Source organism: Nerophis lumbriciformis, linkage group LG08 (assembly GCF_033978685.3).
Source record: "Nerophis lumbriciformis linkage group LG08, RoL_Nlum_v2.1, whole genome shotgun sequence".
In the NCBI taxonomy this organism is placed as follows: Eukaryota; Metazoa; Chordata; class Actinopteri; order Syngnathiformes; family Syngnathidae; genus Nerophis; species Nerophis lumbriciformis.
This window is the reverse complement of record NC_084555.2, coordinates 8,231,309-8,346,588: the sequence shown is the minus strand read 5'-3', so window position 1 is coordinate 8,346,588 and position 115,280 is coordinate 8,231,309. Positions and strand designations below refer to the sequence as shown.

At 40.7% G+C, this 115,280-nt stretch overlaps 2 protein-coding genes across 2 annotated transcripts; one reads left to right on the top strand and one right to left on the bottom strand.

Moving 5' to 3' along the window:
• The first annotated feature begins 23,735 nt into the window (after positions 1-23,735).
• asap3 (ArfGAP with SH3 domain, ankyrin repeat and PH domain 3) lies at positions 23,736-96,171 on the top strand. The gene is made up of 26 exons (XM_061968199.2): positions 23,736-24,037; positions 43,504-43,576; positions 48,875-49,020; positions 50,075-50,149; positions 54,543-54,592; positions 54,683-54,800; positions 56,234-56,319; positions 56,561-56,636; positions 65,608-65,694; positions 68,589-68,698; positions 70,090-70,159; positions 70,281-70,368; positions 71,393-71,441; positions 74,881-75,047; positions 77,175-77,308; positions 77,391-77,482; positions 77,570-77,750; positions 83,491-83,576; positions 83,667-83,782; positions 83,861-83,928; positions 87,014-87,121; positions 87,198-87,414; positions 87,792-88,068; positions 89,485-89,692; positions 89,781-89,912; positions 95,392-96,171. The coding sequence occupies exons 1-26, from the start codon at positions 23,912-23,914 to the stop codon at positions 95,464-95,466; spliced, it is 3,015 nt and encodes a 1,004-aa protein (XP_061824183.2). The 5' UTR covers positions 23,736-23,911; the 3' UTR covers positions 95,467-96,171.
• Positions 96,172-109,808: 13,637 nt separating this feature from the next.
• LOC133611234 (uncharacterized) lies at positions 109,809-111,327 on the bottom strand. The gene is made up of 3 exons (XM_061967929.2): positions 111,308-111,327; positions 111,105-111,190; positions 109,809-111,043 (listed from the first exon to the last, which is right to left on the bottom strand). Exons 1-3 carry the CDS (start codon positions 111,325-111,327, stop codon positions 110,346-110,348), a joined length of 804 nt encoding a protein of 267 aa, XP_061823913.2. The 3' UTR covers positions 109,809-110,345.
• Positions 111,328-115,280: the final 3,953 nt, after the last annotated feature.

Sequence of the window (115,280 nt, the reverse complement as noted above, 5' to 3'; positions counted from 1 at the left end):
TCCAGCGAGTTAATCCATTTTGGGGGGAGTTGAGGGGATAATTTAATCATGATGCGTTCAAGAGTCTTACGGCCTGAGGGAAGAAGCTGTTACAGAACCTGGAGGTTCCGCTTCGGAGGCTGCGGAACCTCCGACAGCTCCTTCCTCTTCCACTGCTCGCTCTTCCGGTCGCTTTTCAGCCTCCCGCGTCGTCGTCTGTCCCTCGCTCTCTGTTGATTTCGCGCTGCATGTGCTCGCGTCTCTCCAGCTCCTTCTGCCCCGTCGTTCTCGGCTGCCGCCCTTTTACACACTGGGAGGGGATTACACAATTGTGCGCAGCCGGGCGATCCACGCACCTGATGTTTATTACGGCAACGAACCCGGCGCGCCCCGCCTCGCCGCTGGCCCGCCGGCCACGCCTCCTTGCCGCCATCTCGGGGTCGGCCCCGGCATGCCCCGCCTCGCTATTGGTCTGCCGGCCTCGCCTCCCCACACACATCAACAGTAGGGATGTCCGATAAAATCGGCCTGCCGATATTATCGGCCGATAAATGCGTTAAAATGTCATATCGGAAATTATCGGTATCGTTTTTTTCATTATCCGTATCGTTTTTGTTGTTGTTGTTTTTTGTTTTTTTTATTAAATCAACATAAAAAACACAAGATACACTTTCAGTTAGTGCACCAACCCAAAAAACCTCCCTCTCCCATTTACACTCATTCACACAAAAGGGTTGTTTCTTTCTGTTATTAATTGTAAGTGTATCTTGTGTTTTTTATGTTGATTTAATAAAAATTAAAAAAAAGCGTTAAAATGTCATATTGGAAATGATCGGTATTGGGTTTTTTTTATCGGTATCGTTTTTTTAAATTTTTTAATTTTTATTTTTTTTATTAAATCAATATAAAAAACACAAGATACACTTTCAGTTAGTGCACCAACCCAAAAAACCTCCCTCTCCCATTTACACTCATTCACACAAAAGGGTTGTTTCTTTCTGTTATTAATTGTAAGTGTATCTTGTGTTTTTTATGTTGATTTAATAAAAATAAAAAAAAAGCGTTAAAATGTCATATTGGAAATTATCGGTATTGGGTTTTTTTTATCGGTATCGTTTTTTTAAAAAATTTTTTTTTAATTTTTTTTATTAAATCAATATAAAAAACACAAGATACACTTACAATTAGTGCACCAACCCAAACCCCCCCCCCCCCCCCCCCCCCCATTCATACTCATTCACACAAAAGGGTTGTTTCTTTCTGTTATCAATATTCTGGTTCCTACATTATACATCAATATATATCAATACAGTCTGCAAGGGATACAGTCCGTAAGCACACATGATTGTGCCTGCTGCTGGTCCACTAATAGTACTAACCTTTAACAGTTAATTTGACTAATTTTCATTAATTACTAGTTTCTATGTAACTGTTTATATTGTTTTACTTTTTTTTTTTTAATCAAGAAAATGTTTTTAATTTATCTTATTTTATAAAAAAAAATGTAAAAAGTACCTTATCTTCACCATACCTGGTTGTCCAAATTAGGCATAATAATGTGTTAATTCCACGACTGCATATATCTGTTGATATTGGTAATTAAAGAGTTGGACAATATCGGAATATCGGATATCCCTAATCAACAGTGTACAAAACAGGTTATTTTCTGGCCCATTTAATTAAAACGCATCAGCAATTAAAACATATCTTATGTGGTACTGTCAAAATTAAAATGGCAAAAAAACATTAAAATTGAAAAAAATTAAATATTTGAACTCACAATTTGTAGAACCTATTCGACGCCGTATAAGCCAGTGGTACCCCTCGTCGTCGGCTTATTCGAGTGGAAATGGCTAGCATTTCCCCATTTCATCGCCAGAACAGCTGAGCTAGCTTCCGGGGTTGGCCGACATCGTCTCACAAGATGTAGTTTCTCTTTAAATATCCTTCTTCAAAATGACCTTGCAAATATATATCTGTCACCTAATCAAAGTTTTGTTCTCCTTCTCTGCTATCCCGGTCTGGCTATACGGCGCAACACTTTCCGCTTCCTGCTAAATTGAAACTTGTGAATGGATACTCACTTTGGAATGACAAGTGAGTATCCAATCACAGTCTCGTTAACATCAGGCTACCTAGATAGGCTATTGTCAACAACTTGCGATCTGATTGGCTATCGCAACTATCTCTCAACTCTATGTGTTCTCAAATTCATCCGCTAACGGTCCCGATGAGTATCCAATCCCAGGACGCGGAAATGTCACGTTCAACGTGAGGCCATCTTGAAGGCCTTACCGACAACAACTCGTGATCTGATTGGCTGTCGCAACTGTCTATCAACTGTATGTCCCCGATCGCTTACAGTGCACGAACGTCCGCGTTGTTGATTCTGAAGGTCTCGGGCAGATTTGGTACAGCATGGCAACAAACTAGCTGAATTCTGATTGGATACAAACTCTAACCTAAAAACATAAGCATAATATGACATGAAGATAATATGAATAATTTTAGATATTTAGGGAAAGTAAATGAAAAAATAATTGTATCTGTAATTATGATCATGATTTCTGGTTATGTTAGGCCAGCCGAGAACGCCTTTGCTGGCCCTGACAGCACACCATTGGTCTAACTACGCTCACTGGCTCCAACATTAGGTACACAAAATCTACAGCCTCAATTGTAAACAACGTCAAATTATTACCAAATGTTGTGGCTTGTGGGTTTATCCGCTCTTCTTTGTTTATTCTTGTGGTCATTACGTGCCTCTTGTAGAGTTATGGTTGACCCAAAACCACAGCAAAAATCATACTCCTCTATGATGACATATTAATGATATCCATTTCAACATGGGCAGCACGGTGGCAGAGGGGTTAGTGCATCTGCCTCACAATACGAAGGTCCTGGATTCGATTCTGCGCTCGGGATCTTTCTGTGTGGAGTTTGCATGTTCTCCCCGTGACCAAAGACATGCACCTGGGGATAAGTTGATTGGCATTACTAAATTGGTCCTAGTGTGTGAATGTGAGTATGAATGTTGTCTGTCTATCTGTGTTGGCCCTGTGATGAGGTGGCGACTTGTCCAGGGTGTACCCCGCCTTCCGCCCGAATGCAGCTGAGATCGGCTCCAGCGACCCCCGCCACCCCAAAAGGGACAAGCGGTAGAAAATGGATGGATGGATGGATGGCATTTCAACATGGGACAAGACTAGCGATCACCTTCACTGGATTCAAATACATTTTAATTACCTGATTGGCTGCGAGACATCACATGGTATTATAGGTTTTTGTATTGAAGCGTGTGTTCCAAGTGGCCTAGTGGTTAGAGCAGTGTTTTTCAACCACTGTGCCGCGGCACACTAGTGTGCCGTGAGATACAGTCTGGTGTGCCGTGGGAGATTACCTAATTTCACCTATTTGGGTGAAAAATATTTTGAGCAAACCAGTAATTATAGTCTGCAAATGATGTGTTGTTGTTGAGTGTCGGTGCTGTCTAGAGCTCGGCAGAGTAACCGTGTAATACTCTTCCATATCAGTAGGTGGCAGCCGGTGCTAATTGCTTTGTAGATGTCGGAAACAGCGGGAGGCATTGTGCAGGTAAAATTGTGTCTAATGCTTAAACCAAAGGTGAGTGCCGCTAAGAAAAGGCAATGAAGCTTAGGGAAGGCTATGCAGAACGAAACTTAGACTGAACTGGCTACAAAGTAAACAAAATCAGAATGCTGGACGACAGCAAAGACTTACTGCGGAGCAAAGACGGCGTCCACAGTGTACATCCGAACATGATGTGACAATCGACAATTTCCCCACAAAGAAGGATAAAAACAACTGAAATAATCTTGATTGCTCAAACAAAGTAGATGCGGGAAATTTCGCTCAAAGGAAGACATGAAACTGCTACAGGAAAATACCAAAAAATGAGAAAAAGCCACCAAAATAGGAGCGCTAAACAAGAACTAAAACACTACACACAGGAAAACAGCAAAAAGTCAAAATAAGTCAGGGTGTGATGTGACAGGTGGTGACAGTACACCTACTTTGAGACAAGAGCTATAGTGATGCATGCTTGGTTATGCTTTAAAGTCATATCCAACAATTGCGACAACAAATTTTCACTGTCAACTGAGTTTAGTTTTTTAATGATTTCTGCTTCTTGTGTGCCTCCGCATTTTTTCAACGCAAAAAATGTGCCTTGGCTCCAAAAAGGTTGAAAAACACGGGGTTAGAGTGTCCTGTAGGTTGTGAGTTCAAACCCCGGCCGAGTCATACCAAAGACTATAAAAAAAATGGGACCCATTACCTTCCCGCTTGGCACTCAGCATAAAGGGTTGGAATTGGGGGTTGATACACCAAAAATTATTCCCGGGCGCGGCCACCGCTGCTGCTCACCGCTCCCCTCACCTCCCAGGGGGTGTTCAATGGTGATGGGTCAAATGCAGAGAATAATTTCGCCACACCTAGTGTGTGTGTGTGTGTGTGTGACTATCATTGGTACTTTAACTTTAGTATACTCTTCTTTTAAAAGGCTACTTTTGATGCTGAGTACATCTATATATTTCCTTTTTGTGTAGTGTTTATGTCGCCAGGGCCATTGATCTAACGAGAAGTGACATTGTCCTGCGTGGAGAGAAAAGGTGGACATGAAGCGCGACAGTGACCGAGGCTGAACTATTAACCCACTCTGGCAGATGGACAATGGGCACGCATCATTCTTTGTGACTTAGTTGCTTTGGAAACAAGCGGACAAAGGGGGTCCAGGGCATCCAGAAGGTCAAAGTTCTGTGGGTCACCGGAGCGTTGTAGCAGGAAAGATTAGATCACAGACTTAGGAGTATGTTTAAGTACACGAGAATGTATAAATGATAGGCGTTTGTTTTTCCTTCATGCTCGTATATCATCCTGACAGCAGAGTCGATTATTCGTAAAACAACATTCATTTCAACTGCATTCCTGTTTCGTGGATAACGATGTCAGGAATAGAGTTGTCACGTCTGAATAGACTTAGACTTAATTTTATCGTCATTCAAATTTGAACTTTACAGTACAGATAAGAACAACATTTTGTTGCATCAGCTCGTTGTAGTGCAGGATAAAAGAGCAATAAGGTGCAGATATAAATAAATAGATTACTGTACAGATAAAATATATTGCCCTTTTGCATATGCATCCATGTTTATGGATGTATGTTATATTGTCTTTATATTCCAGCCAGTTAATGCGTTTTTGGGGGGGGGAATTGAGGGGATTATTATGTCTCTCAGTCTCCATTCTAATTCATCCCAAAGGTGTTCTATCGGGTTCAGGTCAGGACTCTGTGCAGGCCAGTCAAGTTCATCCACACCAGACTCTGTCATCCATGTCTTTTATGGACCTTTCTTTGTGCACTGGTGCACAGTCATGTTGGAAGAGGAAGGGGCCCGCTTCAAACGGTTCCCACAAGGTTGGGAGCATGGAATTGTCCAAAATATGTTGGTATCCTGGAGCGTTCAAAGTTCCTTTCACTGGAACTAAAGCGCCAAGGCCAACTCCTGCAAAAACAACCCCACACCATAATTCCTCCGCTGACCTCTTTCTGTCAGTTTACGTGACCTACCACTTTGTGGCTGAGTTGCTGTTGTTCCCAAACTCTTCCATTTTCTTATAATAAAGCCAACAGTTGACTTTGGAATATTTAGGAAATTTCACGAATGGATTTGTTGCACAGGTGGCATCCTATGACAGTTCCACGCTGGAAATCACTGAGCTCCTGAAAGCGGTCCATTCTTTCACAAATGTTTGTAGAAACAGTTTTCATGCCTAAGTGCTTGATTTTATACACCAGTGGCCGGGCCAAGTGATTAGGACACCTGATTCTGATCATTTGGATGGGTGGCCAAATACTTTTGGCAATATAGTGTATTATTGATGAACACGTATGTAGTATAAAATCCATACTTGCAAACCTTGAGACCTCCGATTTCGCGCGGTGGGGGATGCGGGGGGCGTGGTTAAGAGGGGAGGAGTATATTTACAGCTAGAATTCACCAAGTCAAGTATTTCAGACATATATATATATATATATATAAGAAATACTTGACTTTCAGTGAATTCTAGCTATATATATATATATATATATATCCATCCATCCATCCATCTTCTTCCGCTTATCCGAGGTCGGGTCGCGGGGGCAGCAGCCTAAGCAGGGAAGCCCAGACTTCCCTCTCCCCAGCCACTTCGTCCAGCTCCTCCCGGGGGATCCCGAGGCGTTCCCAGGCCAGCCGGGAGACATAGTCTTCCCAACGTGTCCTGGGTCTTCCCCGTGGTCTCCTACCGGTCAGACATGCCCTAAACACCTCCTTAGGGAGGCGCTCGGGTGGCATCCTGACCAGATGCCCGAACCACCTCATCTGGCTCCTCTCGATGTGGAGGAGCAGCGGCTTTACTTTGAGCTCCCCCCGGATGACAGAGCTTCTCACCCTATCTCTAAGGGAGAGCCCCGCCACCCGGCGGAGGAAACTCATTTCGGCCGCTTGTACCCGTGATCTTGTCCTTTCGGTCATAACCCAAAGCTCATGACCATAGGTGAGGATGGGAACGTAGATCGACCGGTAAATTGAGAGCTTTGCCTTCCGGCTCAGCTCCTTCTTCACCACAACGAATCGATACAGCGTCCGCATTACTGAAGACGCCGCACCGATCCGCCTGTCGATCTCACGATCCACTCTTCCCTCACTCGTGAACAAGACTCCGAGGTACTTGAACTCCTCCACTTGGGGCATATATATATATATATATATATATATATATATATATATATATATATATATATATATATATATATATATTTATTTTATTATATATATTTATATAAATAAAATAAATACTTGAATTTCAGTGTTCATTTATTTACACATATACACACAAACATAACACGCATCTACTCATTGTTGAGTTAAGGGTTGAATTGTCCATCCTTGTTCTATTCTCTGTCACTATTTTTCTAACCATGCTGAACACCTGTGGCACGCACAAAAGTGCTTTCATCAAATGCACTAGAGTCTGGAATCTTCCATCTCTCCCTAGCATGGCCCAAAACCGGTCAATCTTTGCTTCCTGAAGAAGATCTTCACTGCCAACACTTGGTAGTCCACTACTTCTTCCCGGAGGCTATCCAGGTCCAATCGCAGCTGCAGCTTGGAACGTACAAGCGTATTTCTTCATCTTACTCGTCGTCGGCGTCGCCACGGCTGTATCTTCCTCGTTCTTCTGCTTCGTCTCCTTGTTGTGTGCGCAGTTGTGCACTACACTCTCTAAAAGCCGTAGATGTTATTGTCACATATGCATGTACAGTAGATGGCAGTATTGTCCTGTTTAAGAGTGTCACAACATTGCTGTTTACGGCAGACGAACTGCTTTACGGTAGACAAAAACGTGACTGCTGTTGTTGTGTTGTTACCGCGCTGGGAGGACGTTAATGAAACTGCCTAACAATAAACCCACATAAGAAACCAAGAACTCGCCCTCGATCATTCTACAGTTATAACGTGATTGGGCAGGCACGCTGTTTATATTGTGGGAAAGCGGACGTGAAAACAGGCTGTCCTCACTCAGGTTTGCATGGAGCTGGAGGGGGCGTGGCCTACAGCTCCGCCTGAATTTCGGGAGATTTTCGGGAGAAAATTTGTCCCGGGAGGTTTTCGGGAGAGGCGCTGAATTTCAGGAGTCTCCCGGAAAATCCGGGAGTGTTGGCAAGTATGATAAAATCTGTGTCATAGGCATACAATCTTTTAGCAAGTTAGACTTGCCATTCTTAGTGAGAGATCGCACGTTAGTCCAAGGCCTGGGTTGACTTTTTAAAATTTCGCCATTGACCTATTTTATTCTCTGCTGAGTCAGTCGGTTGCAGACATTTGGAAAACACACTCGGTGAGAGATTGCTTTTAGGAGACGTCCAGGTGCAGTGGACAAAATGGAATGCTGTGTTTTACAATGATTCAGGCCTGTTCTCCGTCTCCACTTTCTCCCATTCCCACTCATCCATGTCGACCAGAAAGAGGGGCTACTTTACCGTAATCCTGAGCCTCCTGCCTTGACGGGGCTAGTAAATTGATAGCAGGACCTGGCCGGGCTGAGTCAACCAGGAGGAATGGAGAACATTGAGGGTGGTGAGGTGCGAGGGGGGGTGTTTCGGAGGGGGCTGCTGGGAAGTAGCGAGGAAGTCCGGTACGGGAAGACGCCCTGGCGACGTCACTCCTCTGCTTCCATATAACATTTGGCAAGGCTTACTTTTTGGCAACCACAGTAGGAAGCGCATAAGGCGGAGCCTAATTACAGGCAGCGTGGCAAAAAGAGTTCTGGCTCTTCCTCCGCTTGCAATCTCCCCTGTGTCTTAGTACATGGCCCGAGTAGACCGGTTTGTTTGGTTTCTACAAAAGCTGGAAGGCTGGCAGCCACACAAAAGCAGGGCCTCTTTTACAAGGGGCCCGCAAAGACACTGAAGGGGGGTATTGTTGGGATGCTGCAAGACTGCATGACATCAGCCCAGACAGGAATCATGTACGCGGAATACATAATGCAAGCATGGGCGCCTCTCTGAATTGATTAACTAACCAAGGGGCTGGACTCTAAACCAGGGGGGTCAAACTCATTTTTTATTAAGGGCCACATCGCAACTATGTCTGTGCTCAGAAGACCACATCTAACAGTGAATATATATGAATATAAACATATAATGGCCTTGTGACACAATTTACAAAAACAACTGTTTATGATTATTATATTTTTTACGGCTTGATGGATACCAAGATGAAAAGGCGATATTTTTGGTAACCCAAAATGCTGGGAACATTAGAGGCCTACTGAAACCCACTACTACCGACCACGCAGTCTGATAGTTTATATATCAATGATGAAACCTTAACATTGCAACACATGCAATTTTAAATTTCGCGCGAAATATCCTGCTGAAAACGTCTCGGTATGATGACGCCGGCGCGTGACGTCACGGATTGTAAACATTTTGGGACAGCATGGTGGCCAGCTATTAAGTCGTCTGTTTTCATCGCAAAATTCCACAGTTTTCTGGACACCTGTGTTGGTGAATCTTTTGCAATTTGTTCAATGAACAATGGAGACAGCAAAGAAGAAAGCTGTAGGTGGGAAGCGGTGTATTGCGGGCGGCAGCAGCAACACAAACACAGCCGGTGTTTCATTGTTTACATTCCCGAAAGATGACAGTCAAGCTTTACCATTGGCCTGTGGAGAACTGGGACAACAGAGACTCTTACCAGGAGGACTTTGAGTTGGATACGCAGACACGGTACCGTGAGTACGCATGCAGCTGCGGCTTCCAAACATTTGATCGCTTGCCCGTACGTGCGTGGCCGCTATGTGCATGTCACGGACGTAACTTAGGGGACTTTGGGGAAATATATGTGCTGTATGGACTTTGGGGAGGTGAACGGTACTTTGGGCTGTGGGATTGAGTGTGTTGTGCAGGTGTTTGAGTTGTATTGGCGGGTTATATGGACGGGAGGGAGGAGGTGTTTGTTATGCGGGATTAATTTGTGGCATATTAAATATAAGCCTGGTTGTGTCGTGGCTAATAGAGTATATATATGTCTTGTTTTTATTTACTGTTTTAGTCATTCCCAGCTGAATATCAGGTCCCACCCGCCTCTCACAGCATCTTCCCTATCTGAATCGCTCCCACTGCCCTCTAGTCCTTCACTCTCACTTTCCTCATCCCCAAATCTTTCATCCTCGCTCAAATTAATGGGGAAATCGGCGCTTTCTCGGTCAGAATCGCTCTCGCTGCTGGTGGCCATGATTGTAAACAATGTGCGGATGTGAGGAGCTCCACAACCTGTGACGTCACGCTACTCGTCTGCTACTTCCAGTACAGGCAAGGCTTTTTTATCAGCGACCAAAAGTTGCGAACTTTATCGTCAATGTTCTCTACTAAATCCTTTCAGCAAAAATATGGCAATATCGCGAAATTATCAAGTATGACACATAGAATGGACCTGCTATCCCCGTTTAAATAAGAAAATCGCATTTCAGTAGGCCTTTAGAGTGTGCTAAAGTGTAAAACATATGCAACATTTTTCTGTCCAAATTGAAAGAACAAATTCATTTAGCCAGAAAGTGCTTTTTTATTATCAGCCATTCGCAGACCACATATATGATCAGAATCAGAATCAGAAATACTTTATTAATCCCCGAGGGGAAATTAAGATTTTCAGCACAATCCCATTCAAGAGCAGACAAACATTAGAGGGAGACAGAACAGGATCGCTGGCGGGTCTGCCAACTTCCGGCGCCCCTTACAAAAAAGGTTAGAAATAGGTAAACACTGGGGGGGGATTCAGTCTAAGCCTGGGCCGCTGGAGAGGGGGTCCAGACTGTGTCCAGGGAAAAAACCCAAAAACAAACATTAAAAAAACTCATAGCCATAGCACACAAATATGTCTGTAATAGGGAAATATCAACGAACACTCAGGACATGCCACAAAAGTAAAACAACAACAAAAACCCAAAGCATATACTCTGTGGTGGCCTCTGAGGTGTTCCACACCATCATCTGCTGGTGTGGGGGGAGCATGGCCAGAGACAGGAGCAGACCCAACAAAGCAACCAAGAGAGCCAACTCCACCCTCGGCCGCCCGCCAACTCTCGGCCAGTGTCCAGTCCGCATGGATGGTCTCAGGAGACCGAGGTGTCTGATACATGCTCAGTCAGCCAAGACATTGAAGCTTGACCGTCCCGGTGCTCAGCGCCAGCTCCGCAGCCCTGTCTCTTCATCCGCATCTCCTCCAGTCTCTCCAAATGGACTCTGGTGTGGCAGAGACCCAGCAGCTGGTCTCGGACCAGTGACGTGCAGTCAGGGGAGGCAGGTGAGGCGGGGGGCCTAACGTGCCATCATGGGAAAAAAAAAAATGGAAAAAGAAAGAAAAAAAATTAAATTGTTATATGTATCCAGTGATTATACTATAAAGTTATTTTCCATTTAACTTCACCAGTTTTAGATTATTTTTTATTCAAAATCGCTGAATTTTCACATTTTCTGTTCAAATACTGAGAAGAGACTTGTGGTGATCAGCAGCCAGTTGAGCCTCACCATGGATTGCGCAATGACTCGGCTAACTGCTGGCCTGCTGTGCAGTGAGACCGTATTGCTATATGAATTGTATTATACATTTCCATAGTTTAGTTAGCTGAGGTATATAATGTACAGTGTATTTTGTCAACAACTCTATGTGTGTAACGTATTTCTTGTGCTGAGCAATCATAAAACGGCTGCGAAGACGCACTGGCTGAGGCTCGTAATAATCCCGCCTCCTGGTGGTAGAGGGCGCTGGTGATCCCAGGGACCATTTTTGGGACTACTCGGCTGCAGAATAAGTGACAACAAGCAGCAACAGTTAGCGATCGTTTATTTTTTCCTCACGCCTGGACTTTTAACATGGAGGATTACATATCTAAAATAAAGCAGTTTTCTAAACTGGACTTTCAATCGAAGCAGGAGGTAATAATTAAAGGAAGATCTCCGTCGAGACAGAGAGACTTTTAAAACTGAAGAAGACTTCTATAAACAAGTTATCAATGCTTTTGTTCAGAAGCGGCGCATGGACTTCATTTATAAGTAAAGGTAAGACCATAATAACGTTTTTTTTATTAAATGTGCTTTTTTGTGTGCTACTGTTTGTATGTGTAAAGTTAAAGTTAAGTTAAAGTACCAATGATTGTCACACACACACTAGGTGTGGTGAAATGTGTCCTCTGCATTTGACCCATCCCCTTGATCACCCCCTGGGAGGTTAGGGGAGCAGTGGGCAGCAGCGGCGCCGCGCCCGGGAATCCTTTTTGGTGATTTAACCCCCAATTCCAACCCTTGATGCTGAGTGCCAAGCAGGGAAGAATGCTGGTATGAGCTTTTAAACATAACCCGTTAACTGCTGCCAATCAAATGGTGAATAAGATACTCTTTAGGGTTCATATGTTTGTAAATCTGACTGTGATGAAGTCAGTGCCTCACCAGCCATGAACCTCACCGCACGTCACTGTGGTCTCCATAGCCAAAAGGTGGGCCACATAAATAACGTGGCCTAGTGGTTAGAGTGTCTGCCCTGAGATCGGTAGGTTGTGAGTTAAAATCCTGGCCAAGTCATACCAAAGACTATAAAAATGGGACCCATTACCTCCCTGCTTGGCACTCAGCATCAAGGGTTGGAATTGGGGGTTAAATCACCAAAAAATTATTCCCGGGCGCGGCCACCGCTGCTGCTCACTGCTCCCCTCAACTCCCAGGGAGTGAAGAAGGGTATGGGTCAAATGCAGAGGACAAATTTCACCACACCTAGTGTGTGTGTGACTATCGTTGGTACTTTAACTTAACTTTAACTTTAACATAAAAGCATGTGGCTATTTACATTGTAGATTGTCACTGAAGGCATCAAAACCATGACACCTATGAAGTGAAACCCCTTTCAGGTGACTACCTCTTTAAGCTCATCGAGAGAATGCCAAGAGTGCGCAGAGCAGTAATCAGAGGAAAGGGTGGCTATTTTGAAGAAACTGGAATATAAAACATGGGTAACACTTTGGCATGGGGAACACATATTCACCATTAATTAGTTGCTTATTAACATGCAAATTAGTAACATATTGGCTCTTAATTAGTCATTATTAAGTACTTATTAATGCCTTATTCTGCATGGCCTTATTATACAACCAGTAAGCCATTAACTAAGAGTATAACCTCAGAATTATTGCTTATTAGTAACCCTAACCTCAACCCTTATATGTTCCCCTAGTGTCCAAATAACTCTAATTTAAGTCTTTGTTACTTTAATAAGCAACTAATTAATGGTAAAAAAAAATGTTCCCCATACTAAAGTGTTCCCAAAACATGTTTTCAGTTATTTCACCTTATTTTGTTAAGTACATAACTCCACATGTGTTCATCCATAGTTTTGATGCCTTCAGTGACAATCTACAATGTAAATAGTCATGAAAATAAAGAAAACCCATTGAATGAAAAGGTGTGTCCAAACTTTTGGTCTGTACTGAATATATATATATATATATATATATATATATATATATATATATATATATATATATATATATATATATATATATATATATATATATATATATATATATATATATATATATACTGTAGATATATATGAGGTCTCTTGTTGTCCCATTGGGTTGAGTTTTTTTCTTGCCCTGATGTGGGATCAGAGTCATTGTGGTTTGTGCAGCCCTTTGAGGCATTTGTGATTAAGGGCTACATAAATAAACTTTGATTGATTCTTTCATTGATATATGGTCATGTGTTCTTCCCATGCACATTAAGGAGGCAAAGAATGTATAGTCAAGATGGGCTTTTGTTGTTGTTGAGATTTTCTGTCCTCACTTCCCTGTAAGCCAGCATGCACTGCTTTTAATGGTTAATAGAGTCTGCATGTGTTTCCTTCATTGCACCCGCACTACAGTGTGTGCGTATGTGTGTTTCTGTGTGTGTGTGTGTGTGTGTGTGTGCATGTTTTTGTGGGTAAGTCAGCTAAACATACACACTGGTCGCACGTGTGGCGTCGTAAATTGCTGATTGAAAAAAAGCACAAAAAGGAGTTTGTGAGTGTGAACAAAATACCAGTGTGGGTGCACACAAACTACCCAAATGAAAATAGTAGCACAGTCAACATTTTACAACTTCAATTTGCCTTTCACAACTGAGAACCCACTTTTGTGTATTCAGACCATAACCAGATGTCCTCTTTTTTTTTCAATTTAAATCATTCATTACTTCAGTCTGCATGCATTCTTTCATTTTTCAGCAAGTGCCACTCCTCTTTTCCTTGCCTACCTGACGCTCACCCGTTTGCCAGTCAGGACACATTCACGGCCTCGTAGGCGATGGGAAAGTAAAGATCTCTTTTCAAAAACTGCACATTTCCCCTACACTCTGGTGTTAAAACCCTACCTTGGGCGTGTACTGCCATGGACCCCTTTTGGGCCAGGAGGTCCAGAAAACTTCCCAAACTGTCATCAGGTCTTCGACATGACAAAGAAATACTGTTTTACATTTTGGGCCACCCTGCGATGAGGTGGCGACTTGTCTAGGGTGTACCCCTCCTTCCGCCCGAATGCAGCTGAGATAGGCTCCAGCAACCCCCGCGACCCCAATAGGGACAAGCGGTAGAAAATGGATGGATGGATGGATGGCATTTTGGGCCATTTCAATCAGCTGCAGCATTTTTTAATTTTGCTACCTTCTTGGGATGAACCATGGTCCCGGTTTGGATTTTTAGGCATTTTTTAAGGTTAGGACTGGTCAAAAAAAACAAAACCTTTTGTCATGGATTTACAGCAGTGCCCTTTTTGGGGCAGGAGATCCAGAAAAAACACCACAAATGACCCCTCTTTAAAGTAATGTTTTTTGGCCATTTTGAGGTCCTAACTGTCAAAAAAGCAAACTTCTTTTAGGCCAGGATGGTCCAGAAAACTTCCCAAACTGTCATGGGGTGTTTGACGTGATAAATAAATCATCTGTAATAAAATACTGTTTTCAGACAAGCCCATTTTGGACCATTTCGATCACCTGCAACATTTTTCAACTTTGCTACCTTCTTGAGACTAACCATGGTCCCGGTTTGGATTTTTAGGCATTTTTAGGCAGGGATGGCTTGGCATGGTTGATAGAGTGGCCGTGCTAGCAACCTGACGGTTCTTGGTTTGATCCCCACCTTCTACCAACCACGTCACGTCCGTTGTGTCCTTGAGCAAGACACTTCACCCTTGCTCCTGATGGGTCGTGGTTAGGGCCTTGCATGGCAGCTCCCGCCATATGGGTGAATGTGGAAAAAGTGTCAAAGTGCTTTGAGTACCTTGAAGGTAGAAAAGCGCTAAACAAGTGGAACCCAATTACCATTTTCAGGTTAGAACTGGTCAAAAAACCAAAAACTTTTGTCAAGGAGTTACAGCAGTGCCCTCTTTGGGGCAGGAGGTCCAGAAAACACACCAAAAATGACCCCTCTTTAAAGTGATGTGTTTAGGCCATTTTGAGGTCCTAACTGTCAAAAAAGCAAACTTCTTTTAGGCCAGGATGGTCCAGAAAACTTCCCAAACTGTCATCAGGTGTTTGACGTGACAAAGAAATAATCTGTTTTCAGACGGGCCCATTTTGGACCATTTCGATCACCTGCAACATTTTTCAACTTTGCTACCTTCTTGAGACTAACCATGGTCCCGGTTTGGATTTTTAGGCATTTTTAGGCAGGGATGGCTTGGCATGGTTGATAGAGTGGCCGTGCTAGCAACCTGACGGTTCTTGGTTTGATCCCCACCTTCTACCAACCACGTCACGTCCGTTGTGTCCTTGAGCAAGACACTTCACCCTTGCTCCTGATGGGTCGTGGTTAGGGCCTTGCATGGCAGCTCCTGCCATATGGGTGAATGTGGAAAAAGTGTCAAAGTGCTTTGAGTACCTTGAAGGTAGAAAAGCGCTAAACAAGTGGAACCCAATTACCATTTTCAGGTTAGAACTGGTCAAAAAACCAAAAACTTTTGTCAAGGAGTTACAGCAGTGCCCTCTTTGGGGCAGGAGGTCCAGAAAACACACCAAAAATGACCCCTCTTTAAAGTGATGTGTTTAGGCCATTTTGAGGTCCTAACTGTCAAAAAAGCAAACTTCTTTTAGGCCAGGATGGTCCAGAAAACTTCCCAAACTGTCATCAGGTGTTTGACGTGACAAAGAAATAATCTGTTTTCAGACGGGCCCATTTTGGGCCATTTCAATCAGCTGTAACATTTTTCAACTTTGCTACCTTCTTGAGACTAACCATGGTCCCGGTTTGGATTTTTAGGCATTTTTAGGCAGGGATGGCTTGGCATGGTTGATAGAGTGGCCGTGCTAGCAACCTGACGGTTCTTGGTTTGATCCCCACCTTCTACCAACCACGTCACGTCCGTTGTGTCCTTGAGCAAGACACTTCACCCTTGCTCCTGATGGGTCGTGGTTAGGGCCTTGCATGGCAGCTCCTGCCATATGGGTGAATGTGGAAAAAGTGTCAAAGTGCTTTGAGTACCTTGAAGGTAAAAAAGCGCTAAACAAGTGGAACCCAATTACCATTTTCAGGTTAGGACTGGTCTAAAAAAAACAAAAACTTTTGTCATGGAGTTACAACAGTGCCCTCTTTGGAGCAGGAGGTCCAGAAAAGACACCAACAATGACCCCTCTTTAAAGTGATGTTTTTAGGCCATTTTGAGGTCCTAACTGTCAAAAAGGCAAACTTCTCTTGGGCCAGAAGGTGCAGAAAACTTCCCAAACCGTCCTTGATAAAATCCCATTTGGACCATTACAACAACATTACCTGTCGCAACATTTTTAACTAATACTAGCTTTTTTTTCAAGGTTTGGACTGCTTGTAAAAATCCCTTTTTAATGGAGATACAACAGGACCAGTGTTGGGACTAACGCGTTACAAAGTTTAGTTTCGGTGGTAACTAGTAATCTAACGCGTTATTTTTTATATTCAGTAACTCAGTTACCGTTACTACATGATGCGTTACTGCGTTATTTTACGTTACTTTTGATGTAGTATCGGCTAGAAACAGAAGCGCTGCGGTGTCGTTCTTCTGAATCTTCCTCTGTCACAAGCCGGAGAGAAGAAAAGACGCGCGGTCTATGTGTGTGTCTGGGTGTGGGTGTGAGGAGGGGAGGCACACACGTGATCCACGGTTTGATATATGAAACAAAACAAAAAAAAGTTGTTGGCACGTTCAGTCCACACACAGCGTGGTCATGGCGAGCGGAGTAACGGAGGAGCTTGAACGCCCCGCACCATTGAATCGGTGTGTTTATAGATGCAGACTTGGTTGTGCAAAACGAGGGTTTTAAACACATGCTGAACGTGCTTGAGCAACGTTACGACCTCCCGTCGCGCACCCACTTCAGCGATAAGATTGTGCCAGATCTTTATGAGCAGGAGAAGAAAAAAGTTGTGGATGAACTATCCCGAGCATCATCTGTTGCGCTCATGACAGACGGGTGGACGTTCAGGGGAACTATAAGCGCTCACTTCATCACAGCAGACTGGGAGATGAGAAGACACGCCCCCTCTACGAGAGTCACCTTGCGCAGGTACTGACACAAGCAGTGGAGGAATGGAAGATAAAGATATCCCAGTCACACGTGATAATGCCAAAAATCAAATAATTACAGAGAATGAGGCAGGACTGGGACCACAGATAGGTGCTTTGCACATGTAGTGAATTTGGCATCACAGAAGGGAATCTCAGTCAATAGGATGGAGCGCCTCCTTGGGAGGATCAGGAAGGAGGTTTCCTACTTCCACCCAAGCACAACAGCTGCTCATGTGCTTAAGACAAAGCAATAAATGCTAAAGCTGCCTACTCATAAGCTCATACATGATGTCCCAACGAGGTGGAACTCCACTTATGACATGTTGGAGCAGCAGGCAGCTATATACTCTGCATTGACCCACAACACCCTGAAGACAAATGTTACCCTGTCTGATGATGATGTGAGAGTGGCAGATGAGGTCCTCCAGGTGCTTAAACCCCTCAAAAGTGTTACATCTCTATTGAGCACTGAAACTTCACCATCTGTGTCAATGATCCTGCCACTGAAAACAAGGATTCTACAATCCATGGCTCCAAGTGTGGAAGGCAGCAGCATCACTCCAGATGTCAGGCTTTATTTCAATACCTATGTTTCAAGGAAGATGATGTGCCTTCTTATGTTGCACTTTAACTTGTTTTTTTATTAATGGTCATTGGTCCAAGTTTAAAGAAAGGAGGAATGCCTTTTTATGTTGCATTGTTTTTCATTAATTATGTTAAAAGGAAAATAAAAATGCATGTCAAGTTGATCAACAGATTGTATTATTCTCCAGTGCAATAACAGTACTGAAATGAAGGCTAAAAAAAAAAAAGAAGTAACTAAATAGTTACTTTTCACAGTAACGCATTACTTTTTGATGTAAGTAACTGAGTTAGTAACTGAGTTACTTTTGAAATAAAGTAACTAGTAACTGTAACTAGTTACTGGTTTTCAGTAACTAAACCAACACTGAACAGGACTCTTGACCTGTCCCAAAAAATGAATGTACTTTAGGATGCCTCCATTGCCCCTTTTGGGTCCATAAAATCTTTACAAATCCTCAAACTGGCACTTTTCAGAGGGGTCGATTTTCAGCTGTTTCACCGGGTCCGGTCCTGTTGCAAAAAGGCCTCAGGGGTTCTCTCCGTGCACTCGGCTCTTTCATTTTCTCTTTCACTGGCGTCAGACGATCCCAGGAGAAGGTCACTCGGGTGAGATGTCAATACAAAGAAGATGACCCCCCTCCCAACCCCTCCCCACCCACACCTTTTTTGTGTTTGTGTAGAAATTAGGGATGGCCGGAAGAGGCGTTTTACCTCCAAGCTACAGATAACAGAGCTGCGCACGTTTATCTTCTTCAGTGTCAGGGAGGTAAGATTATACACCACCATAAGGCCACTTCATTGGGTACACCTGCACAATCTGAAAGGAACGAATGCTCACTTTTGTATTATTTTAACAGCATGTGTGTTTATTATTGTGATCGACTTAGGTGCAATAACCTTCACCAGCAGGGGTGTGGGAATGAGCAACACCTTATGCATCTCCATTTAACTTTAGGATACACAAGAAAACCCAAAAGAAAGTAAACAAATGATACTTTTCACCTAATTGTATTCATGTATCTAAAAGTTTACACATGATGGCCAGAATATTAGAAACGCCTCTCTCGAATGCACAGAGCCTGAGCATGTGTTCCTAATGTTTTGGCCAGCTGCGCCTCTGCCTGTGCCTCCACCTCTTTCTTCTCCTTTTCCATCTCTCCTGTTGTCCAGGAGCGTGTGCATGTGAGGGAAGCTTTCATTCGTTCATGGTTTCCATAGCAACCAAGCACACACTTGCGTTTGCATGGAGGTGAGAGGTAAGAATGGGACAGAAAGAGGGGAAGCCACACAAAAACTTCCCCACATGATGATGGAGGTTGGACCATCCCTCCCACAACCCCCCCGCCCACCTTCTCTCACCCTACTTATGCAGTTGAGATGGGCGATACTGCACATTTTTGGCGTCGACCCGTTGTCAAGTAAATACTTTGGACAAGCCTGCCTGCATCGTTGCCGATACATTATTTGTCAATACAGTCATGATTTTGAATGAATTTTCATAATCATAAGAAGTCGCAACAAAACAAATATTTCATGCAAACACACAACAATATTTTGATCATCAAAAATACCCGTGAAACACATTAAATTGTGAATAGTCTGTATTTACAAAACCCAAAACCAGTGAAGTTGGCACGTTGTGTAATTCATAAATAAAAACTGAATTTGCAGATCCTTTTCAACTTATATTCAATTGAATAGACTGCAAAGACAACACTCAGTAAACATTTGGGAACTGAGAGAGACCAATGTTTGAAGCTTTTCCCATTTTCCCATTCTTGCTTGATGTAAAGCTTAAATTGTTCAACATTCTGGGGTCTCTGTTGTGGTATTTTAGGCTTCTTAATGCGCCACACATTTTCAATGGGAGACAGGTCTGGACTACAGGCAGCCCAGTCTAGTACCCGCACTCTTTTACTATGAAGCCACGCTGTTGTAACATGTGGCTTGGCATTGTCTTGCTGAAATAAGCAGGGGCGTCCATGATAACATTGCTTGGATGGCAACATATGTTGCTCCAAAACCTGTATGTACCTTCCAGCATTAATGGTGCCTTCACAGATGTGCCTTGGGCACTAATACACCCCCATACCATCACAGATGCTGGCTTTTGAACTTTGCGCCTATAACAATCCGGATGGTTCTTTTCCTCTTTGGTCTGGAAGACACAACGTCCACAGTTTCTAAAAATAATTTGAAATGTGGACTCGTCAGACCACAGATCACTTTTCCACTTTGTATCAGTCCATCTTGGATGAACTCGGGCCCTGCGAAGCCGGCGGCATTTCTGGGTGTTGTTGATAAATGGCTTTCGCTTTGCATAGTAGAGTTTTAACTTGCACTTATAGATGTAGCAACGAACTGTAGTTACTGACAGTGGTTTTATGAAGTGTTCCTGAGCCCATGTGGTGATATTCTTTACACACTGATGTCGCTTTTTGATGCAGTACCGCCTGAGGGATCGAAGGTCCGTATCATATCATCGCTTACGTGCTGTGATTTCTCCAGATTCTCTAAAACTTTTGATGATATTACGCACCATAGATTGTGAAATCCCAAAATTCCTTCCAATAGCTCGTTGAGAAATGTTGTTCTTAAGCTGTTCAACAATTTTCTCACGCATTTGTTTACAAAATGGTGACTTTTGCCCCATCCTTGTTTGTGAATGACTGAGCATTTCATGGAAGCTGCTTTTATATCCAAGCATGGCACCCACCTGTTCCCAATTAGCCTGTTCACCTGTGGGATGTTCCACATAAGTGTTTGGTGAGCATTCCTCAACTTTCTCAGTCTTTTTTGCCACTTGTGCCAGCTTTTTAGAAACATGTTGCAGGCATCACATTCCAAATGAGCTAATATATGCAAAAAATAACAAAGTTTTCCAGTTTAAACGTTAAATATCTTGTCTTTGCAGTCTATTCAATTGAATATAGGTTGAAAAGGATTTGCAAATCATTATATTCTGTTTTTATTTACGATTTACGCAACGTGCCAACTTCACCGGTTTTGGGTTTTGTACATTAGATGTCACATTCACTGATGGCGGAAGCTGCCTTGCAAGGCGCGAACCACGACCCATCAGGAGTAATTGGGTGACGTGTAATGGCCAAGGACACAACGGCCGTGACTTGGATGGCAAAAGCTGGAATCGAACCTGGAACCTTCAAGTTGCTGGCACGGTCGCTCTACCATCTGCTAACACTACAGTGCTACCTTAATTTTCATATCATTCGGTTTTTGACGTAAACTTTCACCACCTCGGTTATCGTACCCGTAGCCCATTTGCCTGCTTATTATTGCGCCTTGTGGAGATTCTGTGCTTTATTAAACTGACTACAAAGTGGGCCAATAGGGGGCCAAAGAAAGTTGCGTGTGGTGGCGCTTTGATTAAAAAGGTGCGAGAACTTGAGGCAAAGAGCGAAGGTGTCGTCTGCGTGGGTTCGCCTTCATTCCGCATTCCATCCAGCTGTATAATCACTCGCCATGCAGCAATAGATCAGTGTTTTTCAACCTTTTTTGAGCCAAGGCACATTTTTTTCATAAAAAAAATATGGAGGCACACTACCAGCAGAAAAGGTTAAAAAATGAAACTCCACCAGGTTGTCGTGCCTTATTTTGAGTTTGTTGTTGTTTCCTGTGTGTAGTGCTTTAGTTCCTGTCTTGCGCTGTTATTTTGGTGACTCTTCCTGTTTTGTTGTTGTTCTCCTGTAGCAGCTTCACGCCTTCCTTTGAGTGCTATTGCCCGCAATTGCTTTGTTTTCGCAATCAAGACTATTTAAGTTGTGCATACGCTATCCTTCTATGTGGGGACATTGTTGATTGTCATGTCATGTACGGATGTGCTTTGTGGACGCCGTCTTTGCTCCACACGCTGTAAGTTTTTGCTGTCGTCCAGCATTCTGTTTTTGTTGACTTTGTAGCCAGTTCAGTTTTACTTTTGTTTTACATAGCCATCCCTATGCTTCAGTGCCTTTTCCTAGCGGGACTTGCCTTTTGTATTCATTTTTGGTTTAAGCGTTACATACCTTTTTACCTGTCTCTCGCTGTGCTCTGCATATTGGGATTGCCAAGCTCTACACAGCGCAGGCACAAGACAGCGACACATTATTATGATTATTGATTTGCAAAAAATATTTTTTGGACCAATTAGGTGAAGTGGCATAATTTCCCACGGCACACCAGACAATATCTCAGGGCACACTAGTGTGCCGTGGCACAGTGGTTGAAAATCACTGCAATAGATGATATCTGTCTATTACCTGACACCTTCTATGTTAGCTACCTCTCTTTGATTATAATGTATATTTTCTGCAGGATCTTCTCTCTATTTTATGTTGCTCTTTTTTTTCTTTTGCTGCAGCTGTTACATATACTGTAATATTGTACATGGTCATTAGGGTTTGTTATATATTGTATATATTATATACGAATATAATATAATATAATAATATAAGGCTCTGCGATAAGGGGGCGACTTGTCCAGGGTGTACCCCGCCTTCCGCCCGAATGCAGCTGAGATAGGCTCCGGCACCCCCCCATGACCCCAAAAGGGACAAGCGGTAGAAAATGGATGGATGGATAATAATATAATATATCAGTATATATTATATAGTGTATATATAATATGTATATATTACATATATGTTATATTTTATACTGCTACTATGGTACATTTTTAGTCTATGTAATACCTGCATTATCCTTTCCATCCTTACCCTTTCCATCTTTTGAAAGTGAGCTACTGTGTGGAACAAGTTCCCTTGTGGATCAATAAAGTTTGTCTAAGTCTAAGTCTAAGGTTCTCCTTTTCCTTTTATCGCCGTCTTTGCCAACAAGTTTTCAATAATGATGTTAAATGTTTATTTATTTATCATATATATATATATGACGGGGGATGCTTACAAACATCAGTTGTCTACCAATCTAAGGTAATACGCAAGGACATTAACACATCCGACACATATGTAGGATTAACCGAGGGTGAATTCAAAACCAGATGGAACAACCACAAGGCTTCTTTCAGGAACAAAAACCTGCGAAATACCACAGAACTCAGCAAACACATTTGGGACCTCAAAGACAATAATGTTGAATATTCAATAACATGGCAAATTCTTGCATCCAGCACACCTTACAATAGTGGTAATAAAAGATGCAACCTATGCTTGAAAGAGAAACTGTTTATTATCTACCGTCCAGACCTGTCATCCCTCAACAAGCGCAGCGAAATTGTAACAACATGCCGCCATAGACGGAAACACCTCCTAGGTAACACATGAACCAATCACCACGCCCTTAGGCCAGCCTGTACCCACCCACTCTGTGCCCTATATAAACCATGGTATGCGAATGCTCCCATTAAAATCTCCTGACGATTGAGGGTACCCCCCTCATGAAACAGGCCTGTAGAGATGAAATAGTCTTGTGATTTTTTTCCCCCACACATACATATATATATATATATATATATATATATATATATATATATATATATATATATATATATATATATATATATATATATATATATACAGTATATGATGCATTCTATTTTAGTTACTTTATTGAGTCTACAACCCCCCTGGCGCTGTTTTGTATTGTTTTTGTACTTGTTTTGTTTATTATTATTTCTTGATTGTATGTAAATGTTGCAGATTATAAATAAACCATGAATTGATTAACGTGGACCCCGACTTAAACAAGTTGAAAAACTTATTCGGTTGTTACCATTTAGTGGTCAATTGTACGGAATATGTACTTTACTGTGCAATCTACTAACAAAAGTTTCAATCAATCAAATCAAAGGTTTATAAAATTAAAACAAATAAAAAAACTTAAATAACAATATGAATAAAATAATAACACCAGATCAAAAAACAAAGATATTTCAGAAAATAAACGTATAAATGAAACTGAAAAATATATCATCTAATATTGCTCGTATCGAGCCAATATCAATATGACCTTGGTATCGACAGTGTCGGTATTCGGATCGACCCACCCCCTATTGTGCACGAGCGTGATCTATACACGCGCGCGCACACAAAACACGCTCACTCTATAGTCTGGTCTCGAGCAGGACTTTTCACTCCTTCCTTCTTCCTCCGCTAACTTTTCAATGGAAATTAGTCCCGTGCTCGCCACCTTTGCGTCCTTTTCTGCGCACTGATTTTGTTTTTTTTTGGGGGGAGATTAAAAAAAAAGTTCCGCGGCAGTCATGCTGGAGAGAATCAGCATTTCGGAATTCGTGGTCCTGACAAAAGAAGACCTGTCCTCGCCAGGCACGTCCACTTTCCAGGCTAAAATGAGCGAATGTCGGAGTACTGTTTCCACCGTGGAGGAGGTGAGTGATTGTGGGTGAGGTGAGGTGTTTACCTGCGTGTGCGTGCTGGCTGACTTCCGTGCACCTTGAGACCGGACTACTTTCCTTTTTCTCGTGTCACTTTACCAAGAGGTGTCTTTGAACGCACCTTGGTTCTACTGAAATGTGTTTTGTGTGTGTGTGTGTGTGTGTGGGTGGGTGTGTGTGGGAAAAGTTAAAATGCTTTGTTTATTGTTTATTGTAGATGAATTGGCCGTGTTGACATATTAACCTCAGTGTTTGCAAACCTGTACAGTGTACTCCAGTGGTTCTCAAACTTTTTTTTTTTTTTTTTAATACCACCTCAGAAAACACTTGGCTCTCCAAGTACCGACCAACATGAAAATACAGTAACGTAGTAGGCCTAACTATTAATTAAAAACAAGGCAGAGGTTTTACAAGCCCCAAAACCAGTGAAGTTGGCACGTTGTGTAAATGGTAAATAAAAACAGAATACCGGTACAATGATTTGCGAATCCCTTTCAACGTATATTCAATTGAATAGACTGCAAAGACAAGATAGTTAATGTTCGAACTGAGAAACTTAATTTTTTTTTATTGCAAATAATCATTAACTTAGAATTTAATGGCAGCAACACATTGCAAAAAAGTTGGCACAGGGGCATTTTTACCACTGTGTTACATGGCCTTTCCTTTTAACAACACTCAGTAACTGTTTGGGAACTGAGGAGACCAATTTTTGAAGCTTCTCAGGTGGAATTCTTTCCCATTCTTGCTTGATGTACAGCTTAAGTTGTTCAACAGTCCGGGGGTCTCCGTTGTGGTATTTTACGCTTTATATTGTGCCACACATTTTCAGTGGGAGACAGGTCTGGACTACAGGTAGGCCAGTCTAGTACCCGCACTCTTTTACTATGAAGCCACGCTGTTGTAACACGTGGCTTGGCATTGTCTTGCTGAAATAAGCAGGGGCGTCCATGATAACATTGCTTGGATGGCAACATATGTTGCTCCAAAAGCTGTATGCACCGTGGTGCAGTGGAAGAATGGCCGTGCGCGACCCAAGGGTCCATGGTTCAATCCCCACCTAGTACCAACCTCGTCATGTCCGTTGTGTCCTGAGCAAGACACTTCACCCTTGTTCCTGATGGGTGCTGGTTAGCGCCTTGCATGGCAGCTCCCTCCATCAGTGTGTGAATGTGTGTGTGAATGGGTGAATGTGGAAGTAGTGTCAAAGCGCTTTGAGTACCTTGAAGGTAGAAAAGCGCTATACAAGTACAACCCATTTCAGCATTAATGGTGCCTTCACAGATGTTTAAGTTACCCATGCCTTGGGCACTAATACACCCCCATACCATCACAGATGCTGGCTTTTCAACTTTGTGCCTAGAACAATCCGGAATTGTTCTTTTCCTCTTTGTTCCGGAGGACACGACGTCCACAGTTTCCAAAAACAATTTGAAATGTGGACTCGTCAGACCACAGATCACTTATGGTAAATGGGTTATACTTGTATAGTGCTTTTTCTAGCTTCAAGGTACTCAAAGTGCTTTGACACTTTTTCCACATTCACCCATTCACACACACTTTCACACACTGATGGCGGGAGCTGCCATGCAAGGCCCATACAGGACCCATCAGGAGCAAAGGTGAAGTGTCTTGCTCAAGGACACAACGGACGTGACGAGGTTGGTAATAGGTAGGGATCGAACCAGGAAACCTTAGGTTGCTGGCACGGCCATTCTCCCAACCCCGCCACGCTGTCTTATCCACTTTGTCTCAGTCCATCTTAGATGAGCTCAGACCCACCGAAGCTGGCAGCGTTTCTGGGTGTTGTTGATAAATGGCTTTCGCTTTGCATAGTAGAGTTTTAACTGGCACTTACAGATGTAGCGACCAACTGTAGTCACTGACAGTGGTTTTCTGAAGTGTTCCTGAGCCCATGTGGTGATATCCTTTACACACTGATGCCAGTTTTTTGATGCAGTACCGCCTGAGGGATCGAAGGTCACGGGCATTCAATGTTACATGCAGTGATTTCTCCAGATTCTCTGAACCTTTTGATAATATTACAGACCGTAGATGGTGAAATCCCTGAATTCCTTGCAATAGCTCGTTGTGAAATGTTGTTCTTAAACTGTTCGACAATTTGCTCACGCATTTGTTCGCAAAGTGGGGACCCTCGCCCCATCCTTGTTTGTGAATGACTGAGCATTTCATGGAAACTGCTTTTATACCCAATCATGGCACCCACCTGTTCCCAATTAGCCTGTTCACCTGTGAGATGTTCCAAATAAGTGTTTGGGAATCAGTCTTTTTTGCCACTTGGGCAAGCTTTTTTGAAACATGTTGCAGGCATCAAATTCCAAATGAGCTAATATTTGCAAAAAAAAAACGTTTTTCAGTGTGAATGTTAAGTACATTGTCTTTGCAGTCTATTTAGTTGAATATAGGTTGAAAGGGTTTTGCAAATCATTTTTATTTACGATTTACACAACGTGCCAAATTCACTGGTTTCTGGTTTTGTATTTCACGAGTATATTTAATATTTTTGGCGACTGTCTGTAACAAGCACCAAGGTAGTTGGTGCTTGTCGTGGCGGTAATCCTAGAACCCGTTGGTGGACACCGGCGGTGTCTGAAGAGGGAGTCCTATCGGGTTCTTTTGGCTCATAGGACTCCTGAGGCAGCGGACAGGTACCGACAGGCCAAGCGGTGTGCGGCTTCAGCGGTCGCAGAGGCAAAAACTCGGACATGGGAGGAGTTCGGGGAAGCCATGGAAAACGACTTCCGGACGGCTTCGAAGCAATTCTGGACCACCATCCGCCGCCTCAGGAAGGGGAAGCAGTGCACTGTCAACACCGTGTATGGCGAGGATGGTGTTCTGCTGACCTCGACTGCGGATGTTGTGGATCGGTGGAGGGAATACTTCGAAGACCTCCTCAATCCCACCAACACGTCTTCTTATGAGGAAGCAGTGCCTGGGGAGTCTGTGTTGGGCTCTCCTATTTCTGGGGCTGAGGTTGCTGAGGTAGTTAAAAAGCTCCTCGGTGGCAAGGCCCCAGGGGTAGATGAGAGCCGCCCGGAGTTCCTTAAGGCTCTGGATGCTGTGGGGCTGTCTTGGTTGACAAGACTCTGCAGCATCGCGTGGACATCGGGGGCGGTACCTCTGGATTGGCAGACCGGGGTGGTGGTTCCTCTCTTTAAGAAGGGGAACCAGAGGGTGTGCTCTAACTATCGTGGGATCACACTCCTCAGCCTTCCCGGTAAGGTCTATTCAGGTGTACTGGAGAGGAGGCTACGCCGGATAGTCGAACCTCGGATTCAGGAGGAACAGTGTGGTTTTCGTCCTGGTCGTGGAACTGTGGACCAAATCTATACTCTCGGCAGGGTCCTTGAGGGTGCATGGGAGTTTGCCCAATCAGTCTACATGTGTTTTGTGGACTTGGAGAAGGCATTCGACCGTGTCCCTCGGGAAGTCCTGTGGGGAGTGCTCAGAGAGTATGGGGTATCGGACTGTCTGATTGTGGCAGTCCGCTCCCTGTATGCTCAGTGCCAGAGCTTGGTCCGCATTGCCGGCAGTAAGTCGGACACGTTTCCAGTGAGGGTTGGACTCCGCCAAGGCTGCCCTTTGTCACCGATTCTGTTCATAACTTTTATGGACAGAATTTCTAGGCGCAGTCAAGGCGTTGAGGGGATCTGGTTTGGTGGCTGCAGGATTAGGTCTCTGCTTTTTGCAGATGATGTGGTCCTGTTGGCTTCATCTGGCCAGGATCTTCAGCTCTCACTGGATCGGTTCGCAGCCGAGTGTGAAGCGACTGGGATGAGAATCAGCACCTCCAAGTCCGAGTCCATGGTTCTCGCTCGGAAAAGGGTGGAGTGCCATCTCCGGGTTGGGGAGGAGATCTTGCCCCAAGTGGAGGAGTTCAAGTACCTCGGAGTCTTGTTCACGAGTGAGGGAAGAGTGGATCGTGAGATCGACAGGCGGATCGGTGCGGCGTCTTCAGTAATGCGGACGCTGTATCGATCCGTTGTGGTGAAGAAGGAGCTGAGCCGGAAGGCAAAGCTCTCGATTTACCGGTCGATCTACGTTCCCATCCTCACCTATGGTCATGAGCTTTGGGTTATGACCGAAAGGACAAGATCACGGGTACAAGCGGCCGAAATGAGTTTCCTCCGCCGGGTGGCGGGGCTCTCCCTTAGAGATAGGGTGAGAAGCTCTGCCATCCGGGGGGAGCTCAAAGTAAAGCCGCTGCTCCTCCACATCGAGAGGAGCCAGATGAGGTGGTTCGGGCATCTGGTCAGGATGCCACCCGAACGCCTCCCTAGCGAGGTGTTTAGGGCACGTCCGACCGGTAGGAGGCCACGGGGAAGACCCAGGACACGTTGGGAAGACTATGTCTCCCGGCTGGCCTGGGAACGCCTCGGGGTCCCACAGGAAGAGCTGGACGAAGTGGCTGGGGAGAGGGAAGTCTGGGCTTCCCTGCTTAGGCTGCTGCCCCCGCGACCCGACCTCGGATAAGCGGAAGAAGATGGATGGATGGGATGGATGGATGGATGGACTGTCTGTAACATTATACACTGTTTGAACAGTAACACTGTTTGAATATTTGATTAAGTGAATCTTTGCCATACCTCTAAATCAAGGGTCTGCAAAAACATATTTTTTGTGTTTAAGTCAAAATCCACATATGTTATGTTAAAAATGTGTGTGATAGGTTAAATGCATGTATGTCAGGTTAGAAAAACATGTATTCTAGGTTAAAAAAGTATGTAGGTTGTGTTAAAATGTGTATATTAGGTAAAAAAATATTTATGCCAGGTTAGAAAACATGCATGTCATGTTAGAGAAAACATGTACTGTAAGTTAAAATACATCTATAATAGGTTGAAAACATGCATGACACGTTAAACACATATTTGATGTTTAAAAACAGGTATTGTTATGTTAGAAAATCATGTATTCTAGCGTTTAAAGCATGTTTCCAAGGTAAAAATTAGTATAGTTGGTAAAAACACATGGATGCCAAGTTAAAAACATGTTAAAAATGTGTATATTAAGTTGAAACACATCCGGCACATTAAAAAAATGTACAGTACAGGCCAAAAGTTTGGACACACCTTCTCCTCATTCAATGCGTTTTCTTTATTTTCATGACTATTTACATTGTAGATTGTCACTGAAGGCATCAAAACTATGAATGAACACATGTGGGGTTATGTACTTAAAACAAAAAAAGGTGAAATAACTGAAAACCTGTTTTATATTCTAGTTTCTTCAAAATGGCCACTCTTTGCTCTGATTACACAGTTTACCAATAATAATTTACGTAAAACCGCGAGTAATGAATAAAGTTTTCATCAATTAATATATTCTGTAGACATACCCTCATCCGCTCTCTTTTCCTGAAAGCTGATCTGTCCAGTTTTGGAGTTGATGTCAGTAGGCCAGGGAAGCTAGGGTCGATATTCTTCTCTTGATCATCTTCGGTGGCATAAGGGACGGTGTGAGCCAAGACATCCAGGGGGGTTTAGCTCGCTCGTCTGCGGGAACAAACTGCCGCCGTTGCTTGCCGTGCTACCGAGGTCCTTTGTCCCTGAATAGCTCACACACTCCGGCAGATTCAATGGGGGTCTGGCGGCAGATTTCTTTGACTTTATCGTTGGAAATGCATCTGCTTTGAGTGTCGCAGGATATCCACACATTCTTGCCATCTCTGTCGTAGCATAGCTTTCGTCGGTAAAGTGTGCGGAACAAACAACTGACCATTTCGTCAGCTTTCCCCACACCCTCGTATTTTGAACAAATTTCGTCCAATTTCTTGCCACTTTCGCAACTTGAATCCGTCCCTGTTCGTGTTGTTACACCCTCCGACAACACACCGACGAAAGTGAGAAAATGGCGGATTGCTTCCCGATGTGACGTCACATTGTGACGTCATCGCTCCGAGAGCGAATAATAGAAAGGCGTTTAATTCGCCAAAATTCACCCATTTAGAGTTCGGAAATCGGTTAAAAAAATATATGGTCTTTTTCTGCAACATCAAGGTATATATTGACGCTTACATAGGTCTGATGATAATGTTCCCCTTTAAGCTAAAAATATTTTTCGTTTCAAAAACATGTCCAATATTTTATGTCAAAAAACAGGTAAGTCTGACTCCATCCATCCATTTTCTACCGCTTGTCCCTTTTGGGGTTGCGGGGGTTGCTGGAGCCTATCTCAGCTGTCTGACTCATGATAAAAAATAATGTATTATAGGTTAAAAAAACACGCCAGGTTAAAAAATGTGTCTATTTACCGTATTTTCCGCACCATAAGGCGCCCTGGGTTAAAAGCCGCGCCTTCAATGAACGGCATATTTCAAAACTTTGTCCACCTATAAGCCGCCCGGTGTTGTAAGCCGCATCTAACTGCGCTAAAGGAATGTCAAAAAAACAGTCAGATAGGTCAGTCAAACTTTAATAATATATTAAAAACCAGCGTTCTAACAACTCTGTTCACTCCCAAAATGTACGCAAATGTGCAATCACAAACATACGTATATCAACATGGACAGAGCTGCGTGAAAAAAGCCACCCGGCCTCTTCGCGTAAACTTAAACTTACCTTAACCACTCGCTCATCTTTTCTTCATCCATCCCTTCGAGTTAGCTTTTATGATGACGCCGGCTGGAAAGGTCTCTTTTGGCAAGGTCTTCCTTTTGAATATCACCATGGGTGGAAGTTTCTGGCCATTAGCATGGCAAGCTAGAACCACAGTGAAGGATGACTTCTCATTCCCTGTGGTGCGAATATTCACCGTACGTGCTCCCGTTGTATCCACAGTGCGGTTCACAGGAATATCAGTTGCTGTGAAATAGTAATCCGTGTGCGGATGGAGAGATTGCGTCTTTTTATGAACCGGATCCTTGTCGCTTTGTAGGAGCCATTTTGTGGTCTTTACAGATGTAAACACACAAAGGAAATGAAACGTACGGTGATATCCGCGCGCTTTTTCTTCTTCTACGCGGGCGGGTGGTTGCTTACAGTAGAAGAAGAAGCGCTTCCTGTTCTATGGGGGCGGGTGCTTACCTTGGCGGTTGCTTGCGTAGAAGAAGAAGCGCTTCCTGTTCTACCGGGAAAAAAGATGGCGGCTGTTTACCGTAGTTTGCGAGATCGAAACTTTATGAAAATGAATCTTAATATTTATCCATATATAAAGCGCACCGGGTTAAAAGCCGCTTTTGAGTAAATTTGTGGTTTTTAGGTGCGGCTAATGGTGCGGAAAATACGGTAGTTAAAAAACATGAATGCCAAATGGTAAAAATGTGTATATTAGGTTTAAACAAATATACCTAAAAAAACATGTAGGTTAAGCTAAAAACATAAGTTTTGTTTTAAAAACATGTTATGTAAAAAAACCACAAAAAAACATGTACAGCATGTTATGTTAAAAACAGGTATGTCATGTTAAAAACATATTTATTGTTAAAAACATGTATGTTATGTTAGAAAAACATATAGGTCAAAAAAGATGCAAGGTTCAATATGTGTATATTAGGTTGAAAACATGTATGTTATGTTAAAAATGTGTTTATTAGGTTAAAACATGAATGCTATGTTAAACATATGTTAAAAAAAAATTGTATACTTGGTTAAAACACAAATGCCACGTTAAAAACATGTATGTTGTGTTACGAAACATGTATGCTCGGTTAAACACATTTGGTTAAAAACATGAATTGTTTTTAAAAGATTGAAAGTTAGGGCTATGGTGTTTATTTTAAATATGCATACAATTACAATATAATACATCGCTTATTTTCAGTTTCTCATTACAGCATGTCCGAAAAGTTAGGTTAAAAATGTCTATACAAGGTTATGTTATGTTGAAAAACCTGTCTTAGGTTAAAAACATTTATGTTAGATAAAAAAAAAAAAGTATGTTGAATAAAACATTCTATTGTATTGAAAATAAATTGTGTTATGTACGTTGAAGACCGAAATATCATCAATCTTTGTAAACAAAATGGTTTGTAGAAAACTCTTGACTTGTCTTTAATATTTAAAACAACATGTACGGTATGTTATTGTTAGGTAAATATGTTTGGGTCATAGAATACTCCAAATTGTCTTTATTGTTATAGCTTCTAAATTGTTATGTCTAGAGATCGACATGTAATCAAGTCCAAGATGTTCCTCACAGAGCATAGAAATATAACACGACTAGAAATGTGCATCTGGCCCTTTTGTCTTTTGGCCTATTTTCGCTAAGTTTGTTGCCTGAATGATACAGTTTTTTTTCTCCAAAGCTTTTCTGCTGAAGGAAAAAACATAGGAGAGGCTGCTGTGAACTTTGCCATAAAGCAAATAATCCAAGTGTGCGCGCAATTTAGTCCTTCCTCTTTGTCTTGTGTGGACTCAACCCTGGAACATGTTTTTGGACTGGGCTGCAGTGACGTGTCAGCAAATAAAAAAAACAAGTACCACAGCAGATGAATATAAGACGATGCAGTATAATTGGTATCGTTTTGCAAAAACTGGCACATAGAGTATGTAAAATGCACTAACCCCCCCTGTAATTGAAACATGACATGGCTATATTTAGTGTGGGGCATATTTGATTGAATGGTAAGGGGTTACTTCTGGTTATAGGGTTAGGCAACATCAACATCAATCCCCCACACCCCTCCCTCACGTAGATGCCACTGCCACAGTAGACGATAATGGTGGGTATTTTCAGAATTTCTATAAATAAATAGATGGAATCAGTTTCCTGTGATATGGAATCCTGTAAGTGCGTCATCGTGCTTACTGCTTACCAAATGGATCACGTTTTAACGACGTGAATATGCTTCTGCAAACAGTATATTGCATACTTGCCAACCTTGAGACCTCCGATTTCGGGAGGTGGGGGGTGGGGGTGGGCGTGGTCGGGGTGGGACGGGGGCGTGGTTGGGGGCGTGGCTAAAAGGGGAGGAGTGTATTTACAGCTAGAATTCACTGAACGTCAAGTATTTCATATATATATATATATATATATATATATATATATATATATATAAGAAATACTTGACGTTCAGTGAATTCTAGCTATATATATATATATTTTTTGAATTTCAGTGTTCATTTATTTACACATATACACACACATAACACTCATCTACTCATTGTTGAGTTAAGGGTTGAATCGTCCATCCTTGTTCTATTCTCCGTCACTATTTTTCGAACCATGCTGAACACCCTCTCTGATGATGCATTGATGCGTGGCACGCACAAAAGTGCTTTAATCAAATGCACTAGATGGCAGTATTGTCCTGTTTAAGAGTGTCACAACATTGCTGTTTACGGCAGACGAACTGCTTTACGGTATACAAAAAAGTGACTGCTGTTGTTGTGTGTTGTTGCCACGCTGGGAGGAAGTTAATGAAACTGCCTAACAATAAACCCACATAAGAAACCAAGAACTCGCCCGCCATCATTCTATAGTTATAACGTGATTGGGCAGGTACGCTTTTTTATATTGTGGAGGACCTGAGTCCGCCTGAATTACGGGAGATTTTTGGGAGAAAATTTGTCCCGGGAGGTTTTCGGGAGAGGCGCTGAATTTCGGGAGTCTCCCGGAAAATCGGGGAGGGTTGGCAAGTAGGGTATATTGGCGTCATGCAGGCAAACAGTAACGGGCGCACGCCATCCAACTAAGTTTTGGATGCATTGCGCATTCAAAGGTAGGTTCCCCTGACCGCACGGCACTGGTGTGTTTACACTGTGACGACATAGTAAACGAGATTTGTCGTAATGGGAATGTCAGGACATTAGTTTAGCGATAGCCAGAGGTGGGTAGAGTAGCCAACAATTTTACTTTGTAAGAGTACTGTTACTTAGAGTAATATGACTCAAGTGAAAGTAAAAACTAGTCCTCCAAACAACTACTTGATTAAGGCCCTGTCTACATTAAGCCGGATAACTGCTTTAAACAAATAATTATTTAGCCTAAGCCCCGTTTCAGCCACACTAAACCACCGTTTAAAGGGGAACATTATCACCAGACCTATGTAAGCGTCAATATATATACCTTGATGTTGCAGAAAAAAGACCATATATTTTTTTAACCGATTTCCGAACTCTAAATGGGTGAATTTTGGCGAATTAAACTCCCTTCTATTATTCGCTCGTGACGTCACATCAGGAAGCAATCCGCCATTTTCTCAAACACATTACAAACACCGAGTCAAATCAGCTCTGTTATTTTCCTTTTTTTCGACGGTTACCTTGGAGACATCATGCCTCGTCGGTGTGTTGTCGGAGGGTGTAACAACACGAACATGGACGGATTCAAGTTGCACCAGTGGCCCAAAGATGCGAAAGTGGCAAGAAATTGGACGTTTGTTCCGCACACTTTACCGACGAAAGCTATGCTACGACAGAGATGGCAAGAATGTGTGGATATCCTGCAACACTCAAAGCAGATGCATTTCCAACTGGACTGGACAGATCAGCTTTCAGGAAAAGAGAGCGAATGAGGGTATGTCTACTGAATATATTAATTGATGAAAATTGGGCTGTCTGCACTCTCAAAGTGCATGTTGTTGCCAAATGTATTTCATATGCTATAAACCTAGTTCATAGTTGTTAGTTTCCTTTAATGCCAAACAAACACATACCAATCGTTGGTTGGAAGGCGATCGCCGAATTCGTCCTCGCTTTCTCCCATGTCGCTGGCTGTCGTGTCATTTTTGTCGGTTTCGCTTGCATGCGGTTCAAACCGATATGGCTCAATAGCTTCAGTTTCTTCTTCAATTTCGTTTTTGCTACCTGCCTCCACACTACAACCATCCGTTTCAATACATGCGTAATCTGTTGAATCGCTTAAGCCACTGAAATCCGAGTCTGAATCCGAGCTAATGTCGCTATATCTTGCTGTTCTAGGCGCCATGTTTGTTTGTTTTGGCATCACTATGTGACGTCACAGGAAAATGGACGGGTGTATATAACGATGGTTAAAATCAGGCACTTTGAAGTTTTTTTTAGGGATATTGCGTGATGGGTAAAATTTAGAAAACCCTTCTGAAATTGTGATAATGTTCCCCTTTAAGGTTCCTCTCCTTGGATAATTTTTTAAACGGTAAGTGCGCCATGTCCCGTATTTTTCGGACTATAAGTCGCAGTTTTTTTCATAGTTTGGCCGGGGGCGCGACTTATACTTAGGAGCGACTTATGTGTGAAATGATTAACACATTACCGTAAAATATCAAATAATATTATTTAGCTCATTCACGTAAGAGACTAGACGTACAAGATTTCATGGGATTTAGCGATTAGGAGTGACAGATTGTTTGGTAAACGTATAGCATGTTCTATATGTTATAGTTATTTGAATGACTCTTACCATAATATGTTACGTTAACATACCAGGCTCGTTCTCAGTTGGTTATTTATGCGTCATATAATGTACACTTATTCAGCCTGTTGTTCACTATTCTTTATTTATTTTAAATTGCCTTTCAAATGTCTATTCTTGGTGTTGGGTTTTATCAAATAAATTTCCCCCAAAAATGCGACTTATCCTCCAGTGCGACTTATACATGTTTTTTTCCTTTATTATGCATTTTCGGCAGGTGCGACTTATACTCCGAAAAATACGGTATTTCTTGAATCTCTGGCTCTTAGCTTTGTATGGACTCATCGATCGTTTACAAATTGAGTTTGGAGAGGAAGTGACACCAGAAAGAACGCACCACAGCCAGCTTCATAACAGACACTTGTGGAAATCAAACATGAATACCTTTAAGAGAAGAAAACGCGCGATTGCAGCTATTTGGGATACAACACATCTCAGACGGCAACATAGCAATGTTGAGCGACGGTTTTGGATAAGGCCTGGAAGAACGGCAGCCTGGTGGGATATGTTAACGAGTGTGTTGTGCCACAGAAATGGCAAGATAACTTTCGAATGTCCAGGGCAGCTGTGATTCTACTTTGCGAAAAGCTTCGTCCATTTGTCGAAGGGGAATCAACGATTATGCGGGCTCCCATGGACGAGGGAGTACTACGGAAAACAGCAAATGCATTTGGACTGGCAAAGCAGAATTTAAGTTATTGTCCGCGATGTATGTCGAGCGATTACTCAACGTCTAGTTTTGTACTCCATAATTATTGTGAAGCCATGAAGTGGTTACGGCCGTCAAGTACGACCGCCAATTTCAGCCTACAAGCACAATGTCCTGACCAGATATCGAGATCCCTAGATTGATTGTTGTAAAATGTTATGTATCACATTGCTTACTTTCCCACGACCATTAAAGATATGATTCATGTATGATGGCTCAGGTGTGATTCACTACAATAGTGTAACAGCTGCTGATGATGAGGCAAGCAAGGTTTACTGTCAAGAGAAATATGGCAATAGTCTACATTGAAACACAGGGTAAGGATACACTTCCAGGTCAGAGGTAACTATGACGCACACATTTCTTTTCACGCATGCGTACTTGGTTGCGTTGCACCGGCAGGGGGAGGGGGTTTAAACGGTGGCATTGTGTGTGTGTGTGTGTGTGTGGACAAGGCTAAGATTAGGTGGGATATAGCCTGGATAACCTTAGAAGGGGTCTAAGTAAGTGAAAAAAATCTACTTAAGTACATGCATGACTGGTGAGTAACTTATTAATTTAGAAGCAATTTTTAATGGTACTTACACACACTAATTACAGTTGGAGTGTGCGTGTATGTGCTTATGTGCATGAATGTGTGTGTGTGTGTGTGTGTGTGTGTGTGTGTGTGTGTGTGTCTGCGTGAGACAGACGGATGGACAACATGTATCACAAAAGATGCACATTTTGCAGTCAGTTATGACGTTATAACAAGGCTAATTTTAGCATATGTGCAGCTAAGATATATATAAAAACATCTACAACTTACTGCGACATGTTTACCCCTGTTGGAAGTGGAATTCCTGTTGTCTGAAATGTGAAAATTTCCATTGACACAGATGACAGCGCATGATATAAATGTTCCTTTTCTCAATTTGTAAGGTAAACATGAATTGAAGATAGTGTTTAATAATAATAATCAGGGTTTCCCCTAGATTTCCAAGATACCTGTGGCGGTGGGGGCGTGTCATATTTGCTATCATGCATATTTTCTTTTAAAAAGGCAAAACATTAATACATTAATTTAAAACAAATCTGTTATTATATTATTAATATATATATATATATATATATATATATATATATATATATATATATATATATATATATATATATATGTATGTATATATATATATGTATATATATATGTATATATATATATATATATATATATATATATATATATATATATATATATGTATATATATATGTATATATATATATATATATATATATATATATATATATATATATATATATATATATATATATGTATATATATATATATATATATATGTATGTGTGTGTGTGTGGGAAAAAAATCACAAGACTACTTCATCTCTACAGGCCTGTTTCATGAGGGGGTTCCCTCAATCATCAGGAGATGATCTCCTGATGATTGAGAGAACCCCCTCATGAAACAGGCCTGTAGAGATGAAGTAGTCTTGTGATTTTTTTTTCCCACACATACATATATTGCGCTCTACTACGGTATCGAGCACTATTTTTTGGATAACCTTATTAAGACATATATATATATATATATATATATATATATATATATATATATATATATATATATATATATATATATATATATATATATATATATAATTTCGTCCATTGTTCAATTGTTGCTGCTCATTGTAGAATGTACAAACCCTGTTTCCATATGAGTTGGGAAATTGTGTTAGATGTAAATATAAACGGAATACAATGATTTGCAAATCATTTTCAACCCATATTCAGTTGAATATGCTACAAAGACAACATATTTGATGTTCAAACTGACAAAACATTTTTTTTTTTTGCAAATAATCATTAACTTTAGAATTTGATACCAGCAACACGTGACAAAGAAGTTGGGAAAGGTGGCAATAAATACTGATAAAGTTGAGGAATGCTCATCAAACACTTATTTGGAACATCACACAGGTGAACAGGCAAATTGGGAACAGGTGGGTGCCATGATTGGGTATAAAAGTAGATTCCATGAAATGCTCAGTCATTCACAAACAAGGATGGGGCAAGGGTCACCGCTTTGTCAACAAATGTGTGAGCAAATTGTTGAACAGTTCAAGAAAAACCTTTCTCAACCAGCTATGCATTGAATTCAGGGATTTCACCATCTACGGTCCGTAATATCATCAAAGGGTTCAGAGAATCTGGAGAAATCACTGCACGTAAGCAGCTAAGCCCGTGACCTTCGATCCCTCAGGCTGTACTGCATCAACAAGCGACATCAGTGTGTAAAGGATATCACCACATGGGCTCAGGAACACTTCAGAAACCCACTGTCAGTATCTACAGTTGGTCGCTACATCTGTAAGTGCAAGTTAAAACTCCCCTATGCAAGGCGAAAACCGTTTATCAACAACACCCAGAAACGCCGTCGGCTTCGCTGGGCCTGAGCTCATCTAAGATGGACTGATACAAAGTGGAAAAGTGTTCTGTGGTCTGACGAGTTGTTATAGGCGCAAAGTTGAAAAGCCAGCATCTGTGATGGTATGGGGGTGTTTTAGTGCCCAAGACATGGGTAACTTACACATCTGTGAAGGCGCCATTAATGCTGAAGGTTACATACGGGTTTTGGAGCAACATATGTTGCCATCCAAGCAACGTTACCATGGACGTCTTTGCTTATTTCAGCAAGACAATGTGTGGCTCATTATGAAGCCTAAAATACCACAACGGAGACCCCGGACTGTTTGAACAACTTAAGCTGTACATCAAGCAAGAATGGGAAAGAATTCCACCTGAGAAGCTTAAAAAATGTGTCTCCTCAGTTCCCAAACGTTTACTGAGTGTTGTTAAAAGGAAAGGCCATGTAACACAGTGGTGAACATGCCCTTTCCCAACTACTTTGACACGTGTTGCAGCCATGAAATTTTAAGTTAATTATTATTTGCAAAAAAAAAATAAAGTTTATTAGTTTGAACATCAAATATCTTGTCTTTGTAGTGCATTCAACTGAATATGGGTTGAAAAGGATTTGCAAATCATTGTATTCCGTTTATATTTACATCTAACACAATTTCCCAACTCATATGGAAACGGGGTTTGTACTTTGTTGAAAAGTTTTTTTGTAGAGATTTCTCCAATCCTTTTAGTCATTTTTTATTAAAAAAAAAAACGACTGGTAACAAATCCAGCATATATTTCTGGTGTTATTGTAGACTATACTCGTGTTTAGAGACTCTAGTTCTGTCGCTTCATGTCCCTGACCAAAGGCCAGCTGCAGAGAACATGCCGTTACCTTAAAAGTCATCGTCATCTTAAATTTTGTCAATTGCTGTCCGCGGCTATATCTCGGATACATTAAAATATGTCCCCAGCGCAGACATGCTGCCTCTGCCCCAGACTATCCCGTTTAATGGCTTACGTCATCACAACATCCGGTGTCGGCAGAGTTGTTCGGGTGGTCAAAGTACGTCTTTTTTCTGCGGCCAAATTTCCGGTGCATCACTAGTCAATAGTACGAAAATGATAAACTATATATATGCATTCATACTGTAATTACTTGCTGGTCTTAGAGTGTATGTTTGTGTGTTACGTTTATTTTTCTCATGGTCTTGAACACACGGTGTTGGCGGAGAATGAGGAGGTGTTGTTGTGTGTCCGGGAGTGAAACTCGGTGGCGGATGTGTTTTGAAATACTTGTTGGAATTAGGCCCGTTGTTAGCGTAAGATTGGCAATAACAGCTAAAAAGAGTGTCAATACATTATATTTCTTTAATTTGTTTTCATTTTGAAAACTCTAATTTTTAAGGAGTTGCGGCTAATGTTTTGCCGTGGTGCACCACCACAAACAAATACATTAAAGGGAAACCCCGATAATGATATGTCACTTTTTACATTGTGTAGTATGAGTGTGAGCATGTGACTGCCAGGCTCTGTTTAATTGGTGAAATGGAGTTAACCATCACTAGTGCTTACTTTGTGGGATTGGTGAAACACTGTCAGGTCTTATCCAAATCCACTTCGTGTGTGTCCACCCACATGGATTTCAAACAGACTTACGGTTTGTTGCCACTGTGTTTATCTTCTGCCACGGCGCCAAAGAAGAAACCTCCCATCTCATATCTGGGCTTTAATCGCTTGCCCGTTTACTGAGTCACATTTCACAGCACCCACTCTGCCTTTTAATTAGTGGACCCCACGCTTTAGGACGGGAGGAAACCTGACCAAAAAGTGACAAAGTGAAGGCGCATGTAAGGACACAGAGGCTGTGTTATAAGACTAGATTTCTGGCTCATTAGAGCTTTTTTCTGGTGACGTGTAAAAGCAGCGTGTGTGAGGTCCAATAAACAAGATTGAAACGCGGTTTGCAAGAAACAAATAGACTGCTGTTTTTGGTCGGATATGTCTGGAACCCCTGGGAGTCTCCCCCACGAGCCTGGGAGCCCTTAAGCTATGCCACGATGCTTAGACTCTGCATAAATGTCAGAAAATGCATGGTTTGCATTTGGAGTATCAAGTTTCCTTGGAGGCCCTCTTAGACTAAAAGATGACGACATCCAAAGAAAAGAGAGTGACATTAGTATGTCCGGCAACTTTAGCTGACTACCAAAGTCCAGTATTTCCCATTGAGAGTAATTCCAAAAGTTGCGTAATGTTGGACTTTTAGGTAAATCAAAGGAAAGATCTTAACAAAAATGGCAATGATGCCAAAATGGCTCCTTATGGCATTGCTTACAGCCACTAAAGCATGCTGACTTTTGATTGCTATGGTATGCTGGTATATTTAGGTATGATCTTCTCAACGAACAATACTAAATAAATTAAACTTAGATAACCTCCTGTGAGTAAGCATCCTCTGCAGTGGATGAATTTGTTGGGGGGAAAAAAACCCTCAAACTAATTTTTGATTTTGCCTTAGCAAGAAACTGCAGCGCTCAACTTTTTAAAATGCTCTGGCTTGATGTTGATTTATATCGGATTTACCATAGATACATGCTACCGATTAGCATTAGCGATTTTACATGGCGATTTCATTTGTCCCATTCTCTTCTGATTGCCAAGCAATTTTCCATCAGTATGTTAGCATACTATATAATCATATTCAAATGAAAGGAACAAATGTGTACCAATATCATGTGGCGATAATACATTTATATGGTTGGGGCCATGTTGAGGGGCAGCCGTAGTTGCGAAGTGGCCAATGACGAAAATGAGTTTGACACTCCTGCTTTAAAATATGAGTTTAATTTCTATAATATAGTGAAATTTTCATTTACCGTATTTTTCGGATTATAAGTCGCAGTTTTTTTCATAGTTTGGCCGGGCTCCAGTGCGATTTATATATGTTTTTTTCCTTCTTTATTATGCATTTTCGGCAGGTGCGACTTATACTCCGGTGCGACTTATACTCCGAAAAATACGGTACTTAATTGGTTCTTGAACAGGGTTCGTAAATCGAAAAGAGGGTATAGTGAAGCAAATTTCTCCAAAACAAAACCCCAATGTAAATATGAATAATGGGCTCCAGCCTCAACAAAAGTCTATTTTTAGTGAAGGTTTGTACACCTTGAACACAATATAAAGTGCTATACAATACCGTACACTATAATAAACAAATATAACAAGAGGATGATGGATCAACTATATATTTATTAAAAACAAAAACAACAACAAGAAGCTGGACTGTCCTGTATGTGCTGCTTTGCCGACACACGCACACACACAAAAGTCCCTTTTGTGCCCTCACAAACGATCAGAAATCGTAAAGATCCTTAAAGGGGAACATTATCACCAGACCTATGTAAGCGTCAATATATACCTTGATGTTGCAGAAAAAAGACCATATATTTTTTCAACCGATTTCCGAACTCTAAATGGGTGAATTTTGGCGAATTAAACGCCTTTCTATTATTCACTCTCGGAGCGTCACATCGGGAAGCAATCCGCCATTTTCTCAAACACATTACAAACACCGAGTCAAATCAGCTCTGTTATTTTCCGTTTTTTTGACTGTTTTCCGTACCTTGGAGACATCATGCCTTGTCGGTGTGTTGTCGGAGGGTGTAACAACACGAACAGGGACGGATTCAAGTTGCACCAGTGGCCCAAAGATGCGAAAGTGGCAAGAAATTGGACGTTTGTTCCGCACACTTTACCGACGAAAGCTATGCTACGACAGAGATGGCAAGAATGTGTGGATATCCTGCGACACTCAAAGCAGGTGCATTTCCAACGATAAAGTCAAAGAAATCTGCCCCCAGACCCCCAGGAAAAGAGAGCGGATGAGGGGATGTCTACAGAATATATTAATTGATGAAAACTGGGCTGTCTGCACTCTCAAAGTGCATGTTGTTGCCACATGTATTTCATATGCTGTAAACCTAGTTCATAGTTGTTTGTTTCCTTTAATGCCAAACAAACACATACCAATCGTTGGTTAGAAGGCGATCGCCGAAATCGTCCTCGCTTTCTCCCGTGTCGCTGGCTGTCGTGTCGTTTTCGTCGGTTTCGCTTGCATACGGTTCAAACCGATTTGGTTCAATAGCTTCAGTTTCTTCTTCAATTTCGTTTTCGCTACCTGCCTCCACACTACAATCATCCGTTTCAATACATGCGTAATCTGTTGAATCGCTTAAGCCGCTGAAATCCGAGTCTGAATCCGAGCTAATGTCGCTATAATTTGCTGTTCTATGCGCCATGTTTGTTTGTATCGGCATCACTATGTGACGTCACAGGAAAATGGACGGGTGTATATAACGATGGTCAAAATCAGGCACTTTGAATCTTTTTTTAGGGATATTGCGTGATGGGTACAATTTTGAAAAAAACTTCGAAAAATAAAATAAGCCACTGGGAACTGATTTTTAATGGTTTTAACCCTTCTGAAATTGTGATAATGTTCCCCTTTAACTTTAACAACCATATTGCTACAATAATAAACATTTACCGGTAAATAAGTAAAATCCATTTTCGATGTCATCAACAAAGAAGCAGAGAGAGAAAGGAGCAGACAGAGAGGGTCGGGGGGAGGGGCAGTGTGCTCTTGGAAGGACGAACGAGGGGTAGTCTTCTCCTCTGCTGTGATATAAGTCTGCTATGACATCTTTTTCCATAAAAGTCTGTTCTCGCTACAATTAAAAGCTGGCTGTAGTACAAAGCAGTCTTCCTCAATCTCTTCAATACGAGCAAGCACAAAACGGCTGCCAGCAGTACGAATGTAGTAGTACATCAACGAATGAAAGGTTTGCACACAGAGACATACTTTGCTCAGTCCAAAAGTTTGTAAGCCGAAAAGTTGGCAAACAGAGGGGTCCGTAAATCGAGGTTCCACTGGAAAGATATGTGGTAATATAAAATGCTGAAATGTGCTCTCATTGTCTTGTTTTTCTTTTGACAGTCCCTGGAAAAGGATCACATCGCTCTGCAGAAGATGAAGAAGATGATTAAGGCCATCCACAGTTCCGGAACCAGTAAGTGTACCAGTCGTTCAAAGCTCATCGGCTCTTGGCAGGCTGCACTTTGCACTTGACATTTAATAACTCTCAATAATAAAACGTTCATAGTACCGTATTTTCCGCACCATTAGTCGCACCTAAAAACCACAAATTTACTCAAAAGCTGACAGTGCGGCTTTTAACCCGGTGCGCTTTATATATGGATTAATATTACGATTCATTTTCATAAAGTTTCGATCTCGCAACTTCGGTAAACAGCCGCCATCTTTTTTCCCGGTAGAACAGGAAGCGCTTCTTCTTCTACGCAAGCAACCGCCAAGGTAAGCACCCGCCCCCATAGAACAGGAAGCGCTTCTTCTTCTACTGTAAGCAACCACCCGCCCCGGAAGAAGAAGAAGCACGCGGTGCATGCTGGGATATGTGACGTTTCATTTCCATTTGTGTGTTTATGTAAAGACCCCAAAATGGCTCCTATTAAGTGTGTTGTCTGTCTAATTATAAATAATGCAGACGAGGCGTGTTAACTGAGTTCTCAACGTTTACTCACAGCGTGCTCATAACCACATTCTAACTGCCAGCATACAACAACGCTTCTCAGGGCTACCGCGCATGCTCGTCACTATCGTTGCATGCTGGGTAGTGTAGTTGTTATATTTGCTAGCTCATAACATCACATTAAGAGACACGCTTACGCGCTTAATTCAATACTCGCCGTCATTCCGGGTGGATTGACAAAAGACCTCCAGCCGCTAGATATTGGTGTCAACAGGGCATTCGAAGCTAGACTGCTAACTGCGTGGGAACAATGGATGACCGAAGGCGAACACACCTTCACTAAGACAGGGAGGCAGCGCCGGACGACATTCGCCCAACTTTTCAATTCGGACACCGAAGGAGAAAAATTCGAGGGATTTATGAATGAAGAATAACTTCAGAAAGTGAGCGTTATGTTTATTTTGTGTGTTGTGACATTAACGTTCGAGCAACATTATGTTGCTATTGCTCTGCACTATTTTGAATTTTACTATGTTTGTGATTGCACATTTGCGTACATTTTGGGACAGAGTTGTTAGAACGCTGGTTTTTAATATATTATTAAAGTTTGACTGACCTATCTGACTGTTTTTTTGACATTCCCTTTAGCGCAGCGTAGGCACGGCTTATAGTCCGGGGCGGCTTATTGGTGGACAAAGTTATGAAATATGCCATTCATTGAAGGTGCGGCTAATAATCCGGTGCGCCTTATAGTGCGGAAAATACGGTAAGTACTGTAGGAATGAAAGTGTTTACAAGCATCGGTAGGCCAACCTGCAAATGGCGCAGGATTTTGTCAGTTCGAGTGCGCTGTGAGGTCAGTGAGTAATTGTTTTGTAAGTGTGTGGGTCATTTTGGCCCCTTGAGACACATGCACCAGCTCGAAGGAAGTGGGTAACATACGGTAGGATTCTTATGAACTTCCCATTATCCCGACCCAGAAGTGAGTCAGAGATCCTCTGTCCAGAATTTAAACAGGCAAAAACAGTACCACATATACAAAGATAGGGAGGGGGGCCATTTATCGTAACCCCCCCCCGCCTTCTCTCATTATGTTGTTTTGGGCTTCAATCACTCTCGATGTCAACACTGTATGAGTCACTGTGTGCTGATCTCACTGGGTCACATGTGCAGAAAAGAGACTCTCTCTCTGGTGCCACAAACCTCAAAGCTTACGACTCCTCTGCCAAGTAAGTGTGCGTGTGTTTAAACAGATGAGTTGTAAAACGTATCCCTTTTGTGCACATTGTGTGATGGATACATGCATGGAGTTTGTCGGAGTTTTTTTTTTTTTTTTGTACCTTCATTTAGCCACAACCGCTAGTTTTTTGTTTCTCCAAACCCGCATTGAAGTCGTCCTAAATGTGTTTTCTGCATGTTGTCAGTTCAAGCTGCGTCAAACAAGTCGTTTTTTCCACATTTTGCTCAACCTCAAGTGGAAACCGGAGCAGAATATATTCAATCTACTGGCATATTTTCGCTTTTTACCGCTCGTGTGGTGTTTAGTCTGCTACAGGCGCTATTGCTGTACGCCTGGGCTATATGTTCCACTGCGACTTATTAATTTGCCTTCATAAATAGTTCACAGTATGCAAACTATAACCATAACACATTGCCAATCCAAACAGAGCATGGATTTTTGATTCTTGACCTAATATTGTGGTCAGCGAGTGAAATTTACTTCATGTCTTCATCCAAAATATGCAATGATAAAACCCGTGACGTGAACCTTTTGGAAACCTTGGCTTATATGAGGAAAAAACACAATCATAACCCCCAGGCATTTCCGAATTTAATAGTTTCCTAACCTCAAGTGGAAAACCAGCGCCGTACCCCAAATTATCCCAACTTCAGCAAAACTTTAAAGCTGCCCGGACATTTTCTTTTAAGCCCTGTAGCTTTCAGCTAACTTGTTTATCCCTTGGCACCATTCTTTATTGCTTTTACACAATCAAGAAAATGTCAGGAGGGTAGGCCTTTTTGTTGAGGGGTTAATGGTGGTAGACCCTTACAAATAGGTTGTGGTCCGATCATGACAAACCAATCGTAATTGAATACAGGCGAAGCAGGAAAAAAAAAGAGTGGTGGAATATGCTTTAACAAGATTTTCACATCTGTGTCGGATTTAATCGACCACGGTTGTTTTGTGCTGTTTTGTATGTATGGTTTCATGCGAAGTGTGTTACTAAACAGATGGGAACAAGCAGCATTGGTTGCTACGGTAATTGATGTTAGGAAAATGTTTTTCTTTTTTTGCATGATAATCACAGGAGCATCATATAAGCTCTTGTTGCTTTGATTTAAGGTGGAAGTCCATGTCCAATGTGAAGCAAACTAATCGGTTCCAGGGTCAAAATGTCGCCATCAGAAAATCAGTGTTGCCTTTGTTTTAAGTTAACATTCCTTTACTGTCATAAAAGCCTAAAACAGGTACAACACTGTATAACCAAGCCATATTCACACAAAGACTGATGTTTTAAATATGCATATTTTTCCTTACGTTTTGGCCTTTTGTCCACATCCAATGCAGGTTTTTGTTCTTAAAAACACAGCTTGAAGGAGTGGAGAGTTCATGTTGTGCACAAGGTGTTGATTGTAATATGTTGTGTAAAGGAAATTTCACATTCTATGAAGCTAAAGATCAGAGCCCGATGTCTCCTGGTTTTACTACATCTTTTAGTTTATAGGGTTAGGCGAAATAAGTGCTCAACTTCAGCCTAAATAAACCCTTTCGGACTGTAAAAGTGTCAATTTATGAATGTAAAACTGTTTGTTGACCACTGCCCGAAAAAATTAACTAAACTAATTACATTTCCATATCTATGGTTGTCAAATATTTCTTCTTTGCCATCATTGGTACCCTTCTGTGGTAGTGTCCTCAAAAAACAAAAACAAGCCAAACACACTCGGGGAGTTAATTCTTGAGATCAGTGGTTCTCAAACTTTTTCACCAAGGACCACCTCAGAAAAAACTTGGCTCTCCAAGTACTACCATAAAGACCAACATTAAAATACTGTAGCATAGTTGGCCTAACTTTCATTAAAAACAAGGCAGAGGTTTTATTTAACAAGTATGTTTAAAGGGGAACATTATCACAATTTCAGAAGGGTTAAAACCATTAAAAATCAGTTCCCGGTGGCTTATTTTATTTTTCGAAGTTTTTTTCAAAATTTTACCCATCACGCAATATCCCTAAAAAAAGCTTCAAAGTGCCTGATTTTAACCATTGTTATATACACCCGTCCATTTTCCTGTGACGTCACACAGTGATGCCAATACAAACCAACATGGCGCATAGAACAGCAAGCTATAGCGACATTAGCTCGGATTCAAACTCGGATTTCAGCGGCTTAAGCGATTCAACAGATTACGCATGTATTGAAACGGATGGTTGTAGTGTGGAGGCAGGTAGCGAAAACGAAATTGAAGAAGAAACTGAAGCTATTGAGCCATATCGGTTTGAACCGTATGCAAGCGAAACCGACGAAAACGACACGACAGCCAGCGACACGGGAGAAAGCGAGGACGAATTCAGCGATCGCCTTCTAACCAACGATTGGTATGTGTTTGTTTGGCATTAAAGGAAACTAACAACTGTGAACTAGGTTTACAGCATATGAAATACATTTGGCAACAACATGCACTTTGAGAGTGCAGACAGCCCAATTTTCATCAATTAATATATTCTGTAGACATACCCTCATCCGCTCTCTTTTCCTGAAAGCTGATCTGCCCAGTTTTGGAGTTGATGTCAGCAGGCCAGGGAAGCTAGGGTCGATATTCTTCTCTTGATCATCTTCGGTGGCATAAAGGACGGTGTGAGCCAAGACATCCAGGGGGTTTAGCTCGCTCGTCTGCGAGAACAAACTGCCGCCATTGCTTGCCGTGCTACCGAGGCCCTTTGTCCCTGAATTGCTCACACACTCCGGCAGATTCAATGGGGGTCTGGCGGCAGATTTCTTTGACTTTATCGTTGGAAATGCATCTGCTTTGAGTGTCGCAGGATATCCACACATTCTTGCCATCTCTGTCGTAGCATAGCTTTCGTCGGTAAAGTGTGCGGAACAAACGTCCAATTTCTTGCCACTTTCGCATCTTTGGGCCACTGGTGCAACTTGAATCCGTCCCTGTTTGTGTTGTTACACCCTCCGACAACACACCGACGAGGCATGATGTCTCCAAGGTACGGAAAACAGTCGAAAAAACGGAAAATAACAGAGCTGATTTGACTTGGTGTTTGAGAAAATGGCGGATTGCTTCCCGATGTGACGTCCCGTTGTGACGTCATTGCTCCGAGAGCAAATAATATAAAGGCGTTTAATTCGCCAAAATTCACCCATTTAGAGTTCGGAAATAGGTTAAAAAAATATATGGTCTTTTTTCTGCAACATCAAGGTATATATTGACGCTTACATAGGTCTGGTGATAATGTTCCCCTTTAATACATTTGGCCACTGTAACATTACACACAGTTTGAACAGCAACACTGTTTTATTATAGGAAAATAACACATTATACTTTAATCAAGTGATTCTTTGGCGTACCACTAAATGGAGCCCACGTACCACTTGTGGTTCATGTACCATAGTTTGAGAATCCCTGTTTTACATGCTCACAAGGTTTTGCTGACATTAGAATTGTTGTTTGAACTCTTAATTGTACCACTTTAGCACTCACTTTAATTGATAAAATACTGAAGAGTGACCTTTTTAAGTCTTTATAAACTGCATTGTGTTTGGCAGCGGCACAACTAATCTATCCCACATGCTCTCTTCCAGCCCATGTGGAAGCCAATGAGCAGTACATCGAGGTGCTGGAGAACTTGGGGAACAGCCACCAAAGCCAGGACAACAACGAGGTCTCCACAGGCTTCCTCAACCTGGCCGTGTTCACCAGAGAGGTCACGGCCCTCCTCAAGAATCTGGTGAGGAAAGTGGAGAAGGGTAGACAATTTAAACCATGCACAGGAGGGAGGACTTTAATTTGAAGCCAGTCGAGGTTACGTTGACATTTCTGTAAAAAAAACTGTGTTTTTATTAGAGCTACAGGTAGCCTGCACAATTAACATATTAATTAATTTGTGTTTACTTCAATAAAGTGTGTGTGGGCCAATGCACGCTTGCAAAACCTTCAGGAATGCCTCAAATTGATAGTTTCTATGGCGGTGATAATTAAGACCAGACTTTCATGAGTGATTCAACAACTCACACACACACTTTCTCTGCTCCTAATGTGTGTCAATCATCGCCTCACAGGGGAATAAAGGGGGATCGGTGCCATTTGATTGGTGTAAGTCTCTTAAAATAAACATAAATTTCTGGTTTTTTTACCTTTACATCTGATAATTTACATTTAAACTGGTCAGAATGGGTAGTGTCCCATCTCAGGTAACACATTTTGTACAAGGTCACTTCCTATGCAATGGATGACTCATTTGGGCAACAAAACTGAAAGTAACAGTTTTTAGCAGATAATTACAAAGTACTGTACATTAGTGATTGAATTTTATTTTTTTTAAATAAACAAAACATTTAAAAAAGGTAGATAACAAGACTGTGTCACTGTCCTTCCCATGACCAACATAGGTCTTGAATGATGCAACTTCCTGTTGACAATGTGGCTTGTGGATAATTAAAACCATTTTCAGAGGGGGGTAATTTTTGAGAGTAACAGGACTGAGTGAAAACCCTCTTACATGATTAAAAAAAAAAATAAAATAAAAATACAAGTATGGTCGGGATAAAGAATAACACAAATATGTAATAAAAATGCATTATTGAAGGGTTTATGATCTTATTACTGTATATTTCAAGGTAAAGTCTAAGGCACTACATTACTTTTTTTGTGCTTTTTTTCCTTATGAGTGTGACCTCGGATGAACCTCCGTTCAGTTTACACTTCACCACACGCGCACACACTCACACAGACGCACAAAGTTTAAAACCTCAACTACTTCCCTGTGCTCTGGCTTGTTCCAGGTGCAGAACCTCAACAACATCATGGCGTTCCCTTTGGAAAATGTGCTGAAATTAGAGCTGCGCGACAGCAGACTGGTGAGTGAAGAGTTGATTACAGACACCTGTGAAAGCTCTTATTTAAAACAACTACAGCATATGACGAGCACAAACATTAAACATTTCTTACTTAAAAAAATTGCTGAGTGGACAGTATAATCCAGGATTTTATTACCTAAAAGTATTGAAAACAAAATGCAACTTGAAATGATGCTCTGTGAGATGTTTTTTTTTATATATATATATATTTTTTTTAATTGGATGGTAAGCTGCCAAATACACACTTTGGCTAAGAAAATAAATACTAATTCATACAGTTTTAGTGTGTGGAGTTACACCATAAGAATAATATTAATAATGCCATTGTTATTATTTTTATTTGTAGTAGTAATGTGGACTTATATTGTAGTTGTGTATTATTATTATTATAAAATATAAAATAAAATGTGTGTGTATATATATATATACCGTATTTTCCGCACCATTAGCCGCACCTAAAAACCACAAATTTACTCAAAAGCTGACAGTGCGGCTTTTAACCCGGTGCGCTTTATATATGGATAAATATTAAGATTCATTTTCATAAAGTTTCGTTCTCGCAACTTCGGTAAACAGCCGCCATCTTTTTTCCCGGTAGAGCAGGAAGCGCTTCTTCTTCTACGCAAGCAACCGCCAAGGTAAGCACCCGCCCCCATAGAACAGGAAGCGCTTCTTCTTGTACTGTAAGCAACCACCCGCCCCCGGAAGAAGAAGAAGCGCGCGGTGCATGCTGGGATATGTGACGTTTCATTTCCATTTGTGTGTTTATGTAAAGACCCCAAAATGGCTCCTATTAAGTGTGTTGTCTGTCTAATTATAAATAATGCAGACGAGGCGTGTTAACTGAGTTCTCAACGTTTACTCACAGCGTGCTCATAACCACATTCTAACTCCCAGCATACAACAACGCTTCTCAGGGCTACCGCGCATGCTCGTCACTATCGTTGCATGCTGGGTAGTGTAGTTGTTATATTTGCTAGCTCATAACATCACATTAAGAGACACGCTTACGCGCTTAATTCAATACTCGCCGTCATTCCGGGTGGATTGACAAAAGACCTCCAGCCGCTAGATATTGGTGTCAACAGGGCATTCGAAGCTAGACTGCTAACTGCGTGGGAACAGTGGATGACAGAAGGCGAACACACATTCACTAAGACAGGGAGGCAGCGCCAGACGACGCCAACATCTGCCAGTGGATCGTAAATGCCTGGGCAGATATTTCGGTCACAACTGTGGTCCGAGCTTTCCGGAAGGCAGGATTCACAGAACTGCTGGATAACAGTGACACTGACTCCGATGACTTCGACGAGACGGAACCGGCCATTTTGGATCTCACATTTGCCCAACTTTTCACTTCGGACACCGAAGACGAAGGATTTACGAATGAAGAATAACTTCAGAAAGTGAGCGCTATGTTTATTTTGTGTGTTGTGACATTAACGTTCGAGCAACATTATGTTGCTATTGCTCTGCACTATTTTGAATTTTACTGTGTTTGTGATTGCACATTTGCGTACATTTTGGGAGTGAACAGAGTTGTTAGAACGCTGGTTTTTAATATATTATTAAAGTTTGACTGACCTATCTGACTGTTTTTTTGACATTCCCTTTAGTGCAGCGTAGGCGCGGCTTATAGTCCGGGGCGGCTTATAGGTGGACAAAGTTTTGAAATATGCCATTCATTGAAGGTGCGGCTAATAACCCGGGGCGGCTTATATTGCGGAAAATACTGTATGTAAAACACTTTACGTGACAAGCGATTTGCGTATTTGTACCAAAATTGTTCATGTTATAATTATCTGAACTTCTAATTAAAATGTTACATTTTTCGGAAAATGTCTGCTCCCTGTAGCATAACGATTGTAGACAGGATTTTACACACAAACAAAACTGATATAAAATAACTTAACCTTCTAAGTTAAGGTAATAATTTAGAAAAAAAAAATTCAATTAAACCATCAAAAAAGGTTTGTTTATGTAGATTAATTGTCTTAAAGCGATGCCTCTTATGATAATAAAACATCTGCTAGACTGTAATTCCCCCCGTCAGAGCCTATTATTTATACAGTGGATGATATATGATTGTTTATACAGATGAATGAACAAATAAAGCAAACATTGTTCCACGCAAATACATCCTGCGTTCTGTTTGACTGTTTGAGTCACCATGGCGACAGACGAGCAATAGTGAGCTAATGCATGTGTCAGCTACTGTCTTTGTGCTGTATTAATGTGCTGTATTAAAACACAGCGCATTTCAAAGCTGTGCATCAATGCTTTTGTGTTGTGAGAAGCCGGTTAAGCCAGATTGCGCACTAGTTGGTGGTTAAAGCACAACCTGAATGACACTCTGTAGAACCGGAAAATGATGTCAGATTGGAGATTTTCTTCTACTTCCAACTTAATATTTACATTTATTGATTACTTAGACACTAGTCCGTTGAAATTAAAATCCAATGGAAAGTCATGGAAAAAGTTCCAGAGTCGAGCTATGGCCATTATACTACCTCTATCAGCTGTCTGTATTGGGAACGGTTTAAGTAACATTTTGAAATGTTTCAAATTGTCAAACAAGTCAATGATGACATGTACTCTATGTAAACACTGAAGAACGAGTGGCACGAAAAGGCCCCGAAAAGGCCAAACGCGTGAATGAATCCTTTTGATGCTCACTAAACTGAAGATCCGTGAAGTCATTCACGGATCACTGGATCAAACGCTAAAGTTTTGTGCGATTTCAGAAACATATATGTATTTTCAAAATTTGAATTCTGTGAATTTGGTTATTGTCTGATTTAGCTAAGATAAGATGCTAAAGTCGCTATAAAAGGCAGGGGTTTTTTCTTTCCGATCTTGGGGTTAGCGTAAATCTGCACGTAAGAAAAGGAAAATAATAAAAAACAAACGCTTTTGTAACTTGTAATTGATGAATTTTTTATGTCGTAAATTTGAACAGTTGCGAGATGGGATCAATAGAATTCCACTCAAGTGCTCTAGGTGGCAAAAGTGTGTATCACATGAATCTGTATCAAAATTATTTTAAGGAGATTTTGCATAATTTGATCTAATGTTTATTGCTAAGCTAAGAAGTTAAAGATTTCTTTCCTATCTTAGCGGCTAGGGTAAAACAGTACATAGGAAAAACAGAAGACGAAACGATAAACTATTTTTTGCTCTTTTCATGCTTATTGTTGAAAATTCTATTACTACTATTGTATTCCAATCCTGTTGTGTGTATTACATCATGAATCTGTACTTTGTATGTAGTTTTTGCTTTTGTTTGTTGCTTAAGTAAGAAGCTAAAGATGTTGTAATCGGAAGAGATTTTACTTTCCTAGCTATAACTTCCGTCTGCTCCAACGTTTCACCCTCTGTTTGTGCTTGCTTCTATAAGCAGCAGTTCATCCTTTGTATGTTCAGCTTAAAAAAAGATAAGGTTGTGAATACTCATTTGTCCAAAAATAGTCGTCTTTGTTGTCCGTTACTAAGTCTGCCATAATTAGAACACACTCGCGTTTGTTTCCGGAAGTAGGAACACACATTTGTTGCTGGAAGTCGGAAGTGCGCTGCAATGGAAACAGAAATAAATGCGCTGAGGAATAAAGTTCCGGTAATGCATAAAAATGACCAAAATATGGTAAATATTGAACATATTATATATTTTTATAAAAATGTATGTTATTACATTATATAGAAACCTGCAGTGTGTATATAAAACGTTGACGGAGGGTTTTGAAGTTGTTTTAGAGTGCTTTGAAGACTGCAATTGTGACTCCCATTAGCTGCATTTTGCAAGCGTTTTTTTGTCATCTTTAAAATCCTATTGAATCCTGTTCTTGTCTCATAATGATTGTGAACGATAAGCAAAACTCCAAAGAAAGTGCAATTCCCCTTTTAATGTTGTACATTTTAACATTTGCAAGATGTACTCAACACTATTCCACTCCAGGCCTGGTGATGGTGATAGTGTGCAATGCATTACGAATCTGCACAGAAAGCCATTACATACAGAATTTGCCCAATTTTAGTTAAAAAAAAAAAGTTAAAGTACCAATGATTGTCACACACACACTAGTTGTGGCGAAATTATTTTCTGCATTTGACCCATCACCCTTAATCACCCCCTGGGAGGTGAGGGGAGCAGTGAGCAGCAGCGGTGGCCGCGCCCGGGAATCATTTTTGATGATTTAACCCACAATTTCAATCCTTGATGCGGAGTGCCAAGCAGGGAGGTGATGGGTCCCATTTTTATAGTCTTTGCTAACAAATACAACAAATGAAACTGTTTCCAGCGAAAAAATATAAAACGTTTTTGGAAAATACTGCTTGGGTCTGACCTTGCACCCCTGTGTTTTAATAAATGTTGTGCTTTTTTAATGTGTTTCCTCAGGAGCTGAAGAAACAGATGGAGAGGAGTTGGAAGGAGTATGACCTAAAAATGTAATCAAACCTCTAACCTCATTTCCTTAACATTTAACTTTATTGTTTAGTTTCTCCAATGATTAAATTAATGCCAATACAAATATTTAGAGCAAAGCTGGAAAAGGAGCGCAAGGAGAAAAACAGGCAGCTGATCAGGACAGAGGGATCAGACGGAGGCGAGGACATGGAAAGGGAGAGGAGAACTTTTCAGCTACAGATGTGCGAGGTGAGACCAAACACTGCGCTAATGCACACCTTGCACATAACTGAGCTACCCCATATGGGTGGTCTTCCTTCGAAAGACTTCCAACTGTGACCGCATACTGTAATCCCTCATGATCAGTTTAATGGGAAGAAGATGTTGAGGCGGGGTTCCAGTTGGCTGCGTCCTGCACGATTGTCAAAAAGTTGGAGTCATTGATTCAAAAAAGCTTGTTTTATGACTCAGTGCACAATGCATAACTAAACACTCAGCTGATATATGTTATGTTAGGATACAAACAATAATTTGTTGCCTTTATATTTGCATTGGATTGGTTTTAGCGTCTTTTTGTTTTTTCAGTGTCTGACCCTTGTTAGAAAAAGTGTGGACACCCTTGGTTTAAATGATAGGAAAATTCCCAGTGGGATATACTGTATTGTAGTGTCCATACATTTTCTACCACTTGTCCCTTTTGGGGTCTCGGGGGGTGCTGGAGCCTATCTCAGCTGCATTCGGGGTACACCCTGGACAAGTCGCCACCTCATCGCAGGGCCAACACAGATAGACAGACAACATTCACACTCACATTCACACTCTAGGACCAATTTAGTGTTGCCAATCAACCTATCCCCAGGTGCATGTCTTTGGAGGTGGGAGAAAGCCGGACTACCCGGAGGGAACCCCCGCAGTCACGGGGAGAACCACATATCAATCAATCAATCAATCAATGTTTATTTATATAGCCCTAAATCACAAGTGTCTCAAAGGGCTGCACAAGCCACAACGACATCCTCGGTATAGCCCACATAAGGGCAAGGAAAAACTCACCCCAGTGGGACGTCGATGTGAATGACTATGAGAAACCTTGGAGAGGACCGCATATGTGGGTAACCCCCCCCCTCTAGGGAGAACGAATGCAATGGATGTCGAGTGGGTCTAACATAATATTGTGAGAGTCCAGTCCATAGTGGATCCAGCATAACAGTAAGAGTCCAGTCCACAGTGGGGTCAGCAGGAAACCATCCCGAGCGGAGACGGGTCAGCAGCGCAGAGATGTTCCCAACCAATATACAGGCGAGCGGTCCACCCCGGGTCCCGACCCCGGACAGCCAGCACCCCATCCATGGCCACCGGATCTGTGTGTCTTCCCCTCCACAAGGGATAGGGGGGAGCAGAGGAGAAAAGAAAAGAAACGGCAGATCAACTGGTCTAAAAAAAAGGGGGGCTATTCAAAGGCTAGAGTATACAAATGAGTTTTGAGATGGGACTTAAATGTTTCTACTGAGGTAGCATCTCTAATTGTTACCGGGAGGGCATTCCATAGTGCTGGAGCATATATACACACAGTATATTGTAGTGTTCTACAACCAAATGCTCCTGTGTCTACATGTGCCACATGTGGTGGTATATATGATTTAACATATTAAGTTTGTTGTGTTTTGTTTCCATGTTCTCAGTACCTTTTAAAGATCCAAGAGTTGAAGGTCCGTCAAGGCCCAGATCTCATCCAGAGCCTCATCAAGTTCTTTCAGGCCCAGCTGAGGTCCGTGGAAACCTTTTTGTGTTTTGCCTTAGCACTTTCCATTTCTTTTCTGAGTGTCAAATGAATGTTTCTTTTGGCATGGGAAAGTGGCATTTTTGCACAGCTAACCATGCCAACTGGAACCATACCCATATGTTTTTTTTAAGTGAGCTGTTCCAGCATGTGATGTTGTTTGGAATGAAGTGACACCGTGATTCACTCTTCACCCCCCACCCCCGTCTCCTCCTCCTCCTGCCCTCAGCTTCTTTCAGGACGGGCTAAAAGCTGCAGAGAGTCTCGCTCCCTTTGTGGAGAAGCTTGCCTCGTCTGTTCACACGGTAACAAACAGTTGCTTTGTGCATGTTTTTATGTTCACCACACCTTTGGACACGTTTCAAAGATTATATTACAAAACCAAAAACCTGTGAAATTTGCACATCGTGTAAATCGTAAATAAAAACAGAATACAATGATTTGCAAATAATTTCCAACCTATATTCAATTGAATAGACTGCAAAGACAAGATACTTAACGTTCGCACTGGAAAACTTTGGTATTTTTTGCAAATATTAGCTCATTTGGAAATTGATGCCTGCAACATGTTTCAAAAAAGCTGGCACAAGTGGCAAAAAAGACTGCGAAAGTTGAGGAATGCTCACCAAACACTTATTTTGAACATCCCACAGGTGAACAGGCTAATTGGGAACAGATGGGTGCCATGCTAGGGTATTAAAGCAGCTTCCATAAAATGCTCAGTCATTCACAAACAATGATGGGGCGAGGGTCACCACTTAGTGAACAAATGCGTGAGAAAATTGTCAAACAGTTTAAGAACAACTTTTCTCAACGAGCTATTGCCAGGAATTTAGGGATTTCACCATCTAAGGTCTCTAATATCAAAAGGTTCAGCGAATCTGGAGAAATCACTGCACTGATTATATTACAGACCTTCGATCCCTCAGGCAGTACTGCATCAAAAAGCGACATCAGTGTGTAAAGAATATCACCACATGGGCTCAGGAACACTTCAGAAAACCAGTGTCAGTAACAGTTGGTTGCTACATCTGTAAGTGGAAGTTAAAATTCTACAATGCAAAGTGAAAGCCATTTATTAACAACACCCAGAAACTCCGCTGGCTTCGCTGGGCCTGAACTCATCCAAGATGGACTGAAGCAAAGTGGAAAAGTGTTCTGTAGTCTGACGAGTCCACATTTCAAATTGTTTTTGGAAATTGTGGACGTTGTGTCCTCCAGGTCAAAGAGGAAAAGAACCATCCGGATTGTTATAGATGGAAAGTTCAAAAGCCAGCATCTGTGATGGTATGGGGGTGTATTAGTGCCCAAGACATGGGTAACTTACACATCTGTGAAGGCACCATTAATGCTGAAAGGTACATACAGGTTTTGGAGCAACATATGTTGCCATCCAAACAACGTTATCATTATTTGAGCAAGACAATGCCAAGCCACGTGTTACAACAGCGTGGCTTCGTAGTAAAAGAGTGCGGATACTCGACTGGCATGCCTGTAGTCCAGATCTGTCTCCTATTGAAAATGTGTGGCGCATTATGAATCTTAAAATACGACAACGGAGACCCCGGACTGTTGTACAACTTAAGCTGCACATCAAGCAAGAATGGGAAATAATTCCACCTGAAAAGCTTCAAAAATTGGTCTCCTTAGTTCCCAAACGTTTACTGAGTGTTGTTAAAAGGAAAGGCCATGTAACACAGTGGTAAAAATACCCCTGTGCCAACTTTTTTTGCAACGTGTTGCTGCCATTAAATTCTAAGTTAATTATTATTTGTTTCTCAGTTCGAACATTATCTTGTCTTTGCAGTCCATTCAATTGAATATAAGCTGAAAAGGATTTGCAAGTCATTGTATTCTGTTTTTATTTACGAATTACACAAAGTGCCAACTTCACTGGTTTTGGGTTTTGTACATTCAGAGCTGTCAGTGTTAGTGGTATAATGCGAATTAATCATTATTCATCTAAATAATTTTTTTTAACACAATTAACCCCTCATGATTACCGGTACTTAAAATTGTTCAGTCATTTTATCAGGTATAAAAAGTGGGGGGTGTCCCGATCCTATATTGATATCGAATATCGGTCTGATATCAGCAAAAAAATTAAGTATCGGCTTAAATCTAAAATCTCTGATGTAGGCGCTCCAATACAAACAGTTCTGCAACGGGTTTATTTTGCAAAACTAGACAGCCAGTTAACACCTAAATGTCCTCCAAAAAGCACACGTTTGTTTTTTATTTTATTTTAGTGGAGTCATTAGAAAATGGATGGATGGATGGCATTTACAAAAGGTAAACACCGTAGGCTATAGGCTTCTAGAAGCATGCAGTTATACAACAGCTAAGCATGCGATAGCAGACAAACAACACTGCAGTCTAAAAGTCATTTGTGAAGTATCAAATAATTACAGTTGCATATTACTTACAAATATTAAGTCTTCAAGGCAGAAGTGTGTTAGAAAGTATTCAGTAATAAACGTGCCCCCATCATTCAAGTGAAAAACTTAATTATTGTGTAGAATTGTACAATTTCCATTCCAATAGGTTAGTTTTTCATACCTACCATAGTTCTTTGAGTAAATTTCGCTGATAAAGCATTTCCTAACATTCCATACTACAAATTAGTCCAAACATGTTTGATTTGTGCTGGTATCATGTCAATATCCGTGTAGGACAATTCTCTTAGTATTTTCTTCTGCTCTCACTTTCTCTTCCTCCTAAATCTTGCAAAAAACAGACAATCAGAGAAAAAATTATTTGCTAGGATTTTCAGGACAAACCTCTGTGTGATGCTGCTGCTATTAAAGGGGAACATTATCACAATTTCAGAAGGGTTAAAACCATTAAAAATCAGTTCCCAGTGGCTTATTTTATTTTTCGAAGTTTTTTTCAAAATTTTACCCATCACGCAATATCCCTAAAAAAAGCTTCAAAGTGCCTGATTTTAACCATCGTTATATACACCAGTGACGTGCGGTGAGGTTCATGACTGGTGAGGCACTGACTTCATCACAGTCAGATTTACAAACATATGAACCCTAAAGAGTATCTTATTCACCATTTGATTGGCAGCAGTTAACGGGTTATGTTTAAAAGCTCATACCAGCATTCTTCCCTGCTTGGCACTCAGCATCAAGGGTTGGAATTGGGGGTTAAGTCACCAACAATTATTCCCGGGCGCGGCGCCGCTGCTGCCCACTGCTCCCCTCACATCCCAGGGGGTGATCAAGGGGATGGGTCAAATGCAGAGGACAAATTTCACCACACCTAGTGTGTGTGACAATCATTGGTACTTTAACTCATTGGCGTTGTTAGGCTTATTTTAGGGGGGCTCAAGCCCCCCTAAAATATTCTTAAGCCCCCCTAAATAATTTGGTGTTTTTTGTTTTTTTTTTACAAATAAATGCCGACATATTCATTATAAAGTGGCCCAAATATGAGTTTAAATAAATAATCATATAACCTGTTATTATTCACTCAGTTTCCCCTCACTTCGTAGCGTAAGGTAGAGAGCCCCTTTCGTGCGTCGGTATCCAATCCATTCCACTTGTTCATATAGCTAATGCCCACATCACTCAAATTCCAGCCCGCATTTTCTCTGCGACCTTGCTTGCGGTCCTGCAGGTGTACGAAGCACATTATCTTCCTTTACAATGAGTGAAGCTGCACAAAACCTTGTGTGTGCAATTGTAAATCATTTATTTTTTAAGTTTTGTGTTTTTTGTAGAATCTATATAAAGTAATATACATTAGCCTATTGTTAAAATAATGAAAAAAACATCATTAAATATATTTGTTTTATTGTATTGTTACATTAATAGCTGTTTTATTATTATAGGATGGCTTGTTAAACATTTAATAGGATTTTCAGAGGGAGGAAAAACCAAGACATTTAATATAAAATGTAAAATGAATAAATACATAAAAAGAAAAAGAAAATATATGGTTAAAAGCCATCGTCCCGGGGAGCATTTCATTTCGTCCCGTGCATTTAAAAAAAAAAAAAATAATAACAATGAATAATTTCTAAGTCTTTGTCAGTCGTTTGTGAAGTTTTGTGCTCGTGCGTAACATTCGCTCGCATCCTGTGCATCTCCTGGGGGCAAAGCCCCCCCTGTCCTTAAAAGCTAGTGACGCCCCTGCTTTAACTTAACTTTAACTTTACACATACAAACTGTAGCACACAAAAAAGCACATTTAATAAAAAAAACGTTATTATGGTCTTACCTTTACTTATAAGTGCGGGAACAGTGGTGTTCGTGTTGGAGGAGTTGTGAATGAATGAAATATGAAATCCTTGCAGCCGTTCACGGCTCCTCCGGCGCGAGCAATGTTGTTTTTGCACTTTTTGGCTTCTTGTTAAGTGACTTTTTTTGGGTGGATTCGGTCTTGCACGTGGAGGGTTTGGGTGTGGGGTTTGGTTGGTGTGGCGCTCTCGTCGGGAGGTGCAGTCTGCGGCGAAGGTGCCTTAACCAGCACCAGGAGGCGGGGTTACGCGAGCCTCAGCCAGTGCGTCTTCGCAGCAGTTTTATGATCGCTCAGCACAAGAAATACTTTACACACATACAGTTGTTGACAAAATACACTGTACATTATATACCTCAGCTAACTAAACTAAAATTCAGCGATTTTGAATAAAAATAATCTAAAACCGGTGAAGTTAAATGTATAGTATAATCACTGGATACATATAACAATTTAATTAATTTTTTTTCTTTTTACATTTTTTTTCTTTCCATGATCCTTCCTCTAGTGACTGCACGTCACTGATATACACCCGTCCATTTTCCTGTGACGTCACATAGTGATGCCAACACAAACAAACATGGCGCATAGAACAGCAAGCTATAGCGACATTAGCTCGGATTCAGACTCGGATTTCAGCGGCTTAAGCGATTCAACAGATTACGCATGTATTGAAACGGATGGTTGTAGTGTGGAGGCAGGTAGCGAAAACGAAATTGAAGAAGAAACTGAAGCTATTGAGCCATATCGGTTTGAACCGTATGCAAGCGAAACCGACGAAAACGACACGACAGCCAGCGACACGGGAGAAAGCGAGGACGAATTCGGCGATCGCCTTCTAACCAACGATTGGTATGTGTTTGTTTGGCATTAAAGGAAACTAACAACTATGAACTAGGTTTACAGCATATGAAATACATTTGGTAACAACATGCACTTTGAGAGTGCAGACAGCCCAATTTTCATCAATGAATATATTCTGTAGACATACCCTCATCCGCTCTCTTTTCCTGAAAGCTGATCTGTCCAGTTTTGGAGTTGATGTCAGCAGGCCAGGGAAGCTAGGGTCGATATTCTTCTCTTGATCATCTTCGGTGGCATAAGGGACGGTGTGAGCCAAGACATCCAGGGGGTTTAGCTCGCTCGTCTGCGGGAAAAAAACTGCCGCCATTGCTTGCCGTGCTACCGAGGTCCTTTGTCCCTGAATTGCTCACACACTCCGGCAGATTCAATGGGGGTCTGGCGGCAGATTTCTTTGACTTTATCGTTGGAAATGCATCTGCTTTAAGTGTCGCAGGATATCCACACATTCTTGCCATCTCTGTCGTAGCATAGCTTTCGTCGTTAAAGTGTGCGGAACAAACGTCCAATTTCTTGCCACTTTCGCATCTTTGGGCCACTGGTGCAACTTGAATCCGTCCCTGTTCGTGTTGTTACACCCTCCGACAACACACCGACGAGGAATGATGTCTCCAAGGTACGGAAAACAGTCGAAAAAACGGAAAATAACAGAGCTGATTTGACTCTGTGTTTGAGAAAATGGCGGATTGCTTCCCGATGTGACGTCACGTTGTGACGTCATCGCTCCGAGAGCGAATAATAGAAAGGCGTTTAATTCGCCAAAATTCACCCATTTAGAGTTCGGAAATCTGTTAAAAAAATATATGGTCTTTTTTCTGCAACATCAAGATATATATTGACGCTTACATAGGTCTGGTGATAATGTTCCCCTTTAAGCACACTAAAAGCATGCTAATAATAAGAGAAAGAAAATAAACATTTTGAAACACAGCATCATGATCATTTACCAAATTCGGTTCCTAAATCCCAAGGGGTTTGTAGAACCTCACACGGAAATTTTCCACTGTTTGTTTTCCAAAACAACCGACCAAAGGAACCACAACGGCTAATGGAGTAAATACTTCTCCTGTTTGTTGAAAATGAAAGCATCTCTAATGCTTCATACTTCAACTTGTCCCGCTCTGCTCAAACCTGCCCTGGCGAGGTGGATGGATGAATGGATGGACAGAAACAGTTTAGAGGCTACATGTTTTTCTGGTTTGGCACAGGTCTAGCACGTCTTCGTTAAGACTCGTCAACAAGTCATATCAGTGCGCGCCATCTTTCATAGGGAAAACGGCTGAGGTGTTTCCGTTGAACGGACTCGTGTCGGACACCGCATGAGTCACGCTACAGTTGCTCGCAATTTGAGAAACAAGCGTGTTCAGTGTGGGCGCGACACACCCCGCTTCTCAGTCTGGTCTGCATTACTGGGGACCGTGACGCAAAGCTCTTAACTACTAAGATAACCTCCTCCCCCTCACTTTTTAGGAAACAAATCAAGATGTGGTCCCTGATGCAATCACTCAATGGCGTTTTTATTATGAAAGAATCAATGGAGTACCAAACACTTTTTTTAGCATGACACTAGTTGCTTGGCATATTTTGTGGCCATTGAATAGCAACACTAAGGAAAAAACCTTAAAAAGATAATAAATAATAATAAATGGGTTATACTTGTATAGCGCTTTTCTACCTTCAATGTACTCAAAGCGCTTTGACACTATTTCCACATTCACCCATTCACACACACATTCACACACTGATGGCGGGAGATCTGCCATGCAAGGCGCAAACCAGCACCCATCAGGAGCAAGGGTGAAGTGTCTTGCCCAAGGACACAACGGACGTGACTAGGATGGTAGAAGGTGGGGATTGAGGATTCTAAAGATTAGGATCAATACACACGTAAGGATGGGTAGCGAATACGGTACTTTTTTGCACCAACTGAATCTCGCTGGTCCGAGCGACTCAGCTGGCATTTTTGCACTTTGGCACTTGGCGATCACTCCGGCAGCATTGAGAGCAAACTCAGCCAAACTGCCTCTAGGTAATGTTGCAATTTTCAATGCCAGCAAAAAAATTGACTTAAGAAAACTCTCCAACGCAAGTAAAGTAAGGCTCCACTTTTCCAAAAATGCGCTAGCTTGATGTTAATATACATTGACTTTGCTGTTGACATGCTACTGATTAGCATTAGCGATTTTACATGGCGATTTCAACACCTCCAAATTTGTTAACGAAAACTCCAACTCAGATGCACGTTATAATCACAGCTGGTGCGTAATAAGTACAAAACGTACAGTATTGGTGGGTTGCAATCACTTGAACCAGAGGCACTGTGGGTTTCGGGCAATGGTGTAGACTCCCGTTGGGCTACTGTTTATTTACCTGCATCAGTGCAAATTTGGGCGTATATTGTAAGGTTTAGAAGCAATTATATAAGCAATCATAAACAAATATTTAAAATGGGATGGATTGGATGTATACACTCTTAAGACATTTTTTTTTTTTTTTTAAGATTTTTTTTTTTTTTTTTTGTCCTGTCCAGCTTCTCAGGCAAATCATATAGTTGAAGTAGATGCCCATATCGGCTGTTCAGATTTACTTTATCTTTTAAAGATTGTTTAACCATTCGTCATCACCAATATGTTTACTGTTTGCTACGACCTCACTTCATTTGACCCTCACAATTGGATTTCAAGAAGAAAAGATTGAAGGCGCATCATGTCTTTACATGAAGGGGTCCACAAGTTAAGCATTGATAGGTGAAAGACAAAGTTGAAAGTACTGTATTTGATTGACATAAGGAGTGCCGTGCTGCTGTGATCGTGACACTAATGAGAAAAAGGATAAGTTTGTTTTCTGTTGATTTCCTGCTACAAATATTAGTCTGTCATCTACAATTCATGTCTGCAGTTGTTTTTATGGTGTGAAGTTCATATTTTGTCTCATTATTTTGCTATAAATGTCCCTGCTGTTCAGCAATGTTTGCTAGCGATATCAAGATTCGGTATATGCTGTTGAGCCTACGAGAGATGTATTCATCTAGTTTGTTAATACTATTAAGGATATTTTCTTGATGCTAACAAATATCACCAAAGACGCTTTAATGTGGTCATTCGTGTCGAATAAAGCACTTTGCTTTCCTGCACAAAAACAATAAGCTTTTAGTTTCTGTTATGAAAATCGACAACGAAAATACGGTGCATTGGACCAATAATCACTATATTTATTACTAAGACTTAACATGGCTTAAGTGTATTTGAACAACCAGGTCTCCTAGTTATATTTAGGCATAGCAACCACAATAAAACACAAACTAATGTGATCTCTAGTCCTTTCTTTACGTTTAATTCCGCTATCAAACACTACTAATATAGTAGAGAATAAACACGATTGCATCACGAAAACATTTTCAAACAAACATTTTACAAAGTGATTGCTGCAGACACAAGCATAGATTGTGTTCTACAAGATGATGAATGTTATATTTTTAAGCGCCATCTCCTTCGACACACTTTTTTTTCTTCCCTGACTTAATTACCTTTATGAACCACTTCTTTCGGGACTCTATGAAAGCTCTTTCCTATCTCTCTGTTTGAATGACTTGAACACCCAAGTACAGAACAGCAATATGGCATTTTCCGCTCAAACGTTACACTCACTCTCACTTGTTTTAATGCTACGCCAAAGCTGCTTGACCATCATGTGAATTAAGCCACAAAGAAGAAAAACGGTAACCCAGCAATAAACTACTTTTTAGGGCACAACAAAAAAACAAAGCAAAACACCATAAACCATACACTAGCCATTTAATGTCTTAGGCTTGCAACTGTATTTGCAACTTAATGTCATACTTGCAAATTGGATTCATAAATGTGATAGTTAAACACTATAGAACAACTGGGCAGCAGCTCGTTTTTATATGTTGCAATAAAAAAAATATTTCGGAGTCTTTATCAAAAACAATATTAACACACACAAAAGTATGGAAAAATGGTACTGTTGAGTAAGATGGGATTCAATAACGTCGAGAATTGGTACACTAATGGTTCAAATGTGAACGGTACCCATCCCTATATACACATCCATTTTACTGTTGAATTGGTGGCTTGTTATCATCCCTGTTATAAATATGCTGTCCCTAACAGATTTATTTGTTGTGGTGCTGTTGGGTTTGTGTTGTAGGTGCGATTAGACCAGGACGAAGACGTCAAAAAGCTTACACAGCTGAGAGATTCTCTTCGTTTGCTGCTGCAGGTGGACGGCAAAGAGGTAAGTCATTACAAACGTGACGACCCCATATAGAGCATTTTGGAAAAAGTATCGTTTGAGGAAAAAATGTTGCAACTTTACGAGAATAAAGTCGTACAAGAAGAAACTTTTTTTTTTGCTTTTGTGCCAAAAAAAGTGTAGGTGCTGGGTAAATATCAGATGTGATAAGTTATGTCAAAACGATAAATCTGATAATTTTCAAATCTAATTCATCTAAAATAAAATTTAAAAATCCCCCAACGAGGCGAGATTATACATACTGTGCTGTAGGTAGGTGAAGATGAGCAAATCAAGCGCTCCTTTACTCGATTTATCGTAAACATCTCCGTTGCTCAGTGTAAACAAACATGACTGTTTGCATTGTATTATTCACCAAATGTTCTCCAAACATTCTGTAAGGATAGGAAAAAAACACAACACTTTATCATACACATGAAACGCCAGCATCACTATGACAATGTTTTGAAATCCTAAAAATAGACTAGCGCTGGTAAAGAAGCTGCTCTAAAGCCATCTGTTTAGAGAGATGCGCAAAAACTGCAATCTTAATTTATTAAATTAATAGATATAACGTTATCATGAATTGATTACGTGGACCCTGACTTAAACAAGTTGAAAAACGTATTCGGGTGTTACCATTTAGTGGTCAATTGTACGGAATATGTTCTGAACTGTGCAATCTACTAATAAAAGTTTCAATCAATCAATATCGGTTATCAATATTAGTCTTAAAGGAGAACTGCACTTTTTTTTGTAAATTTGCTTATGTTCACAATCATTATGAAAGACATGATGGTGGATGTTTTTTTAAATGCATTTTAATTAATACATTTGAGCAAAAGTGTGCTTACAATGGAGCTTATGGGAGCTGCTCTTTTCTGCCTATAAAGCCCTTAAAACATCCAAACACCTCCATGAAGGTTTTGTATACACACTGTAAGTATCGTATTTTTCGGACTATAAGTCGCAGTTTTTTTCATAGTGCGATTTATATATGTTTTTTTTTCCTTCTTTATTATGCATTTTCGGCAGGTGCGACTTATACTCCGGTGTGACTTATACTCCGAAAAATACGGTATATGTAATGTAGTAACGGGCACATCCATAATAACATTTAATATTTATGTATTTTGATCATTTCAGGCATACGTATGCTTAAAATGCATTTATTTTTTCTTCATCACAGATTACTCACTTCATAAGAGCCAACAAACATAATAAATCATCACTTACTGCGCAACGCCGACTGCTAGGACATTCATATATGTCCATTTAGATCATAATCATAATCCTCGCGAAAAAACAAGGGGGGCGGGGGTCACCAAGGGTGTTTAGGTGTCGTTCTATATTGGATGTCAAAGTGTACCAACTTCTCGAAATACGTCCTAAGCCCCACAGGCATGATTTATGAGCTACAATAAACTTCCAAAGAGCAGGGAAGCGAGGAAACAGCAGTATTCACATATACATAGATCGTCCGCGTTAGTAATTATATTAACAATATCCCTAATGCTTTTTTAATATTCAAATCACGAAATATAAATGGAGTATTGTTGGCAGTTTTTGTATGTTTTTTTTATTGGGTTCTATGGGCGGAATAGAGGACCTCTAATAAAAAAAATAAAAAATAAAAAATCCATCCGATTAATGATTGTGAACAATAGGCAACGTTTTTTAAAAGTGCCGTTCCCCTTTAAGAAGCAAGAAGTTGTCTATCGGCTTGAAAAATAAATAGTGTCCCTAAATTTTACTCAATTTAAAGGGGCTGTTTGCAATATGTACACAGATGCCTAGAGGGCGTCATCTTTCCAATGTATTTTACGTAGTATATCTCGCCTTCTCACGGCTTCTTCTACATAATGACGTTATTACGTACGTATGTAACACATGCTCGCACATTAGCATTAGGTGTTGGTAGCTAATAATAGCAATTTGGATAGCTGTATAATGACGTGCCAGCAACCTTAGGGTTTCTGGTTCGATCCCCGGCATGTCTGTTGTGTCCTTGAGCAAGACATTTCACCCTTGCTCCTGATGGGTCGTGGTTAGGGCCTTGCATGGCAGCTCCCGCCATCAGTGTGTGAATGTGTGTGTGAATGTGTGAATGCGGAAATAGTGTCAAAGTGCTTTGAGTACCTTGAAGGTAGAAAGGCAAGTATAACCCATTTACCATTTATGAGAATACATTTTAAATTTTATGATGAAAAAAATCACATCTTCTCGGTAAAAAAGTCATAATACTGCAAAAATGTAATTTTATTCTTAACAGGGTTAAGTTTTTGTTTAACTGTGATCTTTCTAGAAAAAAGCCACAATTTGACAAAACGAAAATGTGTAATTTTACAAGAAGGACATTACAATTTTGGTCTTGAAAAGTCTTGAAAAAACAACCATTATGTTACGAAAACAAAGGTGTAATTTTACAAGAATAAAAAGGTTAATATTATACAAGAGAAATACCTTATTGGAAATAAATCATAATTTTACAAAGATAAAGTACCGTATTTTTCAGAGTATAAATCGCACCAGAGTATAAGTCGCACCTGCCGAAAATGCATAATAAAGAAGGAAAAAAACATATATAAATCGCACTGGAGCCCAGCCAAACTATGAAAAAAAACTGCAACTTATAGTCCGAAAAATATGGTAATCGTGAAAGAACAACGTTGTTATATTTGCAGAATGAAGCCTTTTTTTATATGGTGTGATTGCGATCATGTGATGTTCCTTAATTCTTATTAAGCATGTCGCAAACAAACCATAACCAATAAAATTAATTTATGACATGTCTCTAGAGAGAGAGAGAGCGCGTCCATCTGTCTCGGACTGTTAGGTTTATGAGTGTGTGGGAATTTTGACATTCCCTTGTTGAACCATCTATTACTATGTCGCAGGAATACCTCAACAGGAAAAACTCTGGTAACGGCTACAGCATCCACCAGCCACAGGGCAACAAGCAGTACGGCACTGAAAAGTCGGGTTTCCTGCTCAAAAAGAGTGACGGGTTCGTATCAGCACCTTATCATCTTCATGTCTGATTCTAAACAAACGTGAATATCAAGTTGAATGGCTGTCACAGCACGTAATGCATGGAACCAAAGGGGCAGAGTTTGTGGTGGTGGTGATGGGGGAGGGAAAGGAAAGAAAACGAGGGGTCTCAACCAGCTGTTTTCCATTACCCTGACATTAAAATTCAAACAGGGCCCCTCCTAACTTTTTGGTAACATGGCTTGTTATAATTTTCTCACACACACCAGATATAACAGGCAGTATTTTGAAAATACTTTTACATTTTAAAGGTCTTAAAACATCTTTAATATAAAGTAGCTATCTGACGGAATAAATAGTTAACTTGCTTGATTGAGAAATGTGCTAAAGTTTTTTGCATTAGAAGTGTGAAACATTTTACACGGGGGCCGCAAACAGAAAGGCAATCATCAACATTTTATATCTCTTTCTCGTTGTCTTTTTGCTGTATTTTAGGCCTTGTTCGCACTGCAGGTCAACTCCAATTTTTTTGTATCAGATTTTTTCTTGTCCATGTGAACAGTGCAATTCCAATTTTTTCATATATCCAACCAGGCCTCTTTCTTTTGTGGAAATAAATCAGAAATATATGCGATACGTCCTCAATGTGAACGCTCCCGCGTTCCGGTCGCATTCATCCCACCAGAACGTCATCAAAAAGCGATAGGCGTCGCCAAAATAGATGGTTACAAAATAAATAATTGACAATGGAGCAGAAAACAGGTGAAAATAATGTTTTAGGAACTCACAATTCAAATTTGCCACTCTTGTCTCCGACTGCTCGCCCGCAAAATATCCTGTTAAACTGCCAGACCCAAAATACTTGTAGTCTTCCTTATTAATCTTCTACACGCAATAATTCGGTTCAGAAAATGTTGACTTCGATTGCAAAAAATCCTTGAAATTGCCACAAATGCGCCAGTTCTGAGGCCAACTAGAGTTCCGTGTTTACTTCCGAAAACACTGCAGTATGTGCGGCGTCATGACGTCATGTCCGCATGCGGGTCAGGTTGCATTCACATTAGAAATCACATTTTTTTGTAATGTGAACGGCCACATAAAAGATTGGATTTGACAACAAAATTCGAATTGGACATCCGATCCTGCAGTGTGAACATAGCCTTATTCAGTTTCTGGTAAGTTTTTACCCACTTTTAATCCTCCAATGAAAAAAACAAAAACAAGCCTTGGGCCACAAATGGTCCTTGGGCTACACTTTGGACACCCGTGGTTTACACCGGGTTATTATTCGTTATTCATATTCTATCATCATATTTGCATGCATAATGACAATACATCTGCTTTGAAAGCCTGAAAATGTTTCTGGAGTGTGGACGTGACCTCCAGTAACCTCTTTTTCTCCTGCAGGATTAGAAAGGTGTGGCAGAAAAGGAAATGTGGAGTCAAATTCGGATGTTTGACAATATCTCACAGCACGGTGAGTACCAGTAAATCTGACCAACTGTCTTCTCTTCATTTAATAACTCTTCCATTTTCAAACATAATTGTTTTGCAATATAATCTCACAAAACTTACTCCAAATGTGTGTGTGTGTTCAGATCAACCGACCACCGGCCAAGTTGAACCTCCTGACCTGTCAGGTGCGACCAAATCCGGAGGACCGTAGAGCCTTTGACCTGGTTACTCGTGAGTTTGACCTTTGATCCTTTACCCAAACGTCCTGCAAATGCCTGACATTCTTGATTTAGATATAATGCTTGCATAAAAATTTTAAAAATTATTAAAGCTAATATTTTGTCATAATTATCCATCCATTTTCTACCGTTTGTCCCATTCTTTGGGGGTCGCGGGGGGTGCTGGGGCCTATCTGAGCTGCATTCATTTTGTCATAATTAAATGAATATAAATCAGATTAACTAATTATTTAAAATGTTAGTTATTCAAAATGAATGGTGCGTTGCATTGTCGTAAAACATAGGGTCATTAGATAAATAAAAACAAGTATTTAAATCAATACATTCTTGTTAACGAAATAGAAAACAATACTTTCCACACAATTACTTGGGGTTTCTATGTCACAATTCAATCAATTGAATTAACAATTTGTTGTGCTGTTTCAAATGTCTTTATGTTATAGTAATTATACCACACAATTTGTCATTTTGATTAATTAATGTTTTTTTTTATTTGTATTTATTTCAGTTTGGCTGGTACAATGAACAAATAGAATATCATCATTATGCTATTTTTTTTTTTTTTTTTTGGTTTTGCGTTTTTACCATATTTAATTTTTATTATAACTTGTTTTGTATTTCAGTTTGGCTGGTATAATGAAACAAAAAAAAGAATAGAACATGCTTCTCACCATTGCACATTTTTTTTTGTTTAGCATTTTCATTATAACATGTTTTAAATGTATCTACCTTTTTGTACCCCATAATAATAGTTTGTCGTTTGATGTTTTTATTTGTTTTATTATTTGCTCAAGTTTATGATTGATTTATTTTACTGCTATGTTGTTTCCCACACTACTTTCTAATATAGTGAGATAGAAGTAGTAAAACAATCGTGTGCTGCTTTCACTTTCATTTATGGTCACACTTTATCTCCACTTTGTCCGTTTAACCAACCGACATTCATTGTTCCCTTCTTTTATTTTAACTTTATTCAAATCAGACTCTTTATCACTGCCAATGCTCCTACTCCACAGATAATCGGACATACCATTTCCAGGCAGAGGACGAACAGGAATGCGTGATGTAAGAATGATTTGTGCATTCATTTGTCTCCTTATCTCATCCGTTTACTATGCTGCTAGTCACTGCTTGTCATGCTCTGTTAATTTGCAGCTTAGATGTGTATTAAAAAGAGTTATGTATGTGGCACAATAATGTAGTAGAGTAAAACTGAAATGCACCAGCACACATTAATGAGGTCCTAAAAGAAGGCTGATTGTTCGTGGTGTACCTAATCAAATGTCCTAAGGTTGTTTATGCAACAAGGAGGATACTCTACAGGAAACAAAACACAGAGTCTTATTCGAAGGATCACTTTAGACCAGATGGGTGGAAATTCCCACTACCTCACTAATGTGCAAGGAAGCTTTGTGTGTTGATGTGGGAATAAAGAACAGTGCATGATGGGTTTGATGTGGCTGACTCCCTGGAGGACGTTTGGAAACTAAGCATTTGTACAAAAGAAGTACAGTGGAAACCGCTTAAATTGGTCCAGCTTCTTTAGACAACCCATCTGTGTTGACCAGCTCATTTAGTCCTTGTCCACCGCGTTCTTATTACTGAAAAGTACTCGTTTAAGCCGATGTCGACATAGTATTTGAGACTCAAAGCGGTTATTTCTCTGAAAAATGTCTGTTTATTTCGGCGTGTGTTTTAGTATTGTCAACATCCTCGTTTTTGCCAAGCCATGCAACTAAAGCGTGCACAGTGCGACTTCTCGTTGAGTGCAAAGTTAGTATGGCGTCACATTAGTGCCAAAAATCCGAGCGCATAGAAACTGTTATTGCGCGCTGATTCTCCATTTCGTGCGCGCGCGTGACACCCTTTCATGTCATGTCTCGTTTTGGCACTTTGGGGGCGGGTATGCTTAGACGGCCCCTTCTTTCTGATTGGTTAGGCGAAAAATGCTCAGAGCCAATCAGAAGTATAGCAGGGCGGGTCACCGTCAATATGTATCAAGATTTACGGAGGAAGAAGTGGATAAAAACATGTTGTGCGCTGATGAAGGCTATTTCATACCACATAAACACAATACAGGGTAATACAAAATGTGACCCAAATAAATAATAAGACAACAAACACCATAATCACATCTTTCAGCCAGAACTGGTCCACCAGCAATAACATCCAACCATAACATTATTTTATATTTTCACTTCTTCTTGAACATTTGTTGTCTAATTTATGGAATTTATTTTGATTCAGCCATAAAATTAATGAAATAATCTTTGAATTTTGTTTTTAAAATGTTAAAAATAGCCTTTTAATAATGTATTCTGAAACAGTTTAAAATAATCAGAGAACTGACTAACACTGACCCTACACAACTACCGTATTTTCCGCACTATAAGGCGCACCGGATTATTAGCCGCACCTTCAATGAATTACATATTTCATAACTTTGTCCACCAATAAGCCGCCCCGGATTATAAGCCGCGCCTACGCTGCGCTAAAGGGAATGTCAAAAAAACAGTCAGATAGTTCAGTCAAACTTTAATAATATATTGAAAACCAGCGTTCTAACAACTCTGTCCCAAAATGTACGCAAATGTGCAATCACAAACATAGTAAAATTCAAAATGGTGTAGAGCAATAGCAACATAATGTTGCTCGAACGTTAATGTCACAACACACAAAATAAACATAGCGCTCACCTTCTGAAGTTATTCTTCATTCGTAAATCCTTCGAATTCTTCGTCTTCGGTGTCCGAATTGAAAAGTTGCGCAAGCGTGGGATCCAAAATGGCCGGTTCCGTCTTGTCGAAGTCATCGGAGTCAGTGTCGCTGTTGTTGTCCAGTAGTTCTGTGAATTCTGCCTTCCGGAAAGCTCGGACCACAGTTGTGACCGAAATATCTGCCCAGGCATTTACGATCCACTGGCAAATGTTGGCGTATGTCGTCCGACGCTGTCTGCCCGTCTTAGTGAATGTGTGTTCGCCTTCGGAGCTGTGTGAAAAAAGCCACCCGGCCTCTTCGCGTAAACTTCCCTTAACCACTCGCTCATCTTTTCTTCATCCATCCATCCCTTCGAGTTAGCTTTTATGATGACGCCGGCTGGAAAGGTCTCTTTTGGCAAGGTCTTCCTTTTGAATATCATCATGGGTGGAAGTTAGCATGGCAAGCTAGAACCACAGTGAAGGATGACTTCTCATTCCCTGTGGTGCGAATATTCACCGTACGTGCTCCCGTTCCACAGTGCGGTTCACAGGAATATCAGTTGCTGTGAAATACGGTAGTAATCCGTGTGCGGATGGAGAGATTGCGTCTTTTTATGAACCGGATCCTTGTCGCTTAGTAGGAGCCATTTTGTGGTCTTTACAGATGTAAACAGGAAATGAAACGTACGGTGATATCCGCGCGTTTTTTCTTCTTCTTCCGGGGGCGGGCGGTAGCTTACAGTAGAAGAAGAAGCGCTTCCTGTTCTATGGGGGCGGGTGCTTACCTTGGCGGTTGCTTGCGTAGAAGAAGAAGCGCTTCCTGTTCTACCGGGAAAAAAGATGGCGGCTGTTTACCGAAGTTGCGAGATCGAAACTTTATGAAAATGAATCGTAATAAAGCGCACCGGGTTATAAGGCGCACTGTCAGCTTTTGAGAAAATTTGTGGTTTTTAGGTGCGCCTTATTGTGCGGAAAATACGGTATGTTGCACAATTAAGTAATTTTTTTTTAAAGCGAAAGAGGTAATTTCAACAGGTACAGCATCCTATGTCATATCTACATGTAATAAGATTTGTAACAAGGCAAACCGTTTGTAAATTGGTCGAAAATCGAGCAAGTTATGGTAATTTAATTAGTACATGTACCATTGACATCAATGTAATGATTGAGGCTAGCTGTCCGAGGTAAGATGGCTACAACGTTGCTACGCTGGAGAATGATTGGTCATATGAAAAATGCTCAGAGCCAATCAGAAAGGAGGGGCCGTCTAAGCATACCCGCCCCCAAAGTGCCAAAAAGAAACATGACAGCGCGAGGAGAGATGCCAGGAGTACACAGAGAGCGCACAGACCAAGACAGCGCGCGCGTAGAAAGGCACCGCGCGCGCGCAGAAAGGCACCGCGCGCGCGCGCAAAAGGGTGTCGCGTGCACACGAAGTGGAGAATCAGCGCGCGATAACAGTTTTTATGCGCTCGGATTTTTGGCACTAATGTGACGCCATAAGTTAGCTTCAGAATAATTTTTAGTGTTCGCTACCTAAAGAAAAATATGTGCATTATGATTAAGATACACAACAAAATGACCACACAAGCTCTTTTAGATAAGGTATGATGTATCATACGAACGCAGAACTATCTAAATAGAAATTTGCACAAATTGAAGAAAACAATGGCTGTTTTCGGTTAGCTGTTGGGGCTTCAGCAAAAGTACCAGCACTGTACCAGAAATGACAAAATTAGCTGTATACAGCTAAGGTTCAGCCTTAGGGCACTGTGCTATTAATAATAAACATGTTTGATCCTCAGCTGGGTGTCGGTGCTGCAGAACAGCAAGGAAGAGGCCCTGAACACAGCACTGGGAGGAGACCAGCTCCACCTCCAGGACAGCTGCCTGCAGGAACTTTCCAGAGCCATCATCGCAGAGCTCCGCCACATGCCGGGCAACGAGGCCTGCGCTGACTGCGGCGCCCCAGGTCACAAGATTTATTTCATAATCTGCCAAGGAGAGTTTCCAATGGCGTGGGTTTGTTTATCTGACGCCCTCCTAGAAACAGTTTGACTTGTATCATCTTTGGAATCATTCATAACTTCAACACATTTTTGTTCTATTTTAACCAAATCTGCCATTTTGCGTGCTTGATCTGAAGAGTGTCAAATCAAGTTTGAGACAGAACTGATCCACATTGCACATTTGACTGCAATTTACACCAACAGGCCACATCATTATGAACAACTCACCGCATCTGTTTAAGCAAGGCTTGAACGAATCTTTACCTATTTGAGCCAAATTTGCCAAGTGTATGTATGGTCAGAAGCTGGCTTGTCACACCAAATTTAATCAGGTTCCGATCCAGATCCAGCCCATTTGACGGCAACACGTACCGACTAGCCACAACATTAGGTACAACTCCCCGCACCTGTAGGGGCAAATCTTATCCCATGTGAGCTAAATTTGCCATGTTTATTCCTAGTCAGAAGCTGGAGTGTTACACCAAGTTGAATCTAGATCTGATCCATATTGCAGATTTACCAGCAATTTAAACTAACTGGCCACATCATTAGGAACAACTCGCCGCATCTGTTTGAGCCAAACTCCCACAACTCGTTCACTATTTGACCCAAATTTGCCATGTGAATGCATGGTCAGAAGCTGACGTGTCACGCCAAATTTAATATGGATCTGATCAAGATTGGCCATTTGACGGCTATTTACACTAACTGGCCACAACATTAGGTACACTTGCTCAAGTTTTTTGATCATTAATTAAATACCGTATTTTCCGCACTATAAGCCGCCCTGGGTTATTAGCCGCACCTTCAATGAATGGCATATTTCAAAACTTTGTTCACCTATAAGCCGCCCCGGGTTATAAGCCGCGCCTACACTGCGCTAAAGGGAATGTCAAAAAAACAGTCAGATAGGTCAGTCAAACTTTAATAATATATTACAAACCAGCGTTCTAACAACTCTGTTCACCCCCAAAATGTAATGTGCAAATGTGCAATCACAAAAATAGTAACACTCAAATTAGTGCAGAGCAATAGCAACATCAATAACTCAACGTTGCTTGAACGTTAATGTCACACAACACACAAAATAAACATTTAAAGCCCACTTTCTGAAGTTATTCCTCATCCATAAATCCCTCGAATTCTTCTTCAGTGTCTGAATTAAAAAGTTGGGCGAATACGGCATCCAAAATGGCCGGCTCCGTCTCGTCGAAGTCATCAGAGTCAGTGTTGCTGTTGTTGTCCAGCAGTTCCGTGAATGCTGCCTTCCGGAAAGCTCGGACCACAGTTGAGACCGATATATCCGCCCAGGCATTTACAATCCACTGGCAGATGTTGGCAGATGTTGGCATATGTCGTCCGGCGCTGTCTCCCTGTCTTAGTGGCGCAGGTCATCTTGTTGTTTCCTCTACCTACGCACCATTGATTCATTTATGTTCAATTCTCTCGCTGCTGCTCTATTTTCGTGTTCTACTGCGTGACTTATTGCCTTGAGTTTGAATTCTGCCTTGTACGCGTGTCTCTTAATAGGAGCCATTTTGTGGTCTTTACAGATGTAAACACACAAATGAAATGAAACGTAATATCCGCGCGCTTCTTCTTCTACGGGGGCGGGTGGTTGCTTACAGTAGAAGAAGAAGCGCTTCCTCTTCTATGGGGGCGGGTGCTTACCTTGGCGGTTGCTTACCGTAGAAGAAGAAGCGCTTCCTCTTCTACGGGGAAAAAAGATGGCGGCTGTTTACCGTAGTTGCGAGACCTAAACTTTATGAAAATTAATATTAATATTAATCCATATATAAGGCGCACCGGGTTATAAGCCGCACTGTCAGCTTTTGAGAACATTTGTGGTTTTTAGGTGCGGCTTATAGTGCGGAAAATACGGTAGTATGTTTACAGCAGTGTGTCAACCACCACCCCGTAGGTATCATATCACTAAGATTGGTTGTTTTGGTGTTCTCAATGGAAAATCCAACATGTTCAGACACATAGTTTTCAGTTTGAATTACTTCTACTGTTAATACTACAGTTATTATGTGTGTCTATTTGTTTTTTTTAGAGAGTTTAACTGTATTTTTCTGTTTTTATCATAGATCCAACATGGTTGTCAACCAATCTCGGCATCCTGACCTGTATTGAGTGCTCGGGCATCCACAGAGAACTTGGTGTTCATTACTCCAGAATCCAGTCCTTGACCCTGGACCTGCTGAGCACCTCTGAGTTACTGGTACCAATGAAATAAACTCTTTTAGCCCATAAAACACACCATTATGTCACTAAATAAGTAATATAAGCATTTTACGCGACAGTTGGCAGTAAGCATCGGGAACACAAGATTCAACGACATAATGGAGGCGGGGCTTCCGAGTGATGCTGTCAAACCTTTGCCACAGAGTGACATGTGAGTCTTGTGTTTTTACAATTAGCAAGCCACCTACACAAATGTTTATATATTTAAAAATATATATATTTTTTGTCTGACCACCAGGAATGCTAGAAAAGAGTACATTGTTGCAAAGTATGCCGAGCGTCGCTACGTCCTGCGAAGAGAGACGCCGGAACCGGGACAGCTCTGTGATGCCGTGAAGAGTCGAGACCTGACTTCTATTCTGCAGCTTTTTGCCGAGGGAGCGGATCTTACCAAACCACTTTCGATAACGGATGTAGAGGTGACGGCATTGTTTAATACAGATCATCACAGCATATCATAGCATGTGAGCAACATTAGTTGATTAAAGGGGAACATTATCACCAGACCTATGTAAGCGTCAATATATACCTTGATGTTGCAGAAAAAGACCATATATTTTTTTAACCGATTTCCGAATTCTAAATGGGTGAATTTTGGCGAATTAAACGCCTTTCTAATATTCGCTCTCGGAGCGATGACGTCACAACGTGGCATCACATCGGGAAGCAATCCGCCATTTTCTCAAACACCGAGTCAAATCAGCTGTTATTTTCCGTTTTTTCGACTGTTTTCCGTACCTTGGAGACATCATGCCTCGTCGGTGTGTTGTCGGAGGGTGTAACAACACGAACAGGGACGGATTCAAGTTGCACCAGTGGCCCAAAGATGCGAAAGTGGCAAGATATTGGACGTTTGTTCCGCACACTTTACCAACGAAAGCTATGCTACGACAGAGATGGCAAGAATGTGTGGATATCCTGCGACACTCAAAGCAGATGCATTTCCAACGATAAAGTCAAAGAAATCTGCCGCCAGACCCCCATTGAATCTGCCGGAGTGTGTGAGCAATTCAGGGACAAAGGACCTCGGTAGCACGGCAAGCAATGGCGGCAGTTTCTTCCCGCAGACGAGCGAGCTAAACCCCCTATCGACCCTAGCTTCCCTGGCCTGCTGACATCAACTCCAAAACTGGACAGATCAGCTTTCAGGAAAAGAGAGCGGATGAGGGTATGTCTACAGAATATATTAATTGATGAAAATTGGGCTGTCTGCACTCTCAAAGTGCATGTTGTTGCCAAATGTATTTCATATGCTGTAAACCTAGTTCATAGTTGTTAGTTTCCTTTAATGCCAAACAAACACATACCAATCGTTGGTTAGAAGGCGATCGCCGAATTCGTCCTCGCTTTCTCCCGTGTCGCTGGCTGTCGTGTCGTTTTCGTCGGTTTCGCTTGCATACGGTTCAAACCGATATGGCTCAATAGCTTCAGTTTCTTCTTCAATTTCGTTTTCGCTACCTGCCTCCACACTACAACCATCCGTTTCAATACATGCGTAATCTGTTGAATCGCTTAAGCCGCTGAAATCCGAGTCTGAATCCGAGCTAATGTCGCTATAGCTTGCTGTTCTTTCCGCCATGTTTGTTTGTGTTGGCTTCACTATGTGACGTCACAGGAAAATGGACGGGTGTTTATAACGATGGTTAAAATCAGGCACTTTCAAGCTTTTTTTTAGGGATATTGCGTGATGGGTAAAATTTTGAAAAAAACTTTGAAAAATATAATAAGCCACTGGGAACTGATTTTTAATGGTTTTAACCATTCTGAAATTGTGATAATGTTCCCCTTTAAATACAATGGAAAATATGCCTCCTAGTGGCTCTGAGCAGCATGCAACATCATTGCCACAATGTTTAGCAGCTGTTCTTGCTATGATGTCACCGTTTACTGAAAACCAATTTGTGTTTCAGCTCACAAACTAACAAAAACAGAGATGCATCTCAATGAATATCAACAATGTAACAAAATGATTAACAGAACTAAATCATACACATAGTGTAAATAAACCTAGAAAAGAGTGCAAGAATATCGATTTCATCACGCTATCATACTGATACTATCCTCTGAATCGATGCTATCGATATTTGGGTCGATCCGACTTTCCAAAACACAGCTGTCATATAAACGAACTGTTAATATGACACATTTGTATCAGTTTTAATTTAAAAGCGGTCCAGGGTAAACGACTCCGCCATTTTGCCTGAAGCCTCGTCGTCTTGTGTTTCATCTAATTGTCCCCTGCTGCTAGCTATTCACTCTCTGCTCAGTGTAACATAACCAGTGTGTCTGACGTGTGCTTTGTTTGTAGTGCTTGGATCCCGTTTGTTATTTCAGCTTTTCGGTTGAAGGAGCTCACATCTCTTGAGGATAAGTTCGACTAGCTAGTTAAAATATGCATGCATGGTTCCGTATTGCTTTTCCTTTAATCTCCTTGCCAGCTTAATCTTTGCAGTTTTATTAAAGTTAATAGAAAACAAAAGATATTGCACAAGAATCTCGTGACATTAGCTGCACGCCCTGCACTGTTTTTTATTGCAGTGACTCAGACGTGTTGCAGATGACAGTTGGAAGCAGTCACTAATTGAGGTCATGCCCTGATGTGACCTTTGAACCCCAGCTACTTTCATGGATTTTTGATCACTTAACGCAGTGTTTCTCAATTATTTTCTGTTACGCCCCACCCCAGGATAAAAAAACATTTTGTGCCCCCCCCCTACTCTCTGCCGTGACTACAAATAGTATCCTTTGTCTGTAATATTATAAGTACACCTCTGCATAACATTGAATCTTGCTTAACAATAAATACAACAAAATAGAAAAACTTACAACAAATATATTGAATTTTTTTTAGTCTGTAACAGAAAAGATATAAAGGGCACCAATTTGCCTGAAATTTAAAAAAACAATTCCTTATTTAAACTTTGAATATTTTTAAAAATGACTTGAACCATTTAAAACTGAAAAATACATTTAAACAAACTCAATAGATAATTAATTCAAATTTATCAGCAACATTAATTCAGAGCACAATTTATAAAACATTTTATCCTACAAAACAAAAATGTATAAAACAAATAATGCAGAGTTTTCTTTTTAGCAAAATGAGGAAGTTAGGGTTAATGATGACACCGAGCATGTTTTGTAGTGCACAGCTTTTCAAAGCAGTGTTTGAAGCATGATACTGATTAAAAAATGTTCCCTGGGATCACGCCATGCCCCCCTCGGGGGACCCCGCCCCGTTATTTGAGAAGAACTGATTGAATGTGATCAAACAAACCAATATACATCATGTTTTGACTGGTAGCGCTCTAAAATGCAACTTGTGCCAATTTACTATCTAATGTTGAATTATGTTCAAAATTATTGTCTTAAAGGGCCTGTTTGCAACTTCCTGACAGTAACATTTTTCAAAGCAGAAAATATAACAAGAACACCACCGGCTAGCTTATGTTACCATTAGTTGTTTAATAGAACACATTTGTTTGACAATTGTCTATATTTCTCACATATACAGAGTTTATATAATAAACATTTTTACCAGCCCGAATAGAATAATTGGTGTTTACGCAGGGAGCGTGTGCATGTATACAAAAGCAGTCCAAGAGTAGCATCAAACAATTTGCAGTCATGTTGTTGTTATGATACACTATACATTCAATGACAGCGAACGCTAGCCATCCAAATTGCTATTATTAGCTAACAACACCTAAAGCATGCATGTGTTACGTACGTACGTAATTACATCATTACGTACGTACGTAAGTACGTCATTACGTACGAGAAGCCGTAAGAACGCGGGATGTACTGTGTAAAATACTTTGGAAAGTTGGCGTCCTCTAATATTAGACTGATAGATCTTAGATCCCAAGCATCGAACATCGTCTTGCTTTCGAACAAAAACAAGATCATTCTACCATATCTTTAATGCGTAAGTTAAAATCATTTGGGTTCTTGCAGACCGCAATCCTACAAATGACTGACTGATTGGTTCAAATAAAAGATAATGTTCTGGGTGATGCCGTTCCACTCCAGTCCTGTAGGTAGCAGTAATGTGGATGACAAATGCTGCATACAGCACATCCTGAAAGTATTCACAGTGATTCACGTTTTCCAAATTTTGTTATGTTACATCCTTATTCCAAAATTAAATACATTTAATTTTGTCCTCAAAATACCCAATACCCCATACTGACAATAAGAAAAAGTATTATTATTATTTTTATTTTTTTTGCAAATTTATTAAAAATAAAAAACAAAGAAATGACATGTACATAAGTATTCACAGCATTTGCCATAAAGCTCCAAAGTGAGCTCAGGGGCATCCTGTTTTAATTGATCATCTGTGACATGTTCCTATAGGGGTTGTACTTGTATAGCGCTTTTCTACCTTCAAGGTACTCAAAGCGCTTTGACACTACTTCCACATTTACCCATTCACACACACATTCACACACTGATGGAGGGAGCTGCCATGCAAGGCGCTAACCAGCACCCATCAGGAGCAAGGGTGAAGTGTCTTGCTCAGGACACAACGGACATGACGAGGTTGGTACTAGGTGGGGATTGAACCAGGGACCCTCGGGTCGCGCACGGCCATTCTTCCACTGCGCCACGCCGTCCCCTATATATAGCTTAATTAGTGTCCACCTGTGGTAAATTCAGTTGGTTGGACATGATTTGGAAACCTGTCTATATATAAGGTCCCACACTTGAAGAAGAAGGAAGAATGAAGTCGAAATAATTGTTTGTAAACTGTCAAGATATGTTATGTCTGGAAAAACAAATCTGGGGAAGGGTACGGAAAAATATCTGCTGCCTTGAAGGTCCCAATGAACACAGTGGCCTCCATCATCCATAAATGGAAGACGTTTGGAACCACCAGGACTCTTCCTATAGCTGGCAGGCAGTTTAAACCGAGTGATCGGGGAAGAAGGTCCTAGTCAAGGAGGTGACAAAGAACCCGATGGTCACTCTGTCAAAGCTACTGGATTCCTCTGTGGAGAGAGGAGAACCTTCTAGAAGGACAACAATCTCTGCAACAATCCACGGGGCAGTTTGGTTGAGTGGTCAGACAGAAACCATACCTTCGTAAAAGTTTGCCAAAGTGCACCTGAAAGACTCTCAGACCATGAGAAACAAAATTCTCTGGTCTAATGAGACAAATATTGAACTCTTTGGTGTAAATGCCAGACCTCATGTTTGGTGGAAACCAGGCACTGCTCATCACCAAGCCAATACCATCTCTACATTGAAGTATGGTGGTGTCAGCATCATGCTTGGGGATGTTTTTCAGCGGCAGGAACTAGGAGTCTAGTCAGGATAGAGGGAAAGATGAATGCAACAATGTACAGAGAAATCCTGGATAAACTTGCTCCAGAGCGCTCTTGAACTCAGACTTTCAGCAGGACAACGACCCTAAGCACACTGCCAAGATATCAAAGGAATGGCTTCAGGACAACTCTGTAAATGTCCTTGAGTGACCCAGCCAGACCTGAATCCGATTGAGCGTCTCTGTAAAGATCTGAAAATGGCTGACGCTTCCCATCCAACCTGATGGAGCTTGAGAGGTTCCGTAAAGAGGAATGGGCAAAGAGGAATGGGCATAGAGAAATGGGTGAAACTGCCCAAAGATAGGTTTGCCAAGGTTGTGGCATCGTATTCAAAAGATTTGAAGCTGTAATTGCTACCAAAGGTGCATCAACAAAATATTGAGCAATTTTCAAATTTCTTCCTTCCTTCCTTCCTTTTAAAAAATTTTTTTTTCATAAATTTGTGAAAAATTCCTAAAAAAAGAAAGAAAAAAAAAAAAGAGAAGCTTTTTCAGTATGTGGTATTGTGTGTCGAATTTTAAGAACAAAAAATAACTTATTCCATTTTGGAATAAGGCTGTAACATAACAAAATGTGGAAAAAGTGAAGAGCGGTGAATAGCTTTTTTCCATGGCAACTTGAGGGTCACTTCCCCCACTTGGCCCCAAAGTAAATAGACTGTAACAGCACAAAGTGACAATGAATGAATCCATCCACACTTTATCTGGATCTTAACCAAAATGTTATGGCTTCTCTCCTTGGCCCATTCACGACCCCACGGTTGTGTAGTTGTGTTGTCTCGGGGGTAAAATTACACCAAAAAGTCAATCAATGTTTTTGTCACTTGTAGGCTGTCAAAGAAACCGCTCTCCATCTGGCCGTGCGCCTTGAAGAAAGAAGCTCTCTGGCTATCGTGGACTTCCTGTGCCAGAACAGGTCAGACCATCAACATTAAGGCTGTTAGCCATCATTTGATGATTTATGTCTTGTTCAGTTCTGATTAACATTCCTTTTTTGATGCCACAGCAACTGCCTGGAGAAGAGAACAGCAGAAGGCAACACAGCTTTGCATTACGGCGTCCTCTACCACAAGCCCGAATCCCTCAAGTTGCTGCTTAAAGCCAAGGCCACTCTTCACATAGGTACTTTTTATTTGGTTATTCTGTTTTTACATAGAACATTAAATGTGTTAAACGTTTTTTTTAATGCTTTCCTTCCAGTGAACTCTGCAGGAGAGACAGCTCTTGATATGGCCAGAAGGCTGCAACACACACAATGTGTTGAACTGGTGAGTTTGCTTAAAACAAACTACGTAGTTCTGGATTGTTACTTTGCATGACAACAGCATGTTTGCCTCCAAAAATACAAAAAATGTATTTGAGCGGTATAAACAATATAATGTTTACCTCAGGGCTGCTGTGTATTTATAGCAGGGCGGGTGGTGGCTGGTACGGGGGAATGAAGTAATTGTAACATTTGCATAATTGCCAATTGTGTATTTGCAAAAAGTGAACAGAAAACATGAAAAGCAAAACAAATAAGTTTAGAACTACAAATTACCTTTTTTCACAACACTAAACAAACAAGACGCATGTGGCCCACCCACAAAAGCATTTGGCGCTTCTTAGGAATATCGATGCGCGCGTTTATGTCACTCTAAAAAAGGCTCTTCACGAGTTTTGTCACCTGTAAAAAAGATTGTCTAGAACAGGGGTCCCCAAACTTTTGGCACATTGGGTTAAAAAAAAATAGTAAGCATTTGCTCGTTTTGACGTTAGTTTTTCTGACAAAATGAGCCGTAATAATATATGGTTAGATATAATTCATACTCCAGCTCATAAACTTACAATTAAACATGCTTTTATTTTGTCAAAGTATAATTTTGCGGCCGTATTTTACGCACTCTGCTGTGTTTAGTGACCAGCACGCAAGGGTTGGTTTGTCTGTCTGTTAGCAACATACCTCATAGTTATGAATAGATTTGAATGAAAGCTTCAGGAAATATCCGAAAAAAAACAATCCTTTCTCTCCCTTTTACGACCTTCCACTAACGGACCTCGCACAATCTCTCTACGCAAAGGAATTTTGGGAGATGTAGTTTACTTCCAGACCGGCCAATTCAGAAGTCCCAGAAAAATACCACACTTACCAAGTTTTCATTTGATACAGTCACATGTCATCACAGAATTATTGTGATGATTTTGATACCGAAATACCGCTGTATTTATAATACCGTTACATCCCTATCATTTATTGATTTAGTTTGATTTTTTTTCTTCAAGCACTGTGTAATTGTATGTATATTTTTTTTCCATCCGCTTTTGAGTCCCTTTTTTGCGGTATATTGGATTATTTTTTCTTTTCGTAATCAGCCTGACCTACGCCTTTGTGATTGACCCATGCCTTCATATCATTCGACAATGTTAACCCTCTTAAACTGTAAGTAGGTTAGATATAATTATTGTATAAAAATAAAATCAAGAGTACGATTACTAATTCAGTGTTGATATTTGAGTGGACCCTGGGCCCTTTTGTAGTTGAAGAGTTGGGCCCCGAGGTCAAAAAGTTGAAGAACCCTTAGTTTAGAGGGGTCTGATTACTCACTAAATATAGCAGCACAGCTGCTAAACTGGCAACCTTGATACCTCTTGCTACGTGTTCTTATTCTCTGGCAGAACAGGTACGTAATAATGTGTTTTTGAGCGAGGGCAAATAGGTAGCGCCAAACCTATTTGTGTCGGGTAGATCCAAATAAATGAATCCATGGTGCACGCTGTAATGTAATCATATAGTTATTCAAAACAAAAATTATGATACGTATTTTGACAGTAAACTATTCAACATGTCTCTAAAAAGGAGTAGGAAGAAGCAGAGCTTATTTAATCCGACCCCTTCTCTGTGTCTCAGCAATTACTAATAGTTTGTTTACTTTGTGCGTTTAAAATGTACCAGTTTAACAATTTTTTGTTAAAGAAAAGGATGCAGATGTGTTACGGTAAAATTAATAAAGTTGGTAGATACATATTACAATAATATAAATAAAGAAATAAGTACTCTATAGGATAGGTGATAAATAATGCTTTAATCGGACGGCTCCCTTTTTAATGAGCTTTAAATCATGTCTTAAAACATATTTTTACTCCTTGGATTTTAAACCAGCATGAAAGTTGTGTGATTTTAGTCTATTTTCTTTTCTTTTACGTATTTTATGCATACTTGCCAACACTCCCGGATTTTCCGGGAGACTCCCGAAATTCAGCGCCTCTCCCGAAAACCTCCCGGGATAAATTTTCTCCCGAAATTCAGGCGGAGCTGGAGGCCACGCGCCCTCCAGCTCCATGCGACCTGAGTGACGTGTCGACAGCCTGTTTTCACGTCCGCTTTGCCACAATATAAACAGCGTGCGTGCCCAATCACGTTATAACTGTAGAGTGATCGAGGGCGAGTTGTTGGTTTCTTATGTGGGTTTATTGTTAGGCAGTTTCATTAACGTCCTCCCAGCGTGGCAACAACACACAACAACAGCAGTCACGTTTTCGTCTACCATAAAGCAGTTCGTCTGCCATAAACAGCAATGTTGTGACACTCTCAAACAGGGCAATACTGCCATCTACTGTACATGCATATGTGACAATAACATCTACGGCTTTTAGAGAGTGCAGTGCACAACTGCGCACACAACAAGGAGACAAAGCAGAATGCATCATCACAGAGGGTGTTCAGCATGGTTAGAAAAATAGTGACAGAGAATAGAACAAGGATGGACAATTCAACCTTAACTCAACAATGAGTAGACGAGTGTTATGTGTGTGTATATGTGTAAATAAAAGAACACTGAAATTCAAGTATTTCTCTTATATATATATATATATATTTAAAATAAAATTAATATATATATATATAGCTAGAATTTGGTGAATTCTAGCTGTAAATATACTCCTCCCCTCTTAACCACGCCCCCTCCCCCCCACCTCCCGAAATTGGAGGTCTCAAGGTTGGCAAGTATGATTTTATGTATTATTCTCTTTATAGTTAAATGTTTTATACAATTGACTCTCCTTAGTTTTATTCTGTTTTTCAATGTGTTTTGACTCCTGTGCAGCACTTTGTGCAACTTTTATTGTTTTTTGAAATGTGCTATAAAAATAAAGTGGATTGGAATTGAATAATCATGTACGAATAAGAATCAGGTTAGTGATTGGTTGAGATTATTGTCCTTAATTAGATTATATCAACAACATATGTTTGACCTGTTTTCATGAAATAACTCATTAATGCATCTTTTGAGTTTTTAAAGCAACGTTTAACATTCGTAGCTGTTGTATAAAAAACACCCAACCAGAAAAAAAGTTTTGTGCTCCTTGTGTTTGCAGTTAGAGCTGGCTCACAGTGGGAAGTTTAACTCTCAGATTCACGTAGAGTTCATGTGGGACACTCAAGCTCAGGAGATCTATGACAGCGAGGACGACCTGGATGACAGGGTAAACATCCCACCGTGCATTTACACATCTGGAATGAATGGATACAATAAATAAGAGTTGCTGTCTGCTATTCTAGGTAAGCCCATTACCAAAAACACGTTCTCCCGTGTCCTCAAACGGAGGCTTTGGATCCCGCTGGAGTGTGATTAGCGGTGCTGGTGGCAATCCAGGCAGCAGACCTTGTCAGACCTATGAGAACCTAGACTTCCTGTACAGAAACCCACCAGCCAACAGCGCCCCTTCTGGGACATCCATGCCACCACCGCCGCTGCCTGCTAAATCCACCCCAAAAGGTAAACAAGCGTTATTACCTGCTCGGTGGCCTTGTGGTTAGAGTGTCCGCCCTGACATCGGTAGGTTGTGAGCACCCATTGCCTCCCTGCTTGGCACTCAGCATCAAGGGTTGGAATTGGGGGTTAAATCACCAAAATTATTCCTGAGCGTGGCCACCGGTGCTGCTCACTGCTCCCCTCACCTCCCAGGGGGTGGAACAAGGGGATGGATCAAATGCAGAGAGTAATTTCACCACACCTAGTGTGTGACTATCAGTGGTACTTTAACTTTTAACTTTAACTTTAACTTTACTGTAAATGCAAAAATGCTGATGCAGAATAAATGGGAGAGGTCTACCTAACATCGTGAGTAATTGACTTCTGATTTTCTCACTTAGGTCGCTCCGACCCTCAGCTCTCGGTCACAACACAAGAGGTCAACGTCCCTGCACCAAGACGCAGCTCCAACCCGACCGTCAACACCCCCATTCCACAGACGCAGGCCAGACAGAGCCCTACGTCTCCCAGTGTAGAAAGTCAAAGCCCAGGTGCTGGAAAACCACACAAGGGGAGTGTGTTTAGGGTTCACAGATACAGTGGGGAGGGGCAAGTCTTCACTGGCTCCACTTCACAAACTGCTACCACATCCTCCCAGAACCACATCGGACCTGTAAGGTAAGAGACTACAAATGGACACTCCACCATCTCCACATTGCTGCAGGGATCTGTTTTACAGCTGCCCTCAGACTTTTCTTAGATAAAAATCTGTTGAGACGTAAATACAGGAGTGTCATTCTCCTCCATTGTTGTTGTTTCTTTGCAACTCTGTTCCAAATGATGCGTTTGATGTGACTTGGTTTTTACAGTATGAGTTACAGTACTGTCAGAGTGGAACACTTGACTGAGGCAACGCAATACTGTGCAGTTTCGGTTTTTTGTTTTCAATTTCGTCTCTAAATTTTACGGTTATAATAATTACCACAATACACAAATACGATTCAATATTGATTCATTATAAATCTTAACGTAAATTTACAAGGTAACTAAAACTTGACCGGTCTAGCAGACCGGGCAACCACAATTCACTGGATTCGCTTTTTTTTCTTGTTGCTAGGCAGAGTTTTTAGGGCTTATACAAAACTATCCAAATGTCTGTAGTCCATCCCAACCTAGCAAATTACGAATATGAGACAAGTTTATATAGTGGAAATGCTTATTTCGGCGCCCTTTGACATAAGCGGTCGTTGGCATAACCAAACCAAAGCCATCTCTTGCACATTTACTTGTGACCTTCAACAGAGATATGAGAAGGGCTCATTCTGTTTTTTTTAACAAATATTTTTTACTTCATTTAAAACATTTTTTTTTTACAAACTAGGCAATTCACACACAGGGTGGTCACAATGGCTCCTAGGAGGAGGTACAGAGTTGTGGGTTTTACATAATGTGCAAATGCAAATGACAGGTGTAAACAATAACAAAAATTTGTGTACATAACAAGCGCATAAAAAATAGAAAATTATAGTAGTAATAATCATGACATAAGTGTATGTATAAGTGTAGCAATAATAATGTAAGTAAATAAAATAAATAATTAAATTAGAACAGAGAAAAGGAGGAAATAAAGGAGATGACAATCTTAAATCTGTTTACAGGTTAATACTTTTATTTTGAAGCCACTTTGCACTGAACAGGGAACCTCTGTGTGCACATTTTACTGCTATGAAACTAGACAGTAGTTCTGTTTCTGTTGTAATGTTTAGCGATAAAGATGAAGTGTAGAAAAAAAAGTCGATATGAACGGACCCATTTTTCATAGAAAGGACCCTTTTGGGGGTCAAATTTAATGTCCACAAAAGGGGTCGATTGTGTATATCGACACTGACTTAAGCGGTAGAAACAGAAGGGTTTGTTGAGTTCTACTGTATAGACATACAGTATGTACAATTCAGTCACTGTTCTGTATTAAATATAAAAGTACATTATTGGAAGGCAGAATGTGCATTCTAATGCATTAGCCTAAAACTTAAAGTTGCCCGTTCACTCCTGCTTTGTAGTCTTATCATTATAATGTCATGTGTCCTGTCCCAGTTCAGAGAAGACCACATCGTACCGTCGGACCAGCAACGGAATCAGCATCCAGGGGAAGTGTGCCGCGATATCTCCCACCAGCAACCAGGAGGAGCCGTATTGTATTGTCGGGGGAAACTGCGCGGGCCTCGGTCCAGTCCCCGCCCCGGCAACACCCTCTTCCTCACCTGGCGTGACCCCTGCACTGCGACCCCGCAGGAACGCCATGGTACGACCATAAATGATCCCTTTTGCTTCAAGTCTGTACATGTCCTACTGAAATATGTACCCTTGTCTTATTCTTATCTTTTGTGCAGAGTTCAGGCAACAGACAACACAATAAGCGGGTCAAGGCTTTGGTCGACTGCAGGCCCACCAGTTCAGAGCAGCTCACTTTTCTCAAAGATGAGACTATTGTGGTAACGCTTTCTAGTGACCCCCACTGGTGGGTAAGTGCAACTACCAGCTCTTTAACTCTAACAAATGTTTAACTGGATTTGGAATAGGTGAATGCTTTGAAGGGGAACTGCACTTTAAAACAAATAGTTTGCCTGTCATTCACAATTCATATGTGAGACAAGAACAAATGTTTTTCTTTTTTAATGCACTCTAATTTGTAAAATATGGCAAGTACAAGGTGGCTAACGGGAGATATAATATTAACCAAGTATTACCGTTATTGTTATTATAAGTGCTAACATTGAGAAACTACTTTTAGCGGCGTCGTGAGCACAGAGGTAACTAGCTTATTGATATACTGAGCCGGTGAGCTGCTGCATTGCCTCTGAGTTGGTAGAAGTTAATTATAGGTTATAAATCATGCCTCTCACCTGAATAGTAGAGGGTTGTGGCCATAAACCGAGGAGTTTGTCAACTTTGAGATTCATCTTAGACCCAGAGAAGGCGAGAAAGACATGTAAAGACGCTCGTTTACGTCCCCTTTTTTTTATCCTTCGTGAGGATTATGACTAATTATTCATCTAAACAAGAAGATATGAACATCCCATCAGTCGGCATCCCAGTGAGAGCAGACTTTGTGCAGTAAGTGATTGTTTTATTCTGTTCGTAGTTTGTATTTATTGTTTATCACTGAGCAATACTGCTGCTTGCTGGATCTGCCCAGCACATAGCTTCTAAAACTCGTAGCTCATCCACCGTATATTCAGGCTTAAAAATAGAAGGTTCTGGATCATCATTTGTCCCAAAGTAGTTGTGTTGTCTCTCATAAAGTCTGCCATGATTAGTAGTGTTGTTGTTGAAATGAATATGTATGCTTGAAATAAGCAAAATATGTAAATGTTACATGTTATTATGCATTTGCCTGTTACTACATTACATATATACTTACATCATGTATATAAAACATTGATTGAGGTTTTGGGATGTGTTGAGAGCGCTTTATAGGTGGAATAGACTAAATTCCATTACCTCCATTGTTAGCTGACTTTTGCTAGAATCAGAATGTATAAAAAATTGTGTACTTGTCTCAAAAAAGTGCAGTTCCCCTTTAAAGTCCTACTGAAATTAATTGTTTTTATTTAAACGGGGATAGCAGATCCATTCTATGTGTCATACTTGATCATTTCGCGATATTGCCATATTTTTGCTGAAAGGATTTAGTATAGAACAACGACGATAAAGTTCGCAACTTTTGGTCGCTGATAAAAAAAAAGAAGCCTTGCCTGTACCGGAAGTAGCGTGACGTCACAAGTTGAAAGTCTCCTCACATTTCCCCATTGGATTTCACACTCTCCTTTTTCTATTGTGGATCACGGATTTGTATTTTAAACCACCTCGGATACTATATCTTCTTGAAAATGAGAGTCGAGAACGCGAAATGGACATTCACAGTGACTTTTATCTCCAGGACAATACATCGGTGAAGCACTTTAGCTACGGAGCTAACGTGATAGCATCGGGCTTAACTGCAGATAGAAACAAAAGAAATAAACCCCTGACTGGAAGGGTAGACAGAAAATCAACAATACTATTAAACCATGGACCTGTAACTACACGGTTAATGCTTTCCAGCCTGGCGAAGCTTAACAATGCTGTTGCTAAGGACGCCATTCAATCTAACTTAGCTACGGACCTCGACAGAGCTATGATAAAAACATTAGCTCTCCACCTACGCCAACCCTCATCTGCTCATCAACACCGAAGCTCACCTGCGTTCCAGCGATCGACGGAGCGACGAAGGACTTCACCCGATCATCGATGCGGTCGGCGGCTAGCGTCGGATAGCGCGTCTGCTATCCAAGTCAAAGTCCTCCTGGTTGTGTTGCTGCAGCCAGACGCTAATACACCGATCGCATCTACAGCTTTCTTCTTTGCAGTCTCCATTGTTCATTAAACAAATTGCAAAAGATTCACCAACACAGATGTCCAGAATACTGTGGAATTTTGCGATGAAAACTGAGCTTTTTGTATTGGATACAATGGCGTCCCAATACTTCCGTTTCAACCATCGACGTCACACGCATACAACATCATACATAGACTTTTTCATCTGGAAGTTTCGCAGGAAATTTAAAATTGCACTTTATAAGTTAACCCGGCCGTATTGGCATGTGTTGCAATGTTAAGATTTCATCATTGATATATAAACTATCAGACTGCGTGGTCGGTAGTAGTGGGTTTCAGTAGGCCTTTAAGAAAAGGAGAAGGAAAATGTTTTGTTTTTAACATTTTAACAGCCACATCATTCAATCTATATATAAATGACATTTGTAAAGTTACAAAAGATTTAAAGTTAGTATTATTTGCGGATGATACAACAGCGTTTTGTTCAGGAGAGAACACACAGAAGATACTACAAATAATAACAGAAGAAATTAACAAATTAAAAAGATGGTTTGACAAAAACAGATTATCGTTGAATTTCAGTAAAACTAAAATAATGCTATTTGGTAACAGTAGAAGAGAAAGTCAAACACAAATACAAATAGACGGAATAGAAATTGAAAGAGTAAATGAAACCAAATTTCTAGGTATAATGATTGATGATAAATTGAACTGGAAATCTCACGTAAAAAATATACAACATAAAGTAGCAAGAAACACGTCAATAATGAATAAAGCAAAACATGTTCTAGACAAAAAAATCACTTCATATTCTCTACTGCTCACTAGTGTTACCATATCTGAGTTACTGTGTAGAAATATGGGGAAATAATTACAAAAGTACACTTCATTCATTAACGGTGTTACAAAAAAGATCAGTTAGAATAATACATAATGTTGGATATAGAGAACACACAAATCCTTTATTTATTGAATCAAAGATACTGAAATTCTACAACAGTGAATTTGCAAACAGCTAAAATTATACACAAAGCAAACTACAATCTGCTACCCAAGAATATACAACAATTCTTCTCAAAAAAAGAGGAGAAATATAATCTTAGAGAGAAATGTAATTTAAAACATTTGTATGCACGTACAACACTTAAAACCTTCAGTATATCAGTATGTGGAATTAAATTATGGAATGGATTAAGCAAAGCAATCAAACAATGTACTAATATGATCCACTTCAAGAAACTCTTCAAACTTAAATTGTTTACAAAGTATAAAGAAGAAGAACCATGATAAACATTCTGAATTTATTTAACTCATCCATTCTTTCACTCACAAAATAATCTTACTTATCTCAACATATGAAATGTAACTTACTTCACCAATTATTATTTATTTACTTATTTTTATTGTGATTACTTATGGAGTATATTGTGAATAAATTGAGAACAGGAAGTGAGCAAAAGTTTTAGCAACTGTTATGTAAAAGAAAAGGGGTAGGATTAAATAAGCTCTGCTTCTTCCTACTCCTTTTCGAACATGTTGAAAAGAGAAACTGGAGATTGTGATGTATCATGTTGTATGATTGCATGTTCGAAATAAACTCAAACTCAACTCAACTCAACATCATTGTGCTATTACTAATAAACACACATTTTCTAAACATTAAACTTTTTTCAAACTAATTGCTATTGCTGATATGCTGTGATGAATTTTCCATTTAAATTGCTTTCGTTTTAGTATCTCATAGCATCCACATTAGAGATGCGCGGTTTGCGGACACAATCGCGGAGTCCGCGGATTATCCGCGGATCGGGCGGATGAAATTAAAAACAATAAGATTTTATCCGCTCGCGAGTCGGGTCGGGCGGATTAATTAGATATTTTTTTTATTTTTTTATTTTTTTTGCGGGTGGCAGTTAAACCAATTCGGAAATATATATACATAGTTAAATGTTGTTACCCACATACGAAAAACGAGCAGGCACCTGCTGCATATGCCACAACAGAAGAAAAAAAAAGAAAAGAGATGGACACTTTTACGGAGCGGAGAAGGGACGCCTCGCCGGGGTCCGGGACCGAGGCCCCTTCCCCCGAGAGGGCCCCACCGGGAGCCGTAGCTGAGGCGATCCGCGAGAAGGGCCCGACGCACGTCCAGGGTCACTACCGCGCCCACCGCACCGACACCCCGCCTCGTCCGCTTTCGCAGTGCGCTCACGAAAGGGGTGGGGCTCACCCTGGTTGATATAGAGAGCAGGACGGTGGCCATGGAATTTCATTTAAGGTTTGTGATAAACCATCAAACTCATTCGTTAAAAGGACTCTATAGTAATATAAAGCAAATTTTTCTGGACATTATCATGCAAGAAAAGTTTATTTTTGGGATCGCGATCACCGCGTAATGATTTTTAAAGGTTGCATTACATTATTAACTGTCCCATGTGATCAGCCAGTGCGATTGGAAGTCCATGCTCAATTATTGCCTCCGTAAATAAAACTTCGGCATTTATCACATCCAAAGAATCTGTTTGGGCGACGAAAAACGTTGAAAGTTTTCCACTTGTATCGCTAGCAACGGCATTAGACTTGTGTTTTTTTGTCCCAACGTGGTCTTTTACATCGCTAATTCCTCCGTGTCCGATTGAAAAATCTTGTCTGCACAAGGTGCAATTCGCGTAGTTTTCACCCTTTTTTTTTTTTTTTAATTAATATTATTTAATTAATATTAATTAATTAATATTATTGGAGTGCCATCTCCGGGTTGGGGAGGAGATCTTGCCCCAAGTGGAGGAGTTCAAGTACCTCGGAGTCTTGTTCACGAGTGAGGGAAGAGTGGATCGTGAGATCGACAGGCGGATCGGTGCGGCGTCTTCAGTAATGCGGACGCTGTATCGATCCGTTGTGGTGAAGAAGGAGCTGAGCCGGAAGGCAAAGCTCTCAATTTACCGGTCGATCTACGTTCCCATCCTCACCTATGGTCATGAGCTTTGGGTTATGACCGAAAGGACAAGATCACGGGTACAAGCGGCCCAAATGAGTTTCCTCCGCCGGGTGGCGGGGCTCTCCCTTAGAGATAGGGTGAGAAGCTCTGTCATCCGGGGGGAGCTCAAAGTAAAGCCGCTGCTCCTCCGCATCGAGAGGAGCCAGATGAGGTGGTTCGGGCATCTGGTCAGGATGCCACCCGAGCGCCTCCCTAAGGAGGTGTTTAGGGCATGTCCGACCGGTAGGAGGCCACGAGGAAGACCCAGGACACGTTGGGAAGACTATGTCTCCCGGCTGGCCTGGGAACGCCTCGGGATCCCCCGGGAGGAGCTGGACGAAGTGGCTGGGGAGAGGGAAGTCTGGGCTTCCCTGCTTAGGCTGCTGCCCCCGCGACCCGACCTCGGATAAGCGGAAGAAGATGGATGGATGGATGGATAATTAATATTAGATATATAACAACGGGCGGATGGCGGGCGGTTGCAGTTCTGATCAAACGTTACATCGGGTGGATGGCGGATGGTTGACGACTTTCTGACGCGGTTGCGGATGAAATAAATTGCCTATCCGCGCATCTCTAATCCACATTTAATTTCTTTAAAAAAAATATTACAAATTTGTGAAATATTTGTTCTACTTTTGTTTTATCAGATGGGTTACATAGAAGGGGACTCGTCCAGGAGTGGGACCTTCCCTGTCAACTACGTTCAGAAAGTGTCGGACTGAACCGATGTTGGTGAACCAGGAACTGAAACGACATTGGATGCTCAGTGACGTAATAGCCTTACAGCGGCTCCAAGTGGACTTTATGCTGTTTCCTTCGCGCAGCTTACATGGATTTACTCAAAGAGGAACGATGTGAGTAAATTAAGGACACACACCCAGCTGCGCGAGGACACAGTTCTGGGATTTAAACTTTTAATAAGGGAATCTCAAACTTTAACACTAAAAATGTAATTGCAGCTTTGTTGTTCTCTAAAACCTTTGTATTAATAACTACAAAGGCATTTTCAAACATTTCTGTACATTCCGGGCTAATCCCTTTTTAAAATGCACTTTACACTCATGCAGGATAATTCTTTGAAAAAAAAGGCCAACTGCTGTCTAAAGAAGGCCAGCGTCTTTTTAACTAAATCTTTTTTTTTATTTCTTGCTCCCAAAAATCTTGTTAAGCCTGCAAGTATCCACAACTATTGTTAGTGATGGAATATTAATGATGAGAACCAGGAAGTGACATATGAGTGATTTGTGAATACAGTTACTGGGGGCTTGTGTGCATCGTAACCCAATGGACTTAAGCACAATTGCACTTAATGTACATATTAAAAACATTTTTTGGAATTTCAATTGAGCAAAAAGTATGCTATGTTTTTTTTTATACTGACAAATAACCCCAAAATGTAACTTGTGTTATTGAAATGTATACAGGTAAAAGCCAGTAAATTAGAATATTTTGAAAAACTTGATTTATTTCAGTAATTGCATTCAAAAGGTGTAACTTGTACATTATATTTATTCATTGCACACAGACTGATGCATTTAAATGTTTATTTCATTTAATTTTGATGATTTGAAGTGGCAACAAATGAAAATCCAAAATTCCGTGTGTCACAAAATTAGAATATTACTTAAGGCTAATACAAAAAAGGGATTTTTAGAAATGTTGGCCAACTGAAAAGTATGACAATGAAAAATATGAGCATGTACAATACTCAATACTTGGTTGGAGCTCCTTTTGCCTCAATTACTGCGTTAATGCGGCGTGGCATGGAGTCGATGAGTTTCTGGCACTGCTCAGGTGTTATGAGAGCCCAGGTTGCTCTGATAGTGGCCTTCAACTCTTCTGCGTTTTTGGGTCTGGCATTCTGCATCTTCCTTTTCACAATACCCCACAGATTTTCTATGGGGCTAAAGTCAGGGGAGTTGGCGGGCCAATTTAGAACAGAAATACCATGGTCCGTAAACCAGGCACGGGTAGATTTTGCGCTGTGTGCAGGCGCCAAGTCCTGTTGGAACTTGAAATCTCCATCTCCATAGAGCAGGTCAGCAGCAGGAAGCATGAAGTGCTCTAAAACTTGCTGGTAGACGGCTGCGTTGACCCTGGATCTCAGGAAACAGGGTGGACCGACACCAGCAGATGACATGGCACCCCAAACCATCACCCAACCATGCAAATTTTGCATTTCCTTTGGAAATCGAGGTCCCAGAGTCTGGAGGAAGACAGGAGAGGCACAGGATCCACGTTGCCTGAAGTCTAGTGTAAAGTTTCCACCATCAGTGATGGTTTGGGGTGCCATGTCATCTGCTGATGTCGGTCCACTCTGTTTCCTGAGATCCAGGGTCAACGCAGCCGTCTACCAGCAAGTTTTAGAGCACTTCATGCTTCCTGCTGCTGACCTGCTCTATGGAGATGGAGATTTCAAGTTCCAACAGGACTTGGCGCCTGCACACAGCGCAAAATCTACCCGTGCCTGGTTTACGGACCATGGTATTTCTGTTCTAAATTGGCCCGCCAACTCCCCTGACCTTAGCCCCATAGAAAATCTGTGGGGTATTGTGAAAAGGAAGATGCAGAATGCCAGACCCAAAAACGCAGAAGAGTTGAAGGCCACTATCAGAGCAACCTGGGCTCTCATAACACCTGAGCAGTGCCAGAAACTCATCGACTCCATGCCACGCCGCATTAACGCAGTAATTGAGGCAAAAGGAGCTCCAACCAAGTATTGAGTATTGTACATGCTCATATTTTTCATTTTCATACTTTTCAGTTGGCCAACATTTCTAAAAATCCCTTTTTTGTATTAGCCTTAAGTAATATTCTAATTTTGTGACACACGGAATTTTGGATTTTCATTTGTTGCCACTTCAAATCATCAAAATCAAATGAAATAAACATTTGAATGCATCAGTCTGTGTGCAATGAATAAATATAATGTACAAGTTACACCTTTTGAATGCAATTACTGAAATAAATCAAGTTTTTCAAAATATTCTAATTTACTGGCTTTTACATGTATGCTAACTGATGCTTGTCTAAAAATGCTGATGTGTGTGTTTATGCATTTTTGCATTGGATGCAATTAGTGCAGGTGTATCTAATGTTTTGCCTGGTGAGTGTGTAGTGCAAGGCAGATGATGATGATGATATGTTTACAGACACAAGTGGAGCGGAAGCTCAAACAGAACTAAAGGTCCTAAGTGCCTTTTTTCGCTCGATGCCAGCATGCATTGATTCAATTATTTATTGCAGCGCCACACGCATAACAAAAACATTCAGTGCTTCCCTTTTCTCTTGCATAATAGGAAAAACACATTTACAGTAAAAAAACAAAACATTTATATTGATTTTAATCTGTTAATTATGGTTTTTAATCATTACATTCCAATTAATAAATGTTCATTAAACTGTAAACCAGTGGTCATCAAGCTTTTTAAGCGCTGGTGCCTGATCTCAGCCATGAACCAAGGCAAAAAGATCAGCACTCAACACACCCTAGAAAATGCAGTGAATCCGGAAAGTATTCACAGCGCTTCACTTTTTCCACATTTTGGTTGCTACAATCTTATTCCAAAATGGAGTGGAATTTATTTTGTCCTCAGAATTCTACAGACAATACCCCACAATGACAATGTGAAAAGTTTTTTTTTTTAAATATTTTTTGGCAAATTTATTAAAACTAAAAAAACATGTACCGTATTTTTCGGACTATAAGTCGCAGTTTTTTTCATAGTTTGGCCGGGGGTGCGACTTATACTCAGGAGCGACTTATGTGTGAAATTATTAACACATTACCGTAAAATATCAAATAATATTATTTAGCTCATTCACGTAAGAGACTAGACGTATAAGATTTCATGGGATTTAGCGATTAGGAGTGACAGATGGTTTGGTAAACGTATAGCATGTTCTATATGTTATAGTTATTTGAATGACTCTTACCATAATATGTTATGTTAACATACCAGGCACGTTCTCAGTTGCTTATTTATGCCTCATATAACGTACACGTTTTCAGCCTGTTGTTCACTATTCTTTATTTATTTGAAATTGCCTTTCAAATGTCTATTCTTGGTGTTGAGTTTTATCAAATACATTTCCCCCAAAAAATGCGACTAATACTCCAGTGCGACTTATATATGTTTTTTTCCTTCTTTATTATGCATTTTCGACCGGTGCGACTTATACTCCGGTGCGCCTTATACTCCGAAAAATACGGTGCATAAATATTCACAGCCTTCGCTCAATACTTTGTTGATGCACCTTTTGGCAGCAATTACAGCCTCAATTTTTAAAATACAATGCCACAAGCTTGGCACACCTATCTTTGGGCAGTTTTGCCCATTCCTCTTTGCAGCACCTTTCAAGCTCCAGGATGGGAACCATTGGTTTTCATCCAGGATATCTCTGTACATTCCTGCATTCATCTTTTCCTATATCCCGACTAGTCTCCCTTTTCCTTCCTCTGAAAAACATCCCCACAGTAATTGTAATTTCTGCCAAATGTGCATCAAGAAAGTATTCAGCAAAGGCTGTGAATACTTATGTACATGTGATTTTTTTATATTTTTTATTTTTCATAAATGTGCATATTTAAAAAAAAAAAAAAAAAAATCACATTGTCGTCATGGGGTATTGTTTGTGGAATTCTGAGGACGAAAATTACTTTATTCCATTTTGGAATAAGGTTGTTACATAACAAAATGTGGAAAAAGTGACTTTCCGGATGCACTGTCTATGCAGAGCAGATGGTTGCAAATCATAATTATTAGGAAGTGAAAAAGAGAAAGAGGGTAAATATTGCGATTGTTATTTTTGGTATGTGCTCAACAATGGTTTGGTTTTAGGATGTCAAAATGCGCACCTTCAGGAACTGTACTCACGGAATTACATGTATTTCTTCCCGTTAAAGTATTTTAAAAGAAACAAATAATTATTAAAGCTGCAAGCAGCGTTGTTCGGGCCCGCGTCTTTGGCAGGTGCTAGTCCTAAGTGTCCCAATACTTTTGTCTACTTTTAGTCTGAAGTGTCCCAAGACTTTTGTCTAGTGTACCTACCTTGTCTGCATTGTGTGGGCACGTTGGTGCTTCCTGCTTTTGAGCAGCCATCTTAAAAAAACAGCACCGCAGGAGCATCAGTGCAGCGGGTCTTTGAAGGGTCATAAAATCAAAACCGGAGCAGGTATCACAACTCTTTCACCAACTTTTAATCAGAAGGGTTCAATCTCTCTCCTGTGTTAGTTTCAAGCCGAAACAACAAACGCGCTCAGAGGAGATAATGTTTGAAGAAAGGGGACGGGTTTTTACAAAAATGTTGTGTTGAAGGGGGAATAGCAAACTTCCTGCATATTTTTGCTGGGGGTTGTAAATTTATGAAATGTAGGTCTAAGTGAGACCTACATAGAGGTTTTTATTTCATGTCTCTCTGACCTTCCCAGTGGGAGTTACAGGCGGTTTTGTAATTTTTTTCTTCCGAGGAGCAGTTTTTTTTTAAAATTGCTGTCGAGCGCAATTTTTGAATTTGGGGTTAGGTTTTTTTATTAGATCACAGTTTTTGCCAGTCCTGATGTGTGTGTTCAGTTCTGTGAGTTTTGAAGCATGTTAAGGGGGTCAAATTACAGCGCAAAGAGGCAAAAGTGACTGTTTTTAGTACTTTTTTGTCTTGAAGGGGGAATTGCCAACTTCCTGTTGATTTTAGCCCGAGGATGTACAATTATGAGAACTAGGTCTAAGTCAGACCTACATAGAGGATTTTGTTTCATGTTTTTCCGACCTTCCTAGTGGGAGTTAGAGGCAGTCTAGTTTTTATTTTTCCTAGGGGGCGCTAGAGCGCAATTTTGAGTTTTGAGGTTTGGTTTTTTGATAAAAAGTTTTGCCGTATATTACTGATGTGTGTGTAAAATTTGGTGAGTTTTGAAGCATGTTAAGGGGGTCAAAGTAGTGCGCAAAGCTGCGGAATAATAATAATAATAATAAGAATAAAACCTTAGAAATACAATAGGTCCTTATGTCCCATTGCATAAGGACTCCCTGTGGGAGTCCTTTTGCAACGGGCCATGGCGGGCCCTAATTATAGTGTAGTCAGGGGAATTTAATCACATGTGCATCATACTCAGGGCTGTGCATGAGTTGTTTCATGGGAAAATATTAAAAAAGGCTGTCAGTGTGATGTGTTGTACACCACTGCATACCACAATAATACATCTACTGTTACTTTAATATCTCTCAATAACGAGCTATCTTTTGAGAAGGCTAGGAATCGGAATAAGTTTGTACTATTTGACAGCTGCATCCGCCCTCTTTAATATTCCCATCATGCTTGCCTCTGTGCTCTTCTCCAAGCTCAACCCTTCCCTTGGCAACTGTAGTGCGCCTGCTTCATCCGACCCTGTGTCCAGTATGAGGACCGTTCAACCTGCCGCTTATGTAACAAAGTCCCAAATAATATTGATGCTATTTCTAGCCCACACACACATACCCTTTCCTAGATCTGTGCTGTATATATGTTCACAGTGTATGTATGCACAATACATTGTGGGATGCTAATCCATCAAAATGCAAGAATGAATAAATCTGGATTTATTGGAAAAATCTTGCCTTATTGGCTCTTCTAAATATAGAAATGTAACATCCTACATATACAAATGTAAACCATGAGATGTGCTTAATGCGTCCATTAAGTGAGCAAAAGCGAAAACATCAGCTTAATGTAACTTCACATACCCTGGCTTACAATAATGAGCACTAAGTTGGCCGTTGGATGCATTTCCATTTTTTTTTTTTTTTTAATCTAAAGTCGCCGTTATCTAACTCGGATTTTAATACATTCAGCAGTAAAGAGGATCTAGCGGAGAAGTGAATGATTAAATTACAACATAATACTGCCATTCCAATGCAAAGTGATGTGTCCTCTTCTGCTGAATCCGAACGGAACCATTAGGAATTCACAGAAAAAAAACAGCTTTATATCTTATGTAACAGTTTTAATCATTTAATCCTAATGATGTGTCCCTGTCTCGTACATTGCAGCCCGGCGCTTAGATAAACAGTCCAGAAAATACACATGGAACGACAGTCAAAAAGTAAGGAGAAAACATTTTAGGAACATTCATTCTTTTTCTGTGCAGGACAAAACTTGTTTGCAAAAATTAAGAATTTTAGCTCATTTAATTGTCAGGAATTAAGGCTGTGAATTGAAAAAATGAACACTTACAATCATTGTGAGGGCCAAATAAGATAGTAGACATTTGTGCAGAAAGTGGAAATTACAGAAAAACAAGTGATTTGAAGAAAGAAAAATAGATTAAAAGCATACAACTCACAAATCTACACATTTTTTACAAAATAACATGGAAAAAAAAATATTTTTACATTTTTCAATTGTGTATACAGTATATCTATAATTGTATTTTAAATGTTTTCAACATCAGCCTGTTTCACATAATTCCTTTTTTTTTAGTTGAGCACAAAAACATTTCATTAACTCGTTAGATCAAATTTATATGTCTTTCTTGAACTAACAAAATGCAATTATGTGTTGACCGGCTGACATGAACATTTTAAATAAGGTCAATAAGAAAATGTTTTCAATTCAAAGGTCCAAACAAGATAGGATCACAATCATTACATTAAATAGTCAACAATCAAAGATCTTTAGAAATAGTCAACATTACATTCATTCTGGACGTGGGCCCCGAGATCTTTGGGAAATGTTTTCAGTAGCCTAAAAACAGCATTGTTGTGTGTCCTTTTTGGATGTGTTTGCCACTTTACCATCACTATGTCAACAGTGTTATCATTGCCAATGCACAGACATTGCATAAGGCATATGAGAAGCGCTATAGGCCAGTTGTATAGCACTATATTTCGATTTACTGTACATATACAGTAGAATCAGGAATACATGTACTGTATAAAGGCCTAATTTGCACTGTAGCTCTTTGCTCAAAATTGTTTGGTTGAGATGTGCCCAAAGATGGCACGCAGGCGCTCACCTTGGCTGAGTGGAATGCTTGATCGAGACTTAATTCAATTACAAGGTTGTTATGGCTATTAAGGAATTTTAAAAAGATGAGAAGTCTCCCTTCTGCTCGACTGTGTTCCCATATCAAACAGTTCCTCTGAGCCCTTTAAAAGAGTTGATACGGGGAAAACAATCAAAGCTGACATTCTATTTACTGTACCGTATTTTCCGCACTATAAGGCGCACCTAAAAACCACAAATTTTCTCAAAAGCTAACAGTGCGCCTTATAACCCGGTGCGCTTTATTACGATTAATTTTCATAAAGTTTCGATCTCGCAACTTCGGTAAACAGCCGCCATCTTTTTTCCCGGTAGAACAGGAAGTGCTTCTTCTTCTACGCAAGCAACCGCCAAGGAAAGCACCCGCCCCCATAGAACAGGAAGCGCTTTAAGCAACCACCCGCCCCCGGAAGAAGAAGAAAAAACGCGCGGATATCACCGTACGTTTCATTTCCTGTTTACATCTGTAAAGACCACAAAATGGCTCCTACAAAGGACAAGGATCCGGTTCATAAAAAGACGCAATCTCTCCATCCGCACACGGATTACTACCGTATTTCACAGCAACTGATATTCCTGTGAACTGCACTGTGGAACGGGAGCACGTACGGTGAATATTCGCACCACAGGGAATGAGAAGTCATCCTTCACTGTGGTTCTAGCTTGCCATGCTAATGGCCAGAAACTTCCTCCCATGGTGATATTCAAAAGGAAGACCTTGCCAAAAGAGACCTTTCCAGCCGGCGTCATCATAAAAGCTAACTCGAAGGGATGGATGGATGAAGAAAAGATGAGCGAGTGGTTAAGGGAAGTTTACGCGAAGAGGCCGGGTGGCTTTTTTCACGCTGCTCCGTCCATGTTGATATACGACTCTATGCGCGCCCACATCACAGATGGTGTCAAAAAACAAGTGAAGCACACAAATACAACACTCGCCGTCATTCCGGGTGGATTAACCAAAGAACTCCAACCGCTGGATATTGGTGTCAACAGGGCATTCAAATCACGAGTGCGAACGGCGTGGGAAAAATGGATGACCGAAGGCGAACACACCTTCACTAAAACGGGCAGACAGCGCCGGACGACATACGCCAACATCTGCCAGTGGATTGTAAATGCCTGGGCAGATATTTCTGTCACAACTGTGGTCCGAGCTTTCCGGAAGGCAGGATTCACAGAACTGCTGCACAACAACAGCGACACTGAATCCGATGACTTCGAAGAGACGGAGCCGGCCATTTTGGAACCCACGCTTGCGCAACTTTTCAATTCGGACACCGAAGACGAAGAATTCGAAGGATTTACCGGTATGAATGAAGAATAACTTCAGAAAGTGAGCGCTATGTTTATTTTGTGTGTTGTGACATTAACGTTCGAGCAACATTACCGGTATGTTGCTATTGCTCTACACCATTTTGAATTTTACTATGTTTGTGATTGCACATTTGTACATTTTGGGACAGAGTTGTTAGAACGCTGGTTTTCAATATATTATTAAAGTTTGACTGAACTATCTGACTGTTTTTTTGACATTCACTTTAGCGCAGCGTTTTTTTGACATTCACTTTAGCGCAGCGTAGGCGCGGCTTATAGTCCGGGGCGGCTTATTGGTGGACAAAATTATGAAATATGTAATTCATAGAAGGTGCGGCTAATAATCCGGTGCGCCTTATAGTGCGGAAAATACGGTAACTTGTTGCATTTTAGGGTGTTTTCATTTTGACGTCCCTTTAAGACAAACCAAACGGTTAGTTTTCTCTATTGGCGTATTTTTCTTGGTCAGGTGTAAACATAGTAATCCATTCTGATGCGGACCAAATTTTTCTATCAATCTAACTGGCAAATCAATCAGGTTTGACCATTGACCATTAAAAGTTTTATGTGTGTGAAAGCCCATCATTAAAGTTATCAACAATAGCCTTTCTCCACATTGTGATTATTTGTTTTACCAATGCCAAATGTTCTTCTTGTCAATAAAAGCAGAGATCAATCTCCCATGAGTAGGCATGTACGCAGTTAGCGTATCATCTGAAAGCGCAATTATTAAAAGTATCAACAAAGGCCAATTTTGCACAATGTTGCATTTTTCTTTACTCCCTAATGTGTGTGACCTTCTTACTGTTTACATTTTGCAACCAATAAGAGAAGAGATCCATCTCACATGGTTTAGCATGTATGCAGTTAGCACAATTATTAAACTTTTCAACAAAGGCCAATTTGGCATCATTTTGTGATTATTAGCGCTTTTTCGTCACAAGTCTGTATGGAAAAATGCCCTCTTGTTTACATTTTGCAAACAGTAAGAGAAGAGATCGATCTCACATAGTTCGACATGTATGCGGTTAGCATGTCATCTTACGACACAATTATTAAAAAGTTATCAACAAAGGTCAATATGGTACCATGTTGCAATTATTAGTGCTTTTTCATCACATTTATTGTTTACATTTTTGATGAATAAGAGAAGAAACCGGTATCACAATTTTTTTTTAGCATTATATGGTTAGCATGTCATCTTACAGCACAATTATTAAAGTTGTCAACAAAGGCCAATATGGTACCATGTTGCACTTATTAGCGCTTTTTCATCACTAGTCTGTTCGCCACATTTTCTTGTTTACATTTTTTGATCACAATTTTTAGCATGACTATGGTTAGCATGTCATCTTACAGCACAATTATTAAAAGTATCAATAAAGGCCAATTTTGCAAAATGTTGCGTTTTTTTTTACTCCCAAATGTGTGTGCCTGACTTTCTTACTGTTTACATTTTGCAACCAATAAGAGAAGGGATCCATCTCACGTGGTTTAGCATGTATGCGGTTAGCACAATTATTAAACTTTTCAACAAAGGCCAAGTTGGCATCATGTTGTGATTATTAGCGCTTTTTCGTCACTAGTCTGTATGCAAAAATGCCCTCGTTTACATTTTGCGAACAGTAAGAGAAGAGATCGATCTCACATAGTTCGACATGTATGCGGTTAGCATGTCATCTTACAGCACAATTATTAAAGTTATCAACAAAGGCCAATATGGTACCATGTTGCAATTATTAGTGCTTTTTCATCACATTTATTGTTTACATTTTTGATCAATAAGAGAAGAAACCGGTATCACAATTTTTTTTAGCATTATATGGTTAGCATGTCATCTTACAGCACAATTTGTAAAGTTGTCAACAAAGGCCAATATGGTACCATGTTGCACTTATTAGCGCTTTTTCATCACTAGTCTGTTCGCCACATTTTCTTGTTTACATTTTTTGATCACAATTTTTAGCATGACTATGGTTAGCATATCATCTTACAGCACAATTATTAAAAGTATCAACAAAGGCCAATTTTGCAAAATGTTGCGGTTTTTTTACTCCCAAATGTGTGTGCCTGACTTTCTTACTGTTTACATTTTGCAACCAATAAGAGAAGAAATTCATCTCACATGGTTTAGCATGTATGCGGTTAGCACAATTATTAAACTATTCAACAAAGGCCAAGTTGGCATCATGTTGTGATTATTAGCACTTTTTCGTCACTAGTCTAAATGTCCTCTTGTTAATATCTTGCGACAAGTAAGAGAAGAGATCGATCTCACATAGTTCGACATGTATGCGGTTAGCATGTCATCTTACGACACAATTATTAAAAAGTTATCAACAAAGGCCAATATGGTACCATGTTGCAAATATTCGCGCTTTTTCATCACTAGTCTGTTCGCCACATTTTCTTGTTTACATTTTTCTATCACAATTTTTAGCATGAATATGGTTAGCATGTCATCTTACAGCACAATTTGTAAAGTTATCAACAAAGTCAAATTTTTTACTCCATCTATTTTCTACCGCTTGTCCCTTTCGTTGCGATTTTTTTTTTTACTCACAAATGTGTATGCCTGACCTTACTGTTTACATTTTGCAACCAATAAGAGAAGAGATCGATCTCACATGGACGCGGTTAGCACAATTATTAAACTTATTAAACAACAATATGGCATCATGTTGTGATTATTAGCGCTTTTTCATAGTCTGTATGCAAAAATGCCCTCTTGTTTACATTTTGCGACCAATAAGAGAGGAGATCGATCTCACATAGTTCGACATGTATACGGTTAGCATGTCATGTCACAGTACAATTATTAAAGTTATGAACAAAGGCCAATATGGTACCATGTTGCAATTATTCACGCTTTTTCATCACTAGTCTGTTCTCCACATTTTCTTGTTTTCATTTTTTGATCACAATTTTTAGCATGACTATGGTTAGCATGTCATCTTACAGCACAATTATTAAAAGTATCAACAAAGGCCAATATTGCAAAATGTTGCGTTTTTTTTACTCCCAAATGTGTGTGCCTGACTTTCTTACTGTTTACATTTTGCAACCAATAAGAGAAGAAATTCATCTCACATGGTTTAGCATGTGTTCGGTTAGCACAATTATTAAACTTTTCAACAAAGGCCAAGTTGGCATCATGTTGTGATTATTAGCGCTTTTTCGTCACTAGTCTAAATGCCCTCTTGTTAATATCTTGCGACAAGTAAGAGAAGAGATCGATCTCACATAGTTCGACATGTATGCGGTTAGCATGTCATCTTACGACACAATTATTAAAAAGTTATCAACAAAGGCCAATATGGTACCATGTTGCAAATATTCGCGCTTTTTCATCACTAGTCTGTTCGCCACATTTTCTTGTTTACATTTTTCTATCACAATTTTTAGCATGAATATGGTTAGCATGTCATCTCATAGCACAATTGGTAAAGTTATCAACAAAGTCAAATTTTTTACTCCATCTATTTTCTACCGCTTGTCCCTTTCGTTGCAATTTTTTTTTTTTTTACTCGCAAATGTGTATGCCTGACCTTCTTACTGTTTACATTTTGCAACCAATAAGAGAAGAGATCGATCTCACATGGACGCGGTTAGCACAATTATTAAACTTATTAAACAACAATATGGCATCATGTTGTGATTATTAGCGCTTTTTCATAGTCTGTATGCAAAAATGCCCTCTTGTTTACATTTTGCGACCAGTAAGAGAGGAGATCGATCTCACATAGTTCGACATGTATACGGTTAGCATGTCATGTCACAGTACAATTATTAAAGTTATGAACAAAGGCCAATATGGTACCATGTTGCAATTATTCACGCTTTTTCATCACTAGTCTGTTCGCCACATTTTCTTGTTTACATTTTTCGATCACAATTTTTAGCATGAATATGGTTAGCATGTCATCTTATAGCACAATTGGTAAAGTTATCAACAAAGTCCAATTTTGCACTCCATCCATTTTCTACCGATTTTTTTTCTTTTACTCACAAATGTGTATGCCTGACCTTCTTACTGTTTACGTTCTTGCGACCTAAGAGAGAAGACAAGGCGAAGTGAACCTGGATCACTTGGTGTTCCAATGCAATTGCACAGTGAAGTGATCTGAAGTGACACCGGTTTGCTTCAAAGTGTTCCAGTGTTCGCACAGGTGCAAGTACCGTATTTTTCGGAGTATAAGTCGCACCGGAGTATAAGTCGCACCTGCCGAAAATGCATAATAAAGAAGGAAAAAAACATATATAAATCGCACTGGAGCCCGGCCAAACTATGAAAAAAAACTGCGACTTATAGTCCGAAAAATACGGTAATGCTGACTGGTAGAATGAGACCAAGAATGAAAACACCCTAATAAGTTACTCACGTTCTTCCTGATTGCAAAGCAGACTGGTACCAGACCATAACCTTACTGGGTTTCATATACTATCTCAGCATTTTGAACGGTGACAGTCTCGCAGCAAACTATACTGAAATATTGACGCTGGAATATCATGTCCCTTTTTCCCGCTCGTGCACTCACACGCCACTTCCTTTTCCACTGAAAGCTGAGCTGAGAGTGCTTGCAGCCTCTCAGGGGGTTCACCTTCAAATAGATGTGGCTTAATGTGCACACTCCCCGGTCACAACATTAGGCACACCTGTACAATGAAATACATGAGCTCTACCTTCAATTCTTCCTTTCCAAAGATAATAACCATCAGTTTTCATGTAATGATGTACGTTGTGGTGCAGTTTCTAACGTTATTTTACAGTACACTGCACATTGTTTGCCACTTGCCAAGATTTAACATTTTATTTCCAGACATTTCCCTAGTTTTAAGAGCTATTTACTTATTTTTAGTCATTGACTGGACATCATAGTCTTAATTTTAGCATGTATAATTATATTTTGTCTATTGTAGTTTGAAAATGAGAAAAGTGACTATTCAAATAAAATATTTTTGTTTTCCCCACATATAAATAATCTTGTTAAAAGATTCTGCAACACCCCGAGTACGCATCATTTAAGAATTGCAAGTTGAATAATGCTTGTTTTCAGAATAAAATACTTATTTCTATCTTATTTCTAGATATGAATCCTATGAAGTAAAAATAGCTTGCTGCATGAACAGATAACTTAACTAGTTTTTAATATTTTTTCCCCCCTAAAATCTAGTCTTATCTTATTTTTATTGTTGTTTTTTGTGTATTGAAACCAGTTAGAACTCATTTTGCATGCCTTTATAGTGGAACTTTAAGTCACCAAATGTGGTTTTATCCTTTACAGCAGTGGTCCCCAACCTTTTTGTAACTGCGGACCGGTCAACGCTTGAAAATTTGTCCCACGGACCGGAGGGGGGATGGTATTTTTTTTTTTTTTTTTTGTCATAAAAAAATACAATCATGCGTGCTTACGGACTGTATCCCTGCAGACTGTATCGATCTATATTGATATATAATGTAGGAACCAGAAATATTAATAACAGGGAGGGAGTTTTTTTTGGGTTGGTGCACTAATTGTAAGTTTATCTTGTGTTTTTTATGTTGATTTAAAAAAAAAAAAAAAAAAAATCTTTTTTTTTCTTTGAATTTCTTGTGCGGCCTGGTACCAATCGATCCACGGACCGGTACCGTGGTTGGGGACCACTGCTTTACAGTGTTCACCCAAATGAACACTATTAAATTTTTAAAGGTCTTTTTTTAATTTATTTTTTTTAGATTATCTTCCGTCAACTATAGGTATGAAATAAATGCATTGCGCATCTACAGTATCACCTTGATTCTTGTTTGTCTCTTTGTTGGATACGTTTTGTGTGGATAGAGCAGAGAGAGAGCGCAAACAGTGGTTGCTAGGAGACAGGAGGCCACAGGTGGAATCATCCTGGTCTTTCGTGCCTCCCCCCAAAAAAGAGCGTTTTAGCAAACGACTCACAGAGAGACGTCAAGGCACATTTTCTCCGCATCCTGGCGCTTTCTCTCTGACTGATCTTTTGATACATCCTAAAACTGTCATTGTACTACTCTACGTGAAGCGTGACTCACTTCATACGTGACTCATCCATGCAGCAACGTTCAGGCAGCCATTACCAATTCTCTTGCCGAGGTCCAAACTTGTAAAGCAGCACGGTTTCCATGACAACCGGCAATAGCATCTTCTGAATATTAAGACCTGAAAGGACCAGCCTCAGGGTAGAAGTGCAAACAAAAATGAAGTGATGAGAGCGAGATAAAAGACGGTGGAAGCGTTTCGGTAGTAAACAAAAAAAAAGAGGTCTACTTGAGCTTCACAGGCCAAGGCAGGCATGTTCTCAGTCCAAGCATGGAGGAGAAGATGATGGTGGGCCTGTGCTTCTTGAACTTAAGGCCCTTCTTTAAGCGCTGGCTCCCCTCAGCCACGTAGATCTCCCCCTGCTGCGAGGCGCCGGACATCCTGGCGAGCAGCTCCCCGTGCAGCACCACCTCCTGCTCGGAGTGCACGAACACCTTGCGGAGCTCCTCCAGGCGCCGCTCCATCTCCCTGATGACACGCTGGCGCTCCTCCACCTCTAGTAGGCGCCGGCGAGCGGCCTCGAACTCCATGCTGGAGCTCGGCGTGACCATCCTGGAGGAAGGGGCTGTGGCCGAGGCGGACCCCGGCTCGGAGGCGGCGAGCAGCGCTCCCGTCACCCTCCGGAAGTCGCCCATGGAGATGGAGCGACGGGTTGCCGGGGAGGCCAGCGCCAGGAGAGCGGACGCGGATGTGGAGGGTGTCATGACCGAGTCGGGAGGAGGCGGTGAGGGCGGAGGCCGGTTGGAGTCGAGCTGTAGGTTGTCTTCATCCTGAGGGGTTCTCTGTCGTCTCTTCATGGCTGCTGATGGTCCTGCTTCTCCCTTCGTGCGATATATCCAAGAGCGGGAAGATGCAGCCTGGATGCTGCTCCATTCATCAGTGACGAAGGACGTGAGCCGGGCTCTCTCTCCATCTGTGCAGGCTGTGACGATTCTTAAAGGGGGTGGAGCTTCTCAACATCCTGCCTCCTGGTTGGCTCTAGCCTTCCTCTGTGCTGCTGATGCTGCTCTTTCTGTCTCCATTAAGACCTTTTTTTCCCCCTGCCCTTCCATCACTCCGGCGGTTGCCCCTAGCAACACCCACCAGGAAAGGGGTGGGGATAAGGGGAGTGATGCTCCAGTTTATGTCGTTCCCTTTATCACCTTTCTGCTCTTATTGGCACCATTTCCTGGTACTCCTATCTCACACTGTGACCCATTTACCCATCTTGTCAGGTTCAAACACTGATGACATCTATTAAACAAGGCAAGAGGCAAAGAATTAAACAGAGACAGAATTCAATTTGGACTCATTTGAGGAGACACACCTGGACACACTGTACTCTTGTACAGTCTCAAGCACGCTCTCCCAAAAGGTTGCACATCTTCTTTATTTGACTTTCTCCGACCACCTGACCACCGCTTCCACTTCCAGAGGGAAGTGGGTCGTAAACAGCGTTGCCTTTGGTTACAGAATAGTTCAAAAGAAGAGGTCGTAAAATAGTTCAAAGAGAGGTCGTAAAATAGTTCAAAAAGACGTTCGTAAAATACTTCAAAAAGAGGTCGTCTGGAAATTGGGCAGATCCTTGGTTCCCTCCGCTTTGAAGTCCTTGGGTTAGAACAATATCTTTCTGTTGATTACCATACATGAGAGAAAACAGGAACACCTTCATCTTGCTCCCCCCCCCCCCTCCCCCCCTACACAGTGGAGTTTTACGAGCCTTACTCTTGGTAGGTTTTAAAGACAGCTTTTGTCTTCTTGTCAGGAACTCAATATAATACAAAGTTTTTGTGATAATTTGGAAACAATTATTCTAACACATCTAGTCCAGTGAAAAACATATAAAAAAAATGAAACTCAGCAGCCGATATTGACAGTAAAAAGTAGTTCTCGCAATTGTAATATAAATTCAAACCATAACCAACCATGCATCACTATAGCTCTTGTCTCAAAGTAGGTGTACTGTCACCACCTGTCATGAGACAGAAATTAAACAGAGACAGAATTCAATTTGGACTCAATTGAAGAGACACGCCTGGACACACTGTACTCTTGTACAGTCTCAAGCACGCTCTCCCAAAAGATTGCACTCCTTCTTTATTTGGACTTTCTCCGACCACCTGACCACCGCTTCCACTTCCAGAGGGAAGTGGGTCGTAAACAGCATTGCCTTTGGTTACAGAATAGTTCAAAAGAAGAGGTCGTAAAATAGTTCAAAAAGGCTTCCATAAAATAGTTCAAAGAGAGTTCGTATAATAGTTCAAAAAGACGTTTGTAAAATACTTCAAAAAGAGGTCGTCTGGAAATTGGGCAGATCCTTGGTTCTCTCCGCTTTGAAGTCCTTGGGTTAGAACAATATCTTTCTGTTGATTACCATACATGAAAAAAAAACAGGAACACTTTCATCTTGCTCCCTCCCCCCCCCTACACCGGAGTTTTACGAGCCTTACTCTTGGTAGGTTTCAAAGACAGCTTTTGTCTTCTTGTCAGGAACTCATGTTTTTGTGATAATTTAAAAACAATTATTCTAACACATCTAGTCCAGTGAAAAACATATTAAAAAAATGAAACTCAGCAGCCGATATTGACAGTAAAAAGTAGTTCTCGCAATTGTAATATAAATTCAAACCATAACCAACCATGCATCACTATAGCTCTTGTCTCAAAGTAGGTGTACTGTCACCACCTGTCACATCACGCCGTGACTTATTTGGAGTTTTTTTTTTGCTGTTTTCCTGTGTGTCGTGTTTCCTATTTTGTTGTTGATTGTCATGTCATGTACGGATGTACTTTGTGGACGCCATCTGCTGCTCCACGCGCTGTAAGTCTTTGCGGTCGTCGAGCATTCTGTTTTTGTTTACTTTGCAGCCAGTTTCGTTTTAGTTTCGTTTTGCATAGCCATCCCTATAAGCTTCAATGCCTTTTCTTAGCAGCACTTGCCTTTTGTTTATTTTTGGTTTAAGCATTAGACACCTTTTTTTTTTTTTTTTACCTGCACACTGCCTCCCGCTGTCGTCTGCATATTGTGATCACCACAAACAATGTTCCCGACATCCACAAAGCAATTAGCTACCTGCTGCCACCTACTGATATAGAAGAGTATTACACGGTTACCGGTACTCAACAACAGCACATTATTTGCGTATTATAATCACTGGTGTGCAAAAAATATTTTTAACCCAATTCGGTGAAATGACATCATCTCCCACGGCACACCAGACAATATCTCACGGTACACTAGTGTGCCGCGGCACAGTTGTTGAAAAACACTGATCTAGTCTATTCTAAAAAGTATTTCACTCTTCTTCACTTGCAATAGCGGTCAATATTGTGTACATATACATTGCTTTTACATATACACATTTTACCTTATAAAATACACCAACATCATGTGTGATCATGTTAAATGGGTTATAATTGTATAGCGCTTTTTTATTTTTTTACTTCTAAGGTACTCAAATCACTTTGACATTATTTCCACATTCACCCATTCACACACTGATGGCGGGAGCTGCCATGCAAGGCTCTAACCACGACCCATCAGGAGCAAGGGTGAAGTGTCTTGCTCAAGGACACAACGGATGTGACCAGGAACCCTCAAGTTGCTGGCACGGCCGCTCTACCAACCGAGCCACGCCGTCCATGATGGCTGTTTCTATTATTTTGGTTAGTGGGTTACCTTCTTTTGCTATGAAGCAGAGCACTATTTTTAGATAATTCATAAAAAAAATATTAGATAAATATACTAAAAATATGTAGATTATTTAATTATTTTATAATCAAAAAATGATAAAACATTCCAAATAGAATGTATTTTTAATTATTTAAACAATTAACCACCAAATTAACAGCAGTGATGTAATCCTATGTTGTAAGAAGATTCTTACCTCCAGCACTATCTAAAAAAGATATGCAGTTCTTTGTTTTTTTTTTGCTTTTTTGTTTTTATTTGCTTTAAAGGGAACTGCACTTAAAAATAAAAATAAAAATTAAAAAAAGCCTATTATTCAAAATGTCTTTGTAAGACAAGAACACACATCTAAAGCAGATAAAAATGTTTATTTCTATTTTAACAAAAAATGGTTTGAATGTATGTTAATGTATTTGTTGTATGATTAGATAATATTTAAGTTAAAAAAAAAAAATGATATTGCATGCAATACAGGTATTTTTTCTGTCAAAATGGAAAGAACAAAAACATTTATATTCAGTAAGAAAAGACAAAATACTTAATGGGCGCATATTTTTTCCAGGCTTCTGTGGGGCCAAATAATATGAAGTGGCGGGCCAGATCTGGCCCCAGCCCTGGAATTTGACACATACAATCAAATCAAGGACAAGCGGTAAAATTACATTTTAATAATATCAGGGTGTACCCCGCCTTCCGCCTGAGTGCAGATGGGATAGGCTCCAGCACCCCCGCGATCCCGAGAAGGACAAGCGGTAGAAAATGGATGGATGGATGGACAAAATATATGTACAAATACAATTTTAATAATATCAGGGTGTACCCCGCTTTCCGCCTGAGTCCAGCTGGGATAGGCTCCAGCATTCCCCGCCACCTCGAGAGGGACAAGCGATAGAATTTGGATGGATGAATGGACAAAATATATGTAAAAATAAAATATAAATAATATCAGGGTGTACTCCGCCTTCCACCTGAGTACAGCTGGGAGAGGCTCCAGCATTCCCCACCACCCCGAGAGGGGCAAGCGGTAGAAAATGGATGGATGGATATGCAAAATATATGTAAAAATAACATTTTAATAATATCAGGGTGTACACTGCCTTCCGCCTGAGTGCAGCTGGGATAGGCTCCAGCATTCCCCGCCACCCGAGAGGGATAAGCGGTAGAAAATGGATGGATGGATAGACAAAATATATGTAAAAATACAATTTTAATAATATCAGGGTGTACACTGCCTTCCGCCTGAGTGCAGCTGGCATAGGCTCCAGCATTCCCCGCCACCTCGAGACGGACAGGCGGTAGCAATTGGATGGATAGATGGACAAAATATATGTAAAAATTACATTTTAATAATATCAGGGTGTACGCCGCCTTCCACCTGAGTGCAGCTGGGATAGGCTCCAGCATTCCCCGCCACCTCGAGACGGACAAGCGGTAGCAAATGGATGGATGGACAAAATATATGTAAAAATAAAATATAAATAATATCAGG

Coding starts and splice junctions, on each gene's coding strand:
- LOC133611234 (XM_061967929.2), bottom strand. CDS start 111,327: ATGGGTAAATGGGTCACAGT. Junction 111,191..111,307: donor ATGGGTAAATGGGTCACAGT/GTGAGATAGGAG, acceptor GGGTGTTGCTAG/GGGCAACCGCCGGAGTGATG. Junction 111,044..111,104: donor CATCAGCAGCACAGAGGAAG/GCTAGAGCCAAC, acceptor GAATCGTCACAG/CCTGCACAGATGGAGAGAGA.
- asap3 (XM_061968199.2), top strand. CDS start 23,912: ATGCTGGAGAGAATCAGCATTTCGGAATTCGTGGTCCTGACAAAAGAA. Junction 49,021..50,074: donor CGGCCCTCCTCAAGAATCTG/GTGAGGAAAGTG, acceptor GGCTTGTTCCAG/GTGCAGAACCTCAACAACAT. Junction 87,122..87,197: donor AGGACGACCTGGATGACAGG/GTAAACATCCCA, acceptor CTGCTATTCTAG/GTAAGCCCATTACCAAAAAC.